At 40.0% G+C, this 144,179-nt stretch overlaps 1 protein-coding gene across 1 annotated transcript; it reads left to right on the top strand.

Annotated features, from left to right (window-relative positions):
- Positions 1–46,502: 46,502 nt before the first annotated feature.
- LRIG3 (leucine rich repeats and immunoglobulin like domains 3) lies at positions 46,503–90,237 on the top strand. Its single transcript, XM_059816632.1, has 19 exons — positions 46,503–46,696; positions 54,078–54,149; positions 54,422–54,496; positions 69,348–69,482; positions 70,124–70,267; positions 72,488–72,631; positions 72,958–73,101; positions 73,523–73,666; positions 75,034–75,114; positions 75,785–75,856; positions 76,234–76,305; positions 78,909–79,072; positions 82,560–82,880; positions 83,420–83,701; positions 84,317–84,769; positions 84,971–85,129; positions 86,238–86,381; positions 86,488–86,763; positions 89,860–90,237. The coding sequence occupies exons 1-19, from the start codon at positions 46,503–46,505 to the stop codon at positions 90,102–90,104; spliced, it is 3,321 nt and encodes a 1,106-aa protein (XP_059672615.1). The 3' UTR covers positions 90,105–90,237.
- Positions 90,238–144,179: the final 53,942 nt, after the last annotated feature.

Raw genomic sequence — 144,179 nt, 5'->3', positions numbered from 1 at the left:
GGAAGGCATTGTTACTGTGGTAAAATGCTAGAAAAAAGACATATCCTCTTCCTGTCCTACCTAGCAGTTTGCATTTATGTTTTTAAGAAATAAAACTGATGTCACAATAATAGGAGATGCTCAAAGACTATAAAGGACACAACTGGAAAAACAGAAAGCAAGCTCAAACGTAAGTTCCACTAAACCTCCCACTGAGCTGTTCAACTTTTACCTTAGCTGCTAATGGAGAAAACTGATAACTCTAGGGCATTTTTTTTCATGTTTAATGATACAAAAGGGCAAATACATAAAATATAGGCGGGAAATTAGACTATCAGTTTCTCATAGGGGTTGCATTTTCATGCTTCTATAAAGTGACTGGGCTACTGGCTAGTCCAATGTAATAGCAATAGTGATTATTAGTAATCAGAATCAAAATACTATGCCAGGTATTCATCCTCTTATCTCAAAAATCGGCAAAATATTATTCCCTCATTTTAGGATTGTTTCATCTAATTGCCAGTTAAGTTAATTAAGGCAAAGTGTGGTTATTTTCTTGTGCATTGAAGCCTTTGAAATAGCTCTGACTTCCCTAAGTATCATTCTTGGTTTTCTTAATGGAAAAGCAGCACTTTTAGTCCCAAAATTTTCAGTTACAAAGCCAGCAGCACCGTACTTAGAGGTAGACTTACATATGGATTTAGTGATTGAAAAGTGTGGGGTGAGCATACATAATGGGATTTTCAATGCTAAACCCTTTTCCCATCAGCTTGCTGCAGCAAGTGGACACTAAAAATGCATATGGGGCATTTTATAGACAGTAAAGAGAGATTTCTGTGGTCTTGCTAATACTCTCCATTGACCGTATCATGAGCTTGGACACCTCACCCAATCTTGTTAGGCTCCTGCTTTTAAAAAAGGCCTGAACACATTTCAAGACCATCATCTGATGTAAATATTCTGGGAAGTCTGGGCCCAAGTTAGTTCTCTAAGTCTCTCTCAGTGGTTGCCTGCATCTTTAGATGGCTGAATACTTCTCAGTCTTGGCATGCTTGTTTGAAAAGTTTGTAAATGCCTTTAGAAATGTATTACATAAAACTGAATTTGGAAATCAGTTGATATTGGTTAACAGACCTTTTTTTTTTTCTCAGATCTTTTGCCAGCAGACCTTTTTTACTGAAATATCTAATAGTGTGAGTGTGTGGGTTCACAGCAAGCACTCCAAGGCACCTGCGCCCTTGTACGCACTGACACTCCCATTGCTAACCATCCTGGCATGTCCAGGTATCAAATCAGCCCTGTATCTCAGCTCTGTATGTTCCAGAACATTTTCAGGTATGAGATGCTCAATGAGTTACTGACCTGGATGTTTTATCTTTCAATTCCAGCCTTTGTTGTTCTCTTGATGAATTGCTCACTCAGTGTCTAGAAAAAAATAAGCCCATCAATATCAACGATAGTGCCAATGAACTATGGCAAACTAAAGGATAGGCAGATTAACAATCATTGCATGTCAGAGGCTTATGATATGATGATGATGATTACTGGCATACATATTTACCTCTACAAAAAATAGTATTGTAAATAATTAGATAAAAGACAACTATAAATTATGTATAGCCTGCTTTATCCTTAGCAGAGAATTAACAATAAAGTTTTAGAGGAAAAAACAAGCTATTTTAATTGTTTATGTTACACAGATGCAAGGTGAAAACTAACTTAAACCTCACTGTGATATTCGTAGGGAATATGTATTTTTTTTATATTTGATGTATAATACTATAAGACTTAGATTCAACCCTGATTAAAACAAAGTTCATCCAACTAATGTTTAAAAAAGATCAAGTTGAAGAAAAATCCGTGTTTTTACCAGTAAGATTATCTCTTTAATTTGGGAATTAAAGTTATCTGTACCCTACCAGAAAGCTTTTAGAGGTAGACATGTAATACAGCCTTCTTTAATTCTAAAGAAATTAGCCCCATTGATGTGATAAATACATTTTTATTTCTGCTGCTGATATGAAGAGGGAAGTTGTCTTTTTGCCAACTTCCACTTATTCGGTATACAAAAGATATTAAATGATTTAAAACTCTGTTCACATGGTTGTATAGTCACTTTCCAGTGAAATGAAACCAAAGTCTAAAGCACGTATTAGCTCCCTCAGAGCAGGTTAGACAGTAATTGGTCTAACCTCTCAAATGAAATTAAACTTTAACTTTCTTTTGATGACTCAAGTCTGAGAGGAAATAAGCATACCTGTATTTAAAGCTCCTATTTACTTTTGCCTTTGTCTTCTTAACAGAGATAATCTGGAGCTTTGTCCTAGCAATATAGATACTAATTTTACTATCTGGGAAAATCACAGCCTATGACTCTATCAGACCACATAGAAAACTCCACTCCTACTTTCCCATTGTTGGCATCTAAGAGAAATTTTTGTGAATAATTTTCTTTTTTCTCTCTTTCTCTCTGACTTTTATACAATTCATATTAGTAATGTCTTTCCTTCTTAGCACAGAGTAGAGAAAAGTGTATGAAGCTGAAGTGGCAGCAGGAATCTGGAAAAGCTGCTTTATCCCTACAAAATAAATATGTATCAGGTGATCCCTAGTAAACATGCTAAAAGTTTTTATCAAGAAATCTGTAACCTCGAGCTTACATACCCAAAAATACACCCATAGAATTTATGCCAGGATTATACCTTCTTCTGAAATTGTTTAATATTAGTGAGATGTAGTCTCATGTCAGCAATTACCTTGCTGGCACACAGAACTGACATTGCACTTTCCCTTCTGGTCAAAGTTAAGCCTGGTCATAATTCCTAGGCACCTATTGTTCATTTTACCCCAAGCTCCACCACTTCTTTTCATTACACCCTTCAGATCCAGCAGGATAAAGTGCTAATGCAATTCATGTCTAACCCAGTTTGGTCAAAATGTTTGAGTTATGTGGCATTTAATCTGTTGAAACTGATGTCTGTCTGACTGAACTGGGTTAAGGAGCAATTACACAAGCAGTTGCAGCAATGGATCTGGGCTGTAGTTCCTTAACTGGCTAACTGCTGGCTGCTGTAGTCCTGATACACCCCCACCCATCCCCGTTCTTTTGTTGTCCCTTCCCCAGGCTCCTCTGGCCCTGACAGAACTTGTTGAAACTCCTAAATCTACAGAAAATGGCCCAGAGCAGGATCAGCCAAAGACCAGAGCTAGTAAAAGGGAGGTGACAAAAAAAAGTAACCAAGAAGGAACATGAGGGAGAGGAGGTGAGGTTTAAGGCGCAATCCAGGTTCTGGGAGCAGCAGAGGTTGCTGGGGGCAGGGGCTTCTTCAGCTTGCCCTGAGGCATCCAGGACAGCAGATGTGACTAACTGCAGTCACTGCATTCCCTAATCTTGTTCGCCCATATTAAGGGACGTCTTGGCAATAGTTTTAAGGAAGCCAGAACTGGACTCCACTTGACCAAGAAACAGGGCATACTCGGCGAAAGACACGATGAGGTAGTGGACTGTACCAAAGAGGGATTTAGGTGCATCCGGAGCTTTTAAACCCATTTTGCCAGAGATCTCAGCATGGAGTTCTAGCATAAAAGGAGGAACCTCCTGCCTGAGGTATTTTTAGCTTTGAACTCCCTCCTAAAGTTAGGGCAGCAGCAAATGTTTTCTCTTTTCCCCAGCTGGAGATTCCTGCCCCAGCCCACCTGTGACTGACTCAGTCTGTGGGACAACTCCCTACCTCACCCCGAGGAAATTCAGCCAGGTTCATGCCAACAACCTGCATTGTTTGAGCTCATCTCCTTTGTTGTGCCTAAAGCGAATTAGGGCGTGCATGCATTAACAGCCTGAAGAAGGGTAGGGATGAGCAGCTGCTGTGAACCAGAACTGGCACACCTGGACCCAGCAGAAAGAATCTGTCCTTGATTGCAGGTCCCTAAACCAACCCCCTTCTCACAAAACACAGTAGGAGGAATATATTATCCCTCTCATAATGATTACAAGCTCTCACCTCAGAGTGAGGAGACAGAGTTTTAATACTTTTTCTGCAGAGGAGAACTTGCATCCACGTGATCTGCATGCCCAGTTTTCAGATTACTGAGCATTTCAGAGCAGGGTACTTTGTCCCTCCTTCTGCAACGAAATCTAAAGCAGGGTACAGAAACCCTTACCATCTAGTGAAACTCCTGTAATCTAGAGCTTGGCATATTCACTCAGAACGGGAAAGATCAAGAGCCCAGGCCCCCTCCACCTCTCCAGTGAGCACTCACTGTTTAACTGAAACACAAGTCTCTTCCTACTGACTATCCCAAAACATGCCCCCAGACAGCGGCTGTTTAACACAGCTCTCTGTCAGAATGAACACCTCATCGTCTGCTTGCTGAGATAAGCACTCAAGCAGAGAAGGAAATTAACTGCAGGATAATGCTGTAACCACAAAAGTAAAAGGGGTATTACACCGTCTGGTCTCACTTTAAATGAAGAGCAGAAATTAAGATTTGATCTGAGTCTGCTGACTGGATTAGGCCCTGCCAGCCAGCCACGCAGAATGATGTCTAATTTATTATATACCTCAAATATGTTTGAAACCTAAGCTAAAGATGCTCACATGATGATGTTTTGGCAACTCCAGGGTACGAACAGTTGCAAACACTTAGATGTGGAAGAAATTTAAGTGATAGAAACTTCAGTACTTATAATAATCAACCTCTGCAGAGTTAAGTGACAGCCAAGTAGGCACTTTGAGGCTATGTATTTTAGACTTAGCAAACTCAAAAGGCACACAGATACCTGAATCTATTTTGTGTATCAAGGATAAAATCCAAAAAGTAGCCTCTGGCCTAAAGTACGGCTTCACCACCTTAGAGGAGGGTGGTTGTACGACAGCTGCCCTCCAGCACACGGTTTCAGGGAGTGCAGGGGTAAGGAGAGATCTGGGAGACCTTCACTGGCTCAGTCCATCCCGCAGGAGCATTGACTGCACAGCTCCTGTCTGCCGTGGTCCTTTCCCCATTCACAGCCAGCACTTGAAGCTGCAGTGACCAACACTAATCCCACCCTTTGGAGCCGGGGTTGTGTGTGAGCAGCTTGTTTATTAAACCTCCAATCCTGGCTTATTTTCTACTGCCAGGAGTTTGGGGCCTGTTTTCAACCAGCATTCATTAACTTTAAGTTATCATGCAGTGTGCCAAGTTTCCATCAGCCCAGCAAAAACATTCTCAATTCCAAACCCTCTTTTCCCGATGGCAGCGCTCTACGCTGTAGACTTTCTGAGCTGTCTTGGCCAGAGATATCTGTTTATGCAGTTAAGTCTTCCTAAGAAGCTGATGGGAGCATACACACTTTAATAAGGCAGAAGATTATAGCAGCCACTGGGGCTAGTCTTTTCTAAAATCAAAACAACGGGGGGGAAACTCCCAAACTTAAAAACACAGCCACAGAAAAAACAAGCTGTAAACATATATAGAATTTTGGTCAGAGATGCCCAAGGCTTCCAGTCCTATAAATCCAAATCCTAATCCTAACACTGTGATCCTGAAATTAGTTTGCTTTTCATGAGAATCAGTGAACCAAACCTCTTCAGGTCTTACTCAGACATGAAACAGTAATCAGTGTCAATAAACATAGCAAATAAAAATCTTGCCTGGCTAAAGACTGGAGATGTATTTTGTGAAACTTCAGTCCTTCTCAGCATATTCTGTGAGTATGCAGGTACCCAACTCCCAGTACAATTAAGTGAGTCCTTAATTCCTGTCTGCTGAAGTAAATAGAGGTGAAGTCATCAATTCGGCTGGGTTGTCAGCTTGCCTTGGTCTACAGCAAGGATGTGACCGTAATGACTAACTGCATTACTAATACCTGGTTGTTTCATTCGTTAAGGAAAAACTGCTCAGTGGCTGTTCAGTGGGACAAGGTAACTGTTCTAAATAAGGCAGAATTTCTAGAGGAGATCTAGAAATCTGCATCCTGTTTTGAATTACACAGCACACTTAAAGACACATCTGTGTTTTTACAAAGGGAGCTGGAATCTCGTCATCAAATAGGAAAAGCTAACATTTGAAATACTCCCAACAACAGAGTAATGAGAAATGATCAATGTGACAAAGATTTTTAAAAACTTTCCAAAAGGGATCTAAGGAACTGCAGACTAGAAAATCTTATGTTCATAATAGGAAAACTGGTAGAAGCTTGTAATAAAAAGATCCCACCATCAATCAAAAAGTGATAAATATTTTACAATAGGGAAGAGCGGACATTACTTTTGCACAAGGAAGTCATGCCTCACAAATTTACCAGAGGCTTTGAAAGGTGCTCAAGAGCAGGCAGAAGTGGGAAATCCAGGTTATGTAGCGAGCGTAGATTTTCAAACAATTTTACAGCATTCGTCTCCAAGAAACTAAGTTGGCATTGTAGCTCAGAAGATCCCTTCAAAACTTCAGATCTGATCAAAGTATAGAAACAAAGAGTAGAAATAATGAGATGATTTTACGGGAAAAGGAGATCACCAGGATTTCTTCTGAGGCTTGCATTGTTCAATGTAATAATAAATTATCTAGAAAAGGGAGAAGATTGTAAGGCAATGACATTTGCTGGTAATTCAAGGTTTTAAAAATGAATATTCATGTTACTTACTGGCTGCATAATGAACTGTCAGGGGAAATGTAATGCTTATAAATGCAGAATCATAAACAAAACCAGTCCCAACCAGATCTATACAGGGTGGGCTGTAAACTAAATATTACTACTATAGAAAGAGATCTTCGAGTTAGTGAGTGAATCTGTAAAAATCTGCTCAATGCTCAGTACTGGTTACAAAGGTAAATAGAGAAAGTCTTAGAATAGAGGACAAAAGCAAAATTATTATTATGCTGTTATTATAAATCTCTGATAGGTCATCATTTTAATTATTGTTTGTGTTCTGATGACATTCATCATGTCAAAAGAATACAGTGGCATAAGAACAGGTACAGAGGCAACAATTATAATAAAACGTACAGATTCCCTTCCATATCAGCAGAGGTTAAGTAGACTAGAACTTGTAAGTTTGGAAGAGAGAAGACTCAAAGGATTATGCTAGAAGTCACTGGTGATAATCGTAAGTGGGAGAAGATGAACAGGATGTAGTTATTCAGATGCTTGTAGACAAAACTAAAGGGCAACAAATGAAGTTATCAGACACCAGTTTGGAAGCAAAAAGAAAGAGGCGTGCATTCACTGTGTGTAACTAATTAAGTCATATAATTCACTATGAAGAATGGTATAGAAGCCAAAATCTGAAATGGTTAAAAAGCAATAGAAAAAATTATAGGAAAACAATGCATCCATGGCCTTAAATTACAAAGATGCAACTGGTAGTTCAGGAAATCTATGGACTGCAGAAGGCTGGAGGCAAAGGCAGAGGAAATATCACACAGCATGATGCCTTTTCCTGAGGCATCCAGCGCTCTCCCCAGGGAGAGACAAGGTGCTTCACTGTGACCCCACTACTGGTTGTTCTAAATTATTATGTGCCTAATTGTATCATGTCAAATATCTGAGCTTCTGTGGGAATCCCATAAAAAATTATTTCCTCCTGACAATAAAACCAAACTTTGAAATCACAAGAAATGCCTCAAGTTGGAACATTTTTTCTTGAACTTCTAATTCAGGCCACATTCCGATAAATTTCTTTCCACTGAAGGCAGATGGAATACTTCTAGTGATTCCAATGCAGATGTCATAATTCTCCCTTCTGTATTTCTATCACACATATGTCCACAATGCTTTAAATAATACTGAACATTTTGAAGATGTGAAGCATCAAGTAACTGTTTGCAGATAATGTAACAATAATGAAAATTGTAGCTATGTCACACAAAAGAGAAGGTGGGAATTGCTCTTAATTGCATACAAATACTGAAATAGCCTTACAAGAGACTGACCTCTGAATTGGGTGGTCAAATATGGGCAGTCTTTGATAACGGTGTAAGAAAAGAAAAATTGAACTATACAAAATACTAAATGTAATAAGGTCTCTCAAACATTTTAAACACTATTCTCAGAATATTTTGATGTTCATCAGATTTCTAGGGCTGGAGGAGCCAGATGGTACTGCTGAAAGGCTAGACATGCCTGGGAAGGCTCTCCTTAGAGCCCTTTACAAGTCAGAGACAAAATTCTCATTGATTGCTGTGGGACCAAACATTGTTAACTCATTAGGAAGGGATGGGCTTTTTGACAATTGATTTAAAGACAGGGAACTGGAATATGCAGGTGTTTATACTTCACTGCTAGTTTGAGCAACTATTATCATAACATTTTACTACATTGCTTTCTTATTACTAAGTGTGGGCAGAAGTACAGTGTGCCTCAAACGGTACGATGCTTTCCCACAAAAAATTAGCATTGCTCTTTTTCTTATCTGGGAGCTTTGCCACTGGTTACTGAGCTGATTACTCTGCTGAGCACATTCTGTACACTGCTTTTATTAACCACGGAGTAACATTTAAGCTAGGTGGTTTAACAGAATTATTGCTTCAGTCATACCACCAGATTTATCATATCTGTGAAGAGGCCACCCCATATGGATGCATTCTCATGAAGTCTGTATGGGTGAGGAGACTGCAGTATTTCACTGTTAGCTTTCTATTACAAGAATCAGACCCGAAGAAATAATACTAAATAACCTCTATTCTACTTCCTACCTAACAAAGACTTAGCAGCAAAGAAAAATCACATGAAACAAAATCTTCTTTCCTATCATTTGCGTGACAACTGCTTACTCTCTGGGGCAGACTAATACCTTTCCCGCTGACAGCTGTGGAGAGAAACCTCAACCCAGTCTTGTATCGAAGCCCAGTGCCTGAGTGCCCATTGTGGGCTGAACTTTTCCTAGCACCCCATGAGCCCACCACCACTACACAAGACTTCTTCATGTACCCTGGAATCCTGTGCCCCAACCAGTAAAGCACTGCACACAGCAGCATCTGAATCAGCTGAAATCAGTAAGGGTAGTTGATGTCTGTTCACCAAGGTATTGCTGTAAGGACTTCATGGGTGGTGTTGAAGGAGCTCATCCTTTGAGTTCACAGAATAAACTTTTTAAGGATTTTAGAAAAGATTTGTTATCTTGTAAAGTCATCTATGTCCCAATAAAAAAAGATGACTGGCTGAAAATAATACTCCCTGTGACTTCATTTATATTCTCATGATAAAGAAGATTTAGTAACAGTACACTATACTGATCAGTGGTTTTAGATTCAATAGACTTTACTTAGGTCTTCCACATAAGAGAGAGAACTATCCTATGCAAAATCATAAAGGCCATGTGAATTGGGTGGGAGCTGCTAATATTACTGTATAGTGAATGTGGCCACTACCTTACAACCTCACAATATTTCTTTGCAAAGATACCAATGCTTCAACTGAATGCATCATAAGGAACAAAATGCATTCCAAACTAGCTAGGAAAATACTTTGTGACTGCAGAAAAGACACCTAATTCATCAAAAATCCTTCTTTGTAGAATCTTATTAAACATAAAGCTATTTACAAAATACTCAATCACACATGATGTAGAAAGGCATGGTGATTTAGAAGACACTGAGGAATGCTCAGCTAAGCCAATAACTCATTTGGCAAAAGCAATCGGGAATTCAGATTAGGATTTTTCAAATATTATTCCTGCAGACAGGCCAGACTGTGAATACTATGTATTATACAAGCTAGCAGATATCCAAAAGCCATATGAATTGCAGAAGGCCAAACAGAGAAAGAGTGGGTTTGTATTAGGGGGCTGATGAACAGCTTCTAGCAGTTCTTACTGCAGCTGGTTAAATTGTGGTTCCTGGTTGTCTTCTCCACCCCTCTGCTGCATGTTAAAATGGCTGTTTCTGTTCAGACCAGGTTCTCATCCTTTGTGTTTACAGTCTAGTAGGCCTGACCAAGTTCAGCAGAATTACTCCTGTTCTCTCCCAGGGACCTTGACACTGTGGACTGGCCACGATGCAGCTTTCATGCTGGAGAGTTATCTCTTATTTTAGGACAAAGAGGTACAGAGAAAACAAGCCGTAAGACAGTCAACAGTCTGCACACTTCCTCAGCTTACTGTTAGATGTGCCAGTAGCTATAAACGCAAGTTCATGAAACTGTTCTAGTCTGTCTTTTTGCCTGTCCTCTCCATTCATCTCCAGGCTGGGGTCCTGCCTCCAGCCTGTCTCTTTAAAAAAAGTCTGTGTTTATCTGGCTTTGTGAACTAGGGCAACTTTCCCAGAGGGTGGTGCTTTCCCAGTCTTGTTTACCTGTCTGGGGAATTTGCATTAATCTCTCTCTCCAGTGAACTGGGAATATAATACATAGCACAGCATTGGAAAGATAACTATTTTTTTTCTTTTTTTCAGCATTTGCTGTTGTTCTAGCATATAAGACATCTCGGCGTAATTGTTTTTGAAGTTGCCGGGCTTCCAAGGCCTCCCATCTGACACAAGTTATTACTATTTAATACAGATAGTACAGAAACACTTTAAGGCTGAGGAAAATTAGATGAGAGTTCCTGTCTCACTACCCACTAGTATCTGCTTTTCGGTGAGGAAGCCAGTGGACTAAACACATACACATATGAAGACCTAAAACACAGCAGAAATCTGAAGAAGGAACAATATTAAAAGAGATCATATTATTACAACTAACATACATTTGTAGATCTTGGGGAAAAAATGTAATATTGTTAATTTTTCCACTGATTGTCTTAGTCAGCTCCAGTCTGAAGAAGTTCTGTCTAAAATGTGAATTTGATGTCCAAACTTTGCCACAGTCTCAAAGAGAAATACAGTTTGTCCTGCTTTCCAGGACTGTCTCATGTATAGCTACATGAATTCATTAGGTGCCTCCCTTCTTAGCTTGAAAACTTCTGAGGTATTTACCTTTAGTCTCCCACATCTACTCAGAAGTGGAAAAATGGATGCTTATCTCCTACCTACACCTCTCATTTAATGGGTTAGTTGGATTGGTACTTGAAGTCAGTTAAAAGTCCTTGGAGAAGACTGAAATGTTAATTGTGGCCAGGACTACAACTAACCACATCTGATGCTATGGTGGCACTGGGTGCATAATTGTTTAGTTGCTAGAATATTCACGCAGGAAGTGAGAGAACTGATATTTAGTTCTTAATTAGCCCAAGGGAGTAAACATGCATCTCCAGCACACCAGTGGCTAGGTACCATGCAACAGGGTAACTTGGAGAAGATCACATCCTCTGGGGAAGTTAAGCCACTGGACAGGCAGGAGTGCCAGGTCTAGAAGAAGAGTAGGTCGGAGGTGTCCCTGTTGCAGCCCATGTGTCCAAGCCCTCAGTTTGGAGGGGTAGGGCTGGGCATTTAGCCTCCACTTGCAGCACTGCTTTTGCTCACTAGCAGTGACACTTCAACATAAAACACCTACACATTTCAAGATCCAGCTGCATAATGCCAGTTCTGCCCTGACCACTGTTTTAGCATCAGGCACAATCATATCTCATCTGTTCTTGGTAATATGGAAGCAGGGAGATTAAATGGCTAAAGGCCTAAATTATTTCCATTGAATTCAGTGGCAGATTAGACTAGAGGAACTGCTGGCAGGATCTACACACAGACAAACCAGTCATGCTTCTGAGACATAACTCTGCTTAAGCAAAACTTTGATCAATTAAAATGACATAGAACAACTGGGACCACTACAGCCATATTTCTAAAGTTTCTAAAAAAAAATTCCTGAATTTGATAGAGGCCACAGGTTTGAAACATGGGCAGGATGCTTTGAAAAGTGCCCAAGATTCAATTAATCCGGAAACATCAATGACATCAGAATCCCATTTCTTTTGTTTTGCCTATCATGTCTGTCTGCAGCCATCTCCTCCCACTAATGATATGTAAATGGCAAAAAATTAGATGGAATCCTCTTACCTCTTTTTATATTTATATTTTATATTGAATATAAATATGAAAAATCCTACACACATTATTACCACTGTATTTCACAGAGAGTTTTTCAGACCTGGATCCAAGCACATAAAGAACTTATGTTCTAAAAAAGTATCAGGGAAGAACAGGGCATGTAAATCCAAAGTTCTGGATCCCAGAACCTGCCGCAGCAGCATCCGCTATAGATGTCAGGTGACTGATGTACTTGAGGGGGCACATTCACAAGACAAGCATCCTCGATCACAGGACAGGGGGAAAGTAGGACTATGCTACTCTAGATGAAACTGTTTTACAGCTGGGTATCTCTGAGGGTCCTTGAAGGTCCAGGGAAGCAAAACTAGCTGCAGAGTCATGGCTCCTGTATGGATGCAGGACTCCATGCAACAAGCACATACCTGCAGCAGAAATTAAGCTGCAGCATTGGTGCTGGCACTGAGCTGTGAACATCTCAGCCATCAGCACTGTGGCTGGGAAGTGGGGATGCAGGGGTGGATGCACAAATTCTCATATAGACAGTCTAAATCTTGCTATTTAGTATAAAATAGAGGAGTCAAAACCCAGGATGCCTCTTTTCCATATGAGTGACTAACCACTGGACTCTAAAGCCAGGTTTGCATGGCTCACTGACTTGTGAAATTGCATGGTCCAGCTCCAACAGAAGGGTCGGTGAGCACTTTGTGTGCCTTCTTGCTGCTTCCCTGCCAGTCATCCTCTGCCAGCACGTGGCTGGGGGGGCTCACATTTCCCTGGGAGGTGGCAGATATGCATGTGAATTCTTTCAAGGTGAGAAGCAAAATTAATTAAGTGCTTCTTTTGCAACTGCTATAATCCCCAGGCTGTTATGTAAAAAGGTCCTTGTCCAGTCGATAACTTTCAGAAGAAAAGCGTGAACCCTACTCCATTACTTAAGGGAATGGTTTCAAGTTTCCACGGCAGGGGGAAGCGGAGCAAGCGGCAGATCTCAAATAGACAGAAGCACTTTTTGGCAGACATGCATTGAGCACCTCAGAAGTATGTCAGCTGAATATAGATCTGACTCCTCTAATGACCCTGAGCAGGTCTCTGCACAGCCTACAGGACTTGGGGTTCCATGTGAAGTATCTGTCTCCCCAGGCCTGTAGAGGAAGGACAAGAAATTAACTGAGACTTTTGGATTTCACTCTAAACTTTGGACTCAGAACAGCTAAGTGCTGTGGTGCCTCATTTATAAATAACTCCCCACTTTCTTCAACTGAGCTCTGTCCTTTTCTAGTGGATATCAAACACAGTGTTTGAAACACTGGTATTTTAGAGAATCAAATCAGAGATAAGAATAAAATTCATGGCAATTAACATGATGAAGTTTGCCACATTTTCACTTTGTGAGAGATACGGAGGGAGAAGATAAAGCCAGATGACATGAACTGGCAGTGCCATTTTCTATGTAATGTCGTCCAACACAGGGGCCAGTTCAAGGAAGCAGGATGTGCCACAATGATTCAGTGATTTGTAGGTATAAAGTCATGCTTGGATGTTGTTTGAGAACAGCATATTTTAAAAGCAGGTAGCCCTAAATAATGCTGAATAAATAGTAGGCTGCTTTTTGAATCAGGAAGCCACAACCAGCAATTTTCTACTCTTCCAGCTGACTCTTGAGAGCCACTAATCACAACAGAAAAAGTGATACAAGAATCATGCTTTCCAAATGACTTTGTGCTATTCTCTTGGAATACATTGTCTCAACAACCCTTCTTCCCATTAAACTCAGGCTGTTGTTTGGTGATACAGTAAATCCAGATAAGGGATTTTAGTACCTTGTTCTAAAAATATCTTGGCCACAGAATAAAAAACTCCTCTAATATAGCCCAAACTCAATCAACTGCAAATTTGTTTAAAAAAAAAAATCCCAGGCTTCTTTTTGTGCTGTCAGGCTTTAGGCAGAATCAGGTATTGTCTGCCACCCCACTCTAACTTTGTGCCAGATCGGGTAGCATCTTGCAGCACCTGCAGCTGCCAGAAAGCCAGCATAAAAGCAAGAGGTCAACAGAATTTATTTGTTGTGTGCTCTGGGTAATTCAGCGTAGATGTGATCATTTGCTCATACCTAATCTGTATCCTATTTGTACTGCTGGGTCACCTGGTAAAGCAGGGACTCTGTAAGAACTATCATGAAAGCAAAATCTTATTTGCTCAGCAAGGAAATGGAAAGGAAATACAACAGAGTGTAAGCAAAACAGAAATTAATTATAAAACCTACAGGAGCTTAGGGATGCTAGAGACACCTTTAAGAATATGTGCACTCAATAAGATTGCACTTAATATACATCTGGTGCACACACTCATAGCCACTACTTATGCAGAGAAGGTCCAAAGGGTCAGTCTTGCCATGCGTGGATGCCATGACTACCTGACACAGCATGTCTGGCATGGGACCGATCACACGCTGACTCTGAGGATCTTCTCAGAATAGGAGCCCAGGCCTTTGCCCCCAGGAGTTACCACTTGGAGAGCACTGCGTGAAATACCTGCATGATTTGCACTTCACATCTGTGTACATGTGTGAAGATACATGCTATTTCACTAATTCCAACTTGGAAGAACAATACCTTCTTCCTCCCTTAAAAAAGAAGGCATAAATAACGTGGAAAAAATAACCACATTTTCATAGTTATAAACCTTTCAATATTGACTGTGCACTGGTAGAATTAACATGGTTTTCCTTGTTCTATGTAGCTGGGGTTTTTTTTTGTAAATGCTTTGGAGTCTTGGTCTATTTGTTCAGAAAATCCCTTTATTTTCTCAGCAGGCTTCTCACAGTGGTAGGACAGCATCTTGTCTCTTTCATCTTTTTCCCTCTCTCTCTACACAAACACATCCTAGGACTTTTCCTACGATTAGGGAAGCCAATGCATTACTCCAGTGCTCTGGTGCAGTTTCTAATGTGCACAACTTGGAAAGTGCCTTCGGCTGGTATGCTACTGGATCTGTTCCCTTCTAGATGAAGCAAATCAAAGTGAGACAAACTTCAATGCCCTGCTGCTGTGGCTTCTGATCACTCCTGTATTCACAGAACAAGATAAATCAGCCAAAAGTTGCTTGTGGGTAAACTGAGCAGAGATTATATATTGAAGGGCATTAGTGAAGCCAGTGAAAGTAACCCACTCAAAGAAAATAGATAGATTTTTTTCCAATGCACTGTAGTCATTTGAGGTTAGTGGTTAAATACAGAAGATTTATATCAGAGTTTCCACTTAATAGAAGCATTTGTGTGGATGATGTCTGTTTAGTTACTGTTAGTAGGGATTTTGCAAAATGTACTTCTCCAAAAAGCAGCAGGCTATCTTACTGAGACTATTATCAAAAGTTCATGAAATCAGGGGTTGTTGATTGTGATACAACATAAATGGCATTCTTGATTTCTTATGTTTTTCCAGGCTAGAAGAGGAATGCATTACTGGAGAAACTGATACATCTGCTGTTCCAAGAGCACAAATTGAGTGTATGACCTGAATATGCTGTACATGTAGAAAATAAGCAACTATGTAATCCCATCACATAGTAGATGTGATAACCTACAGGAAATATGAAACTGAAAAATCTTTATGGTTCTGCTGTAATACATTTATTATGAAGTCATTAGAGGAGGCCGGACTGAACACAGGAGAGAAAGGTGAGGAGTCATGGAGACATCTCTTCTAGAGTCATAGGAATTACTCACAGATACTAATGTCTGCAGGTGTTCATCCCTGCCTGTCAGGTGGAATTGCTGCCTTCACACTCCTCTTTTGCGCTTCCCAGGGGGGCAGGCTGTTAACTTGGGCCCCTGTTTAAAGCATTGCTTTTAAAACCCTTCATTGCCCATACTGCCCTCAGTCAGATCCTCTGCTTTGTATCCTTCCCCAGTTCCTGTCTTGTCACAGCTCGGGGCTGTCACCTCTGCTTTCCTCCTCTCTACAGAAAAAGTGCCAAGAGGCAATTTGTCTGCAATGGCAATTCATTATTTAATAGCAAGTGAAATTATGGGTTTGATAAAGGTAACAATGTAAATAAATCAAATATCTTTTGGCAGGACACCACACAATATTATGAACAATAAACTAGAATGCTGTAAAGTCAACAGGGCACACAGTAAATGAATTAGAAACCAGCAGGTCTTGAAATGCAGCTATAAACACGAAGTAATTGTTGAGTAAAGTCCCACAGGGATAATCTTTGACCATAATTTTAATTTACATTTTAATTAATAAATTAAAGGAGAAAAAAAGAAAAAAACCTCAGATATTACCATAGCTTGCTTTTGTCACAAATGTGAGAGGAGTGGCGAAAAAATATGCAATAGCTGGTGTACTGACATCATTTTATTTTGGTTGCTTAGGTAATGATATGATTTCTGTCATGATCAAAAATAAAGTCATGTACTTGATCACAGACTAAAGACCATTCTCTCAGGACTGGGGGAGGGGAACCAGGAGGAGGGGACTTCTACAGGATCTCAGAGTCTGTGATGGATCAGACTTCCCAAAGTGATGGTGGTACCGAAAAGGATAATGGAGCTCATTGATGTATAAACAAGAGGATAATGTTTTGAAGTGGGAAGATTTCTCTGTAGTATGCTGCAGTTGAATCAGAGCTATCTGACTTGAAGCAAGAATTAATATACAGCAAACCAGTTGCCTTTGTTATGTATGAGGTCAGATGAACAGTCCCTTCTGTTCTTAAAATATATTAATTTATGTATGAGGGTAAAAAATTACCCTCACTAAAGCTTTATCCATCCCGAGAGGACCAGTGGAGCATATAACGAATAGTAATTAAGCTCCTAGTTATTATTTTAACAATAAAATTGCAAACAAATATCAACAATTTTTCAGATAATTCAAGGTTTTCCAAACTGGACATTTCAAAACTTCACCTGTTTAAAACTCTGCATTCCATGTTTTCCCTTCCCCCCATCCTTCACCAGTGAATGAATGATGCTTGGGGGTTTCACTCCATTTCTAGTCCCTTTGTTTTTTGCCTTCCCCCCTTCTCTCATGCTCAGAAATTCATCAGTTTTGAAAATGTTACAGGGTAGTTCAAGGAAAACGGAAGGTCTCCACCCTGGCAGGCCCTGGCTGTTTTCCCCAAGCACTGCTCTGAGCAGCCCCGTCTCTCACCGGCTGCCAAGACCCACACGGGTAATGGCAGGCAGGCAGCAGTCAGACACCCACAGCCCCAGCAACACCTCCTCCCTCCCCTCCGCACCCTCTCTGCTGGTGGCCGGGGGAGCTGAGCTTAGGAGCAGCTCCTGCAACCCACCACCACCTGCACTTTTCCCCAAGGAAAAGAGATCTGGAAGTTTTATGGGGTGATTCAAAGTGGCCAAAGCAGTTTGGAAAATCTGGGCATTTGCATTGCTCTCCTTTTCCCTGTCTTCAATGAAGTGTTACATTGCAAATGTAAATTGTCTTGAACAGAAAAAAAAATTAGGAACCTTGCACATGTCTGTAGAGTGAAATCCAGACTTGCTGACGAAAGGACCAACAATTAATTAAATGATTCTTATAAACCAAGACTTAATCATGTTCTCATGGGTTACAAAAAAATCACAGTGTTGTCCTTAGACAGTTTGCTGATATTCAGTCTGGAAAGTTTCCTTTAGAGTTGTACCAGGGAATAGGGTTTGGGGGGAATGCAGAGCCTACCATTAGAGACATTTAGAAGCAGTTTTATCAACAGATGGATTATGAATCTGTGACAGAAAAATCACTGCAATTCTTTCAAATTGCTATGTACTTAATAAAAGAACAAGCATTTAAAGGGAGAAAAGATATCATATAAAGAGTTTTCTTAAACTAGTACAATCTGGGCCTGAGGAATTTGGAAGGTGTTTTATATGGATTTTTGTGGTTTTTAGCTGGGTGGCCAAAGTATACTACATTAATTTTAAGTCTGCACTTACAGACTGCAGCAGAGTGGAGAGTAAACAATTAGGTTTGTTTGCTCTCTGAATTGTGATAGTCTGGATCTTTCGTCGATGTAAAGGTATGTTGATCATATTTTACGCTTTGACAGCACCTGCCAGTCCAAGACCTCAAATGCTTTACAGTAATTAATCAGTGAAACCCACAGACCCTTCGTCCCTTGCCAAAAATGCAAATACTTGATACATACTAATGAAAAAAATACATAATAATGAAAAAAATCTTACAAAATAAAAATATTTTGCTGTGATATGTCAGTGTTAGGAATCCTATTTTGTGTACAGAGGAATAAAACAGTAGAGCAGTTGATAGCCACAGCCACTTAGCAGCAACGCAACACATAAAAGCTACAACCATGGAAACAGTAACCACAACTGGGACCTGAACTTTGAAAGATGCCCAGTACCCAGCAACCCTTGTGCTTCTTCAAGTAAATGCCCAAATAAAAACAACTGGCATTGTAGTTCATATAAAAAGCCATCTGACAGTTCCCTTCTTTAGCTTCCAAACCAGGTTCCTCCCAGTCAGAGATTACAGGATATGAAAGGCTTGTTTCTGCTGTGATGGAATGGGAAAATGTGGGAAGGAAAGGCTGAGAGAGAGCATATGCTGCTCCAGGCAATGCTAATGATGGGGCCACTCATTAGCACAGTAGCCTTCCCTGTCATAAATCTGCCCCTGATTTGTTAATGTTTGCTAATATGTAGTTTACTGTAATAAATTAGAATAAATCGTATTAGCTAAATTGCCTGTGAAGTTGCAGTTTCCCTTTGCAAGACTGGAGCTGCCTATTTGGTTCATTTGCTTGCTCTGTTCAGTCCTGCTCCGCTCTGTGTGGCTCCCTGTGCCGCTGGCCCCAGCTCCCATTTACAGACCCACACGCACCCAGGAGTGCTAAGCAAAATGAAATCGCAACCATTGAGTTTCACTTGGTTTCATGCTGAAATCATGCAAAACCAGACACATCATTTTTAGAGAAGTTAATGAATGGAGTTACCCAAATGAGGTTTCTAAGAAGATTCCAGCCAACCTGGGCTGAGATTTGGAGTACATGGGTCCAGACTGAGACACTAAGCCAAGACAGTACTGATCACAAGTACCTCATGGTCTTTTACCAGTGGATACAGTAAAATGCTGATACCCATTTGCTAGATCCATATGCTGTCATCAGCACTGCTGACCACACAGAATCTAGTTGGATGAACAGAAAAATTACACAGTTGCTCCTTAAGCTGTTCCTTTTCTTAGGACTAAGTTTGACATTGCAGACAATAGCAAAAGGAAAGGAACAACTTTCTGCCAATGGTTATGAATTCCCTTACACCGCTGACACTTAAGTGATGCACATGAGCCCGTTCAAGAAACTAAACAAGAAGAATTTTTTTTTTTTCCCCACAGGTTTGACATGCTCCTGACCCAGAAATCTGGACCAGTTCATCTAAGAGACAAACAACTCACTCAAGTCAGCCAAAACACCAGTGATTATGCAAGAGGAACAGAAGAGCCTAAGTTGAGGAATAACAGGATTTTCTGTAGAGCAAAATTGCACCCTCCAAAATCCTATATATTATTTAAATAGCCTGAAATTAGCAACATCATTATTTAAATATAATTAACATAATCCAGGTATAGTATCACAAAATCACAGAACGGTTGCGGTTGGAAAGGACCTCTGAAACTCATCTGGTCCAACTCCCCTGCTCAAGCAGGGCCACCTAGAGCCAGTTGCGCAGGACCATGTCTCCAAGGATGGAGACTTCACAACCTCCCTGGGCAACCTCTGTTAGTGCTCTGTCACCCTCACAGTGAAAAAGTGTTTCCTCATGTTCAGAAGGAGCCTCCTGTGTTTCAGTTTGTGCCCATTGCCTCTTGTCCTGTCGCTGGGCACCACTGAAAAGACCTTGGCTCCCTCTTCTTTGTACCCTCCCCTTCAGATACTTGTACAAATTGATGACATGCCCCTGGGCTTTCTCTTTTCCAGGCTGAACAGCCCCAGCTCTCTCAGCCTTTACCCATGTGAGAGATGCTCATAAAATTCTGTGAAGAAATTTTTTTATATTCCTTCTCCTGTGAGGTCAGGTAATGGAAGACAGGATGCAGTGTGCATTAAAATCTATAATTTGCTTGTACTGAGGTGTCTATGGGACATCTATATGCTTAAGCTCTTCATAATAATTTGAAACCTTGTCTGTATAGTCAATGGAGTCTAAAGAGTGATTCATGCCATCCTAAAGTAACTGTCTAAAACAGGTGAGATGAACCATGCTCTAAAATTGCCTATTTCAATAAAGGAAGCGTAGTGTAGTTATTTACACTAAAGGAGACAAAACTTGGACAAAATTATTGTCTCCTGTAAGTTACATAGAACTCTAAAGTGGAATTTGTTAAACCTTATGAAATAAAAATACAACTGACGTGTGCTTATTCTGCATAGAAGGTATGCAGGGGGTATTCTAAGGCGCTAAATTAGTGTCATGGTCCCTAAAAATAACTTTAAGCAGTTTGGGATTTTTTCAGAAAATCTGTTCTCAACTGCAGAAATCTCCTGTCTTTGGCATAACAAGATTTGAAAGTTTTGGTCTTTGAAAACAGGCCTCATATAAAAAAGATTTCTCTGGCAAACAAATTTACTACAAATGCACTATTATTATTTGGTTAATGGTAAAATATTGCAAACGTTGGCCTAGACCATAAAGATATTTATATCAGCCGCTGTTTCTGGGGTCATTTATGAAGTAGTATAGAACACAGGATAATTGTCATTGCAAGGAAGATCTTTAGCATATTGGATAGTGATCACCTAGCAATGTACTGTACAGATTTAGTTTTAGTATACTACTGTATTCTTTTTTGTTTAATGAATAGTCTCTGGTTTGTCTGAAACTTTTGTAACTTTTTACACATGAAAGAAGTATATATAGTGGGAGAAACGAGAAATTATAGATGAGCTTCAGAGGGGTTTTGGTAGGATACAGATTCAGCTTCCTTTTAATCATCTGGATATCATCTGGACAATCATCTGCTTCTTCACAAAAGAAAACAAACACTAGACATTTTTGGCACAAGATTTAAGTTGATGGTATTAAACAGCAGCTGTAGATTAAGGCCCTCCATAGTAACCCTCCCCCTCAATAGAGATTCTAATTTTAAATATTTAGGTTTCCATGTAGATGAGACTGTGTATTTCTGGAGACAGACTCATGCATTTGTTTATAGAAAAGGGGTTGAGATAAAATTAGGTGTGTTTTATTATTTGAAGACTTGTTATACTTTGCCTGTCAGGAGAAGTTTAGCGCTGTAATTAATGTTCCCATGAACTAAACACAGCAGTCTAGTACATACAATGACAGTATTTCAAGCAAAATATATGGTTGCTCTATCATCTGCTTAACAGACTTTACCAGTTCATATTTCATGTTCATTTTGAATATTAGTGAATCTCTGGTTGTTTTTCCTTTAAAATATCATTGTTGCATTGCATGGGAAAGAAATGTAAATGTACATTATTACAAAGAACAAGAAAGTCTTTTCAATGTTCTCCAAGTACACAGAATATTTGATATGGAGCCTAAGCTCTAATATGAATCTGGGGTTGCACGTCTAAGTGTGCCTTTTTGGTCCTCGAAATAATTCCAAACATTGAAAACACTGAGCATTGAAACATTGTTTTACACGTTCTATTTCCCTTAAAAATACTGCAAACAATATTTAAAATATTTTTGCCAGTTTACAAGGATATAACCCAATAGCCATATGGACAAATATGCTTTACTGGAAGATCTGAATTTAGATTTTCAAAATCTTATGGCTCTGAAAGGAACAGAAAAAGTTATCAAGATAGGTCAGTGACTACCTGCGCTTGTTATTGTCAGTAAGGTCTTTGGCATGTGTTAGATCTTCAAAAATCCAGGTACTTCTGTACACATTGAAATGAGAAGTACTAAACGTTGTGAAAATCCACCTGATAAAGCGAATGATCTTCCGATCCAGTTTCTTCTGTCAGTGCACACTAATCAAAAGGATAAATCCAGCCCGTTTCACTCTCACTTGGCATTCCATTAACTGCATGTGAATTGGATATTTGGGTCTTGAAGAGTTTGTGACTTACTTAAGCGCTTCTCTGACATTGGATATGGAGTAACTAGGAAACTCCACTTACTAAAATTTTTCCGTGAGTGAAGAGGGCTGGAATCAGACATTATCTTTCAATATTCTGAAAGAAAACAGTGTAGTAGCTGAAACCAAAAGGAAGGCAGGGGAGCCTACAAGCAGCATTCAGTACGAAATGCATACAGAGGATGTCTCAAGAGGTTCTACCCTTCAGAAGCTAATATGGGCAGGTGAAATATGGTAGATTACAGACTAGAAATTAAGATGGAAAAACAATACAGAATAGGAGGACAGGTTTTTTATTTTACCTTTTCAACACTTCTTTCAATGGTTTAAGTCCTCTACTCTAGTTCACAATGCAGAGAGTCCAGGAACAGTTTCAATGACAGAGCTGACTCTATCTCATCACAACTGTACTGGCTCCTGAGATGGAGAATACAGGAACAGCTTCACAGACCATTTCTTAGGGTTGTACCAAACAGAGAATGTTCACAGATGAAGAATAAGTCTATTTGATTCAGGCAGGAGGAACTACTATGTTTTGGGGTTTTTTAAGGCTTTCATTTTCAGAGGAAATGACGTGAGTGACAGAAGAACAATTTCAGTTATGATATACTCCATGTTTCCAAAGTCAGTTTCCAAAAGTATTCATGGCTTCATGTTAACTGGTTTTGCCGCGTATATTTATCTCTTTTTTACCACTGAAGTTATTAACTGACTAAACCCACATTAAATTAAAAAGCTATAAAATATTAACACATCATTTATTTTGAAGTGCAAGCTTAACTGAACGTATGTTTTGATCTAGAGAGGAGCTTGTTTGTTTACCTGTAACCACACAATGTGCACGTGGTGAGATTGCCACATAAATGGACTGGGCAAGTGAAGTGATCAGTCGAAATGATTAATTTGGTCTTCGATATTTCTGACCTTTTATTGTATCAATGAGAGCAATATAGGCTCATCAGAGGTACACATACAGTCAAGTGAACTTAGTCCAGGAGAAAAAAGTAGTAATGAAAACTGGAAAATAATAGAGAAATATATAAAGATTTCAGAACAGATGATAGAAATAATTTCTTTTCATAATTTTCTCCCTAAATTCTTTTTCACTCTACATTCTAATTACTTTTCAAGGCCAGTGATTTAATGCTCCCCATTTTAATCAGGAGACACATAAAAGCCCTATAATGAAAAAAATTAATTGGAAAGCTATTTACCTCTTTGTCATTCCTACCAGTGGATCTTCTATGTCAAAATAATGTGTCGCTTGAATTGCTGACTGGTTTCCCTTAACTAGCCCATGGGGGTATTTGGTATATGCAAAACATTACTCACACTGTATGTAACTTAATACTTAGCGCAACAGACTTTTCGAAACAACAGTTTATAAATACAAGCCATTCTGTTACTACTCCAAGGGCAAAGAACCAAATTTTGCTCTAAATTGCATGGACAACTCTTTTCCTCGTTTGAAATGCGTGGAGTCATTATAAATTTGCACCAGAGAACCTGAAAGTAGGGTTTTTCCCACTCCACAGCATAAATCAAGCAGTAGTATGGACACGATCCAGGAGTCACACATGCTGAAGTTAGCATACACGCAGGCACAGCGCGTAGAGCTGCCACTGCTACATGTGATATACCCTGTCATCATGCTGCCAGTGGTGGTAGCTAACAAGAAAAGCTTTGGTGACCCATGCCTGGATTGTACAAGATTTGTGGATATATACATAAAGAATATTCATCTGCATCTCTTTCATAGAAAGAACAGAAAGTTCAGGTCACCATTTTCTCAAGGGCTTAAACATTCAACTCAATGAAAATTTATTTGAGGACTCGGAAACTAGGGACTGTAAATCTATGTTCAGCTGTGTGCAAGGGAATGGACTTTATGAGCCAGACAGTCCTTCCCGTCGTATGTTCCTTGTATGAGAATGGAGTCGAAGTGATTTGAATAACTCTTTTAAGATATTATATTAACCGTGACAAATTTAGGCTTCTACTTTCAGTGTATAATTTTGAATCACACACAAGCTAGATACTTCAAACAGTCAAAAATCAGCTCTGCAAACCGCCCCCCCCCAAGATCTCTTTTTGAATGAAGAAGATAACAAATCTCAGACTTTTTATGGTGTAAAAGTCTTCACACCATAACCCAAGACTGTTGGCACTAGAATAATTTGTTTTTATTCTGTTACAGTAGCAATAGTGGAAGAGTTATAATAAATCAACCTCAAATTTGTTACCATTAAATTCATTTAGACACAAGAATGTGGTTAAAATCTTTTTAATTGGATAACTTTAACATACCCTTTCTTGCTCTAGCAATAGCAGCAGAGCAAGGGAAAATGGGAAAATACCCCAATACTGAGAATTTAACTGTGATTGATTTGCCTGATGATAGGTACAATGAACACAGCAGAACACTATTACACATTGCTCATAAATTGACATGGTCTAGGCACAAAGAGAGCACAAAAAGGATGCCTTTGCATTCATTTATTAAAGAAAAACCTGCTTCTACATTCACACTACACGAACAAGTAGTGTGGACCAGTAGATGCAAGCTGGTGCTGTACATATTTTAGAGGTGTTTATTTTGGACTTCTTCTGGTCTGGTCCTGTAGAACAAATGCCCATTAAACAGTTGGAGCCTCCTGAGCGCATTCCTGGAATACATCTACAATGTGAACTAACGCAGGAAAAGTGGGGGCAAAAGTGCACTCCTTATGATTACTGGAGATCTAGTCAACAAAATCAATGGAGTCTAGCTCCATGAGCGCTTATTTTTCCCATTGTTGACTGTAGTGAGAGTTTGACATGATGAGCATATTGTAACTTTCTAAAGTTCTCATCTCAGAAGATGAGGATGCTGTCTGACAGTGTCTAACAGCATTGCCCTAGGTGAGTTCTTCCGTATCACTAAATGTAAACTGGTCCCTCAACCCATTTCTTCATTCTGTTCAGAATGGTCCCTCTCCTCTTTTTCTGTCTATTTTCTGGAAACTTAGTGGCATATAAACTTCTGGTCCTCTGTCTTGGTTAAAACTGCTAGAAAGTTCATAAATTATAGGGGATGATCTGACAGGCAAAAATGCAAGACTGTTCAATCCTCTGAACTTCATTTCCTTAGGAAAGCAAACATTAAAGCATCAAAAACATTACCAAAATCACAGCAGAAGACTCAAAAAAGTAACTACTTTAAACAAGAAATACCCAATGCTTTATAAGCTTTGCAGTCAAGCTTGGGCTGCCTCACCCAGTGTGTGAGAGCAATGGGACACTGCAGATTTTTTTAGCTAGAGCCACTAGCTGTTAAGCAAATATCTTTTTTTCAAACTATTCAATTCCATTTTGGTTTTAAGTAAGTTACACGAGCAAGCAGAGCTAAAAGAACAGAGCTGAAGCAAAAAGGCACTGAAATTCTGCAAAGGAACAAACCAGAAAAAGGCATTCCTTCATTTTCTCATATTCGCACAAATGGAAACCTGAAAAGTGAAAATGCCAATGGTACTTCGAAAGTATTACTTGGGCAATTTGAATCCTTAAAGATTACTGCAGAGAGAAAGACATTTCCACATAATTATTCTCTGCCAGTATCAGAAATTCCCCTTTATAAAACAAGTTCAAATAACAGCTCAGTGTTTCCAAACTTAAAGAAAATGTGAAGTGTTATGTTTTCCACAGAGAAAAAGAGACAATATTTTCTTTTCTGGAATATGTCATTTTACATTAAGTGAAACAACAAAACCGGAAAAATATAAAAAATTTAAAATTGCCAGTTCCATCTGAGAACTGCAGCTACCCCCAGAAAGAGCAAAGTCCTGGAAGCATATCCTGCATAGAAAATGGAATCACTACTGCTGTATGCTGCATTGCATATACCACAGTAAAGGCACTTCTGCCACTTTCCTCTGGTATTAGAAAATATTTTACTGCATGTTTCAAAAGTTTCACTGTATATGGTTTTCCTGAGCTTCTGTCAGCAACAGTTCATATGCTAGAAGATGATAGAGAAAGTGTCTCTTATAAATACATAAATAAAGTATTATAGATCAGTCTGGAAGTGATGACATTAACAAATATTACTGTTATCGAATTAGATGATTTCTTGATCTATCTGTGAAAATCACATAAATTGTTTCAATCAAGAAGCAAACTTTCCTCCTTAATTTCCAATTTGAAGTTATTCCTAGTGAAGAAGCAAGGATACAGGAACGCAAGACAGAGACAGTCTGACTGCAGATGTCTTGGCTAGGATGGTACAATTCCATATTGTGGAAAGCAAAACAAAGACAGAAAAAAAATGACCTATACTAAAACTATGAAAACCAGAACTCCATTATATCTTAATGCCATATTAAGAATTCAGAAAGCAGCAATGCATCCAGTGATGAGGGCACGGATAGATTTCATGTGGGATTTTTAGATCTTTGATTTTTACATGATTTTTCAGAAAATGTCATATGGTTTCTGATCTTTCTTGAGAGAGAAAATGAAGTTTTAATGAAAAGCTTTTAAAGGGGAGATTTTCAGCATGGAGTTTTTGATCAAAACAAGCATAAAGAAGATAGCAGAGCAGCCAGTAGCTGCGAGAGGTAAGTAAGGTATAAGAGCTCTGGATTTAAGTTCCTGAACTGCTTATACAAATTTGAGCAGCTGCACCATGAGGGGATGAGAGGTGTGACTGAGTGCTCAGTGATCTTGTGGTTAAGACATCCACAGGGTTGTGCAAAGAACTAGTTGTGCAAAGCATGAGTATGAATGATATTCTTCTACATCGCTGCATTACTGGCCAGACTATTCTGCGGTGGGTCTCTTGGCCTTTGGTTTCGACCAGACATGCCACCTGGTCGACACACACCGGTTTCTATATTTTCCAATAAAGCAAGTTTCACTGGAAAATTCCCAACCAGCTCTCATCAAGAATGGGCTCTTGTATGTCAGGCCAGATGAGCCACTCCATCACGTGACAACCTTTCCCACACTTTTTGGCAGGTAGCACTTGGTATGAATGCCAATGGGCATCATCCCAACCCCGGAAGGTGTTCACTGTAAACTGAAGGAGGCATCAAGGGGACTCCCACGAATCGAGACAGCAGCTGGGAACATTCTTATTACTGGAGGAGAGAGGTCTGGAGAGAAGCAGCCCATGATCACAGCATCAAGCTTCAGCAGATGCCTACACAGGTGCTAAGGTAGAAATATCGACCTGAAAGCAAACTGGGAGAAAATTATGTTCAGATTCTAGTTAGACAGTGAGACATGGAAAGCCATGAGTGCAGAGGCCAGAAAAAAAAAAAAAGAAAACAGACTGTGGTGATGTGTCTTTTCAGATACTGAAATTACCTACAAGAAATCAATGTATCCTTCAGACAATTAATTATGTAGTGTAAAAGCGGACAGAAACACAAGAACAGAGCATAAGCAAAGTGTTAGTCCCAAGGTACACAATCCCTACAGGACGGCTAGAACTGCACTGCCTGGAGCAGCATTAGCACCGCATGAAAACCCGAGGCCAGGTTCTCTGGAAACGGATGAAGTAGTGGGATGCGTGGTCTCATCACCAGTAACCATCACAAAGAAAACACCACATGCTGCAAAACTGAGCACAATTCATGTTACTGAGACGCTAGCGTTATGCTGCAAGGATAAGGAACAACTCACTAACAGCATTACTAATGACAGAGAGAGACATCAAAGCATGCCTTCTGGAGACAAGTATTCTTCCAGCTCTGTAAAACAGAAAATATATGCAAAATGCAATACCTTTGTTTCTCTTTTGCAAGTGTTGAGAATGGCAGACAGTAGACAAGTTCGTACTCCAGAGCTAGCCATGTCTCAAGGAGAAAATGCCTCAGGAAGTTAGTCCCTGTTACAGACAAAGCTAAAGATGAAGTTTTATTTAAAAAGGCATGGGTAAAGCAGTAGTTCCAGAGGATTCGGAAGTCGGCACAAATGCATTCATCACATGTGGAGAAAGAGACATGTCTGAGATGAGCTGGGGGAACAGCTACTCCACAAGCAGAAATGCTAAATCAGTAGCATACATAGATTTATGAAAAAATATTCATAGTTCAGCTATCAACAGAACCAGGAGATCTGTAATAGATCTTTTCATTATTAAAAGTTATAGAAATTACAAGATAGCAACAGATTACTACTTCATTTTCTAGGAATTGTGCTGAATGGAGGGCAAAACTAAGGTCACAGGCAAAAATGCCTGTGATGCTTAAAAAGCCTGTCAACTGGTTGCTCTGACTTTGTTGAGACCACTAACAACACACTGACCAAAAGTTTCTTATTGCTTCTTTTCACTTCCCTATCATCATTTCTACTTGTGTGCACTGATTCTCAGCTTACACACAAATTCAGAGACTCTCTTTTTGATCTTTGAAAGACGTGTAGCAAACTTGACTTGTTGAGACAACAGGCCTCCATGCCCCGTGGTAGAACACAAATCAGTCAGTGTCAATTGGAAACTAAGCACAAATTATCATCTAATAGGTGCTTTGAAAGCAAAGGAAGACAGAGTTGCAAGACATCCTAGAGTGTCACAGTAGTTATCATAGGAGGGACCTCAGAAAAGGATGCATCAAAGAACAATGGTTTTGTTTCACACTCTAGCAGAAGAAAGAATGACAGAACAAAAAAGCAGTAAATGATAGGGTGATGATAACGTTCCAAAGATCCAAGGCCAATGTACTCAGGTCAGCAGATCTGGGTACAGCCCTCAAGGAATGGGAAAATGCAAAAGCCTGACCTACACATGAACAGAGAATGTGGGAGACAAGTGGCAGATTGTCCTGCAATAGGCAAGACAAGCAATGAAGAGTTACCAGTGATCAGTCTTCTCGTATGTAGTTAGGCCAAGGCGAGGATCTGAACTTCACAAGAATCTCAATGATCAGTGACACCCAACGCTTCTGATTTTTCTGCAAGACTTGCAAACAACATCAGATAATAGCAAACAACATCAGGAACAAGCTGGAGGCTACATTAAATAGAACCCAAGCTAGCACATAGAAAAGACTAGTAAAACCATGATGGTGTGAAGGGAAAGGATGGCTTCCCAGAACATCTGCATGCTGCTAGTGTCTGGCCCCAGCAAGTCACGAAAAGCTTCCACAGAGAACACACGATAGTTACTAAAGGAACTTGAATGTACAACTCAAAAGGAGAGATAATGGCCTGGAGCTGTTCATTAGCTGCTTCTTAAGCTGTGGAGAGAGGTTCCCTTACAGCAAAGCTGTTCAAGAAGTATATGCTGAGCTTGTACTAACTCAGTGGGGATAAGTTATTAACAGCATGCAGTGAGGACCGTTTATATTTTCTCTGAAAAAGGATCGGTATTAAGATGTGTGTTCTCCAAAAACAGCATCTCGGAACCACCTTTAATCCAGACCTCACACTCCGCGTTAGTGCTAAGAGAGGATTTTCTCTGGGTCTGTCTATGAAATTCTCCAGACAGTTCTAATGGTCATGCTGGAAGCAGTTACCACTTTTCCTTCCTCATCCAGAAGTGAAAACAAAGAGTGTGAGAGCATCCCTTATTAAAACAGAGTAAATTATTTATATATGTATTAGGATTTACCTTACATTGAAGCAGATTTACAGCAACCAAATGAGGAAATCAATGAAGGGAGTGCTGACAGGTACAGGGAAATGGTTAAGAAAGTCATCAAAAGTTTTTCAAATGTTGGCTGCCCATGTTTGTCTACAAGTAACTATATTCCTTAAGAATCTCTGAATTCTTGCTTGGCTAATTAACTGCTTGCAAAATAACTAACTGTTCTTAGCATGCTGCTCCACGCAGTGTGCAGTGTGCACTAGGGAACTCCAGCAATCAAATCCTAGGCAGGATTTTGATAACAGTAGTCTTGGGATTAGGAACATAATTTTAATTTATGGCACCTGACTGCTTCTGTGGGCCTAAGTCACTTACTCAAAGGTGTACTTGAAGACAATGGCAGAGTTGGAAACTGAGTTTTGACTTGTATACTAGAATTCTGTGCCAAGGCCATTCTTATGTGACTGAATGGAAACTGAAATTACCAGGTCCATCATCTAGAAAATATATGTGGAACAGTGTCCTTGCTCATCTTAAAGCAGAGATAAACTCTGCCTTTTTTCCTGAGAGTGACTTCATTCTATACATCACTTTTAAGGATGTGCTTTTTTTTGTTTGTTTTTGCATTTTGGGGGGAGAGAGAGTGGGAGGGAGGGAGAAGGAGGAGGACATGAGTAGTTCCCTTTCAAATTTATTTTGCAAATACAGATTTTACTTTTCTGTACATAACATTTTGATCAACTTGTAACATCCGTTTTGCCTGAGGCTGCGGCAGTCTTTTTTGCTTATCTAAGGGAGACAACTGAGACCTATTGGAGCTGTCTACAGACATCTATAGTCTTCCCATGACCTTATGTCTCTTCACTCTGTGGAAGCTCCTGCCTTTGGATAACACAAAGTTTTAGAGTTGGAAAGCAGAAGGAGAGGGAGCCCATCTGCTAGCCACAGGAGCTTCCCCTGCTAACGCCACATATTTCCACTTGGAAATCCAAGGAAGAGTTAGTGCCTGCTTCAAAGCCTAAGGCACAGATAACTTCACTTCCACTCTACCTGGCTGCAACCCAGAGCTGCCAGGCATCTTAGTCATGTGGCAGCCAGCTTGTGCAGCCATGCTGCAGGGACTGGCGCATGGTGAAGAACAGGCTCTAAATTGGACCCTAGCTTTCCTCATTCCTGTGAATCAAAGAATCACAAAATACCTACCTATGTCTAAACACACACAAAGCACAACCTTCTGCTGTTATTGAAATTTGACAAAATTATTCCAGAAATGATCTTACACTTCCATAGTCTATGTGGTTCCCAGACAGTGCCATCAGTCAATGCACTGAAATACCTGATTTATTATACGTAGGTATGAGGTAATTACTACATATTTATTACTTATTATTTTATTATGTGTTTATTTTGGAGAGGCAATAAACTACCTGTAATTAGGTTTGCATCCATTACAAAGCCCTTTTTTAAGCTGTTTTATACCTTTGACTTGCCTTGGCTTGAAAATTACCACATTTATTCTGCAGGCAATGGGGAATGCATCTTGTTTAGTTTGAAAAAAATACATCCTAGTACTTCAGTTACTGAATTTCAACACAGAAACAGCAAAGGAAGTTACTTTTCTTGCTTATTTCATTAAGAAGGCTTAAGATACGTTTGATGGAGGAATTGCACCAGCTTTGACAAGTTTCCTATGAAATCACTGGCTTTAAAGCACATGGAACTTAGTCCTGCTATGAGTTCCATCCTTTCAAATGTCTGAGCATTCATGAAACCTGCATGAAGCAAATGGGCGTCTGCCTATTCACAACTCATCCTCCAGACTCAGGGGTTTATGATCTGTTTTCTATTTGTTTCCCAGGCACCATCCTCTGTGAGATCAATAGGATATTTGATCACAAAACAAAGAAATAAACTAGTTTGAACTGAAGTACTACAAGTTCCTTACTGGTACCCATCGTTGCATTTGAATTGGTGAGTTTTCCTAATAATAGATTTTATTACCAAAAGTCTGTGTGCTCTTTTCTCATTATTTAAATGCAAGACCTTATTGCTCTAAACAAGGTCCTCCCCTTTTAGTGGTAGAATGGTGGAAAGTAAAACACTTGATTAATACATTCCTTGGCAATTTCCCACCAGCAAAACCAGAGATAGGATTGTTTTTCATAAGAATAATCTTTTCCCTCAAAAACTCTTACTTGAGGTTCCCTTTAAACATACCAGGGTCGACCCCTTGCAGTCCTCAAGTGCAATTGGTTTTAGCATGTCTCCCTTCAGTACATAAATGCAGTTGGTTTTGATACCAAAGACTTAAACAATTTAGTTAGCATACAAAGAACAGACCCTTTTGTGCAAACTTTGTACAGATAAGTTAAGAAGATACTGCATCACATAAACTGAAATGTGCATTAGTTTTCCTGGAAACGGGCTGGCTGTGGTGACTGGCTGTATTGGGTTATGTTGATGTTGTTTACCTTGAGATAAACAGTATAATGAGATATAGCACCTTGGAGGAGCTTCTGGGTCTCCTGATAATCGCTGATATACAAACTTGAGACTTGGTATTGTTTACATACCAAAGAGCAAAGTCAGTAAAATGCCCCAAAAGGGTGTCCTAAGGTTGACCTACCTCATTATAACACCTCCCAGCTAGAAAAGCCCCCAACCCAAATAAGCCCCCTACTCTCTGGGCATGCGTAGTGAATTAAAAGAGAACTGTATCTTTAAGATGAAGAAAGAAAGATACTAACCAATAGTTAGCTAAGGGATGGGACCAGTAGGTGTAACTAACTTTGTTAACTGTTTAAATACTTGTCATGATTTCAACTGGGTATGCATGCTAGGAGGAAAAATCCCCCATGCACCCAGTGCTGCAATAAACCAATGTTGGCTTTCTAAACTATCATTTGATTTGGACAGTTTTCTTGGTTACGATTTTCGGTAACAGTTTTATTCCATTTTGCTCTATTCCTTAAGGAGAAAGAAGTCTTTTACAAGTTTAGAATTTTTAAAAGTCCTAACAGTGATAATCATCCTATTGACTTCAAAAATTTTCTGGGTCTAATTTCCTCATTCTATTTCCTTTCAATATTTTATAGTTATCCTAAATTAATTTAAAATTGAAATAACATCTAAAAAGAAGTGTTAAAAGATTATTCTTTTTTTTAGGCAATAAACATCTTGAGACTTCACAACAGGACTCTCATTTGTTTAGTTAAAACTCATCTTTATTACCTCTTCCAGCTGACGAGAAAAGGTGCAAACATTTCGCCATACAAAAAGCTTTTTGGTGTGCCGAGCTCAGAGGAATAAACAGACTTCAAGTTGCCAGCGATGGTCTGAAAAAGTAATCACCAAGGGACTTTCTAGAAGGACTGGTGCCCTTTAAAATGCTGATTAATCAGCTTTTAAATAGTGAAGATCCTTGAATACGTCTTTCCAAGTAAAGGAATGTCTTTACTTGCTGGTGTATGATAATGGTATTTGAAAAATCAAAAGTGATTGATACCTGAAGTGTGTGTAATTGTACAAATGTAATTATTTTCAGAAAGGAAAAAGTGCTTAGCAACACATTTACTGTCCACCTGTACTGTCTGGCTGAACACTTTACTTCGGGTTTTTCTTATTCTCCCAGCAGCAGGCAACAAACATCCCATGGACTCCAATGGGAGCGCAGTCGGGAGCCTGCCGCCGCCGCCGCCATCCACAGGGATCGTGAGAGCCGCTTTGTACTGGCGCTCGGGTCCTGGTAAGCCCACCCGCTCCATCACGCCCCTAAACGACAAGTTACTGAGGGCATTCAGCATCTCAAATTGCCTCGCACTTTGCCAAAGTAAGTGCTAATAGGCCTGCTCTTTCGAGCTCTAATTAGTGCTATGCATTGGAAATGGCTCCTGAAAGCTTCTTGTGATCTCTCAGTCGAAGGCAACCTCAAAAAGCAAATAAATAGCAGATAAATACCTTTTCAAAAGCCCAGTTATAATTATTATTCAACGTAACATAGGAACACTCTGCCTTTTTCTTAAAAGTGAACATAATTATTTGCAAAGGCTTCTTAACTTTTAAGTGGCTTGTCACACTCGCGTCTTTATATGAATTTAATGAAAGGAAAATGTCAAATGTCGCGTTGGGTGAAACAGGATTGAACCTTTTGTCTGTGCTGCGTGGTAAACTCAGAAGTGTACTTCCTTGATCTTTCACTTGTACACCTGCCTTCTAAGTATTCTCCTGTATTGCAATCTAAATTTCAGAGTGCAATTCACTATATATATTGATTTAACTTTTTATATGATTAACCTCCTTCACAAAACATACCCACAGCTCTTATGACTTTGCGTGACTTGTAGATACGGGAGTAGTCTGCTGGAATTACAAGACCACTCACACTTGTGCAGTGCAGAGTCACATGTTCACCTGTTTGCAGAACAGAGGCAATTATTATTTGTTGTCCTTTGTTGTGTTCATATTCTTTACCAATTACAAATATACAAAAAGGCTTTTTGCCCATTCCTTGAGACCACAAATGAAAACGACTACAAGCCTTGACCTCGCACAGGACATTTGTTTCCAGTGTCTCTCCAGATCCTTTGTTGGTCCTTCCTGAAGTTTCCAGCTGGTGTGACAGATCAATTAATTAATAAACAAACAAACAAACAAGCAAACAAACAAACTAGATTTAATGATGCAGCGTATTGAGTGCTCTGCTTCAGTTCCTGGAATGGACCAAATACGTTCCCAAAATAATTCACCAAACCCATGGCAGCTGTAGGACTGTGTTTAAGGTCGCTGTTAGACACTATGAGATAGCACTGTACTATTAACTATGGGACAGAACAGCATCTTTCTGAAGAGGAGAAATGCCCATCCTTTTCCTTCATGGGGAGAAATGCCAGCCCCTTTAAAGTCATGCAATAAAACTCCCATTAGCTCCAGTGTTATCCCCCTTACTTGAGGCTTACTTACTCTATGTGTGGCAATAACACGTATTTCAGGTGTAGCATCAAAGAGACTCAAAATTGCAGTTGTATAACAATTTGGTGAGTTTGAAAGAGTGAAGCAAAGGTTCCTTATTTGGGAACTTCTAACGCCTCAGCAGAGGATGTTTCTATCAGCACTGCAAGTCACAGAAACCTGTGAGGTGCAGCAGGATTTGCAGGTTTTTCTGCCAGGCTTTTGAGCCTGAGGCTGCCATAGATAGTCTCAGTTGAAGGGTGCACTAGCTGTGCTTGGAACCTACTGTACTCCTCCTGACAAAAATGCATGCAATACATGCAGTTAACTACCATGTGTGCAGAAAGTACATGTAAAATATATTTGTGTGTATATGTATATATGTGTGTGTGTGTGTATGAATTTACATGTACAATAAAAAATGGGGGTCTGAGCATTAACCGCACACAATTCAAATTCAGAAAGCAGGATAAAAAATGTGCATTAAAGAACTGTACCACACATGCAAACTTTGTGGCTTTAGACAAGCTTCTACAGCACTAGAAATGGAAGAAGAACGTAAAGTACAAGCACTGATGCATGCTGTCTGGTTTGCTTTCAACTATTTTTCAGTTTTTGAGCCCCTATACATTTTTACTGGCAATCTGAATGTCTGTCAGGCTTATGAAAATGAGCTTGTTTTTCTTGTACTGCAGATTCCATGATCGTTAATACCAGACCTGCACATTACTGGAGTAAACAGAAGTGGAGACAGATCAGGTGTGAATATGCAGTAACATTCTGATAAACCTGACAGTATGATGTTTAATGCTACCTTTAGTATCTTATACTAGTTTTGTTTGAGCTACAGATAGATCAGACCTGATCCAGCATAAAGTTAAATCAGTGGAAAGAGGCAACATTTGAGCCAGTACAGTTTCAAGGAGAAAGATACCTATGGAAAAAAAACTGAATTAATTTGAAGAGGCAGAATGAGTTTTTGTAATTTCAAGGGACTGTGCTGTTTCTAATCTCAGACTCAGTGCCCAAAACCTGGATTTACCACCACATTAAATGAGATTCTTCAAGCCACAATACTTTTGGATGCGTTGTTTTCATTGGTAACAACAACTTAAGGTGCACTCAGGACCCCTAATGCCTTGCTACTTGTTCCCTGGTCCATATCATGGCACCTGGCATCGTTTGTGGGGCCAAATGACAAACCAAACGAATGAACAGAGCCAGGTTAAAAATAACTCCAACAAAAAATCACAATCTGGCTTCCTGTAAAGCACCACAAGCAGCTGTGCTCACACCATGGAAAGGGTAGTAGGGGCAGGTCTGAGCAGGCAGTGCACTGGATGGGAAAATCTGAAGCCACCATGGCTTGAGAAAACGGTACGAGGAACTGTTCACAGGGATACTCTGTTTGCACTGCACTCCCTCATCCTCCCCACTTGAAAGGTTGTCGATGGTTATGGAAAGGTACTCAGGCCACAGGCTAAAGGCTTTTCAGGCATATCTGATCTGCTGAAGGAGTAGTGCTAGAGACAGCTTTGAGCTATTCATGGTTACCAAACACTTGCAGTTCATGAAGGGGTCCTGGTTAGGAACAGTTCTCACCATCCACCCCACCAGGCTTTCCCTTTTGTGTCCAAACCTTCTTCTTAAATACATGCTCCAGTGCTCCTCTGAATCAGGGCTTTTTACAATAGTCTATTACAGCTCTGGAGATCAGTGTATGCCACTAAATAACCACAACAACAAAGGGTTGTTTGCACGTGCAAAGTAGTCAGTAGTAGCTTCTTTGGTAGACTTACTTATTTGTGTGAGCTGCTCTAACCTATTTTATAATTAAATATATACTGAATTTAAAAACATCTGTTTAAGAAAATAAATTAAAGAATGAAGTATTTGGAAAGCATGAGAGTAAGTTTAAGAGACTTGAAATCCAAAAGAAGTCAGGCAGCTAGACTTAAAAATTAAAAAATTCCTACCACTTCATATTTAACTGTTGCCAATTTTTAGACAATGACATACATTCAAAAGCCATGTAAAAGATTATGGATTTAGTTTTAACTCTGAATGCCCTTTTCTTGTTGATTTTATTTTAACATACTTTATGGTTTATTTTTATGACATGCAGCCATATATATGTGTAAAAAGCACATTTATTTAAAACTTAAGAGATTAATTTATATATGCACTGAAATATACACAAGGCTAAGTTTCTTGGCTAGATCTCTTTTGATACTATTTTTAAATTGTATTATTTTACTAATAAGATGCAAGTCCAAGGGTTTAACATTGCCTCGAGAGAATTAGAGTCTCAGAGGAACACATTGCTCACAGCTGCGGTGAAATATCCATCACTGAAAATTTCAGCACTTTTAATTCCATCTCAGTGACATCAGTGGGATAACTGAAATATTACTCACATGTGGTACTTGGTGAGTGTGTGTATGTTTTTATCAAAATTCTAGGAGAGTAATTTGTGTTTATCATTAGCACTTTTTTTCTAACAAAAAATCAGAATGAAAAATATTAGTGTGGATAACATGGTGTATTAGTGGTGGATTTTTTTTTTCATTATGATTAAAATAAGATGTAATTTTCGCAAAGTTTAAAGTGATCAGCAAACCTCTCACTGTTTAGTTTCTAGCTCCCCCCCCACCCCGCCCCAATTGGGAAATTCATACTGCAGGAGTAGCTTAGCCAACCTCATGGAAACTTTTCTGATTATAAATCACTCAAAAGATAACTCAATTATCAAGTGTCTGCAATTCAATGAAAGCCATGGTTTCTTAATCACGGATGCCAGACTTGTGCCCAGCCTGATCATGTATGTGGTAATACTGCTTTGATTTTGACACTGTTCATGTGGGCCAAGGCACCTAATAACCCACATTGGGGCACTGTGTCTTCTTATCCACTTAGGATGTGGTAGGATGCTGACGCTGTTGTTGCCACCTCTCTAGAAGGTTGCCTTTTCTACTGCTAAGGTCAGTACAGTCCAAAGAGTACTGTACACTGGGCTCTTTGCCTTGTAGCAATGCTAAAGCATTGCACTTTTTTACCCTATTTATTTCCTCTCCATAAGCTGCAACAGCAATAGAGGACACAAATGCAAGGAGAGTCCCTGAACCAGAAGTTTCTCGTTTGGAGATGACAGCACACAACCAGAAAAGTATTTCACGATTCAACATGTGCAACTCTGCACTGCTAAATATTTCCTTTGATAGATTGGAGAGTGTAGAGGGGCCTGTGAGAGGGAGCAGTTGACTGAGAGGAGATGACTAAGCTGCAGACCTGGGAGGGAAAACAACAAAGGAAATACTTCACTACAGACAACATTCATGGAAAAGTGTGCTGATGGTTCTTTTAGCTTACCCTAGCAGAAAACCCACTTGAGAAAGTCACTGAGGGCCAAGAGAAGAAGTGCCATGGCCACCAGGAAATGGACAAACCTCAGTCTCCTAGTGTTACCTGGCAGCTAACAGGGCTATTTGGAAGGTGTCATCTGCATTTCAGAGGCTTCCCAAACCATGTTGCCTGCATGTGAGAGATGTAAAAGAGGCCATAGAAAGTTTTGCTTGTATAAGACTCCTGAAAAGTGTCAGGGCCATGAACAGAATTCATACCAGTATCCCTTGCAGTTTCTCCCAATTCCGTATTAATACGATCAACACAAAGAGCATGTTGCAGGCCATTTTTCACTAATCTGGCCAGCTGGTGTACGGTGCTGATGTTTGTTGCAACTGCTGCTGGGCTATAGGTGGTGCCCAGCCCATCCAGCCCAGCAGGCTGTGTTTGCTGCCATCGGATCCAGCCTGCTCTTCGATGCTCCAGCTCAGAAAGTCAGACTTTATTGGCAAACATGGCTATTGCAAGTAACCACCTGAGCAGCTGTGGAAGTGGTGCAAAGTGTGTTTGGACAACTTGTTACTGGGACAGTGATTGCTTATTTTGTTTTATATAGTAATTGGGAAAGCAACAGGCAGCAGAAAGGGGGGAACCAAGACCAGATGACACTACAGACTGCTGTGACTCCCTGGTTTCCCAATGATGGCAATGAGATAGCTTTGTGCAAATCTCAAGTGCTGATTGCTGCCCTGCAACACTGGGTATTCATTTTGTGAGAGCTGTAAACCGTGCGCTCCTGAGCCTGTTACCAGCTTTCTGTAGCCCTTTCCTTCCCACTCCATTCCTCTCCACTCCTTTTCACAGAATCACTACAGTTGGAAAAGACCTGTAAGATCATCAAGTCCAACCATCAACTAACACCACCATGCCCACTAAACCATGTCCCACAATGCCTCGTCCACACGTTCCTTGAACACCTCCAATGATGGTGACACCACCACCGCCCTGGGCAGCCTGTTCCAGTGTTTCACCATTATCTCAGTAAAGAAATTTTTCCTAATATCCAGCCTAAACCTCCCCTGCCGCAACTTGAGGACATTTCCTCTTGTCCTGTCGCATGTCACTTGGGAGACGAGATCAACACCCACCTCTCTGCAACCCCCTTTCAGGTAATTGTAGAGAGCGATGAGGTCTCCCCTCAGCCTCCTCTTCTCCAGACTGAACAACCCCAGTTCCCTCAGCCGCTCCTCATAAGACTTGTGCTCCAGACCCCTCACCAGCTTCATCACCCTTCTCTGGACACGCTCCAGCAACTCAATGTCCTTCTTGTAGTGAGGGGCCCAAAACTGAACACAGGATTCGAGGTGCGGCCTCACCAGCGCCGAGTACATGGGGACAATCACTTCCCTACTCCTGCTGGCCACACTATTTCTGATACAGGCCAGGATGCCATTGGCCTTCTTGGCCACCTGGGCACACTGCTGGCTCATATTCAGCCGGCTGTCAATCAACACCCCCAGGTCCTTTTCTGTGAGGCAGCTTTCCAGCTACTCGTCCCCAGGCCTGTAGTGTTGCATTGGGGTTGTTGTGACCCAAGTGCAGGACCCGGCACTTGGCCTTGTTGAACCTCATCCAGTTGGCCTGGGCCCATCGATCCAGCCTGTCCAGATCCCTCTGCAGAGCCTTCCTACCCTCCAGCAGATCAACACTCCTGCCCAACTTGGTGTCATCTGCAAACTTGCTGAGGGAGCACTCAATTCCCTCATCCAGATCATCGATAAATATATTAAACAAGACTGGCCCCAAAACTGAGCCCTGGGGGACTCCACTTGTGACCGGCCGCCAACTGGATTTCACTCCATCCACCACGACTCTCTGGGCTCGGCCATCCAGCCAGTTTTTTACCCAGCAAAGAGTGCACCTGTCTAAGCCACGATTCGCCAGCTTCTCCAGGAGAATACTGTGGGAGACAGTGTCAAAGGTTTTACTAATGTCCGGGTAGACAACATCCACAGCCTTTCCCTCATCCACTGGGTGGGTCACCTGGTCATAGAAGGAGATCAGGTTGGTCAAGCAGGACCTGCCCTTCATGAACCCGTGCTGGCTGGGCCTGATCCCATGGTTGTCCTGCATGTGCCCTGTGAGCGCCCTCAAGATGAACCTCTCCATAATCTTCCCCGGCACCGAGGTCAGGCTGACAGGCCTGTAGTTCCCCGGATCCTCCTCCTGGCCCTTCTTGTAGATGGACGTCACGTTGGCAATCCTCCAGTCATCCGGGACCTCCCCTGTTAATATCTGACCCCCCAAATGGCATATAGTACTTCATCTCAGCCCTCAACAGAACATTATTTCTTTCTCTCACATAGAAAACTCTAACTGATAAACCCCAAAATGCCTTCTTTGATGTTTCATTGTTGATGGTGTATTTAGTTTGTGATGCACTACTAGGTCTTTTTCCACAGGGTCCTCATTTTGTATTTGTACATGACACTTCACTTAAGCATAGCACTTCCCCTTTGTTTTACTAAATCTTATATGATTTAATCTGTTAATAAATCCTTAATACAACTTGTTACATCAGCAGACAACAAAGCAAACTATTTCGGGGTAGAAAAAAATTAAGAATTTAAATTCATATTTGTGAGAGATTTTGCTTATTACTGGTACAACAACATTTAAGGTACCTATAACTGAAGAAATTTGAGAAATATGTATATGTATTAGCCTATTTAGGTATTTAGTGTGTATGTTTGAAGGCACAGAGTGGGAATCATCTAAAAATCCAGGGTCTAGTCTAAACTATTAATAAGGCTCTCCCTCAATGAAGAGGGAGAAAAACCTCCAGAGGCTGATTCGTTCCAAATACCCTGATTGCTTATTTTAGAAAGCTAGTACTCTCTCTATGTGTCTCTCTCCACAGACTACAGAAGAAGCCAAGACAACTGCTTTAGAATAGATACCAAGCTTCCAAATTGCTAAAACTACGCAAGATGGGTCTCAGCTGCAGCTTATAACCCCGTCCCACCCCCGCTACAGACATTCAAGTCTGAAATTCTTCAAAGTTTTAGGCCCTAATTCCCATTAATTTCTCATTGTGAGAGTCTTTCAGGTGTTGATGTCAATGAGAATTACACACCTCAACGTGATGAATACTTAACATCGTGGGGGACGAGGACTGCAAAATACTCATAAAAATCTTACCAAATCTACCCGTGATGATTTAAGCAAATACAGCCAACAAGCATCCATGCCGCTCCGCCGGCAGAAATTTCCATCCCCGTTGCAGAAGGGAACATGTGTTCGTGCTACTGGTGCAGTAACCCCCCACCCCAAGGAAGGGGAGAGAGGAAGAGCTGGAGACATTACAGTTTGGGAGAGCCACAACTAGATTGGACAGAGCACCTCTTTTGGATTCCCTTTTTGGCCACTTCTTGATCTTTCTTACCACAAAACATTTACTTATTTTAAAAGAATATTTAAAAAAAACTCAACAAACTAAAACAACAAGTAGAACAGACCTGGCAGGTGTTTTATTACGGTAGCACCATCCTGAAATTACATCTACTTATTTTTATTCAAATTGACAACATTTCAACTTGAGTGTTCCTTAATGACATAAAACTAACTCTTCTTTTTTCCTCTTTGAAGTTACATCATTGTAGATGTTGATTGTTTAATTGTCCTTCCAATCATGCACTTAACTTCCCACTTAGCCCCATGCAGGACATGACTTGAAGACATCAACAATCGTCACTAATGTGGATTGCCTTAGGATGTTTAAGTTTATTTGTAATGGAGGCAAACACTCAGTGTTTGGATGAATTCTATAAAAGCTGAACATTTTCTGCCCTAGGCAAAGTTTTCAGAAAGAGTTCATATGGTTTTTCTGGTTGTAATCAGAGCATTCAAATTATGCATAATTTGGTTTTCATGGTTCAGTGTTGGATCACATAAAGTCAGGTATAATTACTACCAAAAATAAATTTCTGTATGCACCTTGGGATATTCACCATGGACTTCAGACACCCTAGTAGGAGATTCACAATTACTAGGAAATTATTTAAGAACATTTTATTGTTTTCCTCAAATGCAAGTGAGATTGCAATGGTTAATCACAGGAATTGAAATAAATGGTTATGAAGTCTTAGTGCTATTATAAACTAAAAGTAATATCAATCGCTGTACCCAATGGGCAGAAAAAAGGAGGGTGGGAAACGTATGCATTTAGAGTCATTTCCATGAAAAATATTCGACAATACTGAATGAAATTCCTGTTCACACACACAAAGGGAAGAAGTGAAAAGGGTCTTCTGCATCCAACAGGGGGCTTTCATGGGACTCTAGTAACTTGCAGACAGGTGCCTGAGGCAAAACCTTCTATTGCCTATTGCAAGCTATTTCGTGTATACAAGCAGTCTCCACAAAAAGCATGTCCTGCTCCTCTTTTGTTTTTTAAGCAGGATGGGTCTCACTGCTTCATCTCTCTCTCTCCAGCTGTGGCTTTAGAAAAAGTTTTGTTAGCCTTTGTTTTTTTAACGGATTAAATTGGGGAACTTGCAATAGGGAGTGATAATCTTGAGAGGATGAACTCTTCATTTCCTTCTCCCAGATAGTCCTAAATGTCGTCTTTGTCTAGGAATAAAATGGAACAAGGAAGGTTTAGGTAGAAATAGACAAGACATTAATTCTGCCAATAGTCCTACAGGGCCATTTACCGATAGGAAAAGTGGATAGATGGGCCACTGATTTCTATCTCACTCTATCAGAACTGAGATGTGTTAGAGCATAAGCAACGTTGTTTTGCTTTCCTTCTGCTTTTTGTTGCTGAACGCTACCTAAATCACTTTATTTACCCATGAAAAGTAGAAAATCTGAAAGGAATACTAGACACAGATTTGGATTACCTGGTGATCCAGGAGTTCATGGGGAGACTCTTAATTCCCAGGGTGGCCTTGATGGACATAAACATTTAGTAGATGTAACTGTTCACTCCTTTTGACTTTCTGACATAAATCCTGCAGATTTAACTATACATAACTACATGCAACTATATGTCATTGTCTCTTGTATCAATGTATCATTGTCTCTTTGAAAACTGACTAAAACCCATTAATTTAGATTAATCAAACTGTTACAAGTTACTGTTATAAAAGATGTTCTAAATTTAACTCAGAACAGAAAATGTACAGTATCTTAATTTGGTTTTGCTTAATTTAGCAATAGGTAAATTACTTTTAGTAATCTGCTAAAACCAGCCGGATTGGAGGTTGACCTTTTCTGGAGGTAGGTTACTTGAAAGCAGCACCTGATTTCAATGCGTTAATGATATGTAAAAAAATCATACTTAGACAGCTTCTGGGTGTGTCTTTTGCCTGAAGTGAATGCATATTTTAAACAACATATGTTTGGACTTGAATCTATAAACCCATGTTTATCTGATTTAAAATAATCTGGGAGTGAAAAAGACACCATTAGAGTCACCCAAAACATCCCAGCTAAGGGTCTACAGTTCACCATGTAACCTCCTTTCCTCCACTCCCAACTCACCCAGACCACTATGCTTGGTAGTCTCATGGAAGAAACTAATCTTGTAAGTCAAACAGAGAGCTTGAGGGTCTAGTTTTACAAGAACTTTTCTCTGCAGCCATGCTTCCCCCTCCTCAACATCATCCCTTCAGGCTGGCCTATATTCAGGCTGCCATAGAAAAGGCCTGTCTTTGCGCAACCACCATGAATAAGCCCTCTTCCTTGTGCAGCTACATGGAAAACTGGACGAGGGAATTATTCCAACTCAAAACTAAAGGGGGTGTGTGTTATTATTTTTGATGGGGTTTCAGTCAAATCAGTCCCTTAATCCTGTGGAATATGCATTTATGCTAATTATGATGCCAAATAAGGGTCGGCAGAAATCCCTTGCTACATGTGGAAATCACAGGGTAGAGGAATGTGAGACCTCTCATTTTGATATAAGCTTACTTACGGCAGATATAGTCCAGCCAAACTTGTGAAGGAGAGATTTGTATTTGCTTATGTACAATCATGGTGCAGTCTCAACCCAGAACTAATGACAAAGAGAACTCCGGGACTGGGGTCTGCCAGCTCTTCCAGCATTCGTATCAGGTGCAGAATTAGTCCCTGAGAGTTCTGAAGAGAGAAAATCTCCCTGTGGGAAGAAAGACTTTCTGTCATCGGCTCTGAAGTACAGCATATAAGCATTTTAGAATTCATAATATAATCAGTTCTAAAATGTTTTATTGAGTATTCTGAGAAAAGAAGCTGCAAAGATAAATGGATTAATTTTCTGAATTGGTTTACCTTGCTTCATTTAAAACAGCTTCATATACTAGCACTAAATATGCATTGGGTTTTTTTCTAAGGGCACAGTATTGCATGACTCCATGAATTGTTTTCAAGATTGCTAAACCAGAAGTTCTTGCCCTTTTCAACATTTTCATCTTTTTTTCTGTTTTCTTTTCTCAGATTCTTTCTTGTTCCATAGTTCACATACGCAGTGTATATTATTGACTGCTATGATAAAATAAGTTCAAAATGCTTTGTTTCTATTCTTTCTTCCCCTTGGATGTAAAAACTGGCAGCTCAATGACTCTGTTGCCACTCACCAGTGAATCACTGCCCTTGCCAACACTCAAGACAAGCTCACTTTCCCCAAACAAGAGGCCCTTTGCTGTGCACGCTGGGAATTGTAGTGCAAGGCTTAGTTACTTTAAATATATTTTAATTTTAGTAAGGTGCTCAATAATTCTCTAGAGCAACATAAACATGAAGGTCTTCCTCTTGAAGTTTTGATTACTTTGCAAACGTAGCAAGTCCAGCACATGTCACCTAAATATGAACACATGTTCAAGTGTCTCTGTATCTTAGTATAATGGTGTGAAACAACTGGGCAGCTAGAACAAATGCTGGCACTTTTGAAACAGAAGGAAGCTTTCCCACTGACTTCAGTGGGAACAGGTACAGGCTGATGATGGGTAGTTTTGAAAATCTGAATTTGGCACTGTCTTACTGGATATTTAGAACAGCTCAGTGTTTTGCAGGCTTTGTTAATCTAATGTCAACCTAACATTTTTGAAAGGAAGAAGCAAGCTGCAAAGAAAGTGAACAACTATGACATACCAGTGCTGCCAAGACAGTTTTCAATTACCACAAATAAATGAGACTAACTTGTAAATATATACTAATTAATTTTTATCCTGTATTTCATTTGCTTGCTTGCTTTTATGTGTAGAAAAAATGTGTGTTTCTGCAGTTTTTGTTTTCCCGCAGTAATTTCCTTAAGGAGTGCCAGTGGTCAATGGAGCACAAGCTGACAAAACACCTCACAGCTCTGCATGCCCCATGCACCTGAAAGTTGTGTTGAAAGTGGCACGTGAATGTTTTTAGTAGCTCAGGACTTGCCTGCTTGGGTTGCAAATTCATGATTCGTGACTTAAAATAGAACGTAGTTTTGTTTCTCTAATTCAACCCGCGTCCTGAGATACACATGGGAACAATAAAAACAGGGGCAAAGTTTCAGCCTTACAAATCTTGGTATCAGAGCTGTCGGGCTTTTGAGGCTCCAGGTCCCCAGTGTCTAAGCCGTCTACAATCTTTCAGGTGAAACGTAAAAAGGTGGGAGAGAAAGCACAGTGTCCATGAGCAGTTTGACGTCTGCTGCTGCCAAGTAGGGGTTCGTGAAGCCCACAGTAATTGAATCCATCGCAGGGTCCGGGCTTACATATGGAACTTGAACAATAGGTATTTACTTAAATTACACAGATTACCTCAGAGATGTGGAATCTGTATGCCCTGCCCACTTCCCTGAACCTCTGGAGCTGGGATCCTGTGGGGAACATAATGGGCTTAATTACGGTGTCTGGACTAGCCGCGCAGGACCCGGAAGGCAGGAGTTAACCTCACCTCACCTTTTACATGCCAGTGACCCCGGGCTTGGCTGGGAACCTGTTGGGGCCTCTGGAGCAGCTTCTGGATTGCCCCGACTCGCGCTAACCGGCGCGATGGCGAAGGGAAATCCCGCACGGGCAGGGCCCGGGCGCCCTCGCCGTCGCGCCTCGGCCCGCGCGCGGTGGGCGACGCTCAGGGCACCCAGGGCCCGCTCCCGCCCGCCGCCGGAGAGGCCGGGGAAGGCAGCAAGGGCCCACACGTGCGCCCGCCGTGCTGCGAGGCCGGCCGACGGCTGCCCCCGGGGCAGCGGGCAGCGGGCCCGGGGTGCCGCCGCCGCGGCCTGGCAGCAGCGGGGCGCGACGCCAGCGCACCCCCGCCCCGGCCCGCCAACCTACACCTCCCACCGCCGTGGGGCCAGGCCGCCGCCCCCGGCTGCGGCGGGGCGGGCGGGGGTTGCGGCTGTCACATGGCAGGGGGAGGGGGCTGCGGCGGGGCGGGCCGCGCTCGGGGCTCCCCCGGCCGCGCGGAGGCGGGCTGAGGCGGCGGAAAGTTTGCGGAGTGGCTGGCGGCGGGCGGCGCTGCGGGCCCCCCTCCCGCTTGCTCCCTTTACTTTTTTTCTACACAGCCCCCCCTCACCCCCCCGCCTTCCCCCCTTGGCGGCGGCTCCGGGGCATGAGCGGGAGCCGCCACCCGCGCTGAGAGGCGGGAGGTCGCGCCGTGTCCGGCTCTGTCAGTGAGGGAACGCCAGGGACGGGAGTGCGGGCAGCGGCTCCGAGCCCGCCATGCCCCGCCGACCCCGCGCGGCGCCCGCCGCCCTCCTGGCGCTGCTGCTGCTGCTGCTGCCGCCGCTGCTGGGGGGCCGCGCCGCTGCCGCCCGCTGCCCTGCGCCCTGCCGCTGCGCCGGGCACCTCGTCGCCTGCAGCCGCCTGGAGCTGAGCCGGCTGCCCGAGCGGCTGCCGCGGGTGGCGGTGCAGCTGTGAGTATCGGGGCGGCGGGCACCGCGGGGGGCTGGGGGTGCTGGCCCGCGCCCGTCCGCCATCTTCTGCCCCTGGGGGATCCCGTCCGCGGGCAGGTTTTGGGGAGGGAAGCGCGGGTTTCGTGGCGATAGCGAAGCGGGAGGTGCCGGCAGCGAGGTGCGTGGGGCGGGAGGGGGCAGCGCCTGGGGCCGGCGGCCGAGCTGTCAGCGGGGGCGGCGGCGGCGGCCGCAGCGGGACAGCGTCCCTCGGGCGGGCTGCGGCCGCGGGAGGTGGTGGCGATAAGCGCCCGGGCTGAAATCGGGCCCGGGAGCGCTGCTCGGTGTTTTGAGAGGGGGAGGAAAAGAGTTCTGGTGACTTTCTCGGAAAACATGTGCAATAAGCAACAAGCTAATCTTGATTTGTGTGTCGGGAAAACTTTGTGCAGCTCTTCATCTTCATTCCCCCATAGTTTTGGGTTTGATGATTTTATTAACACTGGAGCTTGCCGCGTTCGGTCCGGCGGCACGCATTCACTGAACCTGCAGTAACGCCTACTGAAATGCCATCTGTAGAAAATTTACTTTCAGTGGCAAACTTTTATGGACAAAGCATAAATTATGGGAGCTTTCTAAAAGGCTGAAAATAGCTGAGGGACTTTTCACATTTGTTTTTAATCTCTTGTCACTCAAAGATCTTCTATAGTAGTCGTATTAATTTTCTATTACATTTCCAAAGCAGATTGAGATAAGGACTTTAAAGTAAACAGGAAGACTTTCAATTAGTTGTGGCTAATTCTGTTCAATTGCCTCGTCTGGAGGTCATGCTGCTTTACTCATGAAATGTGGATGGCTGTATTGACACCATATGGAGCTGAACATAGGAATGGCTCTGGGAGATGAGTATTTCCAGGAGTGGGGTAGGAAAGTGTGAGGGGAAAGAAACTTTTTTTTTTTTTCTCCTTTTGGCTTATGTGATTGAAGCATACGAATCAAATACCGGATCTGCTTTACGTTCAACAACTGGCTTTGCTTCCTATTAAATTTCATCCCTTCTGTTCTTTTGAACTATTTCAGTACACTAACATAAGTTTTCTGACAAAACCTAAGGCTTTTTTGATAGTTCATAGCTTAGTTTCTTAACAACGCTAAAGTAAGTTAAGCTAAGTTAAAAATCAGATGGGACAGCATGCTAAACAAAAGAAAATGGGAAAAATCACGGAACTTTTGTTTTTAGAGTTGCTTTAAAAAACATTTTGCCTTAGCAGTAATCCAAATTTGTCTTTTCCACTTATGTTGCTGAGAGACAACAAAACACTTTGCAGGGCTTTTTTGTTAGCACAAGGGAGGTTTTTCTAATTAGAATTCCCTTGGTAGTGTAAATTGTCCTTATGTAAGTTCACATTCCTTTAAAAGTGTGAGAAAATAAGTTCCACTTGTATAAATAAGCTTTGGTCTGTTGTAAGAAACCCTGCTGTGATTACTCATTGGACAGCTGTGTCTCTCGCTCTTAAACTCACAGGAGTACATCTTTGTAGGTGTCACCAAACCATGTGGTCTGGCCACTTTTGTGTAAATATTTCTTTTGTTTGTGTCAAATGCCTTAGAAGTACCCTGCTCTTTCTTCCTTCCCCTCTTCTTAATAAGAGAGCAAGGAGGAGCGTGGGTTGTCTGTTACCTCCAGCTACCCCAGTACTTGGAGCTGGCATTGCACAGTGTTTAAGATTATAATGCGTTTCAGTTTTACATACGCAAAAAAGGTTTGAATAGCTTGGATTATTGTTGCAACAAACTGTGCATTTAAAAATTGTAAAAGACTGTTTATGAATTTTATTGGTATATGTTTACTGTGTTTTCCATGGAAGTCCACAGTGGGTATAGCCAAAGGGTAGTAATTTAATTGCAGGCTTTCCACTCCTCTTTGGAAAACAACAACTGTTACACCATGTTCTCAGCACACGCAGGCGAGATCTCCCAAGCAGAAGAGGGAAAGCTCTTGTGCCTGAGAAGGTCTAGGCCCGCGTTAGGCTTTACACCTTCCTCTGCCCATCTGTCTACTTGCCAAGACAGAGAGCAGGTTGGATGAAGTTGGCTTTCTGAAGCGCTGTTTGACTCTTTCATTCCTTTTGTGTTCGAATCCCCCAGTCAAAAAAAATGAGAGTGTCTAATGTGGGAAGGCTGCGTGACCTCAGACTGGACAAGGAGGGAAATAGGAAAATGAGCCGGAATACTGAGTTCAGTCCCGTTCTTTTTGGTGGCAAGTGTGAGGCTACTGCTTTGTACCGAAATGGCTTCATGAAATGGGGTGTAAGTAGGGTATAACTGCCAGCTTTACTGTGATTTTAGCCCAGAATACCGTCTTCTGTGATGCTGCCTTCGCAGAAGACAACAGTCTGCTGAGAACTGATAAACGTTTGTAATGGTTTTGTGTACAAGTAGTTCTGAAGTTAGATTTCGATTTACTTCCAGGATGTGTGTCCCGAGAATGCAAGAATGTGGCTTTGTTACAGCTGGTGTAGCAGAGGCTGAGGGAAGGAGGGAGGGAGGGAGGGAGGGCGAGCGTCGGCCGGTGTCTTCCATGTGTGCAAATTCCCGGTGGCAGCGCCGTACCCCTCGCCAGGTTCGCCAAGGAATGCTAAAACTGTCGGTGGGGCAGGCGGGAAAGTCTGAAAGATGGTTTTCGCTTGTGTTTGTATTACATCTTTAGTATTTACATTTTATAAATCCTCTAGTTCTCTACCAGAATTGCCAGAAAAAAGGGCCGTATGGTTTTCACAGCTGTTTTTCAATATTTTCCAGACTAAAACTTGAACATAGCAAGCTGATTTATGAGTCACTTTGGATCAGTGTCTTAAAACAGCTACAGCCTGGCTTTTTGTTTTTCAGCTCTCCTGATTTCTGCTGAATTAGCAGCTCTATAGGCCCCAGTGGGACTGATTAAGAAGCTGTTGCTGGATTTGCATTTTAAAATTTGACTTGGGGCTCAGGTTTCTGACTTCTCTAAGGAGGAAGATGATAATTGTGACTAAGTGTTGTAAATTAAGTTAGAGTCTAAAAGTTATATTTATAAAATGTGTGAAGAAACACTCACCCTCTCCCTTTCTGCATTAGGCCGTCTTTCAATTTTTTTTATCACACAAACATTGATGTTCAGAGTTATGTTTCAGCTTTCTAACACAGAGACTTGTGAGTTACGAAAGATGGTCATACAAACATGATGGAATATAGAAAATAGTTTCTTTCATAAAATGGGTTCTTAAAGTGCCTCAAAAACTATGGCATGCTTTTTCAAGTGGAGGCAATTCTACTTAAATGCTCGATCACTTTTATTGGAAATCTGAGGTGAAGAACAGGTATATATACTTTTTATTGTTATAAAGAATTTCTTAATATAAATGTGGTTTCTGAAGTTTCTAAGTGCATTCACTGTTACATCTTTCATGGCTTTTGAAATTCTAGTAGCAAAAATAATCACAGAGGGGATTTTCTCCCCACTGGTAATGTTGTAACAGACAAGGAAAATTCAGAAATGGAAAATGCATAGTAATAATCTCAGTGTTTTAACATTGTCAGTTCCATTTCTGTGAAGGAAAAATACTGATTCGTTTTCGAACCTTTTCTTTATGATTGTTTTAAGATACGTTGAGAAATGCATTGGACTGAAATGTACTTGTAGCTTTGCTGCAGGGATGATATATTTTTATATTTAAAAAATGCCTCAGATCCAGTGCTTAGAAGTTTCTGAAACTTATATAGGCTTAAGCTTCACTTAGAATGTTAGTTAGTAAAAGACAAATATTTTAACTCTTGGTTCACTTCTGACCACTCTGATTTAACTTAATGTAACTTGCAAGGCTTTTTTTTGTGAAGTTTCTCATGCCAGTAGCACTGAAATAATGTTTAATTAAATATTTATAATACGTGTTTTATCCAACCATTGCTAGACAAGCATGTATACAGCTGTGTGAAACAGGCAATTTAGTATTGTCTGGGGTTTTTTTTTTTTTGTTGTTGGTTTGCTTTGGGTATTTTGCAACTTGTGTTTGACAACCTGCTCTGAGTAAACCAGGAATGAGGATTTTGTATGTATGTGTTTTTTAAAGTAGGTGGTACGTGGAAAATCTGAGGGTATCTTTAGTGTTAAAAAGAAACAAAAAAAAAAAGTTTGAAACCTAGTGTAAGTTGTTACGCTCACGGTTGCCTTGATAGACTCCAGATGGATGTGAACTTGAGCTATGAGTGAAAGTGTCTGGCTCCAGTGTGGTGATCATGCACAGCAGTGGTTGTAATTGCAGGATTTTTATAGTTTAAGGACTCTGCCAGATACTTTTTTTTTTTAACATGTTATAACTCCAGCAGAACAAATCTACTCACGTCTGTTACTGTCTGGTAGGTCCTTTAGGCAAACATGTTTTAAATAAACCTTTTGCGGGGTTTTTAGATGAAATGAAGAAATGCACGTTTTCAGCACTAACGTTAAAAGCTCTTTGTTGAAATAATTACTGATTCCTAAGTCTTGTCTGAAGCATAAAGAACAGTAACATTAGGCACTAACAGCCATAACTTCACTGAATTTTGGCTGTTTATTTGCATAGTTCTTATAATCCCTACAGACTAAAGCCAAATATTGAATTAAGTTTAAGGGTAAAAATTGTCTCTACTCTGTCTGCTTTAAAGGACCAAGTTAGATTCCCGTCTAGATCTTCGTAACATCATACTTTTTCAGTATTTACATTTAAGAATGCAGTATGAGAATTTCAAATCTATGCAGCTAATGTCTCCAGGTGTTAAACAAAGAGATTTTTCTCCAGTCTATGGCCAGACGAATGTTTGCACTAGATTTTTAAGCAGTGAATGATGCAGTCCTCTAACTCAAGTGTGGTTAACCTCATTTACAGGAGAACTCAAAATCATAATGATGAAACTAACGTTTGTGGGTTTTTGAAAATGTTAACACTGTATTGGTTTTCCATCTTTAAGAGGAAAATCTGTAGGGGTTTAGACACCTGGAAGAAGGCATATATATATATGTATGTATATATATATATATATATGTATGTGTATATATATATGTGTGTGTGTATATATATATATATAAAAAAGGTGCTTGAGTCCAGAGCTGAGTCTTGGAAAACATCCCCTCCGTAGCCACCTGAAGGTGGTGGAGGGTGTTCCCCTTCGCTAGGTGGCTCCCCCCCCCCCCCCCAGCCCTCAACCTGCCTTTTTTTGTGCTGGAAAATGCCTTTTGCACCTGCACGTCTGCCCAGTGCACACTCTTGTGCAGCCCTGGCTTGGGAAACGTAGCGCCTATCTCCTCCCTGCCCATGGCTATGAGCCAGGCACTGGTGCCACAGCTCTGCAGCCTGCTGGGCCTGATCCAGTTGGCTGGCTCAGAGCACACCTCGTAACTGAGTACTGGTGGTACCCCTTGTAATACCCGTACGTGCCTGGGATTATTTTTAATATTTGATTTTTATTATTATTATTTTTTTGTAACTGCTGACTCCAGGGGAGGACAAAAGGCATGATGGAATTATCCTGGCAACATTGAACAAGTACTGCATAAAGCACCAAACAGTTGGGGAAGTCAAAAACATGGTTTTACCGTCCCCATGTGCTGTTGAAGAAGCCTAGGTGCCTGGCTTGGTTGCAGCATTACATCTGTGTCTGAGGTTCTGCAGTGGTGGGTGCAGAGAAAACCGAGTTCTCTGGATCTGCACTTGTTCAGGGCTTAGTCACAGAGAAGAACACCTAGCACAGACCCTGACCCTGGCTTGATTAAAGCCAGTTCTGGTCTGTGTGTATCAAGGATGTGCTGATCATCAGTTTTCTTCACTTCCAGAACTGTAGATGGAGAGTAGACACGTCCATGGCAGTCAGGCATGGCTCAGTTTGGCATGCTCAGTATAGGTGACTGTACTGAGTCATGTTTTCGAGAAAAAGCAAGGAATCCCGGAGTTTCCTTATAGATTCAACTTGAAATACACTTCATGCCCATGTGGCTTGATGAGGATCCCAGGCATGTTGGATTAGATGACTACTCAGTGCTTAATTAGTATGGGGAAAGTGTCATGAAGTGTGAGAAATTTCTTTGCCTTTACCTGATGTTCACTGTTGAAGTATTGCAAACTCTCACTGGAGTGAGTTTAAGAACTCCTTAAAAATACTGCAGTTTTTGTTTGCTGGCTTGGATAAACTCAGTGTCCAGCAAGCGTTTCGCAGATGGCTGAATCAGTGCAGGTGAGGTAGTGACAGGCTGTAGTATGGGAGCAGGAAGGTGCGTATTGTGGTGGATGAATGACTAAGAAGGGGGAGTTTTCCAACAGCGCTAGCCATGTTTGCAAGATCAGTTGTGAATCTGTACCACTTGTGCAGATGTCTATAGACGTGTGAGTTTGAGTTTCTGTTATTAGCTTGTCTGCCTTCTATTATGTAGTCATTCTTTTATTTCTGTGATGTTTCCAGTACTTCTGAGGCTACAGCAAAAGTTTCTTAGGACTCTATTTTATGGCGTTTTCAAATGTTTGAGAGGACATATGGTAAAGATGCACATCTGTAGGGAAAAGAATTTATTGACAGTGGTCGAGAAAATGTGTTGCATTCTTAGTACCCTGGCTTGTTTTGTAGCAAACGCTGCAAAGACATTAACAAGATTTCTTACAAACTGTGTCAATATATGTTTGGGATCTTTAGTACAGAGTGGCACATGCTAAGTATTCAAGCTACTTCTTCAAGTGCAATTTAAATGCGGTATTAATGTGACTAGTATACAGACATCTTAAAACTCAGAATAGAATTAGGCCTTCCTGTGTCTGTTTTCTTCTGATATCTCTTGTTTAAGATCCCTGTTTATTTTGGTTATGTAGGAGTGAATTGTATGAAAGCATGAAAATAGAGTTGAGATTTATGGACAGTCCTCATTGTGTACTTATGATCTGTGCATTGCTTTAGAGAAGTGAGAAGAGTAAATGATACAAATATTATGATTGACTCAAGGAATGAGACTGCCATGAGTCTTGGTTTATGAATTTTCCTTTATAGGCTAAAGCAAAGAGGTTGCTTTAGCCAGATGCTTTGCTGTGAAGGGATGGGGAAGAGGAGTTGTTGTTGGTGTATATGAGTCAACATCTTAAGATGTTTTTCATGGGTCTTACACACACTCCAATGAACAGTTCTAAATTGTTCAGAGGTATAGGAAATTCTTTGACAGTTTTGGCAGCAATCAAAGTATTTACATTTATATACACCTTGTATACTCAAATGAGTTTCTATTCTAATTTTACTAATATAAAAAAACCTTATGTACTTGGAAACAAGTGATAGCATATTTTGGATTGAAATTGTATTGCTTTGCTCAATATTTCATGGCAAAACTCATAGGTTGTTTATTTTTGTAACTTTATAGGGACTTAAGTCACAACAAATTATCTTCAATCAAGACCAGTCTCTTGGATCACCTTCATAGTCTTCGGGAAGTGTAAGTTAATTTGTCTTAATTTAAAAAAAAAACCACCAAAGAAAAACAACCAAAAAAACCCAAACCGTGTTTCTGTATGCTAATTGTATAGCTGTTTCTCTAGGGATAATTGGTTAAACAACAAAGATGTTTGCTGTTCTGATATTTTACATTAAGTGAAACCGGAATTATTTTTTAATTTTGGGGTGACAACTGTTCACCAATTTAGCAAATCCAATGTACATACTTCTGATTAACATCAAAGCTGACTCTCCCTTTTCTAATATTAATAGGAAGTTGAACAACAATGAACTGGAGATCATTCCAGATCTGGGGCCAGTCTCTGAAAATATAACTCTTCTGTCTTTGTAAGTAGATCTTACTCTTGTCCCTAGTTAGTGGAACTAACTCTACAGGGTTTGTGGAAATATGTGCATTACAGAGATTAAAGTGAAATAATTGGAAATAGAGCAGCTTGTGGTTAGGAAGTTGATTATGTCATATTATTTAGCAGGTTGTTTAAAATGTGTATAATTGAGCTTAATCCTTGTAGTTTTTATGCTTCCCTCAGATACAAAGACTGCATTAGAATTAATTTATGTTGTGGTAGTGCCCAGAAGCCTCAGCCCTGTTGTTCTAGGCACTGTACAAACATTAGTAAACGTTATACATTCTTGTACAATGGATACTTTAAAACAGGAGTTATAGTCTATCATTATGCATCTTGGCTGAAATCCCACTTGCATTAAATCATGGCAGATTTCCATTAATTTCAGTGGGCAACATGGGGAAATCTCCTTGAGGCGCAGCTTCAGGACGAGTATCTAGGTTAGAAGATTATTTGCCAATATCTTTATAATGTCTTTTTGAGGCCATTTTAATGTGTGGCATAGTTTTTTTTTTTTATGGCTGCAGTTAATACATATAATTGTGACACACAATTATGTCTATGTTCATTGTTTTGTTTGAAAGAAATTAGTAGGTTACTTGATGTGGCATCTGTAATATGTGTATAAAGTTGTAAAAGGCAAATAGGGCTAATAACCAAACCAGTTGATTTTAAAGGAAATTTTATTCCTGAAGATTTCACTTGAAATCCATTTGATTTTTTTCCTGTGATCTGATTTCTCTAAAATATTCAAGGAACTGCTAACAAAAATAGTTCCTAGTGCTAGTAGTTGGAAAAAAGAAAAGATACGTTTTTCATGTGTGGGGTTTGGGTTTTATCAATGGGTATCTAAAGTGTCTAAAGCTAGTAATATGTAGCCCTCTGGCCAAATCCTGCCCTTGAATACAAATTGCAAGTTACTTTTCTTGAAGAAGCCTGAAGGGTTAAAACAATACAGTAAACTTTGGAAAGCTGTTCAGTTAATTAAATTGATCACTAGTCAATTGCTTACATCTGGTGATTTATAGGGGTTTGTTTTTACTCTAGGCCCAGGTCAGCTAAGTCAGCTGGTGCAGCCGCTGTGTCTGGACTGCTCTGTTTGAATAAGAACTAAGTGACATTTGATACTGATGTGGTTTCTTACAGATCAGAATCAGAAAAGAATGAAAGAAAAAGCAGATGGTGTCTGACAAATAACTGTTGAATTTAGGCAAATCTTTTATTTTGCATTAGTGTTGATGTTATTTTTACACTGACATACCATTCTGTAGTTTAAGTATCTAATTGATCTAAAGAAAATATATATTTTTTTTTTTAACCTTTTTAAGGTTCTTTTTACCACCAGGTTGGAAATACTGACATAATAAAGTGGTTTATATCCTCCTACCTTACTTCTGATGAATATAAAGTTGAGAGTTTGTCTTAGCATCTCCTCTAGTCCTTCTCATGGAAACTTAGCTAGTTTAGATGAACCTAAAATCATCCTTCTGCAGCTGTGCAAAGATTTTTGTATTCCTTTGAGAGAATACATGAAAATCAGTCACCGCTGGATTGGTTGTTCCCTATCCTTAGGGCACTAGCTTGGTTCGTTTACTCAGGTGGTCAAACATGGAAAAAACTTTGTTAGATTGGTGATCTGCACTATATATACTGACACTTAGAAGGAAAAAAAAAAAGTGTTTCTAAAAGCTGTTATCATACTACCAATTCAGTTAAATTTGGTCTGGTTGGGTGCTAGCTTGTTCTTGTTCTAATTTCCGTTACTTCTGTGTGGTGTCGGGAGATTACTGAATATAAGTGTGCTCCAGCTGAGATTTAATACCTATTCTATGACCACAGCAGAAGTTCCTTGAGATTAATATGTTAGAAATAATTCATTAAGTAATGCAAATGTTTTACGTTAACATATGAATGTCAGCATATAATAGTTAAGATAATTGTTTGTTCCGTATCAAAATGGATGTACATAGAATGTAAAATTAGAGAGTGATATTGCATTGTTCAAAAAATAAAGCATCTTGTTTCTTTTGCAAAATTTAAAACATCTTACAGGTTGGAAGTTATTTATGTAAAAATGTTAAATCTCATTTTACAGAAAAGAATATAAATAAAGAGGAATAAACATGCAACAGTTGTCTGGCATAAAATATATGTAATACAGTGATTTCATAGATGGGCAAATATTAAATCTAATGATAAATTCTTTTTAGAAGTGAAAAAATAAGTTCATTTATGTTTTGTGTTGGATATCATTTGGAGGATTTGAATTAAACTGAGTTAATATGATAGCTAAGTCATGCAAGGAGAACACATGTGGAACAATTAGAATATAATTTTTAGAACCACTCTTCAAAGAAAAACTGTACTTGAAACATCTGATGACTTCCATCAGGATTTTCAGCTTTTATATGAAAGGAGCTTGTGGAGCCTTTCCAAAGCAAACTACTGTTTCCTTGTTGAGTCTTTATTCTGACTTTCAAATAATAGCAGAAAAGAGGGTGCTAGTCTTCTGAAACTTGATTTGATTACATTTCTTATGAGATACATATACGTTGGTTCGTTACTGTCAGTTGAAAAGACGGTTGTTTTTTCTAAGGAGTCTTCAAGCAATGTTGTGGAAGTGGTGCCCTCCTTTCTTGCCAAAATCTTCATTGTTGAAGAAACTCTCTTCTTGCAAGAATTTTTTTTCACTTCTTAGTACTTGTCACTCAGCTAGAATTTTACCTGTTCTGCAAGAATTTTCTTGCCCTGCAAAGGAAATTACACCGCTGGTACGTCTACAGTGAATAATAGTGCAGGTATGTCCATACAGCACTGTATGTCTAAATTCTTTGAGCAGTATAAACAAGCATGGGTGGATTATCATGTTAGTGTAGTTTCCATTTCTGGAGCTACCTCATTTCTAGCTATCTAATTGATATTTATCTAGCTTAGATATTTACATACTATTGAATTATGCAGGGTAAACATACCCAGAGCAGTACAATTCTCAGTCTCATGGTCACGGTCTGTCTGTAACATGAAACAACGATGCCAACATTTTGTTTTTATGGATGCCAGTTGAGAGTTGAACATCATGGGAGAGAAAAGCATCAGGCAGGCACACCCCCCACCACCACCCTGGAAAGACCTTATGTCTGTGTGAAGGAGTATACAAGCACATGCAGGCACACTCTCTTTACGTGGCTGGAGATGCATCTATGATTTTATTTATGTGATGAGTATGTATCTTGTCAGATGGCATAGGAGAACTTCTGAGCCTCCTGGGATTCTGGAAACTGCTGTGAACTAAATGGGTGGTACTTCGGGCTAAATCTGGTCAGGAGGCCTTAGGCTGTGAAGCTGTGATGGCTTGCCTGACACTAACAGATACAATACGTTCCAGACAGAGCAAAGAGTAGGATTCATCTTCCCTACCCTGAATTCTTGAAAGTTTGACATCATGAGTTACTAACTGTAGATCCTCTTCAGGATGAGTGGAGAAGAAAAGGCTCTCTCTGAAGTCATTTGTCTTCCCTAAGATAGTTCAGATGACTTTCCTCCTGAAGCCCATCTAGATATCTATTTTAAACTAACTTCTAGATGTCTAAAGTTAGGTTCCTTTTGAAATGTCTAGCCAATGTACTTGGGCATGCCTGTCTTACAGTAATGTTACTTGCAAAAGTCTGATTGCATCTTTCAGCATGTTTGACCATTTAAGTAAATTATTTGAAATTGAAATTGCAGGCTGTTCTTTTTGCTCAGCCACCCAGTCCTTTTCTGTCTTCTGAGAGAGAAGGCAGGAAGAGAGCAGTTTATCAAGGCAGAAAGAGAGAAGTTCAGCCATTTGCCGGAGATTACTAGCTCTCCAGTCAGTACAGTGGCTCTAGCCAGGAGACCAGGTCACACCAAGTGCTTGACAAATAAGCTTTTTGGGGAGAATACTGGATTTAACAACTGATTACTACAAATATATAATGGACAGACACCATACACAGTAGTACTGTATTTATCTACTCCTAGAATTAAAATATGTTAGATGGTTTCCTGATTTGCATTCCTGAAGTGCTTGTAAAAACAGTTTAATTAATGTAGAATTGCTTTAAACAGTTGTTGTAGTTTTATATTGGAAAATTCTGCAGTTCTGGGAGAATAAACATTATTTTTCATTGTTTCTAGATAGGTGGATCACTTTTGTGTCAGGTAGAGAAATAGGCAATAGTGCCCTCATTCAGGAGAACAAGCAGAGGTTCTGAAGTTGCTTCCCATTCTAATGGCATTCCTTATCCAAGATGTACCAGTCCTGTCCTATTTATCTGGAAAATCTGCTAGAATGTTGGTGCAGGAGATGAAAACTAGTATTGTCTTCTACGTCTGTCATTGCTGTAAAGTTTTGTACCTATGTTGAATCCAGAAATACATGGAAACCAAGTAGTATAAGTACAGTAGCCTTGTATAGAAATCCTACGTGGTGTTTAACTACCAACTGCCATTTGCATAGGGGTTTTACTTCAAAACTCTTCAGAAAATATTAAGTACTTTCAGTGTGATTAGTGCTTTGTAAAGAAGACAGACATTGGTATGCAAATGCTGCAACATTACTTAAGCTTTTAAGTACTTTTAATACTTTGAGTATTAAAGCATCCTGCCTCTCCAACTGAATTTTACTGTTCTTATCAAAATGTATATGTAGAAGTAGAATTAATATTAAAACCCATGTTTCTTATTACCCACATCCAGGATATGTTATACAGTAATCATCTTGCTGTGTGTAGGGACTAGAAAAGCTGTACGTGCTGAAGTCTCTAGTGTGTATAGTGAAATTGTGACATTAGACTAGCTTTAAATGATGGTGTGTTTTAAATAAATTTGTGATTTTATATTTTATTGAACGGAAATTATTTTACTTAAAACCACTAGTATTTATGATGCAGGTGATTTAGATGGAAATATCCTTGTAGCTTATGTTGTAAAGACCGATCGTGTTAGTCTAGAACACAAACAAGTATTCAGTCTTACTAAAGCCAGAGTGGAAAATACAAAGTTTGTGATGCGGAAATAAAAGGAGCACGGATGATTCACAATTCAGTAATGTTTTTCAAGTTTTACATTAATATGTGTTTTGTACTAGGTTCCCACTTTACTTTTTTCAGAATGTGAAATCTTCTTTTTGTAAGAGACATAGAAAATATGCAACATAGTACAGGTTTTCCTCTGCTACCCTGAGAGGATCCTCCAACCCTATCTGCTCAGGAAGTCTTTAACGCAGTTAAAACAAGGAATTGCATGGCCATTCAGTTTTGAGTTGAGATGATGGAAAATGTTGCCAGTATTGAGGAGGTTTCTCGAAATGTGCCCACATGTTTATTAGGTGCTGGACTGAATCCGTAAGTCACTTTTCTGAAGGCTTTCTACAGCCTTCGATTTGTAATGTCTTTCTGTTGGTATATGCCAAGTTTAAATGCATTGGATTTGAAGACATGTCTTGTGTCCTGGATGTTTAAAAAGGCAAATTAACAAAAAATATTAATAAAAAAGATTGTTCAGGAGATAAAACAGGACAAAAGGACTGGAAAGTAGCCATTCTTAATTGACTGCAGGGGTTGTAAGTTCTCAAAGTAAGCAAAATTGTTCCAGCTTTAAATGTACCTTTCTGATCAGCCACTCCAAAATTACTCTGATGACTTCATTATTCATCTCAGACCTTTGGTGTTCAGTGCTTCTGAGAAGCAAACCGAAAGGTTAAAAGTGAATTTCTGTACTGAAAAAGTGCAAAGTCATTCTCTTCAAAGGAAACAAAAAACCCCAAACAAAACAACAAAAAAAATTATCTAAGCCATCAACAATGGTTTGTTTTAAAAAAAATATTATTTCGGTCACTGAAAACAAACAAAAACCAGGGAATGCCTAAAACGTTTTTTCAGGTCCAGATGGTAGTGTGTGCTCTCAGTGGGAGATTCTACTTGTTGTTCATCAACTCACACAGCTGCAAGGAGGAATTTATTGGAGATTTGAAAGTTTTAGTGTATACTAGGCTTCATAAATAAGCTCTGTAATTTTAAAATTAAGTTATCAGAAGAGCCCAGGTTTAGCTTTGTGTCTTCCTATTTTAGCTCCTTCCTGCTACCTTGCTTAGTTGCTCATTAATACTGATTTCAGTCATCAGTAAAATTACTTCAGTGGACAGCATGCTTTGCTCCAATCTGAATAAAATCCCATTAATGAAAGACCTGGTGGTTACAACGTGGTTGTTCTTGAGATTGGTAAAGCATTGTGCTGTTGGGCAGTGGAGACAAAGCTAACTCCGATGTGATACAAACCTTTAGTATGTGGAGCTTATGGTACTTCAGTGTCAGTACCTTACTTGTGGGGCTTTCAGAGTGAATGGGATTGTTCATGCTACCTGACTTAAATATGTAGTATGAAAAAGGATATTTCTTTATAGCTCTTTAAGTAAACTAACTCTTAAGTTGAAGTGGCTTCTCATAGATCTTTGCTAAACAAGATGCTGAGCTTGTGACTAAAGATTTGTAAATTCATCTGTATTTTAGGCAGCTTCGTGCTTGCTTCCATTCTCGTTACCAGGAAGACTAAAATAGTCTTACTTTCTTCATTTTGGGGGGGGGGGGGTGGGGTGGGGTGGGGTGCAGGCAGGGAGGGATAATAGAGTATATACTGGTCACTGATTTTCATTCTTGGTTAAAAAAAAAAATCTCTGTTGCCAAAAAGATGCTATTCCTAAATTTGAGCATGCACTGTTGCATCCTAGCTTTGATTAATCAACATACAGCTTAAATACTTATCTAACTTTATGCATAAACGTAGTTACTGAAAAGAAGTGGTGATTAATCCCTTATACTATTTAGAAGGGGTTTTATTTTAGTATTGTGTGTCCTTTTCTGTTTAAAATGTGGAAAAGTATATTTAAATATGTTTTGCGATAATGGGCATCCCAGATCATGCTTCACATAGTCATCTTGAGAAGTAAAATTCAATTAATTGAAAGAAATGTGCAAAATAGATTATACATTTGCCCCAATGACAATGTAGAAATAAGAGGGATAGTTTGCACTGTGTGGCAGTATCTTAATAAGGAAAACTCCTGCGAAGGGCCTTCTGTAAAGATGAAAGTTTTTTCCATAATCCTTGTTTGCAAGATTATTTGGAATAGGGGTAGGTATGAGAAATCTGCCTCTCTGTCATCTCACAGTAGGCTGGGAGTGGAAGCTGTGCATATAATCCAGGAGAACTGTCTCAGTTTGTATTTAGAAAGCTACAGTCACAAGAAAGAAGTTTGGACCCAAGTCCTGAAAATGAAAGCTTACATTCAGTAGGAGTGGATGCCTTTCCCTTCTATGCTTGCCAGAGAAAGTGGTATTGTGTGTTTATAAAGCTACATACTAAACTGAAGTCTGGCTCCCAATATTAAGAAAATGTTGGTCAAATATTTTACATCCTTGTCATCTCTTCAGCTACCACTTTATTATGGGAAGGATTAAGATTTGGATGCTGCCTAGAAGAGTTTGTTTTGAAGAAGGATTGAAAGAAAGGATAGAGGAATGCCAGACTGGGCTTCAGGCATAAGGCTACTTGGAGAAAGTCCCAAAAATGAAAGTGGTGGTAAACCATGTGTGACTTGGGCTGAAGTTGCGAGCAAAAAGCTAGAGCGAAGACACTTACTGGAATTAGTTCTTGCAGTCTTTGACGTTTGGTGTGGAGACTAAGAGGAAGTAAATGAAAGAAGTTGAAAAGGAACCTGTCTTAGTCAGACTTACAGACATGGAAAGTAGATTTTTATGGCAGCAATTTAGGCCGGATGATGGGAAAGGGAAGAAGTATATAGAAACCCAGTTTGTTGTAGCAAAAATATAGTGAGAGCCTAGACAAATGCTTTTGCAATGAGAATGGAAAAGAATGTAAATTTTATGAGCTATTTGCAGTGGAAAAAAACTGGCATGATTTTCTGACCAACAGTGTTAAAGAAAAAGATGAATTAAAAAGAATAATAATGGATCAGAAAAATAGGCAACATTGTTCCTGTGTGACAAAATGGAAGAATGGTAGGAAATTTTACCAAGGAGGAGGTGCCAAGTTGTAGGGCATACAGTACAGAGAATGAGGGAAGTCAGAATGGAGTTAAGAGGTCAGGCATAAGTATTGGGGTATATCTTAGAGAAGTGGTAGGTGGTTATTGCAATAGAGCAGTGAAATGCAATGACTCAGTGCCTTGAGTGAAATGGAAGTGGATAGGAGAACGTCCCTCAACTTGTACTAACAGCTGAGATTAGGAGTTAGACCTAGAAGGGTGTGCAGTCTGAAGTGCCTAGACTTTGGTCTGCGCCCTCCAAAAGGGAGGGTTGGCTCTGTAACAATACAGGATAGGTGTTTTTACTTAAGGAATCCATACATAAGATTAGAAATACGGTTTATAATATTGGAGGGCATTATGCTGGGTTTAATCTAGGTCATACTTAACAATTGTTCAAGATAATAGCATTAACTAACAGACACAGAGTGCACCAAGTCTGCAGTGGGTTATTATTCCTGTTATCAGATCATGCTGAAATAGCTATGCCTGCATTGCTTTTGTTTACCTTTAAAATAATGAACTCACATGTTCACTGGGCTATCACATGCTAAGTAACTTGTGACTATTTTGGAAAGGCCAGAAAGTGCAATGGGAAACAGACTCCAGGTTATCAAGAAGAGAGTTTGGAAGGAAAGTTTAATTAATTACATATTGATACTATGACTGGAATCAGGAGAGAATTGCTGTGGAAGTACCATGTATTTAGAAGTTTGGATTTGCCTCTGTCTTCTTTTTGGTGACAAAAACGTCTCTGATCCCAGAGTTGTTTCATTCTGCATCTTTTCTTCCCCTTTTCCCAGTTTATGTTTGGGTTAGGAATCAATAAACCTTTGGTCTCGAATTTTGGACACGATATCAGTAGCCTACAGAGTTCTGAGTTTTCATTTTCTACTTTATGTCTGTATACCACAAAAAGCACAAAAAATAAGAGCAGAGACTTGCTGATGCTGACATCTGGCTTGAAAGAGCAATGACAGGCATGGATCATGGAATGAAGGAGACTTTCAAAAGAAAGAACAGCTGCTTGCCGCAAGGAACGTGAGAAGCCTGTGTGTGAAGGAGGCATCAGACTTGTAGACCTACCAGCAGGACTGGAAGTGAGCCAGAATCCTGGCTCTATTTCTGGCATCTTTGTCTTGGAGAAATACAGTTTCACTTGAAATATTTCTGTATCTAACAGTTGCAAAGATTAAAAAAAAATGGAGGTTTGTAATTCAGTGCGGTTGGGTCTCTAATGGTGAGCACATAGTCCCATTCACATCAGGGGATTTTTGTAAGGGTAGTGTTCAGCTTGAAACTATAATTACAATATTTTAAATGATGTTATTGTTCATTATAGTCTGGCTAATTTTAGTAGTCAAATGAGTAGAAATTGAAGAAAAAAAAGAAAAGAACTTTTTTCTCTTTTTCTTCTTGTAGGAGTTACTGAGACTTTTTCTTCTGGTATGTGCTTCTTAAAGTTGTCCAGGCTTATCCTAAGAGCCACAAAACATGAGTCTTCCAGGACTTTCTGAGGAAGTTTATTACAGTATTAATCTTTCATCTTTACTATCAATTAGGTTTTTTTCTTTTTGCTTAATTTTATTCCACTCAGTGTCTTGACATCATTGTTTCTTACAAGAGCTCCAAAAGTCCAAAGGAGTTTGGGAGAGCAGGAGGGGGAGTGCAAGAAACAATGGATGATATGCCAGGAGTCGTATGATGTCAGTGGGTGAGTGGAGGAAAGAACAGGTGTAGCAACCACAAAGATTTGAGGAAATGTGAAAAAGCAGGCTGTGAGCTGTAGTGGCATGTAACAGAGACCACCCAGTATGTGCTCAGATGCAGACAGTCACGTCTACTTTGCCTGTGCTCCATCATGGCTGCCTCCAAGCCAGCTCTAATCTGGAAGCCACGTAAACACAAACTAAACGTTTATGAACCCCAGTGTCTTGGCTTCAGCACCGCTCAGAAAGATATATCTAGCCCTAGTGGAGTGCTTTTTTTTCTCTTTACATATCCCTGTAGTATAGCAAGAAACTCTGCTGTGATTTCATTTGCCTGTTTGTGAGGCAAATTCAATATATCGTGGCCTCTCAGGGCTTAGTTGATGGACAGGAGATACCATCTTAGTCCAGAATCCCACAGATGTTAAAACAGTTATTTTACATCTAAGAACTTTGGAGAACAGGCTCCACAGACACAGCTCTCCAAAATTGTCTTTCTAAACAACTTGTTTTTTACCAGGTTGCTCCACCTCCAGATGCCTCCTACACATGCTCCTTGTCAGGATCATGGTGTAAGATAAGACTAAGAGGTTCTCAAAACACAGCAGATCAAGGTCTACCTGAAATCAGAGTCACAGAATCATTAAGGTTGGAAAAGACCTGTAAGATCATCAAGTCCAACCATCAACCCAACACCGCCATGCCCACTAAACCATGTCCCACAATGCTTCGTTCACATGTTCCTTGAACACCTCCAGTGATGGTGACTCCACCACCTGCCTGGGCAGCCTGTTCCAGTGTTTCACCACTGTCTCAGCAAAGCAATTTTTCCTAATGTCCAGCCTGAACCTCCCCTGGCGCAACTTGAGGCCATTTCCTCTTGTCCTGTCGCAAGTCACTTGGGAGAAGAGACCGACACCCACCTCTCTGCAACCCCCTTTCAGGTAATTGTAGAGAGCGATGAGGGCCGCCCTCAGCCTCCTATTCTGCAGACTGAACAACCCCAGTTCCTTCACCTGCTCCTTATAAGACTTGTGCTCCAGACCCGTCACCAGCTTCGTCGCCCTTCTCTGGACACGCTCCAGCACCTCAATGTCCTTCTTGTAGTGAGGGGCCCAAAACTGAACACAGTATTCGAGGTGCGGCCTCACCAGTGGTGAGTACAGGGGCACGATCACCTCCCTACTCCTGCTGGCCACACCATTTCTGATACAGGCCAGGATGCTGTTGGCCTTCTTGGCCACCTGGGCACACTACTGGCTCATACTCAGCTGGCTGTTGACCAACACCCCCAGGACTTTTTCTGCGGGGCAGCTTTCCAGCCACTCGTCCCCAAGCCTGTAGCGTTGCATGGGGTTATTGTGACCGAGGTGCAGGACCCGGCACTTGGCCTTGTTGAACCTCATCCAGTTGGCCTGGGCCCATGGATCCAGCCTGTCCAGATCCCTCTGCAGAGCCTTCCTACCCTCCAGCAGACCAACACTCCCACCCAACTTGGTGTCGTCTGCAAACTTGCTGAGGGAGCAATCAATCCCCTCATCCAGATCATCGATAAATATATTAAACAAGACTGGTCCCAAAACTGAGCCCTGGGGTCTCCGCTTGTGACCGAAGAAGAAAGAGTTATGCTGGAGAAGGAAGTGCAAGAGGGTTTTTTTGTGCTGAGATTTTGCATAGAAACAAGAGATAGGACTTTAGGTCTTAATCTATTTCAGAGTTGGGGCTTCCATGTTATAGGATCAGAGTAATGAAGCTTACATAGATATTTTTCTTACTTAGAAAACGTTACATATTGACAATCTTTATCAAGAGAGACTTAGTCATACTCTCTCAGATCTTTAAAAATTGGGGTTTTTTTCAGCACGTAAGAACTATTATGTCTAAATGGTGTTAACTAGATCCTTAACAAAATGGATATGGAAGTTGCTGTCCTGCTTTATATTTCCCCAGCGGCAAGGAAAGTACAAGTAGATATGTCAGATTTGTTGTAGCCGTTGTTTATATAGAGTGAATCTTGAGATCATGGTTGATAGGGCTGTTATAGCTGTTTTGGCCTAGTGGTGTGGTTAAAGTCATGAATGCTGAGATGGAAAGTTAAGGTTTCTCTTACCCGTAATGAAAAACTGATATTCTGTCTTATGCTGGTATTCACACAGGCTTATGTAAAAATAATTAAATCAGTCTGCACGCAGTCTTGGGTTGTTGGGAGTTTTTTTGCTGCATGTCAGGGTGTAGGCACTCAAATTGCAAAAGGCATTTTTTATGCAGGTAATTTTAGTGGTTTTATCTGTGTTCTTCAGTGCTCCTGCTGCTTTAGCTGAAACAGAAGTTCCAAGGAAGCTGCAGCATGTTGCTGTTCCTTGCACATGAAGAAATTGTGATCAGATTGCTGCAGGTCTGCTTCTGTGAGAACTTGATGCACTGGTTCTCTTGGTGCAGGGGATCTCTGTTGCTCTGATCTACCCTTGAGGGTCTGTGAAATGAAACCAATGTGGTATGTGCAGCTCCTTTTGTCTAAGCAGAGTAATAACGGCACTTCGCCGGTAAGTTGGGGTTTTTTTGGTTTGTAGGTTGGGGTTTTTTTGCACAGTAAACAAACTTGTATGCCATTGTGCCACCACAGAGGATACTGCTTAGTTCTGCCTTGACAATTAGATAGGCTTGCATTTTGAAACACATCCTTCTTGACTAATTTTGAGGGTGATTTGGCAGTTATGAGGAAGCCGATACATTGTTTTTATTTGATTTACTTAAGTGATGATTGTGAAGAAAAATCAAATTAGAATTGAACTTTCTCATTTTAACTAAAGTTGGGCTTTAAAGTAGAACTATTTGGATATATTCAGTGCTGGATAATCTCTTTCTAGGTGTAAATTATGGCACTTAAATTTTTTTGAAGAGAAAACTGGTCTAGGAGGTTTGAGCAGTAAGGAGTGAACAATTCAGATACATTGCATTTGAGTAGCTTCTACAAATATGAGTAAGCAGGAAGGTGCAGTGAGGGCTGGTTTGATTTTCATTGTGAGATGGACTAGGACTTTTGATGTGTAGCTCTGTTTCACTGAACAAAAGAAGTTACTTTCTCCCCACAATATGACCTTACCATCACCAAAAAAGAAGAACATTCCCTGAAACAAACAAGCTGGGTTTTTTTGTTTGTTTGTTTTTGTTGTAACCTGGTCTGTGTCAGGTAATTTGCCAGTTAGCTTAAGTGCTAATCTGAAGGCTGTATAAGAGTTTTATTCGGTTCCATTCGGTCCAACTAAACTTTGTAATACAGGGGCTATTATCCTGCCAGTTGTGAGGAATTTCTGTTTTATGGAGCAGTGCTGACACAAAGACAGCACTGTGCAAGCCGTCTCTATAACTGAAGACTTTCACACTGCAATTTGGGAGGCGTGCAGTTCAGGAAATTGCTGGCTTCTGCTAGAGCACACTTTTACTGCAAGGAAAATTTTATTCGTCACTCAAGTAATTGGCAGTTTTAATACCTTGTTAGTAATTACCTTATAAACAAACTAATGCTTAAAGGCAAGGCTCTATGACCTGTTATCTAACTCACAGTGTTATTTGGCCAGTGGAACTGACATATGGTGGTGTTTGTTGTTGTTTTTTATTAAAGTAATTTGTTTCCATTTATTATAAATACTTTCAGCTAAGAGTTAAAAAAAAGCAGTGTACCTCTACCAGACAGCCTGAGGAATGAAACACGATACAAGCGCAGTGTTGAAGGGGCTGCAAGATCACTTACTGTTCCCACATGTGGTCAGAAGGCCCATTAATCTAACTTCTGGTTCAGTTTTTAAGTCAGGACTTTTTTGTCTTGAGCAGTAATCCCCTCACACCCCTTGAATATGTGAGAGTTGTCCATGCTATCCTAAATGTGTGGCTTACTATTTGATCCAGAGGAAGTATTTCCAAAAAAGGCAAACACCTTCCAGAATCAACATTCTTCTTGATAGTTTTACTGAAATTGCCTTTGCCTGCAATCTCTAGGAGCTGGGGAGAGTCCCTAAATTTTGATCATTCGTCATACTAGGTACAGAATGTACCACAGCCATAACTGACTTAAACGTAACCCAAAATGATCCTTGTTACCTTGGGAAGTTCATTTAATTGGTCATGATCTGTTTTCCCCTATGTACCATTAGCCCCAAACGAATAACCCTATTAATGTTGCTGATGTGTGTGTATGATTCTGTACATTATGCAACTGGGATGGAAAAACTGGTGGGTTGCTGGGTATGAACATGAAATATGATCTCTGGAAAAAGTACATTCCATTGGAAGTGAAAGAAGGGGGTGTTCCTTATAGTAGACTAGGATACCCATGTCTTTAAACAGTTGCAGAATTTTTGTTGTGGAACTGGGTGTGATGCTTAGCTGATGTTGATTAGACACGCAGTCCAGAACCTCTGTAATGACCTGTAATAAGCACAAATTTTATTTTTTGCAAACTCGCTAGAAAAATCTATAGATGAAATACTAGGTCTAATTGCAAAATTATAGAATGCCTTTCTGAGGGGGCACACTGTCATCCATCTCCTCTAATCTAGCTCTGTTTTTATGGAAATTCAGTCTGGTTTTCATGCTATAGGAGTTTTCAAAAAATCAAAACACACTGTCTAGCTACTATGATGTTAATTTGGTTAAAATAGAAAACAGCTCTAACCTGGTTTCATTACAATACTGTGACATACTGTTCAATGCAAATACTGGATATTTCTACCATTCAGAAATAGATGATCACAGAGTTCTATGTCTTGTTTTAAAAGCCATGAATTGCAGTAATTGGATTATAACACATTTTTTTTCGTCTTGTTTGCTGTGAATTTTTAAGAAATGTTGATGAACACATTTATTTAGAGCTTTCCAATTTGTGATTTGTGATGGCTAGAAATGAATGTTATGTCTAGAGAACATACTTTATTGGTTTTCTTTAACTAGAAATTATTTTCAAGTGAGGGAATTAAGAACTAACTTTCATCAGTCATGTGTAGTTAACAACTGCTTACTCCGGAAATGAGGGTCTTTTGACTACTGTGCTTACATTTCAGGACCAGTAACAAGATTGCCAACATCTTGTCTGAACATCTGAAGCCATTTCAGAATCTAGAAACTTTGGACTTGAGTAACAACAACATATCAGAGCTAAAAATATCATCATTTCCATCATTACAGCTCAAGTATCTGTAAGGAAAACTTAGTATTATTTTTTTTTCTGTCAGGTTACTTTTAAAAAACTTGTTGGAAAACTTAGGTTGGCAGCTGTTTGTTAAAGTACTAAATCTTCTTTCAGTTAGACATGCATTAAATATTTATTCCTACTTTCACCTGTTGAGTTTAACATAAGCTGCTAACTTGAATACATGAGTTGTTGCAATGAGAAGGTTTAGTTCATAAAAAGTGAAAGTCATTATCTTGAGATGAAACAAATAGATGTGTCTCTTCAGAGAAATGTAACAAAATGAACTTAAGTTTCCCATGGTTGGGCTAGTCTTGAGTTACATGGGGTTTGGTGGACTTTTTTTGAATCTACCTTAATACTTATTCAGTAATACTGTAATGCCAGAGCTATACTGAGTGAGAATAAGGTAATGGGGCTGCAACATGCTATATTATGCCAATAATACACTCCTGCAGAGTAGAGCAAAATTGTGGTGGTGAAATACTATTTGACCATAGACTGAGCTGTCAAGAGCTCTAATTAATATGATAAATGAAATTCCATTTATCAAGGAGTAGGCAGTGCAAGAGCTTTGTGTTTCACTACTTGGTATTAAGAATTTATTAAATAACTGTAAATTTAACCTTCTAGCCATTGTTTCAACAGGTACATTAACAGTAACCGAATAACCTCCATGGAGCCTGGTACCTTTGACAATTTGTCTACCACACTTCAAGTATTGAAACTGAACAGGAACAAAATTTCAGCAATCCCTCAAAAGATGTTTAAACTCTCCCATCTGCAGCACCTGTAAGTGCAACCTACAATTGACTAATTGTTTTCAGGTTTTCCAAAGCACTGGCAGTGCTTGAACTTTAGCCTTTAATTTAATCAGAGGGAGAGTGAGACAGTCACAGAAAACATATTACTACAACCCTTACTAACTGCATCTTTGTACTGAGCAAAACTAGTCTTATATATTGGTGAGATGTGAATAGTCTTTGTGTTTAAAATCTTGTTTGCCTATTAAAAGAAAAAAAGAGAAGGCTGGAGAAGGGGTAATAGCAGTATTCCTGTAAGAAAGCATTGGAAAAATAGTAAGTAAAGTAAACTTACATAGTTCACTACAGCAGTCTCTTATTTATTTTGTGCTTTAACAGTGAAATGAAGGGAATTAATTTGCTTTCAGAAGGTATGACAGTAAGCAATACGCTTGAGTAAAACGTTCTCCATCAGCTTCACTGATACAGTGCTGTCTGTAAAAGTTTTACCTAATAAATAATAAAATTATTTAATGTGGAAGAGGATGGGGAAATATCTTTTTCCTTTTTTTTGACAAGAGGATGGGCTAGGACTGCACTTTATCAAATCCTGAATAATTATTTTCCATATTAGATAGCCAAGAGTTAAAAGTGATGAACTCTCTTAGGTTAGCCTTGAAAGTGAAAGGTCATAAGAACAGTGAAGTGTTAGGATGCTTGACACATCTGTAAACAGTGACTGTGTCTTTTCTGTATATAAATGCAGGAAGAGTTTGACTTAAGCCTCAGCAGAAGAGTTTGAGAACAGTACGGCAAAGCTCAGGATTTGTTAACAATCTTAGTAGACTTTCTGATCTTCAGATTCAACTGAAATTTTGGAAGTTGGTGATATTCTTGCCTGAAAAAGTTCTACTCATTCACAAGTTAATTGGTAGGCTGACATAGTTATGTTAGGTAGCTAATTTGCAATGAAGGTCAAAAATTTGTGTTACCACCTGAAAGAAGTGTTCAGAGGAGGAGTGGAGAAGAACTGAAGACTATTCTTACTGAATGTTCTTCACTGGTTATGCACATTTAAACACAGGAGGAGGAGTAGAGTTCTCTATTAGATATCCATTGTCAGGTAGGGTTCATATCAGGCTACCAGATAAGAAAGCTGAATTCTTACAAGACTGAGACTCTGAAAAATAATTGTCGTATAGCTATGGAGAGAGAATTATTTAGGCCTTTACTTCCCATGGGGAAATAAGTTTTGGAAGGAGAGGATTCTTCTTGGTTTGGTAGGATGCAGGTTGATCAAAGATCTTCTTGAAGAGGCAGATGATCACTCATTGTTGTATGAGGGCCTTTTCTCAGTATTGTCTAATCCTGTCTCTTTATACTGTCTATCAATTGTTGCTAATAAATATAACTGTTAATTTAGCAAATGATAGCTAGTTTAAAATTCACTGTTATAAAAACAGTTAACATTGTTATTTGTGCCTGTGTGAGGCTGGACTTCCCTTTTCACGTAGCTCAGAAAGTCGGAAAGCTGCTTGGTCTTGGTGCAGGGTTTGGAGTTACAAAGCACCAAAGCCAAGAAAGTGTTGTGGAGAGCAGGAAGACAGAAAATATTGAGTACTACTGTCACTGCAGCTTGCTCTGCAGCTAGTTATGCCTTATAACTCCCTTCCAGGATACACATGGGTCCCACCTTCTGACCTACAAGGGTTGTGTGTAGTGGCAGAATGGTGAGTGCCAAGACCACTTGAGAAAGAGGGAAGGACCTATTCATAACTACTTGCGGAGAATGAGGGAGGAATGCGTAATGAATGCTTGACTCTAGATTAAGAAATAGAGGGATCACCCAGGAGATCTGATTTTGCCTAGTTATCACAACTAAAATTTTTAACTCTTTCTTTCTGACTGATTATTGATTGCAATTACACACTAACCTTAATGGCTCTACTGCTGGATAAAGACCAGGAATTTGCTTTTGCTTTTGAATTTGCGAACAGGACTGACCATGACATTCTAGGTCTACAAGGATTCTTTAAATCTGAAAATCAAGAAACTACCAAGTACTTGTCCTCAGTATCAGAAAGGCAGAATAGGATTAGCATGGTTAAACATAATGTGTTACAGTAAAATGTTTGATTTTTATTACATCTTGTCTCTGTTTTATGCACAACAAAAGCATTTAAATAAGGTTTGTTTCCAGAGAGGGAAGAAAGGTTTTTGGCATGTAGGTAAACTTACTCTGCTGTAACTGTAAATTTTATTGATGCAGGGAACTGAATCGCAACAAAATTAAAAAAATAGATGGGCTTACTTTCCAAGGACTTCCAGCTTTGAAATCTTTAAAACTGCAGAGAAACGGGGTTACTAGGCTCATGGATGGCGCTTTCTGGGGATTAACCAATATGGAAGTCTTGTAAGTATCAACTTTCTGCTGATAGATTCTGCTGATAACATGCTAAGTAGAATTGTGCAAAATGAATAGAATTGTTTGATAAAATTTAAACATGTTTTTGAGTTAAATTGTTCTAGTGTGGTTTGAAAAACAGCAGGCAGTCATCGGTGAATGTGTAGGACAGCACATTCTGAATACATGCATACAACTCTAAATGTAAATAGAGGCTGTAGCTATCTAGCCAGTATCATAAAGTCAGCTGAGGACCCATGGCAAGGCACACATGCCACTGAGTTTCTGAACCTTATGTCTTTTATCTGTTTTTATGTGTTTGTGTGTGTTTGTAGGCAGCTGGACCATAACAACTTAACGGAGGTAACCAAAGGCTGGCTTTATGGCTTGCTGATGCTGCAGCAACTCCATCTCAGCCAAAATGCCATCAGCAGGATCAGTCCTGATGCCTGGGAATTTTGCCAAAAACTCAGCGAGCTGTGAGTAGCTTTTATTCTATTCCAGTTTTGAAAGCCGCATACATGCCAAAGCATGAGCTTCTTACCACTGATCTGTGAATTTTTCATAACAAAGTTTCCAACGTGACAACAACTTTTTTGTATGTGAAACAGTTATATTTTGTTGAAAGAGGTTGAAGCTGACTGTGACTGCTTCATTTCACTGTGGCAGTTGTACTAAAACTGTAACACGGTCATTTTCAAATGAAAGTAATTAATTCTGCAGTAATTTCTGAATTATTGGAAATGATACACAAGCTGCGTGATCAATAATGATGTAGTAGGTTTTGTGATAGTTGTAAGGGAAAAAACTTTCTCTCCCCTTGAAAATTCACCTGGCTTGAACTGAGTAATAAGCACTGCAGCATAAACATTAAAATACATTTTTTCTTTGAATATGCAGAGATTTGACGTTCAATCACTTAGCAAGGTTAGATGATTCAAGCTTCGTTGGTTTAAGCGTGCTGGTTGGACTGTACATTGGAAACAACAAAGTAAATTACATTGCTGATTGTGCCTTCCGGGGACTTTCCAGTCTACAGACTTTGTAAGTTTGCAAACTTGTTTTTTAAGGTCAGAAACCTTAAGAAAAACCCTTGGTGTTTATAGACTATTTTATTTTTTCTTATGTAATATACAAGAACGTTTTGTTAACTTTCCCAGATCAGCATATGTTTTTCTCACAGTAGGATTTTTTTCAGAATAGTTGGGAGAGGGAAGACTTCCTCTTTCATTAAGGCTGTGCACAATGGATGGTGGTAATTACGATACGAACTTTCAGTAGCATTATTATGGTAAAGGCATATCCCTGCTCAAAAGCAGTAAGCAGCACTGCTACCCACAGCTTTAGGGATCTGGATCATAGTTGTGGCTTAACTGAATCAACATTTTCCCTCATGGTAGAAATAAAAAGACAAAACTCAAAACTGTGTATTACTATGGATGCTGATGCTTGTCGTGACTGAGCAACTGCTTTAGGTGTGTGAGCATTTTCTGAAATAGCATTTCTTAATGGAAGGGGAAGAAAGAAGTAAACTAATCTGAATATATTCCGCTTCATTAAAATCTTCCAATTGCGTACCATTGAGTCATCTGTTAGCCAGATGAATGAAATGGTTGCCTTTCCCTCTAGGCTTTGAAAAGGGTGCTAACATCTTACTTCCAGGGGTTAGCTCACATACATACTCACACGTTGGGCATCTAGCAAAGATGCAGTTGCAGAGTGGTGTATGCTGTGTTTTTTTAAGAAAACAGAGAGAAATAGATCATAAAGAGAGGAAGTCAGAGACTTCCGAGGTGTCTAGGAATTAAATGTTAGACTTTTCCTCCTAGATTTTTTTTTCTTCTCTAGCCCTACCCTGCTGATTCTTTGCTGACACGCCATTCTTTTCACAAATCTCTCATCTCTTTGTGCTTCACAGGTAATCAAGCTAGTGTTGTGGCTGCTGTAGGATGTAAAAATGATTAACTTTTATTAATAAAATCTCTGTATGTTAATATTATGAACTTACAAAGGCATGAGTGTATTTTGTTTCGAAGGGACAACAGTTGATCCCTTCCCTTCCTGTGACGCTCCTTCTCTTACAGTAGTCCCGTATCTGAATACCCTTGTAGGAGAAAGTGGGTCTGTTTTCTAACAATCCTTAAAATTGTTGGGTTTGTGATCTTTTTAATTATCAGTGGAAAAAGTACTAATAGTCTTCAAAGTCTCTCAGTAAAAGTTGAAATGAAATAGCTAATCAGGAAAAGCTTCTCTTAAAAAAACAAACAAAAAAAAAACCCAAACAAAAAAAACCCAGCCTACCAGAAAGCTATTTTAGAAATTGTTTTAAATAATACATGCTCTTGAAGAAGTATGTGTCTTGTTCTTTTTCATAGCTCTTGTGGTTTGATTTCTCCTCCCCCCTTAAACAGGGATCTGAAAAACAATGAAATATCATGGACTATTGAAGATATGAATGGTGCCTTCTCCAGCCTAGATAAACTTAGGAAGCTGTGAGTATTGCTACAATTTTTGTATCTCATCATTCCTTAAAAAAATGAGCTTAGATTATGTGTGTTTCAAGGGACAAGCCCAACACTTAATGATGTTACATTTTCCATAGCTGAGATGATTTTTTTTTTCCTCCCTTACCACTTTGTTCTCTGTAAAATGTTCCTTTTCTATAAAAGAAATTCCAGATTTTTCAAGTCAAACTAATCTGAAATATTTTAAATATTACTGTTATTTATGGAAACATTTATCAAAGAATGAGGGTTTCCCATAATAGGAAGTAATAAGTGCATTATGTGACAAAGGCATAGTGACAGGTATAATCTTTGATAAAAGTAATGCAGCATCCAATGGAAGTGGCTTCATTGCATTGAAATTTTCAAATACACATCTATGAAATGAAAAGATGCTTATGTGTATACATTTAGAATAATCCATATCACTGAACCGTACACATTAAATGTCTTCTAAAATCATTGTAAAATCTAGATGCTTAATCAAGGGGAATAAATTAGTATCTTTTAGAGGTGAGACATTTTTCTGCATTGGGGAAGGCTGAATTGTGAATATTAGTCACAGTTTAGAAATAAATGCCAAAAATGCAATTGTTCAGCTCAAAAAATGCTTCCATTTTATTGCATCTTTTTTGCATCATGTACTTATATTTTTCAGGATACTCCAAGGAAACAGGATTAGATCCATTACAAAGAAAGCATTTTCTGGTTTGGATGCCCTTGAACACCTGTAAGTAGTAGAAATTCACATTTAACTCAACATTGGAAAAAATGAATTTTGATACTAATTGAAAAAAAAGTAGGATTAACAAGCTTTACTTATGACTTTGAATAAAATACACTTACCCTGGTTGCTACTGTGATCTTGAGAAGGTTCTTTTATTTTGGAGTTATGCTGAATATGAATTTTTGAATTGATGCAGAAAGAATTATGTATTAAGCATGCTATAAAACTCCTTAATCCTGTCTTGTTAGTTTTTGGACTAGGGGATCCTTTGTGTATCACTAAGGTAGCAAACTATTCCTTGAGTCTTAAATACGTTCAGTTTAATAAATTACTCTTTCCTCCTCCAATGTTCTTTTTATTTTTTCTTTTTTCTTCCCTAGAGATCTAAGTAACAATGCAATTATGTCAGTTCAAGGAAATGCATTTTCACAAATGAAGAAACTCAAAGAATTGTAAGTTTCTATCTAAAGACATCACCTCTGTTGAATATATATATATCCATATAAATATATAAATAAAAGCCTTGTAGGATGTTGCCTGACGCAGTGATACAGTCCCACTGTAATCTCTCTGAAGTCACATAAAAAGGGTATGTCAGTGGTGGTTTGTTTTTTTTTTTTTATTTCTCATGTGATGACTGTATTTAAGTGAGATAGTATAAGATAGGAGGTGTTCATTTTCTGCTACATTTGGTGTCTACAGTCCGTAGTTTAAACTGGCTGATCTCTAATAGGTATTAGATAAGAGAGACTTTGATGTAATGTGCTATAAGATCAGCAGTGCTATCACTAAGCTAAAGCTTACTGGACCAGTGAAATGCAGTGCTGTAATTCTTTTGTAAAGACCTGGTTGTCAGTGCTTGTAATTGGGTCCTTCTATCCTGTAGTAGCAAAGGGGCAGATCTTTACAGAAGTCATGAAGCGGTCACTGGGAAGAACGTATTCTTCTAGTGAGTTTTTGCGGGATTTTTTTTGTCCTTTTACCCTCTTTTTCTGTTGATCAGCGCAGAAAAATGTTGTCACTGTTCCCTGTGTTTTGAGAACAGCTAATTCTTTGTCCCGCACGTATCTTATGTCTCCTCTGTTCGTATCGGCCTTCTCTAGTCAGATCTGTTGTCCTGAGCTGCTTTGTGGATAATCTGTCAACAAATGAAAGAATAACAAAAAGCTGCTGCTCTCATTATGAGTAGAAACTGCCTGAAGCTTATCTGCAGCTTTTCATTTGTGTTCTTCAGACTCCTATCAAGTATCACCCTAGCAGCTGGCTCTCTGCTTCGTCTTATGGTATTACTCTATGTTGGGTGTCATAGAGAAAGTAACAAGGAGTCTTGCATTTTTCATAGAATTACAGAACAGCCTAGGTTGGAAGGAACCTCAAAAGGTCATCTGGTCCAACCTTTCGTGGAAAAGGGAGCCTAGATGAGATTATCTAGCACCATGTCCAGTTGTGTCTTGAAAATCTCCAGTGCTGGGGACTCCACTGCGTCCCTGGGGAGGTTGTTGCAGTGTATGATTGTACACACCGTGAAGTATTTCTTGTATCTAGACAATATTTGGTTCATTCGAAGTTCAGTTTGGTGTTACCTGTATTCTGGTGTAGCTGCAGCTGCTCTAGAAAGCAGCAGCCATGCTTCTACCCATAGCCAGGGGTTTTCTGGCTTTCCTCTTCCTTGAGTTGAATCTGGTTGTATTGCCTGATTAGTTTGCTGAACTGACTCAGCCAGCTGCAGGACAATTGTTAGATTTGGCACAAGAGAAGCGTTGGGAGCACATTGCTGACAATTAGGGATTGATTCAGATGATTTGAAGAGTGATCAAATGACAGGCTAACACTGCTTCAGAGATGTAAGATGCTACAAGATACCAGACTCTGAACACTTCAGTGAAATAACTATTCAAGATTTCTTGGGGTTTTTTTCTGTACTTTTCTGGAAACACCTTGTAGACATCCATTATGTCTGAGGAAGACATAGACAGATGGTAGAAAGTACTTTCCCAGAAGCAAGATTATTTAGTATTAATTCCCTCTAGTAATTTTATTCTGAGGCCCCTAGAGAGTAAATCTGAAAATGATGAGACAGATCCCCACTGCATCAATGTAGCAAAAAACGCTGTGGTTTCTCTGCCTCCAAAGAATAATGAGAATGCCCCTAGAACTTCAGTGAAAGATGACCTGTTTCATCTCAATGAGAACTGGTGAGCTGGCATCCCCAGGTTTTATCCCTGCAGTATTAGTGTGAAAAAAGAGCACAGAGACGCTCTTCCTTTTCTTCAAGAAAAAATCAAAAATTGGTGTGTCTTCATTTATCTTTGAAGCTGTTTCTCTCCCTGGATCCATAAATTATTTTGGCTTTTCCTCCAAGAACAGGTGAGATTTGAAAAGGGGAATTTTATTACTGACTATGTTTTGTAATATGTTTTTTTTAATGGTGATTCTGAGTTTTCAGCCAAAACTGAGAGTTCTTCCTACTTCAACTCCTGATTCTAGATGCTTCACAGAATACGCCATTGCTTTCTTACTTTTTTCTCCTCTGTGAATGTAGCTGTTAGCATAGGTTAGGTAAGTAAGCTGATAACGAGTTCTGCACTTGGTATTTCAGCACTTGACTATTATTTGTCTCCCCGCTGCCCTTTTTAAATATCTTCCCCAAGATAAATTCTGACTGAAATGGAAATGAGGAAATGAAATTGTCTCGGAATTTTTTTGTTAACTTCCAGAGCGCTTCCCTTCTGGACTGTTCTGCGTGCCCATTCTGTGTGTCCTACTGCTGACTATAGTTTTGTACCCATGATACTACAAACATGCTTGACTGCCTGGACTTACATTCTTATCAGAACCTGGGAGTTCAGGATAACATGTCTGCTTTGTAGAATGTAGTAGGAGTCATGACAATGGTGTCACCACATCTAAGCTACATAATATTGCTGCCTTTCTCTTGTGGTATATGTATTTAGCCTAAATATTTAGTTTTGTTACTGACATGTGCTCATATAGATCTGTATTACAAATAGAAAAAACAAGGAAACAGTCCTTGAATGTAATTGTTTTTTCTTAGGCACTTAAACACGTCGAGTCTCTTGTGTGACTGTCAGTTAAAATGGCTACCACAGTGGATGTCAGAGAACAACTTTCAGAGCTTTGTAAATGCCAGTTGTGCCCATCCTCAGCTGCTGAAAGGGAGAAGTATTTTTGCTGTCAGCCTGGATGGGTTTGTCTGTGGTGAGTATAGCCTCTTTCCTCATTCCACAGAACAAATTTTGCTGAATGCATTGATTTTTGTTGTGATTTCTTTGATGTGTTTTGATTTCTCTAATAAAATGGAGAGGATTTAATATTTGTTAACATTTCCTTTTCTGTTCCCAAACTGTGATGTAGACGCTCAAAGCTTGTGGCTTTGTACAAGACGGGGAGTGACGGTTTTCTTTTATTTCATGTACAGGTTGCTTACAAAGTACATAGCATAGCATGCAAGGGAAAGCTCAGTAGTTTGTGGTGGTAAATGTATATGCCTCTAGATTTAAAAAAGGAATGTTGTTTAGATAACTATCATTTTTAAGTGAGACATATTTTGGCAAACTTAAGATGTGATTTTTGGGTTTGATTATTTGTAAATTATTTTCATACTTCAACAGTCTTGAGGTTATTCCAGAACTGAGAAAATTTGGAGGTAAAATAGTCACACGGGCCTCAGCTCTGACCTTTTTTATGTGTGCTTGTCTACTTTAAAAATTATTTGGACCATGTAAGTTATTGCCTGTATGTAAACTGTATTTTAAAACATCCGATTACCATGGTTATGCTATTGATATTTTGTATTTTTATGCCAGATAGTAAATGCTAGTAAACTTTTACTTTAAGACTTGAGAATTTGAGGTGACAAGTGAAATTTCTTTATGTGTGTTTAGTAATATTCATTATCACCTGTATGTTATGTTCTCTAAAGCAAAGTGAAGCTAAGCATTCAGAGTAAAGATGTATGTTTTAGTACTCTGATACATTAAGTGGAAACTTTGAAAATAGCAGGAAATTAAAAGCTAGCTGGATTTCAGGTATTTTTGTTGTATACATTTTTTTTTTCGTACTAAAGAAAATTCAAACTTTATGTCCTTTGGAGACAAAACAGTAACCATATCTGTCTTCTCAGTAACTTTACTCTCATAGCAAATATGAGTACTTAATTTTTACTGTTGCCACTCATACCCTTTTTTCAGTGGGAAAGCAGGCACAGAATATAAAATAGTGTACAAAACTGTTGTTTTCTCCCTTCCTATTGGCAGTCAAATGTTTAATATATCAATGTTAAATAATGAATAGGTGGTGCATAATCTAGCTACTGCTGAAAATAAGTTGACATAGTGCAGGAAATCACAAATTACTCGATAGCTAATGGAGTATATATGAAGTAGACATTCTTATTTATGAGAAACTCATTCTGGCAAGAAATTAAATTGGGGGATTTAAATGTATATCTCTTATTTGTGAAACCACAGGGGATTGTGATCTTTCTTTTAGCTGCTGAATGCCATTTTTAATTAATTAATTTCAAAACCTTTAAGATATATTAGCAAAAAGGAATCTACTAAGAGTAAGTTGTTACATTTAATACGTAAAGTAATTGTCATGCAGAAGTAACTAGAATCTCTTAATACAGTCAATGAGAGTTTCACTGCTTGTTAAATCTTTAAAGTGTGTCATCACTAGACGTTTGGGTGTACAGACCTTGCCTTACAAGTTTACAGTGGCCACTTCTGCTTTCATAGAATTTTCAAGAGGAGTGCATTAAGTCCTGTCTGAAGTTAAAATAAATAATCTGTTACGTATAATTTATGAGTGTATACATCCTCCAAATCGTGCCAAGTTTCATTTCTGAAAACAGCTAGGAGATAGGAGGGAGTCATTCTAAATTTGTTAAAGGAAAGCACGTGTTAGGCAAGGGTTCCATATCTGTGAAACTAAAAAAAAGTAGAAAATCTGTGTAATTTGTGCTTCCTAAGATCATGTCTTTCAAGCTGAAACAAATCATGAGACATTTCTGTGCCAAAGATAACTGTGGAAGAAAAATAGAATAGATGCTTTTTTGACCTGTATTAATTACTTCAGTTTAACATAGTGATGCTAAAAGAGTACCATCTAGATCATGAATAGCTTGTTTTCTGTTACATAGTAGCCAAGTGGCTTCTATATATAGCAAAGTGGCTTCTATAAAATGAGAAATATATTTCTTAGAGAGAGCGTATATGTGTTTATGTATCTGTGTGTATATATTTGTGTGTGTTTCTGTAATACATGTATTCAAATACACTCTCAAATTATTCTGTTCTGTCAAAACACATTGCCAGTCTTACCCCTTCCTGCCAAGTAATTAAGATTTTAAAATATTTTATTACTCCATTGACAGTGTAACTAAACCAGAATGAAGTACGTTCTCCTGTCCTTTCATAAGGCTAACTTAAATATTTACAATGTTTTACTTACTTTCACTGACTTTGCACAGGGATAACTATCAAATCAATTTGCAAATGGTATAGTTTGGCATAGAGGACTTAAGGCATGGGTATGGAGCATGAAAACCAAATGGCCTGGGAGATTCTTAAGGCCCATGCTTAGGGGCCCAGATCAGGGGATCCATGTTCCCCTGTCACTGGAGCACAGCTCCAGACTTGCCAAGTGTTCTGCAGGAAGCTCAAGTTCAGACTATCTGCACATCTAATTTTCTTTTGTAACATGCAGCATGGAGGTTCTTCAAGGAAATTACACTTTGACCCTGGTATGTTGTTCTGAAACAGATGAGACGTAAGGAGGCAAGGGGCTAGGTAAAACCTGACTCTCTGCAGTTCAGGTAGGGTCTGCAGTAAGGAGTAGCTGGGGATCATGGCTTTTTCTGCAGTGCCTGTGAAGTTTGGGCTTGTATCTTTGTCAGGAGGTAGGAGACATCTTGAAAGTTGGGAATACATTAAGGCTTTTTCTTTTGGGATACCAAGCTTTTAATTGGCCACTCCTTTTGTACGTGCAATGTACATGCAATTGACAGAATAAAAAGTTCAGGAGGCAAATAATTCTGTAAACTCACAAAATAGCACTTTTAATGGAACTTTCCAATAGTAAAGGAACCTCCAGAAATTAATCTCTTTAAATTCTTGTGTGCTGCCCTGCTTAAGGGATTTTCAGTACTGCTGTGTTTGTAAGGTGGACCGAACAGTCACAAATCACTGCAACAGTGACTTTTGTACATGATTGTTTTTTGTGGATTTGGGGAAAACCCTCGACTTTAACTTGCAGAAGAACTATGCTTTCAATAAGGAAAAACTCACAGCAGCCTGAGGTGTTGTAAAGATGAAGGGTAGGCTTCATGACTGACATTCAGAAGAGTTCTTATGGATGTCAGGGGGTAGTTCTCTCCTCTTTAGTGCTGCTGTTGTACAAACTGTACACACGGTCTGCTTTTAAACATGCTTTCTCTTCAATAAGAGATGACTTGGCACAATAAACTCATAAATACGGTATCTTTAAATGCCCTAAGGCTAACAAATTTTAAAATGAAAGCATTGTGTATCCGTTTTATAAATACTTACCTGACTCTTCTCTCAAACCTATAAAACAAGGCTTACAAACTCTTTCTAAAAATAGCCTTCAGGCCTCGCATGTATACATATATTCTTTTTCTCTTCCTCTGTGTTACTTTTTCTTCCTTCTCCCTTTTGTGCAGATGATTTTCCTAAACCACAGATCACTGTCCAGCCAGAAACCCAGTCAGCAATCAAAGGCTCCAATTTGAGTTTTGTATGTTCGGCAGCCAGCAGCAGTGATTCCCCGATGACTTTTGCATGGAAGAAAGACAATGAATTACTGCAAGATGCTGAAATGGAGAATTATGCACACCTCCGGGCACAGGGCGGTGAAGTGATGGAGTACACTACCATCCTTCGACTGCGCAATGTTGAATTCAGCAATGAAGGGAAATACCAGTGTGTTATTTCAAATCATTTTGGTTCATCCTACTCTGTCAAAGCCAAACTTACAGTAAACAGTAAGTATGTTACTTTTTGCTTGTGGACTTAAAGTAGAATGACTTTAATCAAGATACATAAACATAGTTTTTTCCATTCTCATCATCTGCATCTTTTAGAAGATCCCTTAATAAGCTGAGATTATGTCTTAAAATGTATCTAGTTCCAAGATCACCATTCAGTTTTACATCTGGCCCCATTGTGCTGAACCACAGTATAGGAAAAAACAAATAACAGACCCAATTTGTAGTAAATCTGACAAAATCTATGTAACAAGATTGGAAAACATTAATCTTTTCTTCACAGGAGGTATGTTTATGCTCTGTTTCAAGGTACTATGGAAAAGTCATGTAGGAGGCTGTTAGCAGAAATGAGGTTTTGATCTAGATCGTCTCACGTACTTCACAGCTCCCTCCCTTTCTCTTTGCTGGCTGCTGATAAATTTAGGTTGTATGCTTCTCAAATTTTTTAGGTCCAAGAAGGGTTTTAAGAATATGGTGTGCAAAAAAGGAAGAGTGTGTTTCATTTATTCATTTTAGTATCATGAACTTTTCTTCAGTGCTGCCTTCGTTTACAAAGATCCCCATGGACTTAACCATTCGTGCTGGGACAATGGCACGTTTGGAATGTGCTGCAGTTGGGCATCCTGTCCCACAGATTGCTTGGCAGAAAGATGGTGGAACAGATTTTCCTGCAGCGCGCAAGAGGCGCATGCATGTCATGCCTGAAGATGACGTATTCTTTATTGTTGATGTAAAGATCGAGGACACAGGCGTTTATAGCTGTACAGCTCAGAACACTGCTGGCAGCATTTCAGCTAACGCAACGTTAACAGTACTAGGTAAGACACTGGCAATCCTTAATGGCATAATCTCATTGAAGAATAGAACTATTGCTGAGTACTTTAAAAATTGTCAGCTGATTAAAAATAGCATTGTTATGAAAGTGCTGTATAGAAATAAAAATATTCTGAAATAATTTGTATTGACACATGGTTATAGATTAGAAATACGTACTCCAGCACACAATCACTATTATGATGCAAAATAATAAAAGTTAGTTATGTTTCTCTGTGTGTACACAATGTCTGATATGCAGGGCAGGAAAAAAGAAGGGGACTGTTATTTTTGTCTAGAGACAGGAGATTTTGTTTAACTTTTTAATTTCCTGATGTTTTGTTAACCATTTTTAATCTAGTTCTCTGCAATCTTGAGCATGTATGATTTGGCCTTTTTACCTTCTAAGGTAATCAAGCATCTAGGTCTGATCAATTGACAAGTAAACTGTAGGCTCTAAGTTCAGATTCCTTGAATGTTTTTTCTGAAAATGAGAGTAAGCTTCATTAGGCCTTACTGATGCATTTAATTTAGCTTTTCCTCTTGAGCTGTGAAGGAAAGGGATATGTTCCCATTCTTGAAAGGTCATTTAGAATATAAGGCGTACGCTTTCTTTTCAGAAACACCGTCATTTTTGCGGCCTTTGCTGGATCGAACTGTAACAAAAGGTGAAACTGCAGTCTTGCAGTGTATTGCTGGTGGTAGCCCTCCACCCCGACTGAACTGGACTAAGGATGACAGCCCTCTCGTGGTAACGGAAAGGCATTTCTTTGCTGCAGGCAATCAGTTACTAATTATTGTGGATACAGATGTAGAAGATGCTGGGAAATACACTTGTGAAATGTCTAATACGCTTGGAACAGAACGAGGCAACATCCGTCTTAATGTAATTCCTACTCCCACCTGTGATTCTCCGCAAAACATTGCCCCATCACTTGATGATGATGGATGGGCCACAGTTGGCATTGTGATCATAGCTGTGGTTTGCTGTGTGGTGGGCACTTCCTTGGTGTGGGTGGTCATCATCTACCACACCAGAAGGAGAAATGAAGATTGCAGCATCACAAATACAGGTGTGTAAACTGAAGATTTGCCTTGGAAAGGAAAAAAAATGTTTGTGGTTGCTTTGCAATGACTCTGTTGTAGGAACATTTGTGTGCTTTGACTCAGAGTCAGCAGAGTGAATTACTTGTTACCTTCAGCACTTTGCTGACAAATTTAAAAATGCTTCTACAAACTCTGATGGCTTTTGTGTGTGTTTTGCCTCTCCACAGATGAAACAAATTTGCCTGCTGACATTCCAAGTTACCTGTCATCCCAGGGGACACTGGCTGAAAGGCAGGATGGATATGGTTTATCTGAAAACGGCAGTCATCATCAGTTCCTCACATCTTCCGTGGGAGGATATTTCTTGCAGCAGAGGGACAGTAATGGTAGGTGTAAAATGTTAAGCAGATTTTCCATGTTGCTTGAGTAGCTGCAGTTTGGCTATTGTCTTTCTAACTAATAGAAATAACACTAATGAAACATCTTAACTGAAGTTTAAGAAAGGATGTGAAATTTATTGCTTGGGATTGCTTCAACGAGATAATAACAGAAACTTGGTTCTGTTCATCCAAATGATGCTATGGCTTTACTTAAATTATGAAGTTTTTCTCTAGTCTCAAGGGTAAATTTAAACTGATGATCACATTTCCAGAACGAGAGTGTCCAAAAGAAATTACAACAGCATGTCTTCCTCTGTTATAGCTTGAAAAGGATGATTTTAATGGAACGTAGGCATGGGTGGTAATACCAGTGTAACTTCAGTATAATATAACTGATTAAACTTTCCTGTTAGTCTTTAGGGTCAGAGTCAATAAAGGATTTAAGGTGACTGCAAGTTAAGAGCTGCAATACTTAATATTTATACATCTGGCCCCTGAGAATCCAGAACATACCTGGGTTAGGGAGGAAAAGGCACCTTGTTGGGAAGGGATTGGGGTCGAGATACAGTCAGGAGTTGGGGCAGGTGGGAATGGAGCAGTGGTGAGAGTTCTGCAGTTGTAGAATAGTGAGAGGAGCAGCCTCTTTGTGGAGCAAGAACCACAGACCACGTCCACAGCTTTCAGGAAGCATTGAGCTGAAAGTCAGTATAGCTGTTCGAGCAGCTGGTGATTCCTTCAGATTCTTTCACCTGGGACTTTCTCATTAGCACTCTGTGCTCCAAAAGGTGCCTGTGTGACAGAGTATGAGCCTGGCTTCCAGTGCTTTAGAGGAAGGGCGTCCCTGGCTTTGATTCCTGTGATTGGGTTTGTTCTGTTACCCAGGGACTGTATAATCATGCAAAGTGTGACATGTTCTCTGTCAACCTAATTAATTGAACACTTGCTAGAATTAGAGCTCTCATCAAAAGGTTAGGTTAAACTTAAGCAAGCGCTAAATACACTATGAAATTTAGTTGGACAGATGGGTTTCTTAAAAGAACAAAACTTACTCAAGAAACTATAAGCTGAAGCTTAAGAAAAGACCATACGCTGACACATTAATTTTATTTTTAAGGTATTTGCCATCTAGATAATGGCAGTGAAACAGACTTGGAGGGTGTTGCAGATCCGTTCCTATGCCACTATCTGGGAACTTCAGGGACTTTGTATTTAAAAGGAAACACATATGGCTCGGAGGCCTTTGAAGCGTACAGCGCAAGTAAGTTGCAGGGGGCGGGGGGGGGGGGGAGAGGAAGGCGTTTTAGTCCTAATTTCATCTTGTACTATGATGAATCTATATAAAAACAATTTTTCATTTTCTTCAGGTTGCAGCCCTGACCAAAGAACAGCATGCCTGGACCCTTATGAGTCTGGATATTTAAAGAAAAAGGAATGCTATCAATACTCACCTCCACTGGAAGATCCCTTTGATCAGTGTGTTGGCATTATTGGGATGCAGGCTGCAAGTAGCAAGTTGATTAACTCCATTTATACTCAAAATGAAGGAACTGGACTAAAAAGTAAAAGTCTGAACTCAGATACATTTGATTTAAACAGAAGTTTGGAACCCTCATCTATTATCAGTAACAACACTTTCATGGGTATGTTCTACTGATTGCTTTTTATTCAAGCTGCTGGTATCCTTGCTGTCTCATTTCCTACTTCCAAAGCAAAGCAAAATTGATTTCTCAGCTTTTTCTTTCCAACTCCTACAATAGGTAATTCTGTAGTAGTGTTTAGATGCTCATACAGCTAGTGTTGTGAAAAAACTAATTTTGTGCAGTTTTGTGTGGGCTTCTTTTTGCGGGTGTCCGTGAATTTAGTAAGATAATACAGCATGTGGAAGGTAAATACTTCAGAAAGGAGGAGAGGAGCGACAGGAAGTGGCTGAGGAAAGGCAGTTTGAGAGTTGTCCTTGACGTTTTGCATGTTTCTTGTCTTTTTTGTTTTCTTTCCCCCTCTTCCTCCCTGAGTAACTTGTGATACTGCAGTAATCTATTTTTTAAGGCTCCCACAACTGAACTGTACAAGTAGGCTTGCCTGGTCTCCACTGCAGTGCATGAGGACAGTTGGATGCCCCAGAACTTGGGGTGCCTTCTGGATCCTACCGAGAATTAGCCAGGAGATGAGCTCTACCCTGTGTTCCAAAGGGAGCAGCTTGGGGCTTGGTGAGAAGCAGAACTGACATACATCGAAGGAGTCCTCAGGTCAAATGTGGTAGTCCAGTGAGGTGGTTCACCTCTGGATGTAACTGTGAGCCCTCTTCTGCTTCTCAGGAAACCTGACTTCTAAGGACCATTAGATACAATGTACCAAATGTTTGAAGTTGAGGAACAGAAAAGGGATTACAGTAAAACTACATAATTTAGATTACCAGGAGATCTTAATAGCTCACGCTCACATAAAAATCTCATCAGTGGTGTGATTCTTATCTTTTATGTCAATGTAGCTGGCAGATTTCCATAAACATTAGGATACTTAAAGACCTTGACAAACTTCAGGCATACCAGAATTTTGCCTGACAGGCAAAAGGTGTGCAAGGTCCCAAGAGGGCCTAGGGCAGGTGGGGAGACTTGGACTCCAGTGTATGAGGATATATTGTATAACACAGTGAGCCAGAACTATTTACCCTTCAAAGAAAGGCACTGTGGAAAAATGCTCTCTCTACCCCTCCTTTGTTGTCTTTTCTCATGGTGTGTATGACAAAGGAGTTCCTGAAGCTTAATTCAGGTTTTACAATTTTAATACAGATTGCAGGGAGAGGTGGGAGGAAGGAGAAAAGTGTTGCTTTACTTTTGAAGCTCCCTAAATTTTGGGTCTTGGTTTAGTTGGTTGTTTTAAAACACATATAAACCCACATCTTTCCGCTTTCATCCCTGTGATACCTGAGAGCGAAGTGCAGCCCTGGTACTGCGGATTGTCTCCCGGCTGATGTGTCAGTATGGTTGATCAAGGCCTGGGTCTGCTGGCTCTGCAAGGAGACCTGGGGGAATGTGCATCACTGGGCTCTTTGTTCTCAGGGGGTGGGGAGGGAGGTACGAGCTCTGAAATTCTCCCCCTTCAAAAGCCAGATGTTTGGACTGTAAAACATTGCAGATACCATGACATCTGGCAGAGGCCCTGGGACTACACACATTCTCCTGGCTGCCTGCCACTATTGCTGTGGTGGGACTGTGCAGAATAGGGCTTTACCACATGTCTCCTGCAGAAAGTAGTTCTACTGTATGTGGGTATACCCAGGAGTTAATACAACCTCGAGGGCTCATATTCCCCCTTCTGCCCTAAAAATCTATACAGAGCTACTTTTTCTGTCAGTTCTCTGAGCTACTAACCCACCCAAGTTGGACACTTTATAATCATTAGCACTCTTCACTCAAAGAGCCTATGGTTAGATCCTGGGGGTGGTGGCCGTGGAACAAGTCTTCATAGATTTCTTGTCTTTTAGTTGTGGATTCGCTTCTTCAGCATCGTCTTCAAATCCAACCCTGCTTTTGCCTCTGCAATCACAATGAAGATGACAGCTGGCATTAACATCACTGTTGATGCATGAGCCAGAAAGTTCACAGCTTGGATTTTTTTTTTTAAAGACAGGATTCATTTGTAGCTTTGGTGCTGTGAGGCACATCCTTTCATGTTGTGTTAGGAGCAGAATTGCTCTGCAAATCATTGATACAAATATGGACGTTGTCCAAATAATTTTTAGTAACTTCTCAGATTACGGTTTGACTTGAAACCTTTGCTTCTAGCAACTAAGCAGAACTAGAAGGATGGCTTTTTGGGTGCAAAATGTATTAATGATTGTACTGTTAAGTTATTAATAAAAACTGAGTTCTTCAGAATCAGCCTGTGGCACATTGTCCTCTGAAAATAAGTCTTTTGAGTGTCACATACAGACCCTATAACTTGTGATGGCCATATCTTTCTTCAGAGAAAAAAGAGAAGGCCCTTCTTGTAGAGGTGTTAATGCTAACACCTTCCCAATGGTGAAGAGTGACAGGCACACTATTTTCTGGCTAGTGAATCCAGATAATATAGATTCAACTGAAATGCCAGATTCCCTTTGGGCTACGTCTGTTCTAGCCAGTTGTGGGCGAAGAGATGAACAGGTGTAAATGGAGAATTTGGCTGGCAGGACCTTTATTATTAATGGGAGATGCTAGCCAGAAAAAGATTGTTTTAGCATTCAGATTGGACAGTGGGAGGATGTTGTATAACCCTATAGATGTTGGGGTTTTAATTTTTTTTTTTTTAATTTTATTGAACTGCATGGCAAATTTCATGTGCCATTTGTTCACTGAAGAACAAAACAGGGAGACCGTTGTGACTTTTGCATTAGAAAGTGTCTTGTGATGTGTTTGCAGTTTGGTCTGTGTGCCCACCTTCCCCCTCACCACCCTCCCCAAAGAAAAATGGGCATGGGAGTAGTCATGAAAACAAAAGTAATGAAGTTGTGTTTGGCTATACATCTACTTTGGAAATGTTTTTAATGTCTCAGGTGGCAGAATCTTGCCTTATGCTTGTGATCACACTGATGTTTTCTTTTGAGGGGTAAAATAACAGTTAAGTAAAATCTCACTTTGGTGAACTTTTGCTTGTGTCGATCCTTGGCTTGCATTCTAACGTGCAGCCGTTAGTGAGACGCAAAACTGTTAGCATCAGTATTTCTGTACTTAACTTACTCATTTACTGTCTTTCAGGAACATTTGGAAAGCCTTTATGGAGGCCTCAGCTGGACTCTCTTTCAAGTTGTAGACAGCCAGCAAATTGCCAGCCAAAAACCTCCCATAATAATCCTCATGCCTCACTGGACTTCAATGCAGAGGCAGATGAAGATGGAAAGGAAAGGACAGTTTCTAGAGGAGAAGATAGCATTTATACTTACAAACAGTCCTTTGAAAACTTTAGGACTTCTACTTTGCAATCCTGTGATTTGGATACATAGCTCCTTTTGGACCTGCCATTGATTTCTGGGACCAAAGAAATACTTTGACATACTACTACCTCAGTGTGGAATTTTATTTAAAACGGGAATAAGGAAAGGAAGAAGGGAAGAAAGAAACCACATGATGCTATGAATTCAGAACAAATAAATGCGTTTTTATTCAAATAAAGCATAATTGCCAAAATGCTCTACGTTTTTATACAGGGAAGACATTCCTTATAAAAATACTATATTTCTAATTATTTTATAGCTTTGTTTTATGCAAATAATATCTTTTGTAAATTAATGGTGTAAATAATACAGCATACGTATTTCTATGTCAGACTTCATTTTATTGAAATGAGTAGTAAGCATTCTAATTTTGTACTGTTACTTGTACCTTTTTACAAATGGAAACTCCATGCTGTTTGCAGGTATCATGCATTCTATTTGCACATTACTTTTAATAAAATATGCTGCCATGTGGTCTCTGACCCACAGTAGTGTATGAAGAATGAAAAGTGTGAATTATGTTTGTAGATGGAGAAGTGTTGCGTATGTAGGTGCCTTCTGTTGCATATCTGCACCTTTATTTGACTAAAACTTGTATCTCTGGATTTACTGTGTTAAATACGTTCACCCTCTAAGAGTGAGTGTGGTCCTGCCACAACTAGTGGTGGCTGTTGAAGCTGTGTGTATCAAAATAAATATGCAAATCTTCCACTTCATGAGTTCCCACTATCAGGTGTGTGTGCACGCGTTCTCAGTTTTCATGCATACAAGGCTGTGGTACCAACAGTCTGCCCATGCCTGTGTGCACGCATCTGGTGGAAGATATGCACAAATCCATATCAAGCTATTTAGTAAAAGGAGAAAAAAGGCACTGGATGTCTGCCTGGTAGCATCACTCTTTTCTAAGTGGCTTAGTATTAAGCATCTGCCAAATATGCAGTGCATGTCCAAGTCTTTGCTTTCCCATACCCTTTCTCCCTCTTTTTTTGCTTCTGCAACCACTTCCATGCTCAACATGAGAAGGTAATCCAAGTACAAGATAATGTTTTCTTTGATTTAACTCATGCTTCTGTTCCTTATTCAGCTGCCCTTTTCTGGTTATAGATCAGATCTGTGCTTTATTCAATTGCTCAGTCAAGTTGAGCAATTGTAAATTCTTGCTGGATTAAATTTGCAGTAATGAACCCAGTGCCTTTAACTATATGAAGTCAGAGAAAGAGGATTGCTTACTATAAAGGGGTAATTAAAACTAAGTGAAAACACTATTTTGTTTTTCTGTGTACAGGTGCCTACTATTTTAAAAAGCTGTGAATCCTGCTGTCATCACCGCATTAAAAGAGCGAGACTCCAAAATGGTTAATATTACAGGACATTGGCTTTTTACATCTGTCTGCTTTGAAGGTGCAAACTTACATGGTTGCCAAATCGCTTCTTTTAAACTAAATTAAAAGCAGCTGTTAGAGTAGGCCATCACAGACATCATGGCTAAACCTAGAGCAAAGGTTTCACGGCCTGGTGTAGCTGAGCTAAGGGCTTTTTGTTGTTTGTAGCCAGAAACCTGGTACCCAGATTGCGATGCAATTTCCCTTTAATTTAAACGCCAGTATTAGAGACAGGAAGTTAATCCATCCTTAGTCACTGGTGGTCTAAGTGTAGAGAATGGATTTTGTGTGCTTTAGTTGATCATATTGCCTGATTTTCTGACTCTTATTGTTAATTTGTCTTCATTGCTGCCAGATGTGCCGATGTGGTGACAGACATTGATATGGATATTTGATGATAATTAAGTGCATTTTGAAAGAGATTAATTTTTCCTGAGTTAAGTGCATGTTATAAGTCAATAAGGCAAGAAATTTTGAACTTGATTCACTGAATAACTCTCTTCTTCTCCCCTGCTGACCCTAGCTTTTCTAGGGGGACGAGAGCTGGGGGCCATGATAGCTTGTGTTTATAAGACATCGCTTTTTGACATATCCAAAAAACCCCAGAAAACTTAAAAACTGTAAGTATGTCTTCCAGAATTAATGTTTGTGCTTAAGACTCCGTGTTAAAGGTCCACTATGAAAAACAAGCTTTAAATTTGTTTTCTGTAGCAGGGGAAGGTTGGGAACGGTGGCAATGTCATTTTATTCCATTTTCATCTTCTCCCCTAAATACTTTTTTTTTTTGGACTCACTGTTGGAGAGTATAAAGATCCTAATCTTCCAAGGACATGGGTTTCTCTACCCAAATAAACGTTCAGGGTCAATGACTGAATTTTAGATGCTTCTCATCAAGTTTCGTTTAGCATCCTAAAAATACGAATGACTAGAATTTTATTTGATGCCTTAAATACCCAGAAATGGAAATGAACAGTACTGAGTCCTCTTTTTTGCCAGTGTGAGTTTTCATGTTTAGTAAGTTGTTTGTGTTTAAATACTGTGGCAATCTGTAAATTGCAAGATACTTGCAATGTCTTGATAGCTGTTCTAAGACCAATGATGTAACCAAACGTCTGTTTTAAAGGCATGCAAGTGTTTCCTTCATTCTCTCTTTTTTTTTTTTTCTCTCTTTTAAAAAAAATTATTTTCTTTTTCCTTTCCCCCTCTGAAGATCCAGGCGTTAGGGAGCTGGTAGTTTGATATTTACACAGCTGAAAACTAATTTGTAAGTTGTTGTGACGGGGAAATAAATTGCAGCCAAGACTGAATAAAGCTTACACTGCATCTCAGAGTCTTAGAATGAGAAACAAGTGTGGCTGAATGACAGAACAGACTTTTTGCAGTTTTATGACCAGCAGCAACTGGAATCTTGTCATGGGCTCACTTAAAACTTGTAAGATGTTCTTTAAAAGCAGTATCCTCATAATGCTTTACACAACAAAATATTTTACCCAATGAACTCATACAAACAATTAATGAGGTTCAGTTTCTGCAAGCCCTGAAGAATAATTTTAATAATTTCAGACAGATAAGTGGTATTATCCATTTACCAGAATCTCTATGGAGCAAGCATTTCCTAACTGAATGGCCTAAGTGCTGTGTCTGAGATGACGCTGGGCGATACCTGTGTAGTTTCTTAACTGAAGGCTGTATGTTACTGTTAACTATTTCAAACACATAAACCCTTAAGGAATGCTACAGTATTTCAGGACCAAATACTTTAATTTAGAATTCTTTTTTCTTTACTGAACTGTAAATGGATCTTGACAGTGCTACAATGGCAAAGAGTTAGGCCCAAAACTTCCGCTGAAGAACATAGCTACTTCTCCAAGTGAGGACTCATTAGTGTCACCAAACATTTCTTATTTCAGTCTCAGGGATCTCTTGCACACTTCGGTCTTATTCCTTGAAGTGCTTCAAAGAAGCTTAAAACTAAGACTTAAGAGTCAAGATCCATTAAACGTTTGTGAAGATTTATCCTGCGAACATTTGTATTCTGCCAACCTTACAAGCCAGAACAATAATTGGGGATTGTACTTCTTTTCAAGTGTAAATGTAAGCAGAAATTTTACTTGCTACTTGCAAGACTTCTTGTTGCAGATGTAATGTGTCTCCCTTTTTTTCTAACTTTGTGTATTGCTATATTGCCATAGAGAAGGTGTCTGACTAGTTGGATGTTAGTTTAGCAGCTATATGAGATTCTTATATTAAGAAAGTAAAGGGGAGGGGAGAGCCTCAGCCTGTTCTGTGAAGGGGGGAAACCAATGTATAACAAGGTGCCGTTCTTGTACATATGGTTTTACTCTTCTGAAGAGCTCAGCAGATACCTTCCTTTATTATATTTTAGGGAGGTGTTAACAGCAGGGAATAAAAGCCGTAGTGTCTTTGCTCACTCACGTGTGGAGAAAAGTGCTTCTCACGGTTGTTGTGCCCAAGTATTAGGCTTCAGTAGTTCCACTGAGATGACATATGTCCACATCCTATCGCTCACCGAAAGGCATAGGAGCCCTCTCCTGTTTCCCATGCAGCTTTTTCGCTTGTAGCTCAATACCGCTCCCGTGCCCTTTGGGGACCCTTTTTGGTAACCCACACTACTCTGTTGCCAGTTTTTTGCTTGCCCTGTCACTGTGGTTACAGTCTAGGGCAAATGTAGTCAGTTCAGAGAGCACAGTGTAGTTGAAGGCAGTAAGTCAGTAGTGGTTGAGTGCTGGAGGAGAGGAGGGGAAGTGTGAGGAGACAGGCTAGCCACAGCTTTAGGAAGCTCTTGGTATGAATATGCAGTAAATGCATAATTGAGGAGAAAAATATAAAATATTTGTAATACAATATGCGCATTCCCGTGCTCTTCACAACACTTTTTGTGTATTTAATTCCACTTACCCTTTGTGCTTTGCAATGCCAAAAGCAGCTATGCAGCAAAGAGCATGTCAGCTGGAGAGTTATGGTTTACTGCATCTAAAATTTCCTTTTCTGGTAGACAAGAAACAAGATCCATGTGTTATTCTGTGTTTGTATTCAAGACTAAATATTGCTGGTGCAATGCATAGTTTCCCAGGGTCATGTGGTCCATGGGGTCCACTGTGTCAGAATGCCTGTGATCAATGTGACTCAAGAATGCAATGGGACAACAGGACCTGAGAGTCAAGTTGGTAGTAATTTAAGTTCACTGCTTGTAAAACAAATTTAGGCTTTGTGACTTGAGTCCAGGATTTTATTTCCCACACAACGGAGAACAGAACCATAAATTACTCTAGATCATGGACTACTGATAGCCCTTCAGCATGATCACTTTTCCTCAGCCATCAGTAAGTCCTTTCTTGTTGTACCCATTGACCATGGGCTGTTCACCAACAAATGCAATACAGGAGTTTCCAATATAAGCACCTGTATATACTATGTCCTGAAATGAATTGTGACTAATCTTAAACCCTGCAAATTTCAAATCTTATGGCATTGGAAATTAAGCTTTTACTTGGTCAGCGGGGGTAGAAAAATCCCCTGAATGAATATAAGACAGGCTTTGAGAACTTGTAGGCTATGATGCCTTTACTTTGAAAAACTTGTATGCAGCATGGTCTAAAGTCCCCCTCATTTGCCTTAGCAATGCACATCCTACTTAGAGTCAGCACTTACTTTATAGATGTGCGTGGAGAACCTGAGACTTATGGTTTGGGTCCACTGCTGGAAAAATCAGAATTCAGGTGTTGATTATACAGCCGTTTGAAATAATATTGTCTTGAACAGTGAGGCTTCAGATTCTTTTGAGGCAAGATGATGCAAAAACACATCAGTTCCTATCCAGTTAAAGAAACTCCCTTTGGCACTGATCCTGGTGTCCAGGCTACTTATTTTAGAAATCAGCTGAAAAATACTGTAATGAAGGAATTGATATTGATGTCCTTAGGTTTTGTTTATGTTGCTGTCTTCCATTTTGCTTTGCTATATTATTGAGAATTCGGGGCTCTGCCCACTGTTCATCAACAAATGGTGGGGTTTCATGCTGATTTTCTTAAATGTGCCAGCACGTGACAGCAATATATAGTTCTGTCCTGTTGCTAACGTGCTGGCATGCCACATGTAAGGGAAGTAGTCAGAGCTACCACTGTAAGTCAGAGCTACAGAGATACTGTAAAGTGAAGGTAAGGGAGAAAGGCAGGAATTCCTGTCATATCATAAAGTGGTTTTGAATAATCGTCTTGTTCCAAGGGAGTAACTTGTGCAGGTTTTAACATTTACTCCCTCGTAACACATTTCATAGAATCATAGAATAGTTTGGGTTGGAAGGGACCTTAAAGGTCATCTAGTCCAACCCCCCTGCAATGAGCAGGGACATCTTCAGCTAGATCAAGTTGCTCAGAGCCCCATCCAACCTGACCTTGAATGTTTCCAGGGATGAGGCATCTACTACCTTTCTGGGCAACCTGTTCCAGTGTTTCACCGCCCTCATCATAAAAAATTTCTTCCTTATATCTAGTTTGAATCTACTCTCTTTTAGTTTAAAACCATTACCCCTTGTCCTATTGCAACAGGCCCTACTAAGAAGTCTGTCCCCATCTTATAAGCCCCCTTTAAGGACTGAAAGGCTGCATTAAGGTCTCCCCAGAGCCTTCTCTTCTCCAGGCTGAAGAACCCCAACTCTCTCAGCCTGTCCTCATAGGAGAGGTGTTCCATCCCTCTGATCATTTTTGTGGCCCTCCTCTGGACCCACTCCAACAGGTCCATGTCTTTCTTGTACTGAAGACTCTAGAGCTGGATGCAGTACTCCAGGCGGGGTCTCACCAGAGCAGAATAAAGGGGCAGAATCACCTCCCTTGACCTGCTGGTCACGCTTCTTTTGATGCAGCCCAGGATACGGTTGGCTTTCTGGACTGCAAGGGCACATTGCTAGCTCATGTCCAGCAGTACTCCCAAGTCCTTCTCTGCAGGGCTGCTCCCAATCCCTTCATCCCCTAGCCTGTAGAGATATCAGGGGTTGCCCTGACCCAGGTACAGGACCTTGCATTTGGCCTTGTTGAACCTCATGAGGTTCACATGGGCCCACTTCTTGAGTTCAGTAAGCTTATCAAGAAGTTAGAGCTGTCACTCTATCAGCCCTTGAATGGGGCAGCTGTGCCATTTTTTGCAGGATGCAGAGTACATTTGAGCTAGAGATACATGGTGAGATATTTGTCTGATGCTCAGTCCACATATGGCAGAATTGTTGCTGACAAAGAGCCCTCCAGGTGGCAGGGAGAATTGCATCTGAAGAGATCGCACATTTTCCCCAGAAATGTTAGAGGAGTTTTTGAAATTGGTTTTCAATCTCATCGTGATTCTAGACTCTTAGAAATAACCAGAAAGATTTGGTCCTTCATTTGGCATCAGGAGTTCCCTCACTCTGCTCATGACTTGCCTTTTTGCATGCAGAATGTTATTGTAGACTATTGACTGACATAGCTGAAAACTAGAGAGCTCACAAAAAAATATTTGATCCGCTGGTACCACATAATAATTGTAACAAATGAGGCTTTTGTTCAATAGTTTTTTAACAGCTGTGGCTCACTAGCACAGCAATGAAGAAGCTACTGTTTGAGTAAGTGGGAGAAGACTTATATAAACAAGCCAGCTCTTATAACTGAAACTAGCTACTCTTGGCTTAAAATAAAGTGTACTTGCACTGCTACCTGCTGCGGGTGTGTATGCCAACAGCATTAAGAAAGCATCAGTGCTACAGCAGCCAACTGCCCAGAGCCTGGCTTCTGCCACACGCTGATCATGTTCTTTATTAGCGTAAACTTCTTTCTCTATTAACCTTCCCTCAGGAAAGGGGAAACATGGCCCCCATCGTAATTAGCTTACACAGCCTTCCATGTAAGCTAAAGAATGGAAAGTGTCAGGGGCGCTCGCAGCAGCCTCGTAGGTATTTGCTGTGAGCAGGGAAAAGTTAATCTGTTCCCAGGTTTTGGCAAGGAGACGAAAACCTATGTGTAAAATAGTACTTAGAATGAATTAAATTTAATGTAACTGTGACCACACGGTAGGCAAGGTAGTAAAATGATGGCAATGATGGAAAATATGACTAATCAGAAAGCTGTATTAACTTAATGAATAAAATTATACTTTAATGTAAACTGAGGTTCTTAAGTGCCTCATTTTAAAAACGTGTTTGTTTATTGCTCTGTAGCTTGTAACAACTGTGTTATTTCATCTACCAGCACTCTCTAGCAGTTTCATCTAAAATAGCATTTTCACTCAAAGTAGGTTTAAAAAAAAAGAGAAGATGAAATAAAAAAGCAGCTCTGTGACGCTGAACCACTGAACTTGTTTTACTAAATTGCTTAAATCAGAACATCAAAAAAATTCTGAAAAAATGGAAATGCTTTGATTTTTCACTTTGAAATTAGTTGTTGTTGCAAAATTATTTTCATTTCTATTTTTAAATTCTCACTTTTTCATTCAGAACCAGAATACAGAGTGCAGAACCCTTTGGGTTATCAGGGCAACACAGACCAGGTGCAGAGGCTGGTGCGGGCAGAGCTGTTGCTTGATCTCTCCCCACTGCACATCCCTCTTCCCAAATCCATTTGATCTGAGTTTGGCACGTCCCTGCAGATTGGTTCCCATTGCTGCCAGAGCATGTTTCTCTTCCTGATTTCTTCTTAGCAGTTCGGACTCAACAAGGTTCTATAGCTGTAAAAAGTCAGGCTTAATATTTTTCTGTGTGATTAGAAATGTTCCGGTCTCTGTACACTTTGAGAACTGTAGGAAGCTGGTCCCTGCCCTTTCTGCATAACCCAAGGTGGTTTTGCTTCTGAACAAGCACTGAGTGGACACACCAGAGGTGCTGCCACGCATGCTGCGGGCAGGGGAGCTGCAGCGACAGGGGTGACCCCCGCTCCAGGCATGCCTTGCTCCAGCAAATCTCAAACAGCACCTCGGATTCAGGAGCTGTGTGAGCACTGCCCAAACCATCCCTCCTCTTGAACTGAAGTGCAATTAAAAGGCTGCATCACACAGTCATCTCTCAAACAAGGTGGCTGAGGAAACTTCTTAAAGTCTGTAATATTTGATCAACTTCATTTACTTTTTAAAAAAACCCAAAACTTAAACAGCACCGTGTTGCAGGATGATGGAAATCATATTCAGCATTCCCAAATATCATCAGCTATCTTCCCTGCTTTCATCAGCAGGTTACTGTCTTGCAGAGAAAATGTCCGATAAGCAAACAGAAAACCATGTTATTGCAGGTGTGGAGGCTGAGGAGAGTGATCTGGGAAAGGCATTCCTACCTCTTTCCTCCACCCAAGCCTTTCCAGCTCTTCAATAGTGTTAGACCTCTTTTCTCCTCACAAAACATTCTTAAATGGAAAAGTAGGGAATTTTTCGTATAGTTCATACCAATTACAAAGTAACTATTATATAAATTTGGTGGATTTTTTTTCTTTAATGAGGTCTTTCACAAAGGAGTTTTGAGCCTATGTGGGCTTCCTGTTTAAGCTTCATATTTTCCTCAGGAAAAAAAAAGAAGAAAAAGGTCTGCTTTTTTAGGGCCAGGTGTTTTATATAGCTAAATTAAAACATGCCTGGAAAAGCTGTGGTTGTTCTCCTGTCTGAAAAGTAATGCACTTTTTTTTCTTTTTTTCCTCCCTTTTTGTAACATTTAGCATATATCCCTTTGAACATGTTGTTTAGTGTTTTCTGTTTGTGAATCTCCCACTGCCATTAGTTTCTTTGAAACACTGGATTCAAAAGTGGACATCAGTTTCCTCCTCTTCCCCAAATATTACAGATGTTGCTGTAAATCAATTACAGGGCTCACATAGCACTTGGCTGCCTGACAAACGTGCCATAATAACGCAGCTCAGTAAAATGTGGAATTTCTGAGGTACTGCTTGTAACTTTTTCAATGCTGTTGTAAATTCCTAGCCATGTCAGTGTAGGTGGAAACAAAGTCATAAATAATGTGTGTGTGTGTGCATGTGCACATGCTCACGTGTGTGCATAGAGGGTGGGGAGTAGAGGTTACATGTACTCATTCTTCCTAAAGAGTCCCTAGGTGGTTCATTGCTTCCATGATTTCATTCAGCTACTTGAAGCAAATTAAAAAAAAAATCCCTTCATTAAAATCAAAATAATCTTGCTAACAAAGTTCTAGAGAGAGAACATGTGCACAAATTGAAGCAAGTAGGCTGTTGCTGCTGTGGGTATGAGCTGGCCCTGGTAAGCCATGCCAGGCTTCATTGCAGTGCTTTAGATGATGATGAAAGAGCCATTTCAGTTACCCACCATGAGCTTCTGCTTCTCAGAGGGCTGAGCTGAGCTGCCCCTCATTACCTTCAAGAGAAATCAGCAGTGAGCTGGAGCACTACGCTGATGATTCTCAGCGCTGGGCAAGGATGGGATTGTGCATTGTCCCAACATCTTTTGCTTTACTGTTTCCTTACGGGATCAATTCCGAGAGGCAAGGTGTTTGGATATTTCCTTTTTCCTTTTGTCCTCAGGCCACTTAAAGGTAGGGTCATGTTTAGCAATACAGCTAATCCGATTGAATGGTCCCTGCTGACGAGGTGGCCCTCATCCAGCTGCTTGACCATGCTGATCCTTCTGCCTTCCCTGCGGGAACTGGCCTTCACCTGAACACGTGCTGTACCTGGCAAGGAGTTAGACCATCCTTCCCCCAAAATAGTTTCTGGCCGCTCCCTTTGAATCCATGAGCGTAGGACTACTCAGGAGTTGTTACACAATAGCTGAGGGCAAAACATTTGGAGGTATCTCAGAGAGAATTTGATGATCTGTTTCTGCTGAACTACCTGAGAGGAAAGCTGGGCTCTGGGAACACTGATTTTATGAATATCGCCTCTTCTTACAATCAATGCTACGAAGTATTACTGCTTAACAACCAAATAATAAGCTCAGCCTAAAAGAACCTCTTTCTTAGCTATTATTTCAGCACTGGAGAAGCATGATTTAGAACAAAATGCCAAGTTATGGGACACAATTATGTTCATAGTCCGCAGATACAGTGACTAACATTGAGCTGCACACAAAACTAGCATTGAAAGAATGTTTATTTTCACAATTACAGACTTTAAAATCAGGTATTGCTAAAGGTAAAAATGAGTATTTGGCCTTATCAATATCTTCATGCCCTTTCTGTCTTTAGCTGCTTGGAAACAAGCGATTTCTTAAATACGGTAAAGTATGTATATTGTATTTTCACTTCTTGAATTTATTTCAAATACAATCTACTCACTAATATGCAACAGGATCATCAACTGACAAGGATTCTTAGACTTCAAAATTTGCATAATAAATCAGCTAACTTAATTGGCAGACTAAACAGTAACTATTCTAATTTTTTCTGCTATCTGCTGTTTTATGGTTATCAATATTTATACCAGAATTTCCCAAACAAAGCACACTTAAACCTAGGTCCTCTCATTCATCAAATTATTTGATTTAAGGGAAAAATTATAAATCTGTTCTCAGCAGACTTCAAAATCAGCCTACTTTTAAAAATTACTATTACCCTGCATGTTGCAAAATGGCATACTTAAAAACTAGGTCCCGTATAACTTAAAACCAGTTAGTCCAAAAGGTGACCAAAAATAGTATAATTTCCCTTAAGTGGTAAAGTGGTAGTTCCTTGTTCCTGCTGCTGTTCCTGGTCCCTCTTTTGTGTCAGCACCAAGAAGCCACACAAGACTAGCCACCACTTGGTGAGGCTCCTGCCTTGGACCCCCAGCTTGCATAGAGAAGTCAAGGGCTAACGTATGGATGTGGGGTTGTGTGGTGGCTTGTTTGGTTTTGTCAGGAGGTTAGGGTGGAAAGACTCAATAAATGTGGAGGGGAGCCTCTGGCCTCTGGTATCTGTCTTGGTTTCCTCTGAATTCAGCGAATAAGCGATAGGCATCTCAGGAGATGCTTCTCCCCACACATCTTGCAAACCCATCTGAGGTGGAGCTGCATTGCTGTACAGGGCTGCCCACACCTCTGCTGACAGCCTTAGACAACCAGATTAAATTAAAAGCCTAACTTCTGATCATGTAGAGTTAGGTGAGTGAATCCTGTGCCACAACAATGTTTGTCCCTCACTGGGAATGAGAAAAATGAGCACAGTTCAGCTGACTTCAGAAAGCCCCAAATGAGTTTATAAAACCTGCAAACAAGTAAACAGGTTTTTAATTGTAAGCTGTGGTGCATCTGATGCTGAAGCCAAGATCGTTAACATGGTACCCTTTTCTGCTGACTTTGAATGCTCATAATAGGAATGGAGGACAGAAGGACTAAAGATAGTCAGAGTTTGTTCCGTTTTGCCAATGCTATGACAAATAAATTATTGCGGAAGATGTTCGTCCGTAGAAACCATCTGGGTTTTCCTCCTCCAATCCACTTAGAAAGGTCTCCTGAAACCTGCTTGTTCACAAAGGTAGGAATCTCTTTCTGATTTTCAGCCTAGGTTTACTCAGGACATGCATTTACTCTCTGGAATAACATTTTTCAGTAGGTGACAGTAGAAGGAACTGTATCCAATATTTAGACTGCAATGTACTTACGGAGAGCAAGCATATTCCTTCTCAGTCTTTCTCTTGCTGGGCTAAAGAAGCCAAATTTCTGTGCTTCCCTTTGAATATGACTTGTCTTTTCCTTAATCGATTTAGTACCCATTTTTGGCGTCTCTTTCTTTAAAATTTATAAAGCCAGCCAAACATCACTGTAAATTAACAATGGCAATAATTTGAAAAAATAGCTTTATTTTGAACATTGAGTTAAATATTGAAACCCCTCTAGGAGAAGAACAAAAAAAGTTAATATAGATGTATCCTTTATGTTCGATTAAAGCACCCCTTGTGGGGTACACTAAACCTATACTACAGCCCTAACAAATTCTGCAGACCTACAAGAACTGATGTAGTCAGAGGAAGGAAAAAATGAATTTCTGTTGAGCAGAAGTACAAAAAGATACTGGCTTGTTTTCAGACAGATCATGTTACACTGGGTGCAAGTCGGCCTTGCTTGAAGTGAATGGTAATATTCCTATTTACATAAAGATTTTATTAGTGTTCTAGCAGTAAAGTATAGGACTACTGGAGAGGCTAGTAACAGTGCAATGGAACACTGGGTTTAGGTCTTTCTATTAAAATGTTCTAATTTCTCATTAATGCAGCCAGCAATTAATTGGCACTTGCAACTAATGGAAATAAATAAAATTGATCAACATTCAAAATGTGTTGAATTTTAATGAAAAGCAAGAACATACTCTGACACTTTATCTTGTCTGATCTCCATTCTGTTTGCACTGAATGTTAGTTGTTTAAAGCACATGAGTAATTTTAATTACTCTGTACCAATTTAACGTTCTAGCCTTAAACCTGAAATGATATATAAAGAAGATGGTAGTGAAAGGAAAAAAGCAAAGCCTCAACTTTCCCCAGAAAGTAACTAACTAAGCAAATAAAGTAATATTCAGAGCACCACCATCTCCAACGTTGTTGCTGCAATAGCTCCTGCATCTAAGTTCAAGAATGCCACAAAGCATTTCAGCTGCAGACTATCCAGAGGTTCAGGAAGCTTTCTCTCTGTACAGGTAGTGTATGACTGTATGACATTTTTTACCCTAAACTTGCATATTATTGGGATTTACCTCATGGTGATTCTGTTGCCTAAAAGTAAGGCATCTGCGTATCCATGCAGCCTTTCCTCAGTGACAATGGTGAGAAGGAACCACTGTTACTCCCCTGGGCCTTTCTTAGAACCGGCATTTCCAGGAGGAGATTTGGCTGATCAGTCTCTCTCCCTTCACAAGGGACCTCCATGACCACAGGGAGCGGATATGTAACTGCTACATGGTAAAGCTGGGTGAAATGAAGCCCGAAACAAGTGGCAGATGGTTGAAAATGCACTGAAGCTAGCACCTACCACATATGGCTTGAGAGATACATTAGTCTGAATCCTAGTTGTGTTTGGCAGAAAAGATTTTTTTTCCCAACGTATTTTCACAGAGTTAAAGTCCCTTCAAAACTTCGTAGTCTTTTGCTTTCAACTGAGATGCATATGAAAGAAACATGGTCTTTTCTGTGAGTTTGCAATCACCTGAATTATAAACCTCAGGTAGAAAAGGTTGCCATGCTGCCATGCTCAGATATTTATTAAATGCCTCTCTATTTGTGTTCTGACATGAAGCTAAGGTTGAGCAGGCGAAAGCAGGTTATTCCTTGAAAGGGTCATTCCTTCAGTCAGCAGAAGCAGCTTCACAGCTGCCTGCAGAGCATTCACAAGTTCCAGGTTATTTCAGCCCTCAGGTCCAGCTTTGTGCACCAGATGCTTCTTTTTTGTGTCTTCCTCACGCTCGTCATGATTTCACAAATAGGGCAGTTGGCTTTGCTCTGCAGCTGCAGGATTAATCTGCATTAGCTCAATAGGTGCTTACTTCTAGCTTTTGGCTTTGGTTTGATTTTTGCTTTTGTGTGTTTGGTGAAGGGTTTTGTCCTTACGTATTGTGTAGCCAGCATCATCTAAAGGAAATCAGTTTTCTCACAACAGAGTGCTTAGTTTCCTATTAATAGTTCCTTAATTGAAAAGGTTGTTCAAACCCTTCTTCAGCTGAGCACAAAACCACCTAGAGATACAAGAAATTGTACAAACTGAGAAAGAAAATTTATTTCTTTTTTTTTTTTTAATTCATCCTGTCATTCCTGAAACACTTGACAAGAGTGCTTTAAGGGAAGCATTGTCATCCTTGCCTTGCAGAGGCTGGCTGAGCCCATGGTCCAGATGGCCCTTTGGAAGTGCCTGTGTTTCTCTAATGACAATGAAATGTGCTTGGGGCAGAGACCTAGGGAAACATCTTGGGTTAGCAAGAATTGCTCCTGAGCTTTTGCTTTGTATTGCTCTTCTCACATATGATGGAGTGACTACTTTATCACTAACATATGTTCAGAAATGTTGTATTCATGTGTGAGGTTCTAACAGCTAGGATTTCGTTATTAAACTGGATGGAACTATAAACCCTTTGTTTAAGCACACAAATGTGAAAACAGGCACAGTTTTTATCACACACTCCCCAAAGACCTAATATATTCCCTCTGATTATGAATCCTGAGAGGTGTGCCCAAAGAACACGAAGCAGTATTGTATTTAATTTACTGTTTTGTTATAAAATGTTCCACTATGTAGGTATTTATTTTGTAAGTTTGAATGGGAAAATTATGTTTTGCTGTTGGAAACTCTTATAACTTTATACTACCACCCAGATAAATAAACAAAAGATAAGGTGTTTCTTAAGATACAGAATGGAAAGAGAGATTAACAATTTTTCTCCACAGAAAATACTGTTCCTTATCAATAAATCCTGAAAAAATTATTGACCTTTTGAAATTGAATGAAGAAAAGTAATTTTATTTTACTTTCTTTGCTTTTTTCTTAAGTTTGAGTCTTTCAATTCTACTTTCCCTTAGTGAAATTTTAAGGTGCTTCCCAGCCAGTGTCTTCAAGTTTTTAGAAACTTCCAAACATCATTGTCAGTTTGTCTGATGAAACAGAAATCTCTGATGTTCTGGTACATCAGAAGTCTCTCTCATATATCAGAAAGATTCACTCCTATCATCAGTAAACTTGCACAGCAAAATGAGATTTCCAGGCTGGAAGCCTGCAGGGGTATGAGAATATCTTCACTGTCTTAACATCTCAGTTTCCCTGTCCAGGCCTGATCTTTTCTTTGAAATGAATCAACCAGTTCCTTCTGGGATGAAATTCACATGTGTTTCTGGGGATGACTATGTTCAAGGCTGTTCCCAGTGGTCAGCTGGGGAAGGAGTAGGGCCACTGTTCTTCCCCACAGAGCCTTCTCACACAAATCAAGGTCCAGGGCTTGCATGCAACACATGCCCTTGGTATCATGATGTACATCCATTGGCTTGACAGGCTGTAACACAGTCCTTACATCATTATAGGGCATTATATCTGGAAAAAAAAGGGAAAAAAATAAAGAAGAAAGAAACAAAAATAAGCCCCAGAATAATGATGTCTTAAATTCACAGAGGTGCCAAATGGAGCCTGGAGGCGACCCAGGCTTACAGCGATTTTGTAGGGCTGCTGCCAGTGTTATGTAGCAGAGCTTGTCCTGAGCAGCATGCACACAGCCACCCTGTGTCACTTGATCTGGAGCCAGGCATTGGTCCCTTGGGTGGATGGCTCTGTGTGATGCAAAACAAGTACTGGCATCTTGAAAGTGCAATTTAGATCTTTGGCTGGATGAATTCGCAGCCTGATCTATGTTAAAAGCTGTAACAGCACCAGTCTCCGTGTGCAGGCAGGGAGGAAGGAGGAATCGCTCTGAGCATCTATCATTTTGGGATTATTTGGGTTGTGTTTTAATCTGTTTGTTTCTGCTTACTTATTCACCAGGCCTCTGAAGAAATTATATTATTACACTTTATTTTTAATAAAGCTGTGACTATGATCTTTGCTTCCATAGCAAAGACTTCTACTCACATGTGAAATGAGAAAAGGGGGGGAGAGGGGATGTGAAAAATCTCTAGGGAAAAAAAAGAGAGGAAAAAATTCATCTACAGAACCCAACATGTCAGCAAAGACAAAAGGAGGGCTTTTTTTTTTTTTTTTTCTAATGATGTGGTTTGCTAGGAACGAGTCCAGGTAAGATTGCAGCTGAAGTACTCTGAGCTGGCTTGAGCTGGAATCTGAGGAGTTAATCAATCTCTGACTCAAGGGATGGAGTTTTTTTACCAGGGTCCTGTTCTACCCTGTACAATATTTCCACAGTATACCAGTGTAGCACAGTTATGCTTATGGGATGATTTTCCATTCAGTTCCATCAGCACTGAATTCCTTCTCATACTTTGCCCTGACTGTTAGCCAAATATGCTGGAAACATTAATGCTTCATATTTTAGGGGTGTGTCGTGGTTTATCCCCAGTAGGCAGCTAAGCACTGCCCAGTTGCTCACTCACTCCTCTCAGTGGGATGGGGGAGAGAATCAGAAGGATAAAAGTGAGAAAACTCATGGGTTGAGATAAAGACAGTTTAATAGGCAAAGCAAAAGCTTCACTCACAAGCAAAGCAAAATAAGGAATTCATTCACCACTTCCCATGGGCGGACAGGCATGTGTTCAGCCATCCTCAGGAAAGCAAGGCTTCATCACACGTAACAGTTACTTGGGAAGACAAATGCCATCACTCTGAACATCCCCCCTTCTTCCCCCAGCTTTTATTGTTGAGCAAGACATCATATGGTATGGGAAATACCTTTGGTCAGTTGGTGTCAGCTGTCCCAGCTATGTCCCCTCCCAATTTCTTGTGCACCCCCAGCCTACTGACTGGCAGGGCAGCATGACGATCCCAAAAGCCTTGACACTGTGTAAGCACTGCTCAGCAATAAGTAAAACATCCTGGTGTTACCAACACTGTTTTCATCACAAATCGAAACCACAGCAACTTACAAGCTACTATGAAGAAAATTAACTCTATTCCAGCCAAAACCAGTGCAGGGCGAAAAGGCAGTATGAGATCATAATTGGGGAATATTGTTAAATTTACCTGATAACATCCTTTTTTGGTTATTTTCTAAGTGCCTTTCCTGTTTTTTTTTTTCCATTGCCTTTCTAAATTACTTACAAGACGTGCAATATGTCATCTTACCCTTTATTGAAATCAACTAGCTTTAGACAGGTCAGGATTTAACCCAAAAGCTTTTAAGAAAAAAAATAAATAATTAGCATTAAAATATAGAAAATATTTTTGCAGGTAAGCCTGTAAACCTGTTACCATATTTACTGGCTTTACATGACAAGTACCGTATGATTTAGGAAAACAAATGTAGTGGTTTAATTCCAATCCTTTTAAAAATTGACAAGAATTTTTTCAGAATTTTTTTTTTTTCCAGAAAACAAAACATCATGGTCTCAAAATTTGGAAAACAGCCATAAAATCATCTAACCAGTGATCTTCTGGGGAACATTTATTCAAGATATAATTTGACCAGCTCTCCAGTTAACTTGGCACTAATTTGACAAAAAAGAGCAAAACAAAATCATGTCTGGGGTACAATCTTCTATTTACTCTTCCTTCCTTTTTAAAATACTCACAGATAATTTTTATTGGTGGCTATTTGGTGTTAGTGGATAACCAACAATTTATTACTAGGTTCATGCCATATTGCTTCTCCAACTTGCACAAACCTATTTCTTTCATGCATAATACTTTTTAATTTATCACCTCTTGAGAGCATTTAAGCAACTGTGGTTCAGTTAAACCAATGTTCAATGGCTGTGCCTGTGTTTCACACTTGGCTGATAAAAGAAAAAGATGGGATACATTACAACTATTGATTGACTATAGTTTATTTATGGTTTTAACCTGTAAGTCTTTAACAATCACCTTAATTTTGTGTGTGTGTGTGTAGAGTGCTGAGCTGATAAAAGACAGCTACAAGTGCAATCCATACTGAGAAAGGAGAAGCACGCTTTAACATTTCATCTGTATATGTAGTAAATTTATAGCTTGTGACTTTGTCAGTTCTAGAGAGCAATTTTCCCTCCTTACATGCACAGCAAGGATGTCTCGAGTGCAATCTTCCCTTCACTGGAATAGCCCCCAATGCTATTTTAAGGGATTTTTATAGGGATTCAGTTTCTCTTCCATTTCTGTTAGTTTGCCAAACTCCTGTGACAGGCTTTCTGGCAATAATGTAATTTCAGTTTGTGATAACGCATCAGAGAAAGGAAAATAGTCTTTAAAAATGACAATGGTGGGGAAACTAAAACAGACAGCTGCATACTGACTTGTCCAAGGTCATATGGCAAGTCAGAGCCAAAAAGAACCCAAATCTGTCTTTTTTTTTTTTTTTTTTTTCCAGATTGGGCCAGGCTGGTTTTATATCCAGAGGGAAGCATACAAAATTTCAGAGGCACCTAGTCCAGCTGAAAGAATGAAGAACACAAAGATGGATAAAAGCCAATCCTTTAAAATGCAAAAGGAAGAAAAAATAACGATTGCACTATTTTCACTCTCTATTTAATCTGCTGCATGGTGCTTACAGGGAAGCTTGGAAAAAAAAAGAGAAACTCAGAAAACAAAGTGGAAGGGTAGATAGTGAAAGATACTTGAGGTGCTTACTCTGCTGTATATTTCCCATGCTCCTGAATGACAGCTCTTGAGGCTGTTATTTTGGAAGGGTTCACAAGAACGAGGCAAAACACTGTTTGTATTTGGCATTTTATTAATTCATTTGTGCAAAAGGCAGTTTTCAGGGACATTCTATCACAAGCACAGCTACCAAGATATCTCCTTAGAATCAAAACACAAAAGCTTACTGACATGAACATTTCTGCATGAGGCTCCTGTACTCACTAAATCCTCCTTCACAGCCCACAGAAAATGTTGGGGGAATTTAAAGAGTACAAAACATTCTTGTAAAGATAGGTATAAAATGATCACAGAAACAGTAAGTTGGAACTGGCGGAAATTTTTCCTTTAAAATTTTATTTGGCATAGAATATCTTTTAACAAACTTTAGGTTGTTTTTTTGTCAGAAACTCTGACTTTTTATATTTTTTCCACTTTGTAAATACATTTTCTCTAGAAATAGTAATTTTGTAGGATTCATGGTTTTGTTTTTAAGGAAGAAAATTAGTTTTTCCAAACAACTTAAAAAATTCTGGCTAGAAGAATGGTAAAAATGCTTAATTAATGACATACTATGGCTAGCCTGTTTTGGGCGTGATTGCTCAAACTGGCATATGAATAGGAAGAGGAGACTCCAAGAAGGAAGATCTTCATCCTTCAAATCCCTTTCAAGAAAAGCTGCTTTCCTTCCAAGCCCCTTCCCAAGATCAGCTGTCCACAGTAATGCTCAGCAAGAGTGCAGGACTTCCCACCTCTCCCAGGACTGATCAGCACCACAATTGGGTCTTCATGAGCATTCACAATAACTAAACATGGACCTCTTCCCCAGTTGGTCCAGCAAATATTCCACCCTGCGTAAGTGGTTATGTATATGCTTTCATCAGTTTTATGTAGGACTGATAGTGGAAGACAGCTGCCATTAATCAAGGCGGGAATTAGTGCAAGGGTTGAGGTGAAACCCTTTCTGTAAGTCTCAGTGTATCTGTAGTTATCTGAAATGCTGCATCTTCTCTCTTTCAGGCTACAGTAATTTATATGATGCTATTGTAGGCTGTTATATGGGACTTTGAATCCACTGTAATGTAGAGTAAATGAGATTGATAGGCAATATCTTACTACCTATCTCTACCTATCTCCATTGCCAAATTATGCTATATAGCATGCAGATTCTGTGATGTGCTGTCTTGTAGCCTTTACTAGGAGCCACCATCTAGCAGTCACCACACAGCAGGTGAAATTCGCATCCCACACTTGCCCAAGGTTCATCTGTACTTATCCTGTGTACCTGGCCACAGTTCCTCGTCAGGGCCTCCCATCATGTTCGGCAGGTAGAGATGATACAACAAGGGTGGCTGAGTAGTCCAGTGAAGGTGGGACCCAGCAGGACCCCAGGGAAGCTGCAGTATTCTCCCAGAGATTTCTGGTAGGAATTTGTCTTGAAGCTGATGCAAGAATTAAACACTGAGTATGACTGATTTTTTGTTTTTTAACTTATTTTCTCAATCTTCTCATCCCTGATGACAGCCATGGAAAGATGAGGTTTTTCTTTGATATGTTTTGTTGTTTGTTTGCTTGTTGGGTGGGTTTTGGAGTTTTTCCCCTACCTACGCCTCTCTTCTGTGTTGTTGCTTCTCTTCTTATTGTTCCTGGTTTATTTCAGCCAGCTATTTGGATAGGCTTTATGTTTTACTTTGTATTGTTCTGTTGCTTTCTGGCTGTGGCTTCCACCTCTAATTTTGTACATAATGAACAAAATAGAAGAAAAACAAACACAGTAGCAAAATATGTCATTATCCTTTGCAACTTTTCCATGCTTTTTGCTGATCATATGCACATCATTTGTAGTGCTGCCAAGAGCATCTGAGCCTCAGTCAACTACCTTTGGGATTGTAATTCCTTTATGATCTATTTTCCTATTTATTTTGATCTGAATGGTTTAGTAAGTGCAGCCTGGAAAAGATACAGGCAAAGGTCTTTAGACTAAGTTTCTGTTGAATTAACATGAGCCATTTCACATGCCATTGGGTACTGGCATAGTATGTTTTGGGCTGGCAATTGGCCTTGAGAACATAAATCAAATTCATTTATTTTCTTTTTCAGCTCCTATCTTACTTGGGCAGCAGACACTTTTATCACAGGTCAATGCTATACTGGCAACAGATTACACCTGAAGAAGGGTAATGGATACAAGAAGTTCATTCATCTATCTATCTTGCTATTTATCCTACATATATTAATAGAACATGTCTGCTACACAGAATTCACTACATTTAGTTTTCTCTCCTTTAGTCCTTGCATATGGAGATATAACTATGGGTTTTTTTCATGAGGAGAGGAAAGAGGGATGTGATCTGCATTATTCATAGGAGAAAAAATATGGCCAAGAGGTAGGTCTGGTGAACTGAAGGAAATCACAGGGAAAATTGGTAATTAAACTTAACAACCTGAAGTATGTACATGAGCCCAGTATAGCTCTCCCTGAAGGGCTGTATTTTAAAAGACGCCCTTTCAGTCAGAGACAACAATGGTAGCTTTCAAATTGTCTCTAGTGTGCATATCTGTGCTGTAGAAATCTATACTTAACAAGGTATTCCAGTCTCTTTTCGCAGGCTGCTATAACAAACAGCTACTCCTAGAAAGCACCTCATCTCATCCTGATCCACAGATTTAAAGTAAGGCAGATAAAATGTGATTTAGTAATGCCTTTTTCTCTCCAACAATAATAAAAAGAATCTAGCTAAGTAACTCAGATATACCTGCCTGCTGCATCAGTGCTTAAAAATTCACTGACATTAATCCTACTTATAATTTTATAGAAGTTGAAGTCTTGCACTATTTTTTGATTTTGTGATAGAGTTGTGTTCCAAAACATGGCATACCTCATGACAAAAAGGGTGCACATGTTCTGTATTCAGGTTCCTTAACAATTCTGCAGTGAACGAGAATGAAATATTGACCAGCATACTTCAATACAGAGATGAGATTTAATCATATGCTTGAGTATGATCATAAAATATTTATGTAAGTGAATCAATTAAGATTATGAATAAAGGTAGCAAGATGGATAAACACAAAAATTATTTAGAAGAAAAAATACCATTTTTCTTATGGAGTTAAAATTAGTAGTTAACGTATCTATGTATGTACACTTGTGGGTATATCTTAGACACAGACTTGCATCTGTGACTCAACAGGTGGTGAGAACATTGGTAATTGCTCAAAAATGTCAGGGAGGTGGTTGCATTGTTCCTGACCATCTCAATTGCTAAATTAAATTTCACTTAATTTAAATAACAATATTAAAAATATTGAACTGAAAATTCCTAATGTCTGTCTAGCTGTAGAATTTCTAGATAAAAGGAGCAGTTGAGCTAGTGAAATCATAATGCAGTATAATATGAACCCATCACTGTTGGAGAGTGAGATTAGAGCAGATAGTGCAGCAAATCTCTGCCATCTGCTCCCTCAGCTTCTTGACCAGGTTGCAAGGCAGACAGTATCCTCCCTTTTGTCCTATTAAAAGTGACATGGTCTGTCTTCTGCATCAAGGTATTTGATGCAGTCCAAACTTCACACATTCTGAATTGAAATTAAGCAGAGCAGATTTGGACCAAGCCATAGAAAGTTATCCTTCAAGGGCTGTTTATTGAAGCATTAAATTCACTAAAAGTAAACTCAGAGTAGGCAGTGCTAAACTACATTGTAGGAACCAGTCCTAAATGAGCTAATCTGTGTACTGGATGACAGTGATGTGGGGTTTTTCCCATAGCATTTGATCCCACTAAAGAAACTCTCTTGCCCCCAGCCTCTAAGGTAGTTCATTTAAAGTTAACGTGGGTATTTCTATATGGCTTTGCCCTGCTTACACATAGCCATGTCTTCAGCAGACTTATCCAAACTACAGGAGAGGATGTTTATATACATGTGAAATCACTGCAACAGAAACATATTCATGGAGAAAAGTAAGGCAAAAAGGCAAGCAAAAGAATTTAACTGTAAATATTTTGTTATTTTTAACCTGGCTTCCTCTAGCAAAATTAAAAAGCTTGATGACGTTCTTTTTAAATTGAATTTTCTTGGTATTTCTATATACATTCAGTACATCTGCATACATTGTTTCAAAATAACATTTTCTTAAAAAGAGACATAATTTAAATATTTTTAAATGTTTCGTTAAAATGCTAGCAACTATTTTTTTTTTTCAGAGCTATATCAGAGACCAAACATTACTTCATTATCAGGTTTTTAATGCTAAATATTACAGCCTCAGAACAAAGGTTCTCATAGCCTGGAAATTATAATTTTGAGGAACATGTATTTAACGAATATGTGCTGTGACATGCCTGAGAAAACATTTAGGAACTACACCTTTAAAAGGAAACAGTATTTAAACAAATCTGTATTATATTTAATTATCATATCAGCAAAAGAAAGGGGATTTGTGAAATACATTTGCTTGGCAGACTCTGTTCCTTTTTTTTCTCCTTTTCTTTTCATTGTCTTTTCAAATCAACAAGTACAAATACCTTGTCTAAAGAACAGTGAAGGAGGTGTGAAGAGATGAAGAATCTAGGTGCACTCATCACTGGCTGAGTGCTATATTAAAAAGGCAGAAGAAAATAGACAACCTTAGCTACACAAAGATGGGTTCAAGGGATGACAGTTTCCATTAACAGTATAGAGAACAGAAGTGAATGAGTGAATCTCACCCATGAAAGAGCAGAGACTGAGGGTGAGGGCTAAGTGAGCATCTGGAATACAAGGTCTACCTCAAGAAATGGAAATATCTCAACTGCAAGTACTTCATAGCTATCCTCCATTCTTTTATTATTTCCTTTGTTACTTTAATTGCACTGGGTATTGCTCCTTGCTGTGAAAAACACAGCTTCTTTCCTTACTGGACTACCACTGTTTCTGTGGTGTGGTTTTTTTAATTTCATAACACATTAGGAGACTATAATTTATTTTTAATTTGCAAAATAGACCAAGATTTTCAACCTGGGGCCACAGAATCTCCTGTAGTGGGGTCTGTGCATTCACTGGATATTTCTTAGGGTCAATAAATCAAAAGAGGTTGCAAATCTTTGATGCAGGAAGAACAATATTTAACATATAAATATATAAAATACTTTCAGGAGAAAAATCAAAATCAGCTAGTGCATAATTGAATTAACTACCCACAAAAGCTGTTATTAACTGCAGATGTCCCCTGATGTGGTATGCTTTTGCAGTGGCAATGCTTTCCCTTGTTGTCTCATTCTTTTTGATGCTAGCAGCATTACTCCCTTCTGGCCTTGTAGGGTAGGATTTCCAGCTGATAAAATGTAGTCAGTCTTTCTGACTTTTACTTGTATCTGTAAAGAAATCAGCCAAGCTAATTATTTGTATTCTAAGGGCACTTTCACCTTGTCTTCCACCTTCCAAAGGTGTATTCAGCACTGGGCAAACAAACCAAAATTAATGATGCACTGTTAGAAAGTAACTCTTCAGCTGCTATGCAGTGGTGCAGGTTCTTGGGGGAAGAGTAATTTGTGTTTCCTTTATTTTTAAGAAGGGGATGCACCCAAAGGATGAACCTTCTTTTGTTCTGCATTAAAACAAAGGAAGAGGTAAACAAGTAGTTAATGAATCACAGAGAGCAAAATTCAACCTGCTGTAATTCCACTAGGCTTTCAGGCCAAGATGTATGTTTTTTGTCAAAGACACCAAAGATGGGGCTAGAATCCAATGTATGATGTCATATTCTTTTCAATGCCAAAAAAGCACATTGCCTTTTTTCAGGTGAGCATTTCCTAAGGCTTGTACAACACTCAGAAATACAGAACACTTATTATGTGTTTATTTTATGCCACAGATTTTTCATTATACCCTTTTTGCCCAGTACTTAATAGTATTGTATAATTTTTATAATTTTAATTTTTATTATCACTAGTTGGAAATCGATTTTCATTTGCTTAACTGTTGATAAGGATATGTACGGACAGACTACTTTCAGCTCAATAAATGCAGCTCTGTGTGTGCGTATGTACATACCAGAACAAAGTAAAACCAGTCTATATGCACTCAATTCACTTGGGCCTTTGAAGCCAGTGATAGAAGGCAGCTGGGAAGGCCTTGTGGCAGCCAAACCTTGAAATGTTAACAGAAGCAGCTAAAGAAAGCCTCGCCAAGTCATCAACACCACTATCCCAGTTGCATCCATAGCACTAAATACTGCCAGCAAAGTAGATTACAGTGCTTGGTTTTTGAACTCTTTGGCTGTCAGGCAGACATTGTGTGTGGCCATGTACCTAACAATCAGTCCTTGGCAAGGGAAGGATGAGTACCAATGCTAGTGTGCGAGGAAAGAATGAACAGGTGAGAATTTTCAAAATTTTGTTTCTCTTCTCTCAGACACCGCTGTCTGCTGTCTGGGAGCTGGGAATGGTACTACAAAGCTGATCTTCTGCTCAGTGCAGTCAGAGTTTCGGTTGTACGCAGTGGTCATTGAGCTCTGTAATTAATGTGGCTACATTAAAACATCCAGCTGTTGGGTCCACATTTTGCCCTCAGATGCATGTGTGTGGTTTCTGTTCTTCAATGGGAACAGTGTGTGCATAGCTGAGGATAGAAACTGGCTCTGTGTGTGTACACATATGTATACATATGCTTCTCTGTATATACAGTAGTCGTAAGGAGAAAGAGAAATATATTTTCCTGAATATTAATATTCATTAGCTTCCCATTTCCTTTCTGTACCAAATATTTTTATATCTCTGCAGAGTCCTGGGCTTCTTTAGGAAGCATGTAGGGCATTTGGTGACTCTATTTCAACCAAAGCAATGGGACTGATCCAAGCTTTTGTCCTAACCTCTAGCTGAACCACAGCCTGAACTGTTTGGAAATGCTAAAAGCAGTGAGAAAGAGAGAGAGAGAGAGGAGAAGAAGGCAGGAAAGCAAGAAAAAGGGCAGGGCAGGGCAGGGCAGGGCAGGGCAGGGAAGGGAAGCCAAAACCAAGTGCTTCTGGAAATCTTTCCATAAATCCCATTTGAATTATTTCCAGCTTTGTTTCCAGAGCAGAGAGGCTTGGATAAGGCATTCAAAAGTTTGAATGCTTATCAGTTCCCCACCTAAACAAGAGCCCAGACTCATCATCGGCTCTTCATGGATGTGGCACTTCCTTCTGCAGGCTTCTCTCACTGGTTCTCCACTTATACAGGTCAGACAGTTGAAAGAACTGAATTTAGCTTTTCTAACCATAAAGCAAAGCATGCCAAGACAATTAAGTTGTTAAGCAATGTCCTATAACCGAGCAAGAGTTGATGGTGATATTGTCCTTCCTCCTGTTGTTCCCTTTTGTGCACTGCAACATTTTAAACATCAGTATGTATCCTCTTTGGCACTGCGATTGCAGCTTATTGAGTAATATGACTAGAATTTGTCTGTTGTTGCAGAAGTGATGCTGCATTTCTCTCTGAAGCTGCCTCTGTATATCTGCATGCAGCTGCGCCTGTAGTTCAGGCAACAGCTGTGACTTATTTTTACTCTATTTTTTCAGAGCAGAGCTAAGAATATGAATTACTTGTTCTCTTTAAACTAAGGAAGCATTTGCCCTGACCTCATTCTTCACACGGTCATCCATGTTTGGTTGGAATCCAGGACAGAGGTGGTTCATTTTATATTCTAACTGAACTGCTTTTCTCATTCCTAGTTATCTTAAAGAATTAAGTATCAGACATTAACGTAAAAAAAACCAGTCAGTTTGATTAAAAACCAGAAAAGAACACTGTATCTCTTTCACAGATATTCCTCTTCTTCATAAAAAAAAGTTAGTCCTTTGCACTATATATTTGAGTTATGTCATCCATAACTAAGCCTCATTATTCCTATAGTCTAACAAATCTTTCAGTTTTCATTCCTGCCTGGAAGGTCCTATCTCAGTCAAGACAAATCTTTTAAGATACAATCTGTTACAGAAGTCTGTCTCAATAATATAACCATATATCACCTTACCTCAAAGTATTCAAATACAACTTGTAATTCTGCTTGATCAGAATATAAGTAGTTGTGCATGAGTCATAAATTGCATGTTCAAAAAGGACCAGTGTGGTTAACTACCTTGACCTGTGAGACAGGACATCAGGCTAGCCTGAATTAGATATTACTGCAGTTAGACCATGACCTTTAGAATAACCCTTATTAATTCTTTTTCCTCACATAGGTATATGTAGACTAAGATCACCTCATACCTTCATTTTATGTTTGATAAAGTGATTAGGCTGCCTGGATTTATTTTGCTATGTGTCTTGTTTTCTTACAATCTAATTAATCTCACAAATCTTCTCTGAACTCTTTCCAAATATCAATCCTTCTTGAACTGTAGGCATAGGAATTTAGTTGAGTATTCCAGTAATGTTTACTTTGGGACAAATATGGAAGTGTTACTGACTCTTTACACTTGCTTAGTACCCCCTTGTTACTAAATTCAAGGATCTTGTTAGGCTTTCGAAACACAGGATCACACTTGAAGCTCAGATCAGTTCAGAGCAGGTTTGTCACCATGGATCTTCCCAGAATTACTGTTTCCTGTGTTAGCATCTCCTCTCCTGGTAGTATCGTTTGTGTCTTTTGTTCTTTAGTCTCTCTCTCTCTCTATTTTTTTTTGCTTGTTCAAATCAAAACACATACTGTTTGCAAGCTTCTAGCTTATCAAGCAATCAAGATTGCCCTTTGTCAGTAACATTTCTTCTTTATTATTTGCCAAGCTCTAACAATTCCTGATAACTGCAAACTCTGTTAATGATATTTTTATGTTATCTTCCAGGTCATTGACAAAACCTCATTAAAGTATATTACCAATGCATTACCTATGGGCTCACACTAAAAGCACCCCTGCTTGATGATGATGATTTTGACATCTGTCACTTGATTAATGGATAATATATGTACTGTTCACTGTGTTAACTTTGTAGCATCCTGTATTTTTAATCAAGATGTCCTGAGATACACAGTCAAATGTTTGACTGAGCTTTGGTTATATACACTAATATTACTACCTTTGTCAACTCAGCTTGTAATCCCAACAGAAAAAAAAAATCATGTTAGCTTGGTACGATCTATTTTCCAGAAGACCAGTTTGAGTGGCACTAATGATATTTCATTATTTATCTATGTAATCTTTCATCTTCTGTTCTATTTTGTTTAGGGTCAAGATCAGGCTGACAGAATATCTTTAGGTAGGGCATCTTGTTTATCCCTTTTAAATACTGAGGCAACATTAAATTTCTTCCAGTTTCTGAAATAATTCCAGTCTTTCTAGATTTATTGAAAATAGTAACAGCTTAAAGACCCTTTCAGTCAGCTCTTAGGATTTATATTTTTTATAGTGCTTAACTCATAGTTTATGAATGTATGAATGCTCTTGAAAACTTTTCCCACAAGACCTGGGATGTCGAGGCATAAACTATGAGTAGCGTAGGTGTTATTAATAGAGAAAAGTAGGGAGTTTTTTTTCTTTTTCACTAAATCTTTCTGCTATTTTTATTCCATTCTGCTTCCCTAATAGGAAAAACCTGCAATCTTCTGACATCTTTGAAAAGGAAGATATCTGTGGTTAAGGCACTTACCTTGGATAGTACGAAAGAAGAGACTTAGGAAGTCACCGAAGTTCCTGATTACCGCATTATTGATATACTTGGGCAGCGGTCTCTCGGCGTAAATGCTTGCATAAATAATTCTGAATACATTAGTTAACATTAACTGAAACATGACATTCTTTACCATGTCTCCCCTGGCCAAATGATGCCTTGGCCGTATGTATCCCAGTTTTCTAAATATTTGATTATTTATGCACAATAAGATATTGGTGCAGAAGATCCTGAGGAATATACACTATGAAACCAGTAAGAAGAAAGTGGCGAGGGCAGTCTGGCCATAGTCTCACACTACAACTGGAGCAACGTTGGTCAAACCTTGACTAAAATGGTCAGATCTCACTTCTGTTGCTCTCACCTACTCTTGCTCTCGCTTGTTGGATTTCATCTGTGGCTTCCATGAGCTATTTCTGCTTCTCACCAGGTTTCACTGGCTGTCAGTTCAGCTGAATGAAATGGCGTAACATTGATCAGAACAAGATTCCAAGGTGATGAGCAAAGGCAGGGAAGGAGAAAGGTCTGAGGAGAAGGCAGGAGAAAAGGTGAAGATATGGCAAAGCAGACCAAGTCTGGAGAAGAGGAGGTTGAGGGGAGACCTTATCACTCTCTACAATTATCTGAAAGGGGGTTGTAGAGAGGTGGGTGTTGGTCTCTTCTCCCAAGTGACTAGTGACAGGACAAGAGGAAATGGCCTCAAGTTGCGCCAGGGGAGGTTTAGGCTGGATATTAGGAAAAATTTCTTTATGGAGAGAGTGGTGAAGCATTGGAACAGGCTGCCCAAGGAGGTGGTGGAGTCATCATCCCTGGAGGTGTTCAAGGAACATGTGGACATGGCATTGTGGGACATGGTTTAGTGGGCATGGTGGTGTTGGGTTGATGGTTGGACTTGATGATCTTACAGGTCTTTTCCAACCTTAATGATTCTGTGATCTTGTGATTCTGTGAAGTGAGAACTATTCTACTTGGTAATGAGCTGTTATATGCAGTTTAGCCTTTAAAAAAAATAAATCCATAACAGCATGTTTTATAACAGAATGGTTGGGGAAAAACAAAGTAAGAGCATACTAGCAGATTTTCAATACAGATTTTACGTTTCTAATAGCATCTGTACCATCATTTATTAACTACAGATTAGACCTAGACTAAAGATGAACTCCAGGTTGTGTACTAAGTACATGTTTTTAACTTGTTTTCTTTTTTAGTCATTAGTATAAGTAGAATGGCCAATATTATTCTTATTGCCAAAACCAACAAGAAATACGATTTAATTTAGTAAGAACTCTAAAATGCAACAGTTTTATACATCTCAGATCATCAATATGAAATGCAGGAGCTACAAAAACAGACAACAAATGTCATATTGGCTGACTGAAAGGCCTAGAGGAATAAAAGGAATAAATCAAATACTTCAAAATGAGGATTTCATTGTCATTTACAACTCGTCAACACAATTATAGCATGGATAAATCACAGAGCCAGATATGCTTGTAATAAAGAAGTGTGCAGTTTAACAAAGAATTGGACTCAATTAGAATAAGCCATGAATAATGTATTTGCTAAAAAGACTTAAAGGCAGCAATATGTAGTACATCGTATGCATATTGCAGTGTCAAAACAAACACAGCCACATAAATGCAAGACTAATTTGGAGAAGCAGTTTCTAGACTGTAATCCTGATGGTGAAACCTGTGATTATGGGTGCAATCCTGCAATGCCCAGCAATTGTACTAGGTTTATTCAAGTCAGTAATCAAGTTGGGCATTCCCACATTCTGACTGCCGCTAAATTCTTCTGACTCACCACACATGAAATGGCTAAGCTCAATGTTTTCTACCTTCTTCACAAGTCCATTGCTACCGCTTGTTCACTCCTGGCCTTGGTAACAGCCACCAACTCGTTTCTAAATAATCCACATAAAACCACAGGTTTTATGTTAAGATCGTAATCTTTTTGTCATCTCTAGCTGTTTTCCTTTTACTTTGATTCTTTCCCAAGGTTTCCTCTTAGCCTAAGCAACCTCTAATACTCTTTACAATTTCACCTTTCTGGTTCCTATAAGTTATGATTCTGGTCTCTGTTCTTTCACTATGACCACTTACAGTGGCCATAATGTGTCATACCATTGTTATCTTTCTTTTCCTTGTTTTGTGTTTTTCCTCTTCTTTCCTTCTTCCCCAGTAGAAAAAATACATTTTATCTATGAAAATACACTTCTGATGAGATAATGCCAACAAGACCAGCAGGCTTAATTTAATATTTTTTGCATATGCCATAATTTGATTGACTACTTATTTGGTCCCTAAGGACTGATCTGTAACATTTACCTTTTTGTAATTCTCAATCACCCCCCAAATCCCATAAATTTAAAAATTTTAAACTTGAAATGACTACTTGTGCCATCATGGTCAGGTTCGTGCATTTGTAGACATTAAGAAACAATGTAATAACAAAAATTCCAAACACAAGTCAACAAGAGGGACTGATGATGTAAACTCTGTTCTAGGTCACTGCTGTGAGAGAAAATTCAGCAGGTGAAAATAGCTGAAATTGTTACTTGCTACAGAGAAAAAAAAGAACACCCTGTCCATCTGTCTCTACATATAATGATTGACCCTATATTGATTCTGAATTAATGAGAAAAGCGTCAAGGAGCTGCTCAAATCAGCAAGGTAGAGTCCATGTCATCTGCGCTTAATCCTCTGAAAATGAGGGGTCTGCTTGTCTAGACTTGTGTGAAAGTCTGCCTTTTTCTCTTATAAATACCTCCAAAGCATGATTCATCAAACCAAAATAAATACATTTGAAACAAATTAAAATGAATCAAATTCTGGGAATGCCTGCTTCTCCCCATTGACTGGTTTATTTATTTTGTTAGTCTAGATCACTAACTTAAAGAAGATACTTAAATATTAAAATATTAGTTGAGAGTGATACTGTTCTCATTGTTGCTAATGGCTCCTTATTTTGTGAGCAAGTTTCAGGTACTTTCGGTCTCAAAAACTGCTCAGTTCCATGTCTTTTTATCATACTGGTCATTCCATAGTCACAAAATAATATTACTGATGATACAAATATAAAGACATGTAAAGATATTTTGCTAGAGGTTAGGGAATTAAATAATCATCTGTAGGGGTTCTCTATCCAACTGGTGAAAGCATGTTCAACACAGACTAAGAAAGAAATAGAAAGTAAAATTTATCTTTGGATAAAGAGTAAAAAATGGTAGTTAGTCAAGTCTGCCTTCTTTGACAGTAGTGGCAAAATTGTCAGTGACAAGTGAGGGTTTTTTAAAATGATTGAAAGAGATATCAAAAAGTTATTAACTATTTGGGGCTTGCTGATTCAATTTCTTGAGAGCTTGAGGGGAAAGAAAAACAAATATTATTTTTCTGATATTTGTGAGGCAACTACCAAAGGGAGGGCGGTTTCATCAGAATATCAAAAAAGCGAAATTAAAAAAAAAAAAAAAACCACACACAAACCCACCCACTGCCTTTCTCTTTAATCCTCTTTCACGGACTCCACAGCTGTAAATTTAAGAAGGGTTCAATTAAAGTAAATTGGAAAGCTAGAAATGAGCTTAATGAGCTTTAAAATTAAGGCAACATGGTAAAGAAAACTAACAACCAATGCTCTAACTTGCAGAAGACAAGGACAAAAATTTAAAACAGTCCCAAAAGAAAATAATCTTTGAAACTGGAAATAACCTCATGCTGCAAAATTAAAAACCATGTTTGCATCCCAAATTTTGACAGGTGTTTGTGGGTATGATTGTTACTGTGGCCTTATTTTCACTTGCACTTTTTTATTTAAGGCTCATGAAAGAGCATACAGTATCTTTCTTGAGAAAATTGTGATTTTTGTGACAAAACTAACATGCTTTTCTTTATATCGATAGTAATTAAGTGAGCCAGCATGTAGCTTAAAACATTGTCTGATCATTTTTCTTCCTCTCTGTGACTGTACAGCTGTTTCACAGCACAGGTGGGTTGCTACAATTTTCTGAAATCAGATAGAAGTGATTGATTCTATTAAAAAAGAAAAACCAATACACAAACATATACCAGACAAAACCCCTGGGTGCATGTGATGTAAGGTAATTTATCTGTGTAATGTAATCCCCAAGTGAGGGTTTACAGTCAGTTTGTTCAAGGACAGGTAAATTACTTTAAGAAGTTGAAGTTTCTAGAAGACTTTTCCTCACATTTTTCACTACCTGTTGGATAAATTTTAAAGTCCACTCACTCTTCCTCTTGATGTTAAGTGCAAAGTAAGGTGGGTGGCACCAAAAAATAACCAGCCAGAAAGAAGTTTTTAAATATGAGCCATTAGTTTTTTACCTGTCATATCAAAGAGTGGGTGGGTGGGTGACAAAATGTGGCGTTAGATGTAACAAAGTCTCATGACTTTGCTTCAGAGGTTTAGGGAAAAATTTTGCTATTTTGATATTCTAAATTTTACTAGGTGTTTCTTATATTAGACTTAAAATTATCAGTAACCTTAGGTATTTTCATAACTTCAGGTAAACAGGGATTTAGTAGTTCACTACTGTATTCAGGCAACAGAAATCTGTTTCAACTGAGAAATGATTTTGCATCACTGAATTCCAAGTAACCAAGATTCAGCTGCATTTTATAATTCTACAGTAAATCAAAATAGTGGAAGACACCTTGCTATAGAGGAATAAAGTTATGCTCGTTGTTAGAATACTTGATTTGGATGGTGCTCAAAAGAGGAGGTGCTTGGTAGAAAATATGGTTGAAAACAGAGCCACTGAATCACTGCACTTTAGCTTCCTCCATGCAAAGTGGGAGAAATAAATTTGTAGTTTTTTGCATTTTCTCTCATCTTGCCCATTCATATCTAAGTCTGTTTGGGTGCCATTCATACTGTCTGACTATAATTAAGGCTATACTGTCAAACCAATGACAAACAGTTCTAGAGCAAGAACTGGGAAGGGGACTTCTAGGTCTAAGTGAGTACAATTTGTCATGATTAGCATGGGTAAAGTAGGATACAGGCTTATGAAGATGAATCATAACAGCCAGATCTACCAAAAAGGGACCTCCAACCCACTCAACTGTCTGGTAAAGATAGGTATGCTGTTGCTTTGTGTCACCAGAGCCCCTCTACTAATGCAAATGTAATGCATTAATAAGATGTGGAGGTCCTCTTTTGCTACATGCTTGAATATTTCTGGAGCTTTATATCAGTCAGAAAATAAGAAATGCTAATGTAGAAAAAATAAATTTCAACTAATTCTAATGGAAGAAATATGCATGCAAAATAAGATTTTCTATCCAGTACAACATAGGTGCTGTACATACCTCATGCATGTTATACAGGAGTTTTGATTTGGAGAGACTTTCAAACAAAGAAGGAGTAAGAAGAGAAAATGGCAAATGCTTTCTTTCCCTTCAGCTCCTAAACACAACTTAGTGCAGAATATCCATCACTGTTCAGAATGGAGCATAAACCAGCTCCTTGGCTCTTTTTACTGTACTGTAACTCATCTTTGCCAGGAATTGTCACTCCCATAACAACTTAAAGTTTTCCCTTGGCTTCATTCTCACAAACAGTAGCTGGGGAAAATGATTTACTGCATCTGCAGAGGCAGCACCTGAGGAAGAGATCTCTGTCACGGTAGGGCTGTGATGAGTGCGACATGCTGATTTCACAGCACGCCCCACCAGCACGATGGACCTACTCTCCTGAGCCCAGTTTGCTGCTGGAGTGGCTGCAGCACTACAAATGTTGTTTGAGAGCCTAGAGATAGTAAAACTATTGCGGGAGCCTTTAATGTGCAATGAATATGCTTGTATGGATCCTAGCCTGTTTTTTCTTAGCACTGCAGAAGTGTGTGTCTGGGGTATTACTGGTGGGCTCATTTACTAGCCGTGACATTTAACTTCATCAGTTTTATGCACAGCCAGCCCTGACTGTCCCTGACCCCCTCCCCTGGGACATACCCCCACCCCACCCATGGCCTAGGACCTGCCCTTCCCAGCCATGGGCCCTGCCGAGCCAGGCCCACCCCCGAGTCCACATCCCGACCTGGCCTCTGCCCATCCCCACAGAGGTGCCCAGTGCCTGGGGCTTGGTCTGCCCTTACGGCCCCCGCTGCTCTGCTCCTGGCTGCGGTAGCGGGACAGGCCCAGGCTGCCAGGCCCTGCCCTGATGGACCCCATGGGCAGCCCTGGCCCACAGGAGCCACTGGCCTTGTGGTGCCCTGGTAGTAATTCAATAGGTACAGACATATAAGAATGACCAAGGAAACCCAAATACAAATATTTCAGTGATGCCCATGGTAATGGGTGGGCAACTTCTTGTGCATCTTCATTTCCCCATGATGGGTGGACTGTGATAATGGTTTCCCCTATAATCCTGATGCCTGAAGTTAATCAACTTAAGGCCTAAATATTATTTTAGTGTGAATCAAATATGTACATCCACTGGGAGTTGAGTTTTGGTCCCTTGGTCTTTTCATTTGAAGAAGAGGGACTGCTGTTACACAGAGCGTTTCTAGTGAGCTGTAGGAGTTGCCCCAGTCCCACACACAAATTATTATTCTTTGGCAATGGAAATGTTGCCTTACCAAATGTTTTTTTCAGAAACTTGTGCAATTTCTAAATGGCTCAAAAGATTATTTTTCTACCTTGAATATAGTTGAGAAATGCACAAACAATCCCTTATAACCAAAATACTTCAGTTTAAATCTGGAATGTCTCAGAGGGTTCTTCCTTTCAAATGAACCACTCAGAAGCATCAGTGCAATGTCAGGAAGTATTCTGGTGGTGTTCCTAGAGTTCCCTTTCTTTGATCTGGTATGTCCGTATGTGTGTGTGAAAAAAACATTCACCTGCCTTTACCTGAAGATTCTGGCTGTATATTTATTGTTCTGGCTCCTGGAGGGTTATGATCCTGTGATGATCTGTTTACTAGATCATCCGGATTTGTGAATGCTGATATTAGAAGTGCGAACTTTAACTCCAGTGCAGATGAACTGATGGGTGAATAACTGTTAGGTAAGACCAGCTCTGCACATGCAATAGGTTATCACAGCCAAGTAGATTTCTAAGGGCCTTCATACATAACCTAATAATCCATGCTTTTTACTTCATCCAGGAAATTTCTGGAAAGACTGAACGTAGTAGTAGTTCAGCAATGCAAGAACAGTATAATTTCAAATATTGGCAAATTGCCAGAGACTGCTGGAGCCATACTATGTTTTTTTGGGATTGCTGGAGTCATTCTGAGTAATTAAAACAGCTGAGAAATCTGCAGTCTTTTAAGAGAGAGAGACATAATCCTCTCTTCCCCCATCTAACAATTACTGTGTGTGCATTAATTTTTGTCTTCTTTCTGTATTTCACAGAATCACAGATGGTTGAGGTTGGAAGGGACCTCTGAAGGTTGTCTTGTCCATGCCCCCTGCACAAACAGGGCCACCTAGAACCGGTTGTGCAGGACCATGTCCAGATGACTTTTGAATATCTCCAAGAATGGAGACTCCACAACCTCTCTGGGCAACCTGTGCTGGTGCTCTGTCACCCTCATAGTAAAAAAGTTCCTGCTGTGCAGAAGGAACCTCCTGTGTTTGTTTGTGCCCATTGCTTCTTGTCCTGCCACTGCACACAACTGAAAAGAGCCTTGCTCTGTCCTCTTTGCACCCCTCCTTCAGGTATTTATATATATTGACAAGATCTCCCCTGAGCCTTCTCTTCTCAAGGCTGAACAGTCTCAGCTCTCTCAGCATTTCCCCATGTGAGAGATGCTTCAGTCCCTTAAACATCTTTGAGGCCCTTCACTGGACTCTCTCCAGTATATCCATGTCTCTCTTGCACTGAGGAGCTGCAAAAGGACACTGCACTCCAGCTGTGGCCTCACCAGTGCTGAGTAGAGGGGAAGGATCCCCTCCCTTGACCTGCTGGCAATACTTTGCCTAATGCATCCCAGGAAACCATTAGCCTCCTTTGCTGCAAGGGCACATTGCTGGCTTATGTTGAACTTTGTGTCCACCAGGACCCCCACGTCCTGAGTGGCCCTCAGCATATACTGGTGCATGGGGTTGTTTCTCCCCAGGTGCAGGACTTTGTACTTCTCCTTGTTGAACTTCAGGAGGTCCCTGTCAGCCCATTTCCCCAGCCTGTCAAGGTCTTGCTGGATGGCAGGATGACCCTCTGGCATATTAGCCACTCCTCCCAGTTTTGTATCATCTGCAAACTTGCTGAGGGTACACTCTTCCTCATCAACCAGGTCATTAACAAAGACATTAAACATACTCTGGACCTGGTCATTTAGCCAGCTTTCAATCCACCTCACTGTCTGCTCATCTAGCCCATACATCAACAGCTTGTCTATGAGGATTCTCTAGGAGACACTGTGAAAGGCCTCACTGAAGTCTGGGTAGACAATATCCACTGCTTTTCCTTCATCTGCCAGGCCAGTCATTTCATCGTAGTGGTTTATCAAACTGGTCAAGCATGACTTCCCCTTGGTGAATCCATGCTGACTAGTCCTGATGATTTTCTTGTCCATAATGTGCCTGGAAATGGTTTACAGGATTAGCTTCTCCATCACCATCCCAGGGATCAAGATGAAGTTGACCAACCTGTAGTTCCCTGGGTTGTCCTTCTTGTCATTCTTGAAGACAGGAGTGACATTTGCTTTCCTCCAGTCTTTGAGCACTTCTCTGAATCGCCATGATTGATCAAATATTATTGAGAGCGGCATTGAAATGGCACCTGCCAGCTCCCTCAGCACTTCTGTGTACATTCCATCAGGACCCATGAACTTATGTGTGTCCAGTTTGCTTAAGTATTCCTTGACATAATCCTCTTCTACCAAGGGTACATTTTCCTTTCTCCAGATTATCCTGCTAGTCTCTGGGACCTGGGATTCCTGAAGGCTGGTCTTGCTAGTAAAGACTGAGGCAAAGAAGGCTTTCAGTACCTCAGCCATGCCCTGTGTAAACAGATCCTCTCTCTGATTCAGCAATGGGCCCCCATTTTCTCTATTCTTCCTTTTGTCACCTATGTACTTATAGAAGCCTTTCGTGTTGTCTTTGACATCCACAGCCAGGTTCAATTCCATTTGAGTTTTAGCTTTCCTAACTTCATCTCTGGATGCTTGGACAATGTCTCTGTATTCCTCAGAGGTTATCTAACCTTGCTTCCACCCTCTGTATGCTTCCTTTTTGTGTTTGAGTTTGGCCAGGAGTTTATGCTTGAGTTTGGCCATCTCAACTGGTAATCTTACTGAAGGACTCCTTCAATATTAAAGAGAACTGTCCTGTCACAAAAGAAAAATTTGTCAGTTAAGGATTTTGTCAAGTGAGACCACAAGTCACTAAAGAATTTCGAGTATGACTCTATTTATTTTTTCAAAAACTTTTAAATATACATTTAATTTCCAAGGAATAAAATTTGAAGGAAGTTACAAGCTTTTCACAACTTGGACAAAACTAAAGCTTCACGTATCTTCTCAACTGGAACAACTGTCTGAAGCATTAAAAATATGGAGGAGGGGAACTACAAGCATCGTGGGTTTTAGCCCCGTTGAGAAGAACTTCAGCTAGAGGAACATATTTAGTGTATTGTCCTCTCTAGGGTGATGCTTTTCAGTTGGTACCTAAGGCCTTTCCCGTATAGATTTAAGTTGCAGAGTTTAGTTTGTTGCCTTTCCAGTCTGGCACAGACTCCAGCTTTGCTCCTTTACTCCTTGTCTTGTACTTAATTTTTGGATGAAATTTTCCTACTCTGTGATTAGAGTGGTGTACTTGTGTCTAGGGTGTTCTGCAGCCTGGGAACAATTTCCTTCTGGTGGGGTGCTGATATGTCACAATCTGCATCTGGAGTATCTGTGAAAATGACCCAACCTATTTCAAAAGGCTGAAGTTGGGAAAATGACTTTCAAAAATTCCATCAATAAGAAACTTAAATCATTATGCATTATGCAGTAATTTAGGAGCTTCTTCAGCAACTAGACATTGCCTTTTCCAAGTAAAGTATCTTTTAATTTGTTTGGGGTTTTTTCATAGATTATCTTCTCCCTCTTCAGTATTTTCTATTTTCCTGATCTTGATTTATTGTTTGGACAAAAAAAGAGCACTTCAAAAAATTTTCAATGTCTGACAACTATGTCTATTCACAATTATGTGAACAAGGAACAATCTGAGTTATTTGTGTGAGAGCATAATCATAGAATCATAGAATCATTTAGGTTGGAAAAGACCTTTAAAATCATCAAGTCCATGACTAATTAGTAACAAGTTTGGGGTGATATCCATATACTTTATACCTGAGATCATTACCCATGAATTTTGGACTTTGCCAGCATTATAGGAGCTAAATTTGTGGGTCTGTTATTTCTCATTCCACATACAAAATGCCTATTTACATCATTACAATGACTGACCAGTACAAGCTGGTTGAAGTATTGCTCTTGAAGTATAAGCTTGAGGAAGGTAGAAAGCATGCTTCAGCACAGAGTTCAACCCTTACTCATTCTTAGTTATTTTAAGAAAATTCTTTATACACAGGCAACACCACAAACTCAAACGATGAACCAAGAAAAAGGTTTCTTTTCTTTTTAAACATGGGAAATAGAAGCAAAAGGAATAAGAAGGAAGGAGCATGCTGACCTTTGAATACCAGCCTGTTCCTGACAAGAAATGGGGTCAGTGTAGGGCTCCAAGTGAGGAAGCAGCAAGAATTACCCCAAATTCTCTTGAGGGATGCAATTCTGCATTTGAACCTGATCAGACTGGGGGATGAGGAGCTGCTCCTGTAGTCAAGGATGGATTCTCAGGTCCCCAGGTTAGGAAGCAGCAGAAATGGAGCAAGCCATACTAGTAATGGATATTAGCAGCTCATTTTACTACATGAGCCTGAACTGCCTCCAGCACACCTCAGGAATGCTGAGCATTCATGATCCATGAAAAAAATAAGAAACTTCTTTATGAAAAGAAACTTACTCAATAACAAGCAATTGGATCAATCATGCAAGTAAGGACACAAATTCTCTTTTTTTTAATCCATCAAAACCTGTGAGTTCAGCAGGTTTATGTTTAATTTCCCCCCCAAAAGGGAATTGTGATTGGAAGTCTAAATTATCTTCTTCATTTCTAGTTGAATTTACATGTCTACTTAACTACCTTATATCATTCAGTTGTCAAGAATATAGTAGACATGAGAGGATCATGCAAAGGCCTTCAGAAATGTTTTTGACAAGTTATTCTTGTCTGTTTGATAAAAAAGGTATCATAATTGTGGATTATTGCAAGCTGAACAAACTAAATGCGCTTTGAAGGTGATTTTGCCCCTAACGTCCCATATAATCTGTAGTACTATAGCAGATATATTCAGCTGGTTAGATTTCCAAAGAATATTAGTTCTTGTAAAATTGTCACTAATGTCAGTATCTTACCCTGAGGTTTCATTCTGTGTGTAAAAATGTTGCAAAGCCTAAAATGTAGGGGCCTATCAAGGAAATTAAAACAGACTAAGTACCCTGATATCTTGCATAGCTGATAGGAGGAAATCAGGCACTTCAAAGAACCAGAATGCCTCCACCGAGAATGAAGGCTTGTTTAGACTTAGCCACTAAGAAATATCAAGCACAGACCTGTGTCCCTCTGCTCTCCACTCAATTCAGAACACGGAGGATTTTTTGTCAGTGACAATCATTTGGTATGGGCTTATATTTTCTAAAACAGTTTTTATGGAACAGAAACAGAAGGTCTGTTCTAAAAAGCAAGGAGCCACACACCTTTGACACTGAATGCTATTGTTACTCCATGCTGGACATCTGGATTCAGTTCCCTTGTCAGAAAAATTCCCCTCCCTTTATTCCCAGGTAATGCCCCTATCACCAAACTGTAAGGTAGTCCAGACAGGGAAGCAATTCATTGCTCTCAGTGAAGTATGGTTGTGGTGGAGCCAATAACTATGGTCCTGGACCAGTGCAAATAAAGAAACGAAACACAGTGGAATATGACTCTGCTTCTCCCAGTTTGCTGCTTAAGAGTATTGAGCTGGCAGGTGAAAAATCTGGCTTCTGTTCTATGGAATCAGTATTATTTCTGGTTTTATCCTGTCCTGGGGAAGAACCAACACCCTTCCTTTTGGAAAGCTAGGGGCAGTCTGTTCCTCATTCCTTCTTTTTAACTCAATAGCTCTCAAGTTCTACAGTGCATAGCAGCAGGCTTTTAACTGGAGGAAGAAGAGGACAACTTACCAGATTAGGAAGGGCACCCTCTGGTATGGTGAGAATTGTAAGTCAGAATCTCCTCAAGGTGGTGAGCAGGTTCACAAAATCATTGCCAATATCCCATGTAATGTTCATTAATTTATTACAAAAAATTATCAGAAAGAGAAGAGTTCTTTCTGTTTAATTTCCTGGGGTGAAGCACATAAGGACTTACCTCAAGAGAGGATGCTGGATTGTGAGTGCCAAGATGCCTCCTGTGTAGCTAAGTCCCAGGGAAATACTGGCATACATACATACATACTGACACAGGTCTATGCACAGATTTCCTTATTGTTTTCCTCCTAGTGGATGCTTCCTCTGCCTCTTGCTGCTGTCAACCCGACTCTGAGATGCCTCTTTTTCTCCCCCTACATGACCTGAATAGAAGGGTGCCCTGGTATGGTCATTCCGTATGGTGTAAAACCTAGTCCTCTAGGAATTAGCTCAGGTATGTTGGCATGATAAACACTGTTGAATCCAGCTGAAAATATCACACTTTTTCATAAAGGTGTACCTTTCACATGAAAATGGATGTAGTTTCTTACAAATTAATCTTTCGCTGTTTTTTGCATCAATTGCAAAATACTACCTGTGCACTTGGCTTTTCTTTTTTGTGTGTTTGGGTTTTCTTTGTCAAAGTCTGGAAGGACTGAGAAGAAATTGCATAAGAAAGTCTAAGGGGATATCACTTCTGTCACTTCCATTAGACATATCCTGAGTTAAGAATAGCAATAAGCTGAGGTAATGGGTTGCGCTTAAACCTGAGTGAAAAATTCTCACAGTAAGCCAAAACTTAAAGAGTTTATAATGCAAGTAAGTACTCTATATCATTAGATAAATCATGGTTTTCAGGCAGTAGCAAAGTTCTGTGAGACCCCTTAAAATATTTAAGATGTTTAAATGAATATGCCTTGTCAGTAGTATAACCTACCATATAATTGCCAGGATCATTAGACCTTTACTGAAAAAATGTGATTCATAGCGTCACAGCAGGATACCTAAATGTGGCAGAAAATGTGACAATGAGGTAGACCTAGTCAAGTATCTTACTGAGGAAACAACAAGCAGTCAGTAAAGCAGTCTATTTGCATGAAAAGTATGGGTGGTGGATGTGAAGGGGAAAAATATAGCTTTCAAGGTCATGGTGATCCATAGTGTAGTGAACTGAATTCTTTACTCATTTGCCTTTTGTTTCAACCTCAAATATGGAAGTAGAGTGAAGCCAAAATTAAGTAGTGAGGTCATTCTGAGACCTGAACTCTTGGTGGCTTGCCCATCATGAAATATCAATAAGCACCAGTAAAAAGAATCCTTTTAAAGAGCAATGGCAAAAAACTGTGCAATAGAAAATGTCTGCATAGCAAGGAATTTCGCAGGAGGAATTTCCATTAAACTCAAGAACAAAAATGAAGAGCAGGCAGTTGTTAAATGTTTTGACATAATGGGTTAATATGGGTTAAATAGCACATATATCCATCTTGTTTGTGGGTATAACATGTTTACTGGATACTCTGTCTCCAATCATGTAAAGATTTTATTACAAAAAAACGCTTCTTACATTCTCAGAGAAACAAGCAAAATAAATAGGTTACATGCATTTTGAAATTTATGAAGAGAAGACTTGACTGCATTTTTGGAGGGAAAATAACTAAAACATTATTTTTTAATTAATAATGATATTTTCAATGTTGGCATTTTTTCCCCTAATAAAATAAGCATTTCAAATTTCAGTTGGTGATTAAAAATTGGCAGACTGCACAAGGCAGACTGAGTGGCTCCACTTCAAAAATATAATGAAAAAAATATTAAAATAATATCATATTTAAGAGCTGTATTTAGCATAAACTCTGCCATTGTAGAGATTGGCCATGTACCCTATGGACTTCCCAAAGCTTTCGAACTTGATTCTGGTAATCAGACTGAAAGTGCATGAGACGCTATAAGACTGGAGAAAATAATAAAAGTCAAAACTGGTGCCATTTCTGCATCTTGGAGGATGATCTGAGTACTCATAAGAGCTATTTCTTCCTTCCTGCATGTTAGCCTGTCTAATACAGGAAAAGTTACTTCAAACTAGCAATCTGATCCTGCCATGCTAAGTGAATAATCCCATTGTAGTCACACATATGTTCTTTCCTGTCCAACAGTGCATGGGAAGAGGCAAATTCAGGAACTGACACCCCCCCGCACACCCCCTAGCTTGACCCGATCTTTCCAATGATCTGAGTCCAGCAGGTCTCCAGAATTCACAGCTAGCTTCACAAGTAAGTGGCACAGCTCAGAAGCTCAGGTCTCAGTTTGCAGACTCATGGATTGCAAACCAATACGGATGTTTGTTTTACTGTGGTTTGGTTGAAGCACCTACCTATCGCATGACCCTGAAGGAAGGATGCCATTTGCAGATGTATTCCTGCTGCTCTAAGGGGAAGTGGAAAGGAGTAACAGAAATCAGGGGCTTGTTTAGACATTGCTATATTCATAGAATTGCAGAATGGTTTGAGTTGGAAGGAACCTTTAAAGATCATCTAGTCCAAACCCCCTGCCATGGGCAGGGACATCTTTTACTAGATTGGGTTGCTCAAAGCCCTGTTCAAACCTGACCTTGAACACTTCCAGGGATGGGGCATCCACAACTTCTCTGGGCAACCTGTTCCAGTATCTCACTACTCTCATCGTAAAAAATATCTTCCTTGTATCCAATCTATATCTACCCTCTTTCAGTTTAAAACCATTACTCCTTTTCTTGTCACTACAGGACTTGGTAAAAAATCTCTCTGTTTTTCTTATAAGCCCTTTTTATATATTGAAAGGCCGCAATAAGGTCTCCCTGGAGCCTTCTCTTCTCCAGGCTAAACAACCCCAACTCTCTCAGCCTGTCTTCACAGGAGAGGTGCTCCAGCCCTCTGATCATCTTCGTGGCCTTCCTCTGGACTTGGTCCAACAGGTCCATGTCCTTCTTATGTTGGGGGCTCCAGAGCTAAATGCAGTACTCCAGGTGGATTCTCATGAGAGTGGAGCAGAGGGGGACAATCACCTCCCTCGACGTGCTGGCCACACTTCTTTTGATGAAGCCCAGGATACGATTGGCTTTCTGGGCTGCAAGTGCCTATTGCTGGCTCATGTCCATTTTTTCATCCACCGGCATCCCCAAGTACTTTTTCACAGGGCTGCTCTCAATCAATTCATCCCCCAGTCTGTACTGATATTGAGGTTTGCCCTGACCCAGGTACAGGACCTTGCACTTGGCCTTGTTGAACTTTATGAGGTTCATATGGGCCCACTCCTCAAACCTGTTTGGGTCCTTCTGGATGGCATCCCTTCCCTCGAGTGAATCAACTGCACTGCACAGCTTGGTGTCATCCACATACGCAGAAGTATTCTTTTGTTGGTTTAGAGATATAAGATGTGAGCCATTCTTAAAGCAGCAAACTATTTGCAACAAGAGAAATACGGATTAAAGCCCATATGAAATGCAATAGTAATCACAATATTTTGTATTAGCTTTTCTCGACACACTCTGAAACTATGATACCAAGAAAAGTACTCAACAAATCTTCAGCCAACCTTGACACAGAGTACAGAACTGACCTTTTACAGGTATTAAAAGGGAGTACACATACAGTACAATAATGGGGTTGTTAGGAGACAAGGTGCAAGGATTGATTAGGGACCCTTATCCAGTTTACAGCTGATGTTTACCTTCATTTCCATCCCATCTTCGTAGCTCATACAACATTCTAAAACCTATGGCCTGGGAACATAGCAAACCAATAGACTGAAACAAAGCTTTACACGGCTCGCTCTTTGTCAGTCTCTGAGAAACAGTGCTTACTGGACAAGTAGCTGTCTGGTGTTTCTATTCTTATTCAGAACCTGTGCTGTCCTGTGCACTGAAATAGCTCATGCTCTGTGACAGGTTTGAATGTAATTACACACCACGCTATAATATATATACCTGAAGAAAAACAAATTAGGTTTGTATGTGGCCAGTACCAGACCAATTCTGGTATTTTCTAACTTCTGGAGTCTTTGGCTTTGCAATATTATATTCTCTTAATGCTCTTCAGACAGCTTGTTTTTAAGGTTCATATGTCAAAATGTCTTTACTGTTACTCTGAGTTTGCACAGACTTCAAAAATTTGGCTTCTGAGCCATATTATTGGTACTAAGAGTCAGGTCCATACAACACAGTGCCCTAGATCCATCCACACATGCTGAAACAGGCAGTGAACATCTATGTCTAGGTCATGAATTTTCAGGGACTTGGAAGGAAAATACTGTACTTATGCAACTATGTTCAAAATTGCCAAGTCCAGCTGAATTATTTCAGTGCTGGCTCTCCATTTTGGTACACAAACTTCACTGTAGAAGATTGGAAGCTGCAGAAGGGCTCAGCTGTTTTAAAGAGCTTCACATACACAACTTGTGTGAGGCATGGTGAAACAGTACAATTAGTGAGCTCAAGCAAGCAAGTTCTTAACCCATAAACCCGTTCCTGGACTCCTTTACAAAGTTGAGACCAGCAGTGCTGTAGCCAGAAACAGTCCTCATTCAAGAAACTGGTCCCTCAGATTCGGAACAGATAATTAGACCAGTCACAGATGTGGGGAGATTTTCGCTATCCAGAAAGAACCCAATTTCTTAGACTGACTAAAATTGCAGAAAATAGCCAAGGAGGGAGGCATGTCTCTGGCGCATAAGCAGAAAGTAACTGTTGAACCTACCTAGATATTTAAATGTACTTACTGACAACTGGGGTTTTGTCAGTATGGATAGGATTCATTTGCCAATGCATAGGAGTGTAATGTCATTTCAGATGCTCTGTAGTATCCTGTCAGACATCCAACTGATTTTGTAGGAGTCCCCCATAGTTTGTATATCATATAGATGAGCCACACACAATTGTCTCACATACCTTAGCACATTTTAAATGACACTAGATGCCTGTGTTTAGGCAAGTGAATCCCAGCCAGTGTAATATTTTACTTGTTTCCTTACATTAAATCAAAACTTTGGCATCACTGATTTTTATTTTTAAAGGACTAACTCAGGATGCATGAACCTCTGGCATTAATTTTTAATCCATTATGGAAACCTTTGAAAACTTCTTTGTGCAGCCAGATTTTCTGCTGACTAACCTGGCTGGATACAGATACAAAAAATCAGCATCTCCCTGTGTTGCAGAAGGCTAAATATTCTTTCCCACTGAGTAGTCCCATCACTGTCTTAACAGCTACCAGGGTTCACTCAAGAATGCATTTAAAGGAAACAGCACACACACAGAAAAATGCAGCTGACCTGCTGTTTGATACCGCCTTTGGAAATGAATGGTGAGTCTCTTTAGAAAAGGACAAAAAGATGCTGATGGCAGTACTGTTAATGAACAAAGAGAATGGAGAAAACTAGACTGTCACTCGGACTGAACTCACTAACATTTTTCCATGATATGTGAACTTGCATAGAATAATCTGCTAATTTGCGTCTTTCTCTCAAAAATAGCCATGTGAGTACTTACATTTGATTTACTAGCCTAATTTGTGGCCACGGCAACTGCTACTATCAGCTGTATTTATGGTAACTCTAATATATCACCCAGAAACTTATAAATGTCAGCATTACAGCTCTCTGTAATAGAACAAGTTTTTACTAATGGAATACCACAGACTAATAACACAGCCCAGCATTTGCTGTTATTCGTCTAAGAGAGAATTGTAAGCATACAGGTTACTGAGACCAGTGAATTCACATAGCTTATAAAGGTAGTTAGAAATTCATAGTCCATATATACAAATGTTTTCCCCAGTACTTTTGAAATTTCTCACCATTTTTTTTTCAATCTACTAAAAGGCATTAGCGACAAAGTTTAGAAAGTGTGTTAATAGTGTTTACAGTTCAACTGATCTGTTGTAATATCCACTTTTGAAGCTATTCAAATAAACATTATAAATATGTTTGTTATTGACATATGGTGCTGATACAAAGAGAAGACTTAATTCACTGTGTTATTTATGCAGCAAAATGTCCTAATGGTTCCCAGACTAAGATGAAAAGCTGTTGTGGCACCATCCGTGTATTAGATAATGTCTTGGCACTTTCCCTATTATAGTGTTATAAATAAACATAATGATTAAAACAGGGTGGTATGGTGCATTAAGATGCATTCTTGGTTTGTCCCCGTTTCCAGGCCAGATCCCCCCCCTGCTGGCAGGAGGCTTCTTTACAAAAATCTGATAGAGTAACAGAGCCAAGAAGCAGTGCAGGGGTTGATTCACAGCCTGTTGAAGCTAATTGATGGGTTCTAATCAAGCTCACAGCTCCTTGTGGACATGCATTGGTGACATATAAAGGAGCAGTACCCAGGGACCTACCCTGCCATTAGATAAATAAATGAGCGTGCTTTGGGGAGGTCTTATTTCAGAGTAAAAAAGTCGATCTTTTCTCTCATATTGTTTTTATGTGCAGAACACTTCCATTATTTTCTCTCTAACTGTTGCCCTCCCTTTTTACCTTCCCGTGCAAGATATTTCATCTCTCTGTCTTCTTGCCTTTCAGAAGAGCAGAAATAAGCAAGTTCAAACCAGCTGTGAAAATGAATTTTCATTATATCTTGCAGCTATCCAACATAAATATTAAACGCGTGAAACAAGAAAAAATTTCATCGTGGTGTTATGCTAAAGACAGGGCAAATGAACAGCTAACCATGTGTGATAACTGTGGGTATCAAATGGCCCCTGTAACTCCCTGTGTGAATACTTGGACTCTGTGGTAAGCCTGAGGTAAATGGCAATGAAAGACAGTCTTGATATTCAGAAATGAGCTAATATGCAGAGACATTTACCTGAAATCATAAAAGCTGTTTCATACACTTTATGCCATTCAGGCTGGTGCTACCATTTACTGATTTACACGAGCACCCCCTAAAGAGGGTATTTCATGGTCTGCGTCCTGATGCCCTTGGATCAGCTTGTGTTCAGCTGGCTACCTCCCTGCAATGCACGACCCTGTCCTGGGAGCCTTTCTGCCCCAGCCACCATGCTGCCAGGGGGAGCTGGACCCACTGGAGGCACCTAACGTGTCTTGCAGAGTGAAGCCACCAGCCGGACGGGTTTTAGGCACTTGGCTGGAGAACTGGGGCCCAGGCTCTTAATGGTCATCAGTTCCTCCTTGATAGAAAGGGCATGTGTGCTGCCTAGAGGAAGGAGGTGTGCACTGGGGAAGGAGAGGGAGGGAAGACAGATCTTATCACTCTTACCAAAACTGTGCCCTGTGCTTCTGCATTAGTATGGGAAGACACAATCTGGATGAGCATTAAGCCAAAAGGGAGAGAGAGGAAGATCAGGTATTACCTATGATGTCCTCCAGCTTATGGACCCCAGAACTATTCCTTTATCATAGCCTTGTTGAAAGCATCAACTCCACTGTCGTCAGCACTTTCAGGCTCACCGCACCGCACCATGCACACAGGCTCACAGCTGCACAGATAGGAAATGCTTTCCCAAGGCTGAAGATGTGGGATATGCTTACCATGAAGATGTGTTGCTACTTAGTGAAAGCTTCATTTAATTAGGTCAGAGAGCAACAGGAGTCGAGCTGGGACAATACGGTTTTTAAATGAGCTCATAATTAGAGCACACAGTCTCCAGGGCCAGGACAGGTATTTTGGTTGTTTTCATGTGCTGAAGCCTGTGCTCTGCTAGTGCAACCAGTGTTAGTCTGTCTAAAAGGACGTTAGCACATGATACTGCCAACCAGACCAAACCCACAGGGAAGTCTGCTGCCTCCCTGGGGCCCAGGTGAGAGAGGTCACTAGGAAGCTACCTGGTCTGGTACGCCCCACTAATTACTACCAACTGTTGGTTTTGCAGGTTGGAAGCAACAAGGTTGTGCAAAGAAGCCTGAAAGTGATTAAAAGGGACTTCAGAGCACTGGGGAGACTGGCTGAGGGATCGGGAGCACAGGTAGTGTTTTCCGCAATCCCTTCAGTGGCAGGGAAGAACACTGAAAGAAACAGGAAAGCGAACCTGGTCAACATGTGGCTCAGAGGCTGGTGGTGTTGGCAGAATTTTGTTTTTTTTGACCATGGGGCACCGGGCCTGCTGGCAGCAGATGGAGTTCAACTATCCCCAAGGGGGAAAAGGATTCTCGCTCATGAGTTGGCGAGCCTCATCGAGAGGGCTTTAAACTAGATTCGAAGGGGGAAGGGGATGAAACCAGGCTACCTAGAGATGAGCCTAGGGGTGCCATGCTAATGTTGGGGGGGTGAAATCGATAGCCCAGCTCAAGTGCATCTACTCCAATGCACGCAGCATGGGCAGCAAACAGGAGGAGCTGGAAGCCATTGTGCAGCAGGACAGCTGTGATGTAGTTGCCATCACAGAAACATGGTGGGACGACTCGCATGAATGGAGTGCTGCAATGGATGGCTATAAGCTCTTCAGAAGGGACAGGCAAGGAAGGAGAGGCGGTGGGGTGGCTCTGTATGTTAGGGAGTGTTTTGGTTGTTTAGAGCTCAACGGTTGTGATGACAAGGTTAAGTGCTTATGGGCAAGGATGAGGGGGAAGGCAAACAAGGCAGATATCCTGCTGGGTGTCTGTTATAGACCACCCAAATAGGACGAAGAGGTGGAGAAAGCATTCTACAAGCGACTGGCAGAAGTCTCACAATTGCAAGCCCTTGTTCTTCTGGGGGACTTCAACTTACAGGACGTCTGCTGGAAGTATAACACAGCCGAGAGGAAACAGTCCCAGAGGTTCCTGGAGTGCGTGGAAGATAACTTCTTGACACAGCTGGTAAGCGAGCCTACCAGGGGAGGTGCTCTGCTTGACCTGCTGTTTACAAACAGAGAGGGACTGGTGGGAGAAATGGTGGTCAGAGGCCATCTTGGGCTTAGTGACCATGAAATGATAGAGTTCTTAATTCTTGGCGAAGTAAGGAGGGGAGTCAGCAATACCACCACCATGGACTTCTGGAGGGCAGACTTCGGCCTGTTCAGGACACTGGTCGAGAGGGTCCCTTGGGAGATGGTCCTGAAAGGCAAAGGGCTCCAGGAAGGCTGGACCTTCTTCAAGAAGGTAATCTTAAAGGCGCAGGAGCAGGCAGTCCCCATGTGCCATAAGAAGAGCTGGCGGGGAAGATGACCGGCGGGGAAGACGACTGGCCTGGCTGCACAGAGAGCTTTTGCTGGGACTCAGGAAAAAAAAAGGGGAGTTTATCACCTTTGGAGGAAGGGGCTCAGCTAGCGCTCAGTCTGGCCACGGTTGTAAGGGATAACAAAAAATGTTTTTACAAATACATTAACAACAAAAAGAGAGCCAAGGAGAATCTCCATCCTTTACTGGATGCGGGAGGGAACATTGTCACCAAGGATGAGGAAAAGGCTGAGGTACTTAATGCCTTCTTTGCCTCAGTCTTTAACTGCCACACCAGGTATCCTCAGGGTATTCAGCTCCTTGAGCTGGAAGACAAGGATGGAGAGCAAAATAAGCTCCCCATGATCCCGGAGGAAGCAGTTAATGACCTGCTATGCCACCTGGACATTCACAAGTCTATGGGGCCTGATGGCATCCACCCAAGGGTACGGACGGAGCTGGCGGAGGAGCTTGCCAAGCCACTCTCCATCATTTATCAACAGTCCTGGTCAACAAGGGAGGTCCCGGACGACTGGAGGCTTGCCAACGTGACGCCCAGAAGGGCCAGGAGGAGGATCTGGGGAACTACAGGCTTGTCAGCCTGACCTCGGTGCCAGGGAACATTATGGAGAGGTTCATCTTGAGGGCGCTCACGGGGAACGTGCAGGACAACCAAGGGATCAGGCCCAGCCAGCACGGGTTCGTGAAAGGCAGGTCCTGCTTGACCAACCTGATCTCCTTCTATGACCAGTTGACCCACCCAGTGGATGAGGGAAAGGCTGTGGATGTTGTCTGCCTGGACTTTAGTAAAGCCTTCGACACTGTCTCCCACAGTATTCCCCTGGAGAAGCTGGCGAATTGTGGCTTAGACAGGTATACTCTTCACTGGGTAAAAAACTGGCTGGATGGCCAAGCCCAGATAGTCGTGGTGGATGGAGTGAAATCATTTTGGCAGCCAGTCACAAGCAGAGTCCCCCAGGACTCAGCTTTGGGGCTGGTCTTGTTTAATATCTTTATTGATGATCTGGATGAAGGGACTGAGTGCTCCCTCAGCAAGTTTGCAGCCGACACCAAGTTGGGCGGGAGTGTTGATCTGCTGGAGGGTAGGAAGGCTCTGCAGAGGGATCTGGACAGGCTGGATCGATGGGCCCAGGCCAATTGTGTAAGGTTCAACAAGGCCAAGTGCCGGGTCCTGCACTTGGGTCACAACAACCCCATGCAACGCTGCAGGCTTGGGGACTAGTGGCTGGAAAGCTGCCCCGCAGAAAAGGACCTGGGGGTGTTGGGCGACAGCCGGCTGAAGATGAGCCAGCAGTGTGCCCAGGTGGCCAAGAAGGCCAACGGCATCCTGGCCTGTATCAGAAACAGTGTGACCAGCAGGAGCAGGGAGGTGATCGTGCCCCTGTACTCGGCGCTGGTGAGGCCACACCTCAAATACTGTGTTCAGTTTTGGGCCCCTCACTACAAGAAGGACATTGAGGTGCTGGAGCGTGTCCAGAGAAGGGCGACGAAGCTGGTGAGGGGTCTGGAGTACAAGTCTTATGAGGAGCGGCTGAGGGAACTGGGGTTGTTCAGTCTGGAGAAGAGGAGGCTGAGGGGAACCCTTATCGCTCTCTACAATTACCTGCAAGGGGGTTGCAGAGAGGTGGGTGTTGGTCTCTTCTCCCAAGTGACTAGTGATAGAACAAGAGGAAACAGCCTGAAGTTGTGCCAGGGGAGGTTCAGTCTGGATATTAGGAAAGAAGTGGTGGAGTCACCATCCCTGGAGGTGTTCAAGGAACATGTGGATGTGGCATTGTGGGACATGGTTTAGTGGGCATGGTGGTGTTGGGTTGATGGTTGGACTTGATGATCTTGCAGGTCTTTTCCAACCTTAATGATCCTGTGATTCTGTGATATCATCCCACCTTCCTGTTGTTTTACAAACTTTTCCAAAAGCACCTAAATCACCAAAGACCTTTTAAATCAAAATTTTGAACTTTGTGCTATTCCATGAAATACCAACTGAAGGCTGTTATGGATCTGAATTAGGGTGTCATCTAAGGATCTACAAGCCTCTCTTAGTTTTGGCAATTTAATTAATGTAATCCATATCTTTACTTATTGCCTTCAACCAAAAATCCCTCTTTTTTTTTGACAAATTATTTTCAGATAAAGCACATTTCCCGCCCCTTTGTTTATAGGTAGATCTAGTTGGAATAAAAACTATGTTCTTGAAGGATGGCTGTTTTAGCAAAGCATAAACATTTTGGGAGGATGTATGACCCTCAACAGAACTTGTCACTGAAATTTTTTGAAGTGCAGAACTATCTAACCATTTTTCACCAGAGAGTTAGAAAACAACAAAGAGAAATACCTGGTTTTAAAAAGGAACAAAATAGCAATTTTGACACTTACATTTTGTGAAAATGCCTGAAATGTCTTGATTCTGTTCTAAAGTAAAATGTAATGTAAAAGGATAGCCTGAAAGGTATAAGAAAACAAGGTTCTTTTCTTATAGGCACTTCTAAATAATGATATTATTTAAAATAATAAAACACTGACCTCTATGTTCTCTGTAGAGCGTTTAGGAGGATTTAAAAATGCAGAGGAGAAAGAAAGCTGCAAAGTCATGAAAAGGAGTATGACAACTATTTGCAAATGTATTTGTCTTTAGCATTATTTATTGATGATATTTCTAAGGCTGTGAGTTTGTCTGCAGCTGGCTGGAGAAACACACAGATCCAGAAATGTATTACATGTACCTTAGCTGCCTATAAGTTAAATATCTGGTTTTAAATTAGTTATTTCCACAGTCAACAGAGAAGAACAGAGAGTGAGGAAAGATGAATGAGAGAACTCCAGTGGAGTAATGGGAGAGACTAAACAACTAGCTTAAATTGGACATCTGTCTTACAGGTGTCTAAACATGGGCAAAATGAATTCACCTGTCCTAGTGTGAGTCTCACCCCAACGATCACTGCATACACTTAGTGCAATGAAAATGCTTTTTCTTGTCTTGAAATTTTTTTATTACAGAAAGTGCACTGCTACAAGCAAATAGCTAATGCCAAGAAGTACTTCTCAGTTACAAGTAAAACTATCCTTGGATGGAACATTTTCTGTGCTAATGCCTCTATGTTTCCACAGGAACTTTAAAAATTGGTCCAGGTACAGTTTTACACTGAAAAATGTATCCCAGGCATTTAGAGGATTATTATTTCATAATACTCTTTAAGCCTATCTTTGGAAGAGTAAGACCGTACACCATTATTACTTCCTTTTGAAATTTCCGTCTTCTTTTTAAAAATGCAACCAATCTAACAGCTGTTACAAGTAGCATTAAGGTCTGAAAGATCTTCTCTTCCTTCATCACCGATTTAAATGAAAACAATGATGACTGACAGTATACAGCTTGCCTTCCCCTCAGCCCTTTCTTTTTTGCCATCTAGGGAGAAAAGAAGGACAAAAAATATTTGTTTTTCTCTTACATAGGTAATAAGGTATGCAGCCTTTTTATGATGCAAATTCAGACCAGCATTTACAGAAGTTCTATTAGATAATAGAGAATATTTAGGTCACCTAAAAAGCAGTGTCCAGAGGGCCTGAGAGAACAGCAGGGTCTTGCCTCTTCCACTATGCCCTGTGCACTTTCATTAACCTAAAGTCAGTTGCACTTCATTGCCATGCCTTCAACATATTTGGGCAGCAGAAATCAACCTGTTTCCTGCCCTCATGCATCTTCCTACATGTTACAAACCTACCTACTACCAAAAAGCACAGGTACGCATGTACAGACATGCTTGTTTTTCTAACTCTGTCCTTCCTAGGCTGTTATCACTTGAAGCTTTTGTTCCAGCACCCCAAACTGCAGCCCTTCATTTGTATCCACCCTACTACCCAGATCTGCTATTCTTCCATGCAAATCTTCACAACTCAAGCACCTCCTCTTAGTGAGAACCAGCAAAAATTTTTCTGGATTCAGGTGAAAAACCCTGGGGTACGGAGCAAGCTATCTCCAGAGTAACATCCTCTGGATCAAAATTTCTAGCCTTGGAAATGTCCAAACTTGTTCATTATTGTGTATCTCCTCAAATTATCCCAACACACAGGTAGAAATATGAATGTGTATAATTTATGCCTGGGGATTCAACTCAGCCAACCTTAGCCATCTCAAAGGCAACGTCTAATCTAAGCTGGTTGTGTTAAACTTACTCTGCAGTGAATAGAAGAAGACTGGCACCTCCACAGAGAGACTTCTGTCATCCCAAAAGAGGTATTTGATGTAGGTGGGATTAATTGCCCTACAGAGGTGCCTTTTTTTATTGACTATAAAGAGAACCCCAACAAAACTAAGCTAGACAGTGAGCTTTCAGACAGATGAAGTTAAGTAAAATAAATTGTGGCAAGGAATTGTTATAAAACAGTAGGCAGGCATAAGAAGCCATGTTTGAAATTAGAGAACAGATGAATCTGTCCTTCCCCCATTGCAAGAATACAGCCATACCGAGGGACCTGCATGGATCTTCTGTATGTGTGAGCATATCGATGAA

The sequence above is a fragment of the Gavia stellata genome, chromosome 4, assembly GCF_030936135.1.
Source record: "Gavia stellata isolate bGavSte3 chromosome 4, bGavSte3.hap2, whole genome shotgun sequence".
In the NCBI taxonomy this organism is placed as follows: Eukaryota; Metazoa; Chordata; class Aves; order Gaviiformes; family Gaviidae; genus Gavia; species Gavia stellata.
The sequence above is the reverse complement of the archived record's forward strand: the minus strand, read 5'-3'. Positions and strand labels throughout refer to the sequence as shown.

Excerpts from the sequence above, each read along its gene's own strand:
- LRIG3 (XM_059816632.1), top strand. The coding sequence starts at position 46,503 with ATGCCCCGCCGACCCCGCGCGGCGCCCGCCGCCCTCCTGGCGCTGCTG. Across the intron at positions 54,150-54,421 it reads CTTCATAGTCTTCGGGAAGT|GAAGTTGAACAACAATGAAC; the intron begins GTAAGTTAATTT and ends TAATATTAATAG. Across the intron at positions 75,857-76,233 it reads TTGGATGCCCTTGAACACCT|AGATCTAAGTAACAATGCAA; the intron begins GTAAGTAGTAGA and ends TTTCTTCCCTAG.